Below are 129074 nucleotides of genomic sequence, written 5' to 3'. Positions count from 1 at the left end.
AAATACAGGAAAGTCTACTGATACAATTGATTTTTAACTTTGAAAAAGCCTCTGACCTTACTGCCTACAGGAGCCTACTTATGAGATCAGCGCTGTGATCCAGCTTCTGCTTCCATCAGTAGCATTCTTTACTCATGTGACACCCCATTAACATTAAGAGACCTGTCAGTCTGCCCACATGAAAGACATTGCAGTCAGCTCCCACAAAGACAGTGATAGGGCAGTATATGATAAAATGACGCTGAGACCTGAAAAAGTGTTTCTCACTCTAAATGTTTCCTTGTTTTCTGCTACTTGCTTGACTTCCTTTGGAGTTTTAAAAGCCCTTTGGAGCAGAGACTATTCTCCACAGTGCCTGGCTGTAGACCAAGCGACAAGCTGGCTGTGCTTTAGGGACATGGATGAAACATGGGAGTTTCATAACTGTCTGCAGGAACTGGGGCTTCTTTGTGCATCATGGCACAGCCCAGGCAGCCCCACAGTTCTGGGTCCATAACCATAGAAGCAATAAACCCAAAAGGATCTCTCATAATTTGAAAAAAGGCGATAATTAAAATAAGAAGAAACAAAGTGTGACCCTTTTTTCCATAGTTCTTTTTACAACAGCGTATAATTAGTCTGTGGAACTTGCTGTCTAAAGATAATCCCAAGCCCCAGTTTTGAGGGCAGCATCAGGAAGCATTTGATTAGGGAAGGTAGGAAAGGAATAACTTGTCCCCCAGCTAAGAACTGAGCAAGTGCAGACTGAAAAGGTGCCAGTTTCATTTTCCATAGCATTCAAGCTATGTTGAAGCATTGCCAATAAGAGTATCATCCCTTTCACCTCCAGGAAGCAGTAATGGACTCATCTGACTTAACAGCAATGTAAAATTTACTGTCACTGAAGATCACTCCTTCCTATAGTCTTATTTTTTTTATTTGAGTGTGTTCAGGGCTAAAAACCTAAGGGAAAAAAAAAAAAAAACTTGATGGTAGCCAGAATTTTTCATGCTCAAAGGAGAAGTTCCTCTGAAATCTGATAGGTTCCTGATTTACATTGCAGGGGCTCTGTCAGATATTTTAATTTTTTTTTACCTTTTCTCATGTAAAGCTTGTGTCAGCATCTTTAATTTCAGCTCAGGACAACACAGGCAGAAAAAGGGATGCAGGCATCTCCTGGCATGTGCTCAGATAACTGGCACCTGCACAATAAGTGTGACATGCTCCAGATACCTTGAATTTTTATTCACTTCAAGTACAGTTGATCTTTGTATGTGTGTTGGCCAGTTATCAGGACAGACATCACTTGTTCTGCACTACTGCACATCCACTCAGGTTGCTAGCTATCCAGAAATTCCAGACATAAGACCAAATTCCTGGTTTTCTGTGTCAACAAAATTTTGGGGGTGAGGGGAAGAAAGGACATGCATAGAAAGAAGGAAGATATGTAGGTGAATACCCAGCTTTTCATGAAAGAAGGGATTGCTCCTCCACTAACCACTACAGTGATGTTTGTCGCTCTGTGCCTCCCCAGCTCCCTGCTGGGGAGGGAGAAGCACAAGGGAATTACAAGGGCAGAGCAGTGCAGCACTGCCAGTTCCAAGCCTTCCTCACCATGCTCTGTGCATGGCATGGCCCAGCATCTTCTTTCAGTGGCACCTGCGGGACAAGGAATAGAATTAGGAGCGTGGTTATGGCAGAATTGGGAGAGAGAGAACAATGAGAACAAGGTGTGGCGGGCTCAGTGATGAAAACGCTTGGAATTAGCAAGGCAGCTCCTCCCTGCTGTCAACTCTGGTGTAGCCATTACCTCCTGGCAGTATCCCTTGCAGCAACCCCTGGGGATTTCTCTCTCCCCCTGTCCCATACACTCTGTGTGTCAGTGCCACACAGGTGAAAATAGCCACACAAGTAATTCATTAATTGGCAGAAAAATGTGAAATGCTGAGAATGTGTCTTTGTGAAGGGGTAGAGGAAAACCTTTAAAAACTGCCAGTCTAATGATTATAAAATATCTATCTTCCCTCATTCTTGTCTTTATATGCCTTATTATTATTTATAACAAAAATGATCAAATGCTTGCTAAGTTTTATCCAGTCTCTAGAAAAGAAACCATTGTTCTTCAGAATGATTTATCCTTTTTGAAGTTCCAGTCTTACAGGTTTGCAGATGTCACAGCACATGACTGGAGACTTACAGACTCTAACTAATAACTTTACTCATGAGCAGTCCCAGGAAACTTCATGCATCCATTTCAGTGCATAGGTATTTACAGAAACAAGATCTAGTTGTCCTGGAAATACATATATTTTGTATATTTATATTTTGTTATGTCTGAGCCATTGTCTCATGTCTGTTGTGATGACACTCATATTTTTTGAGTGGAAACAAGCTGGTTTAGATTTTGCTTCCAAATATTTTGTTTCCAAATGCTTTTCTATTCTTGTTTGTCTTTTTAGGAGTCATCCTGACATCTGTACTCTGAAAAATATAACCTTCTCAGTCTGAAATGCTGTTCTTGCAGCTAGGAGATTTTATAATAACATTTATCTCTGTCCACTAAACATCACACTCTTATTTAAAGAAAGATTTTACAAGTTCTTCAATATCATAAGAAGAGTCTTGAGTCTCAGTTTAAAGTTTCAAAAGCTCCTTGCTCATATATGTGGAGCTTAACACTGTGTCCTGAGAATCTTTAGTCACGTCTCATTTACAAGAGCAAGGTACAGTGAAACAACTGTGGCAGGGGGTGTATTTTGCCTGCAGTTATTGATGCCTTGGCTTTTGGTTTTATCTAAAAATTGCGAAGGGTGAATTCAGCCTATAGGTTGTGTAAGCAATAGGGGTTAAACCTAGTTATAATTTCATTCAAGCCATGCTGAAGTGAATGCAAGAGGAAGAAAGACACAATTTCCTCATAGTGACACTTCAAAGAGAAGTCTTAGCCGTGTAAATCTGGATGCTCCAGTTCTAGCAAGGAATCCTGTGTGTGTGTGTAATCAGCCTTCTTCCTAGCAGAGTACTTAGAGCTTCCTCAGGAGCACTGCAGGTCACAGGGCTCCTCCTAAACCCAAGGGGGATCGTGGGACTTCATTTGTGAAGACCAGGTTCTACAAGCTGTCATGAGGGTTCTTGGGCAGAGTCAGTTGCTCTGGCCAGTCTTGATCCCTACAGTCATTTCATAACAATGCCAGACTTCTTATATTGACAGTCTGCTGTTTGACTGCATTTGCCTGAGTGCCTTTTGGTCTGTTCAGCCAGCTACTTGTGCAGCAAGTATGCCAGGTATTTTCTCAGTTTGCTGGCACAGACATTGTTCCTGCTGAACCTTATATGATTATTAACCAACAGAAGGTTGGTAAGAGTGAACTTCTTGACATCTATCCAGGATCTAGATGGTACCGTAACAGAAATGGTCTTTAAAATCAGTATTTCATGCACTTTCACTGCATTTTCACATCTGTCATTTTAAGTTGCATGAACTTGAAAGGTTCTTTGTTTGTTTGCTTTAATGAGAGTCTTTGGCAAGACATGGACTTCCTGCAAGACTCCGTGGTCCTGGGACATGCAGGCCATCAGGTCACATAGCACACAGGGTGTTGCATGTCAGGCTCCATTTTCAAACACTTGCATCAGCACACAGCCTACAAACAAGGTCCTAAACACAGTTAAAGATCCTCAATAATTCCCAAGTCAAAGATTCCCATGTCAAAGATTCCCATCCCCTTATTTTGCCAGGTTGCTCCAATAACATTGTGTTGATGTCCAGAGTGTTTTTCTGCCTTCTACAGAGTAATCAGTGTTCAGCAAACACCAAGCTTGCTTCTCAACCACGAGATGTGTTGCCTCTCATGCTTGGGAAAATAAATGGCACATGCTTAGGAGTGCTTATTCACACAGGTACCTAACCAGATGTCAAAGCAGTGAGTAATAGGGAGACTCAGCAAGTTGCTAATCAGCTATTAACTATGTGCTTCAGTAATTGGCTTCTGCTGGGAACCAGTTCTCCACAGGCCACAATTTTAGGATGAAAATGGCAAGTTAAATGAGCACACAGAGATGCTGTGCTTAACCTTGTCAGTCAGTAGATGGCTCTGTTGCTTCTAGCCACCTTCAGGGAACAACACTGCATTGCCGTGGCCAGGGAGAGCGCTCTTCTCCAGGGATACAAGGAGCCACTGACAGTGCTCAGAGACCTTTCACTTTGTTGTTTCCAAATGGTTCAATTTGCAACAGTATTGTTCATCTACTTTTTTTTTTTTTTTTTTGAAGGTGTTTGTTAGTTGCACAAAATCTTTGTTAACTGTCTGGTTGAGCCGTCTATGCATTGCTGTTTCATACAGCTTAGCTTTAAGTAATTATCTGCTCTTGGCATCACCATAATTTCACAGCAACCAGTTACAAATGCCCCACTGGGAAGAAACGGGTTATTTCAACTGTTTAGAAGTGACTGTGAGTTTCTTCAGTTGTGTATTCATAGTCACTGTCCTGGCTCCTTCTCATTCTCACCTTGTGGCCTAGCAATTGTGCAAGTGATGGGCTTCCTGTCAGCTTAAAACATGACAACACTCACATCACCAAAAAATTACAATTGCTTCATTGATTAGCTCCAGCAGAGAGAATGAATAAATACGGAGTTCAAGCTACTCTTCCCTTCCAAAGAAACAGTCACACCAAATTGGAATTGCAGGAGACTGCCAGGGCATCAGGAGGAAGCTTGGAGTGTTAGGCTCCTTCTATTCTGCAGATAAAAACAACATTTCAGTTACCCAGAAAATCTATTAATGAGTTTTCTCATGCATTAAATGACTACACAAAACCCTCTTCCCCTCTGTCCTAAAAACACAAGCCAGCATGATGCCAGAAGAACTCAGTGGTGGCAGAATTTGCAATGGGCACAAGGAGATTATATTGGCTGCAATGGAAAGAAATGAAAAAAAGAGGCAAGTTTATTCTTTGGCAGTTGTGGGAAGGTACAGCAAAACTAGTAGCAGAGGTAAAAAGTTCAGGAAAAAATAGTAAACACTTTCAGATGCAGGTGGATTAATGTTCAGAGGGTGGTAATATTATCTGAGCTCCTGGAGCAAGGAAAGCAGGTCCTGTAGGCAGGATCTGCAGTCCTCTGGAAGCACTGGGAATGTTTTTATGGGTTTCAATAGCCCGTAGAGCTGCCAAATGTTGTGCATTTCACTCAGGCCAGTGAGTACCTCCTCACGCTGGCCTGGCTTTCATCTGGTTTCTCAGGCACTCAGGCTGGCAGTGGGAAAATGTGTCAGGCTTTTGGCTTGTAGTTCTGTCTTTAGACTGTTAGGGGCCCCCATGGCTCTACTCCTGTGCAATCATGACCTGTCTGTAACTGGAGTATGGCCCTAAGCAGTGGATGTGATCCAGGGCAAGGGCACCAGAATAAAGGTTCCCCAGCTGACATATCTATTGTCAGTGATGGCAGGATCCCCAACATTTTGCTCCACAGGTAAAGTAGCTTCTACCTCTGGAAAGCCCAAGTCAGAGCAACAGCTCCTTTTCTCACCCAGCGATGTCTGACTCATTCATTATCCTTCTGCACTGGAACCACATGGGTCTGATGTTCTCTGTGCTTCCCTCTGCTTGGTGACCATCTCTTCCCATTAATCCCCTTTCCACTTCTCAGCAGCATCCATCTAGTAGTCTTCTCCAGCACTGCACTACTCCACACCTCTGCTCTACACTGCTTAAAGTAATGTGTATTGCCTGCTAGTCTGAAAATTGTTTGCAAGCATGTGTAAAATTGCACACAGGGAGCATGGCACCTTTTGGAATCACTGTTTTGGTCTCAGTCTGGGGCAACATAATGAGGACAATAATAATCACAAAATCAAAGAAACAAATTTTCAACTTGTGGAAAATGCCTACAGTCAAGGAATGATTTCCCAGCATGTGGAAATTAATAACTAGGGTCTGGAACAAGATAGGATTTATATTGCCATAGATTTCATACTGGATGGCAAAAAACATCATACAGATTGAAATAGCAGAGGAATTTATCTGGAAAATGCTGCCTCACGGAGCTGTGAGAATATGGAATGTTAAAAATCTATATTCAATGAGGGGTCAAGGGAGATATTTAACATTTCTTGGATTGCACACATACGAAAACTTGAGTTACATGGTTACAAGCTTTAAAGAAGGCTGACCCATTTTGCTGTTTAAAATATTCTGAGACTTCCATGGAGACATATCTGATGCCACCTATATATAATGACCTAGATTTTAAAAACAGTTGGGAAGCAGACGTCTGGAAATCTGCTGTGAATTTTAACATTTTCCATGCAAAGATGGAGTGTAAACTGGCAGTTTCATTTCACTTATGAAGGACCAAAATGCTTTTAGGGCTTCCCAGTTATATAATGAGGAATGTCATGTTTGGAAGATGACTGTTCAGTGACAACAGAGCCATCCTTTCCCTGCCAGATTCCTGTCCTAAAGGATGCTCAGGTAAGCACAGGTCTAATGCTATCTAATAACTGTATGGTTGTCTGCGTGCCATATCTTAATGGCTTATTAATAAATGGGTGTCAGTGGCACAAAATTCACGGGCACCACTAGTGCCTGCTGGCTGAGCTCTCACAGTGACCAACTAATGGACCAGTGAAGAGAATTAATTGCTTTGCCAACGTGAAGCGCTCAGAATAAAACAGACATGTGATGATCGAGATGAAGCACTTTACAGGATACCTTCCCCTCTCCTCAGATTAACAGGCTTCAGTCCACAGGTTTTTCTTCCCAGCTATATTCTCTGGAGCTCACTCAACCATCCATAGCATGGACTATGTGAAGTGGCATTTCTAGAGTTCAGCAGGCAGGCTGCCAAAAGAATCTCTTCTACTCCTGTTTTAACGTGAATTTCTCTGAGTTGGGGAAACTAAATCAAGCAGTCATATGAAAAGGAATTGCTGGCAGAAAATATTTGGAAAAAAAAAAAAGGAAACTAAAATGTCCCTTTTTGTATTTTAAATAGGAAAAAATATCCCAGAGCCTCATAGGCTCAGGGATCCAAAGGTCAGGAGAAACAATAAGTAGTAAGCCTTAAAAAAACAAATAATCTAGTAGAGGGAAAAAAAGAAAATTTGTAATAATAATCAAAAGCAAGTTAAAGGGTAATTAGTGAGATAAATAAATACTGATTTCCAAAAACTATTTCAGCTGACAGCAAGGGGACACAAATACGTTTTTAGTGGAAGCTGATCAAAGATAACTAAAAATTGGTCCATGGGAGCATAATTGACTTGATTGTCACAGCTCTTTAAATAAGAGTTTTGAGATTATGAAAACAGTTGTGTGATACTACTGAAAGTGCTCATTAAAATAAAGCAGGCATTTCTGCAGGCTGCTAACAAAATATTCATATTAAAAGGTTTGATTAGAGTTTGCTCATCAGAAACTCTCTGCACAACTTTTGGAGGCCAGAATGCATATGGAGCCAGAGAAAAGTAGAATTAACTATGCACTTTCTCCCACAGTTTCATCAAAACCTTAGTGAATTACATTATAATCACATTATAACAGAAATGCTCATTTTAATCCCCTGCAAGTCTCACAAGTGCTATCCCTGTTACACAAACAAAGATGACTCCAGACACAACAGTTATGTCTTGAGAAATATCAGGCTAGATCATCTTTCACCAAAGCAAATAAAGGCCAGAAAAGATAAAATACTGTGAAATTATGTTGTCCTTTTTTGCAGATGTCAAGGAAAATTCTGTGTTATAGTAGCAATTAAGTCAGAGCTAAATACTAAAATGATTTTTGCTGTGCAGAATGATACAATGGCAGACATATGTGCTATGAATCGGAACATACCAGATGCTTGTTCAGATGAATCTTTGAAAAAAATCAGTCTAGTGCAATAAATTTCAGAGCTTCAGCTTCACAGAAGAACACACTTTGAATTACTTCTCATAAATATTTGGTGGTTACTGTTGCAGCTCTTCTTATTTCCTGAGCGCAGGCCCATTGGTATGAGACGATGTTCCTTGAGTCTCTTGAAGCCCAGACTCAGAGGGGATGGCCACCTGTTTTATGCTGGCCCCACAGCAGAACAAACTGGTTTTGGATGAGGCAAGCATCAAGGGCATTTGAATGTCAACTGGAAGTATCAGGTGGAAACCTGGGCAAAGAGAAGCTTGCAGAGCTGCAGCAGACACAAAGAACCTGAGTAGAAGGCAAGCAAAAAAGTTTTGGATGGACAGAAGAGAAATGCTATCAGATGCTTTAACATCAGCTGAGTAATAGCAAGTAATTTTCACTTAACTGCTCTTTCTTACAACTGCAACACAAAGAAGCTTTGCCAATGCCTCTCATTCTTAACTGCACTTTTGCAGCAGAGAATTTAAACCTCACAGAAGCCAATATGGTACTGCTGGCAGAAGAATAGATTTTGCATATGTTTTTTTTTTAATTAAAATTGAACTAAACTTGTTTTAGCCTATACTGTGATTTCCAGAAATGACTAGGTTTCCAGAAATTTCCTATCTTTTATACCAACTTTAATTTAGAATAGCTCAGGTAGTAAAAACTTATAGCCATTTTACCATCTCATAGCTTGCAAAGTTGTCTTACTAACAATTTATAGCTCACACTCTCCACAAACATGACAAGAGTCAACCCCCAGAAGTTAAATGAACCACATCCTCTGTGAATATACCAGCCCCCAACCATCTGCAGAAGGCCTGAGAAAATAGAGCTTGTAGTATAACCCAGAAGGTCAATAAACTGATTCTTTCAGATCTGCACTATTTTGGATTTGGAGATAAAAGCCAGGATGTGAGCTTTCTAAGGCTGTTGCTTCTATATGCAGAGTGTGTTCACAATCTTCCTAAAGACAATTCAGAGCTATGTTAGTCTTCACCTTTCACACTTATTTGATATTTCCCAATTACAATTCCACTCAGTGACAGGACGATTGAAATTCCTATGATTCCTGTTGTAGCTATTTTGCAGGCTTCCTTTATCTACATAAACATTTCCTGTTCTGCTTTCTCATCCTCCCCCAGTGTCCTATAATGGCTTCCTATTGTCATTTTTTACCCTTTCTTTCACTTAAGTTCAAATTGATTTTCACTGGTGACCACTCTGTCTGTGATATTTTTTGGGTTAGAAATACATCACAGCTTCTCCCCAACTATGAAGAGGTTTTCTGTGTGTTACCAAATGCTTTGGATAAAATAGGTAGTGAAATGTTTAAAATTCTTGAGCACATCTTAATTTGACCAGAGCTACAGCACAACTGGTTTGAGTTCTGCACCTTACCCTTTTGTGATTTTTATTCCTGAGTAGTTTATTATTTACAGAGCACCATGGGTGTAATTTAGCTGCTGTACAGGTGCTGTATTTCTCTGTGATTTATACTTTACCACTAAAATGATTTACTATGGAGCCTGCAGTCTGACTGAGATAGTTACAGACCACACAGCAAAAAACAAGGGAAAGACCAATGCTGAACAGCACCAGTATGGAAGCTAGTTCCTTAAAGTCAAGTCAAAGTCAAGCTGAAAAGGAGGAGTCTTAAGGAGGTTCTTAAGTCTTGGTTATGTGGAATAAGAGATGCACCTGAGGAAGGTCTGGGAAACGAGCCTGAGTGATATTTGTTTGTCCTCATCCCCACTGCTGTGCTCTGCCCAAAAATACTTGCCTCCAGTGACGGTTTAGTCTCTCTCCTACTGGCCTTAAATCATACTAGGCATTTTTGCAGCCTTGCTTCTCATCATCTTTCCTTTCCAGCCATAAAATGTATGAATATCCCCCAGATACCACCACTGGCTCTGTCCCCTTACTAGCTTTACCAGTCCCTTGTTTTTTCTGTGCCTCCCATTCTGGATATCACCATCACATGCCCTTAATGTTCAGCGCATTTTGCTGCCAGTCACTCAAACCTGACCCACACTACAGCCCAAGGGATTCTCCCACTAACACTTAAAGGTGCTTTGGGCACTCTTTGGTGCTTTTCATTTCAAAAAAGTAGAAGCCTGGTTCTTTTCCTTTCCCTGAAGGCCCTTCATGAAATCCCAGTTTCCTTCTCTGAGATAGTGAGTGACTCCATCCTGTACACCTGCAGATCCTGTTCCATTAGTGGGTCTCAGTTCTCAAGTAAGAATGCTCCTCATTAACTTGTATGAATTCCCTCATAACTGTCATGATTGTGGATGGCCACCATGTAAAATAGTCTGCTTTACTAAAACAAGTGGAAGTGAGCCATTTTTAGGGATCTGCCTGTTGTTTAAGAGGAAGATGTTATAAACATGGCTTCTTTTACATCCAAGAATTTCGTTGGTTCATCCTCAGCTGGAACAGCTCTCCAATAGCTTTTGTGTTTTGAGAAATGAGTAGATATAAGGTAGTTAAAAGAGGAGACAAGGGAGATAATTTAGAAGGAAATATATCCCTGCTTCTGTTGAAGGAAGGTTTAGAATAGAATACAGAATATTGGATATAGAATATATAGAAGATGATAGAATAGAATAGTTCAGCTGGATGGGAGCTAAAATGATCATCTTGTCCAACTGCCTGACCACTTCAGGGCTGACCAAGTTAAAGCATGATATTAAGGGCTTAGTCCAAATAAATGCCTCTTGAACACTGGCAACTGTGCTGCATCAACCATCTCTCTAGAAAGCCTATTCCACTGTTTGACCACCTTCTTTGTAAAGAGATGCTTCCCAATGTCCAAACTAAACCTTCCCCAGTGCAACTTTGAACCATTCCCAGGTGTCCTTTACTGGATCCCAAGGAGATAAGTAACTCCAAAGATATGCCTTCCTGCCCTCTCACCATCTTTCATGTACTCTGGACACATTCAAGGATCTTCACATCCTTTTTAAGTTTTGGGGCCTAGAACTACACAATATACTCAAAATTAGGTTGCAGCAGCTGAACACAGTGGCATAATTATTCCTCTTGGCTGGTCAGTTGTGCTGTGTTTGATGCACTCCAGGATGAGGTTTGCCCTCCTGGCTGCCAGGGCACACACTGCTGGCTCCTTTTAAGCCTCCAGTCAATTGGCCCCTTTCCGTGGTGCTGCTCTCCAGCCACTCCTCTCCTATTTTATACTTGTACCCAGCAGTATTCTCTCCCAGGTGCAGAATCTGGTATTTCAGGTGGCTAAATTTCATCCCATTAATCATAACCCAATGTTCCTGTTGATCCATATCTCTCTTCAAGGCCACTTGACCTTCAAAACAGTCAACAGCACTTCCCAGTTCAGTATCATCAGCAAACTTACTACTAATGATGCATTCGACTCCTGCACCCAAGTAATTGATAAATATATTGAACAGTACTGTTCCCAGGATTAAGCCCTGAGGAGCACTTCTGGTGACTGATCTCTATCCAGATGTAGCCTCATTCCCTACAACACTCTCAGTTCTACCCTCCAGTCAGTTAAAGCTTGAGTAAAAAATATGCACCTTGCCATCTTGATTAAAAAAGCAGTAATGATCTGCATTTTTTTCCTTTGCCAGATGAATTTCTGCAGCAAATGTGTGCTCTTCACACTCTGTCCCCTCAACTGATCTGAGTTTCATTTCAATTTTCAAGAAAATTACATAATCCCCTTTGAACAAAGTATCCCTGGAGTGGTAAGGAGGGAAATATAGTGATTAATGGGGTTAAACCCTATCCTGCAGAAAAACAAAAAGAAAAAGATCATTGTTCTGGTTTAAAGCAGTGACTGAATGGGGAATCACTGAGCTGCAGGGAGATACGTTCTGAGCTGTATGTATTTACTTTTGCAGCTCAAGAGATGCACAGCTGTACAGTGGACTGGTTAATGCTTCTGAACAGCTTTCTGAACATTTCAAAAGATAGACCATTCCCATCTTCCATTTTAGAAATGGATACAGGGATAAATGCCTCAGCTCCAAGAAGCAGGCTGGAGTAAGATGGAAGGTGTGTAAGATGGCTTCATGGGTGTTCAAACCCTTTTCAGAATTAATTATTACCTGGGTGCTGGTATTCTTGATACTCTCTTATATATAATCTCTCCTTAGCAACTGATGGAAGAAGGGGAAAGTCGTGATTTTCTTGAAGTGCTGTACCATCTGTCAGCTCTACTCATCTTTTCTTGAAACTTATTTTGAGATAGCTTCTTTTCTCCTTCTGACATTCTCTATTCCCAGGCTTGGCTATAGCTGGATGATTGTTATGTTCAGTTGCAGATTATGAGATACATACAACTGTTCGCTTGAGAAATCTGAGGTATCTCATCAAGTGACATCCCATTGACACAAATGTTGACAACCAGTTTTCCAGGAGAGGATGTGAAGCAAGAAGATACCCAGTATGATTCTCTCAGATACTTCTGCAGGGAGTACAGCTATAGCATGACCCCATTGATCCCAGGCAGCTCCTGTAGTAGAAAAGCAGCCGGATCTGAAGTTCATTTGTGTTGGGAGCTGATGATAAACCTTGCAGACTTTCACCAGAGATAAGAGGATCATATTCTGCAATGGCCATAAACCATGCTAAAGAAGGTTTGTATTCCTGTGAAAGCTCTGAATTATTGAACCTGTTTTTTTCATATTTTTCTTGAACCTAAAAAATACAGTGATGATGCAACACAATAAATAGATTCTTTTATATTTAAATGGGATTTTTTCATTGAGTAACATCTGGATCATGTGTGAGGGAAGAAATTATACATCTTTTAAAACTCTGTTCTGATAATTTTAACCTTGCAAAGACTGGTTTTTGGGTTTTAAATTTTCTTCTTGCTGTTAGCAGGACTTTATTTAGGGTTTTAATTATTTTTACCTGCCCTCTACAGTCTCTCCAATGGACCATTAAGGCAGAAGAGGTTAAAATGACAAAAAAAGGCACATCCTTATACAATCAGGATGCTAAATCCAGCTGAGCAAAGCAAGCAGAGGGAAGATGCAAGACAGAAATAAAACATGCAGCAGATTCAGAAGTGAAAGAATAAAGAAGTCAGTGTGGCAGACAGTGAGAAGCTAAGCAAACACTGAAAACACAGCCCACGAAAGAAGCAAACATGCAGCACGTATAATGAGGAAGGAAAAGTCAGGCTCGGGCCATCCCCACTCACTGGCAAGAGAAGAAGAAAGTCAGCAAATGCAGGCTGTATGGGTTTCTCTGAAAACAAAGGCTTGATTTTCAGAAATGGAATTTTCTTCTTCCCATGAAGCAGCATATCGCTTTGTAAAAGTCAGTCCCTCCAAAAAGTCAATGTGAATACCAGAATGTGGTTTAGGGTTTTGTCTTCTGGAAAAATGTTTATCCTCACTAATTGGGTGTAATTGGAAAGGAATCATAAATTATCTGTGGAGCTTTGAAATTTATCTCTTGCATTGTGTCACGTTCTGGCAGTAAAGCGAAAGTAAGTTAATGCTGGCAGTTCAGGAAAAAAGCTGGAACAGGAAATATCAGGAAAAGTGAAGGCAGTGAGTAGCTACTCAAAGCATAACTTACAATATGTGGATGTTACACACGTACCCTGGAGCACGATGTGCACATGTGCACCTTTGCCATGCAGACACTGAGGCAAGAGGCAGAAAGACTGAAGCAGAAAATGGCTTAAGTACTCTGAGCCCATGTCTACATGTGTTAGACCTCTGTCCCAAGCCCACCCACACTGAGCCCTTTTTGTTCACTCTGCTGGTCTTGAAAAATGTGACAAAGAACCCTGGCATGTGGGAAAAAGCTAGTGGTTTGCTAAAGCTCTTATGGGTTTGTCTGCTTTTTTAATCCTTTGTTAAATGTGATTGCAGCTCAGAATTCAACCTTTTTTATGTTTAGCAAATTGAATTAAAAATAAATAAATAGCTGAAAGGAGCTTTCTGGCAAATTTATTTTATGTCCGTGTTGTTATAATTCAGCTAGCAAAAACCAAGTTTTTCAGAGGAAAACATCCAGAGCTCATGGCTTAAAAGATCAAAAAGCAGAAACAAGCGAGCAAGGAGCTACATCCTTTGGTACCAGCCGAGCAACCATTACTAAGATTTTATTATTAAGTTATACAAAGGCAGCAGTGAAAAATTATGAGCTCAGGAAGATCTCATATATCACATTGATGGAACTAACAAAATTTTAAAATACGTGTCATTTTAAAGGGTAATGAATAAAGATAAATGTGTCTTGTTCCATACTCCAGAAATGAGCAGCTATTCAGAATGGGGAACTGAATAAACCTATCGTTTCACATCACTTTCAATTCTTCTACCATAATTTTCACAGCCAGAATAACTTAATGGGAAAGTGACACGGGTCACCGATGTAATAAAAAACTGAACGTCAGATGGTGAGAAAAAATCCTCAGTGGTTTTAACAGTATCAAGAGTATCAGAGGCTTGGCTTTCCTGAAGCCAGGGCTATCTGCAACCAGCTCTCACAGCATTTGCACTGGGGGAACTGCTGGTGCAAACCAGGCAAAGCAGAATGAAGTTCAAGGAAAGACCTGTTTCTGAAAGGTGGAAAGGTCTAGGCACAACAGACGCCTCAGCTTGACAATGTAAATTCCGTAAGGACTCAAACAGAAAGAGACAATTACTGCCTTATGCTCAAGGTCTAATCTTAAATTATAGGATAGTTTCCTAATGAGGGGGAACACTGCCGGAGACAGCTGTGGTGGATGGAAGGGAACATGCTGTAATTACAGATCCTTACACAGCAGTGACAGAAGTTCCCAAACTCCAGGGGAAACACCTTAATGATATTTGTTTTTACAGAATCAAATATCATTCTAAGTTTGCAGTGGAATGGAAACATTCAAGTATGGGAACCTTAAGACTGGATTTCAGCCCTACATGATGCATGTTAGGAGCTGGATTGCTTTGGCAGAGGTGAGTTAGTGTGCTGGGATCTTAACTTGGGCTTGGGTATGATGACAATGGTCAACTAGAGGAATGCAAGATTTGTCAGTGGCACCAGAGAGGGAGAAAAAAAAGAAAGCCAGCAAGCAGACAAGTGTTAGACAGAACATCTGATAGAGCATAATCAGAACAAACTTGTTCCCTTCTTTCAAGATGACTGCTGGCAGCAAGGGTATTGAATATTTCATACGCTTTCTTATGACACAGAGCATGTTACTGGACAGACTGAAAAAATGATTCTTGGTTTAACACTTTTTTTTGCCTTTGTGAGCTTTACAGTTATAGACAGCAGTCTAAAACATGTGGTCCACAGACTCCCATGGTTCCACAGATGACTTCCAAGGGCTGCAGCAGAAATAACTAAAGAACAAGCAGTTGTCTAGTCACTATTCAAGGATCTGCTGTCTCCAGTAAAGTTTACAGGGGTCTACAGGTGAAGAAAGCTTAAAATCTTTGCATTTACACTATTACTATTACATGTGAAGAAACGGATGATATTTTTCCAAATAGTACTTCCATGGATGACTCAGCTCCTACTAGTATGATACACAACTATATTTTCAAAGTATCTTTGCTTCAGCCAGTACACAGAACAAGACCTGATTATGTAACTAGCAGCTGTTCAATGATTTGTGTTCTACTGGTTGTTTAATGGGGCTTCAGACTTTACTTTGCTGTACTCTTTTGTAATGAAGGAAGTATTTTTTTGGTTTTTTTTTGTTTCCCAAGATGCTTGTTTATTGGCATTTAACAGTATAAAATCTGACTTTTTCACAAATATTTTTTAAGAAAACCAATGAGTGGATAAAAAATGGGGGGGGGGGGGAAATAATCTTGGCAACCAATGTGAGATATTAAAACCTGATACTTTTAAGCACTTATTGTTTGGGATTTTTTTTTTTCATATACAAAAAACATAGCCCCCATTGACTCTGAACACAGCACTTTCTCACATCAGGAGTCACACTGACCACCAGGGAAATTAGGAGCTTCCGGGTAAACATATACAAAGTTTGCCTGGAATGCAAGGAGTCCTGGAGCAGTGGGACAGAGTCCAAGGCAGCATTTAAAGCCCAGAGGCCATTTATCCATACCATATCTTCTCTTTGCCCTCAGCTCTGAGTCCTGTACTTCTGACTGATCCAGTCCTTACCTCCACTCTGTAAACTTCCCACCCAGTCCTAATCTTCTTGCATAGAAAAACCTAGGCTTTCGTATATCCAAGATTAACGGACCACAGACATCAGCCCCATGTACAGCTTGTTTCTTGGACCAGCACTATTCCCCCTCTCCTTGTCTCAGCATCAGTGTTCCCATTGCCTTTCTCCCTTTTTCCTGTGTCAACTCAGCCAGGTTCAACCACAAGTTCTCTTTGTGGGTATACCCACGCTCTGATGGTCCCTCCCAGCTCCTGCATTGCACTTTACGTCATCACCAGTCTTCTCCCCCATCTCTGATTCTGGTCTAAAACTTTCATCCTTCCTCCTGCCACCTCCAGGATCACTTTCCACTATTCTGAGGCTTCTGCTGTGCAGCAGCTTTCCCTTTCCTCCATAGTGCTAGCCAGAGGAAGCTGGCTGAAAACCAGGCTGTGCCCCTCTCTCAGTTCAGATCTCACCATTAGGTGTGACCTGACACAGAGCCAGCCTTGTAACAACTGTACTGGGGGAAAAGTTATCTTAAATTTGGACTGGAATGTGCTCAGGGAAGACAAGTCATCAGGGAGGTTAGCTGCTAAAACTGTTTCTGTTGAATATTTGTGAGTGTTAAACCTTCAAGGACCTCCCTCTGAGGGAACTGTAGCTGCATTTGCTGAAGGAGTGTAAAAGAGAGAGCTCTTTCAGCAAGACCACTTCTCCCTCCTCCCCCCAGCCCTCCTGATGGCAAAGGCCAAATCTCCACTCCAAACGTCTTTGACCTGACCAAGCCTTTTAGGCTGGATCTGAAAATTACAGCCACATGTATGTAGGTGTATCCCACAGAGCCAGACAGCTCTGAACAGCTCAATTCTAGGAGCTGAATTCAGAAGAAATTATAACTGAGTGCAAACAGGGCTTTGTGAGGTGTGCAGACAATTTTAATAATACCTGGAGCCACCAGACTCACCTACAATAACAGATTTCATTTGAAGAAATCTATACAAAAATTGTTTTGGTACAGCCTACAGTAAACAAGCTTTTGTTTTATCTTCCTCCTCCCCATGTTAATTGTGACAGATACAGCCTGACATCATTGTAATCTGGGAAACAGATAGTTAGGAAAGGAATTGCAGCCACACCAGCACCTAGCTTTCATCTGACTTCTTTCTGCTCTTTGATCTCTTAGCTGGCTAATTAAGAAGCTTGAATCAGCACCCTGCCAAAATAGGTTGTGCCTTTTTTCTGTACCTGTGACCCTCAGAAAGAACAACCAGTGTACTCACGTTCAGTGAAAGAGGCATTGCTTATGAGTCTTTCAGCTCTGTTCATTTAGATGACCATATAAATGTGTGCTGTGCTCTACTGTGGACCCTCCTCTTTCTGCATTTCCTATTCAAAGATGAATTGAGGGGGAAAAATACAAGCATTGACATCACATTTTGCAAAGGAAGCAAATGTGCTCCTCCCTAAATCTAAATGAATGGCCTTTTAAGGTGACTGCTGAATTAAATTCCTGTATGATGAAATCAACAGGCATGAGAAAGTTCTTATTTCCGAAAAAGAAAAATGTGGCAGGGGAGGAAAAAAATAAAAAAATCAGCCAGTATGTGACTGCAGGGCTGAGAGCTGAATAGGAGCTGTTTACACTAACTCAATAAAGATACTTTACTCAGCTTTGGTAGTAAGGCAGCTTCACAGGCTGAAGGGAAATGGGGATATACATACTCTGAGCCTGCTAAGCTTCTCTAATGTAAGACATGTGCATTTCGCTGAAGTCCTGAAATACCTCACTTAGAAGAAAGATGATTGAAACCCCAAGCCCATCTTTTTGTTTATCATACATTGCATATTTCTGACATACTTTGAGCAGTACTGTATGCAACCAACACCAGTCCTTATATATATATGCCTGTAAGATATGCAGCTAAAACTTAATTTCTGTGAAGACCTAAAATACCCTTAAGACAGAGTAAAAATAATCTCATTAGGGGAATGGGGCACGTCTGGACATTCTCAGGATAGAAGCTCTACCCAAGCACAGCCTGTCACTTTACTCTTGCAGGGGGAAATCACAGGGAACCAAACCACCATGAAATGCAAAAATTAAACAGTCTCCTTGCAGTCTTGAACAAAAGAGCCAGAGACCTCCACGAAGGACATAAATTTTGTAGAGCTCAGGAGGTCACTAATGGTTAATTAACACTACTGAAGCACTTTTCTCTAATTTTTCACAGTGATATTGCAGAAATATGAGAATACAATGGACATGAAAATCTAGCTCCAGTTTTTTACCTCTCCTTATAGCTACTGCCCCAATGTAACCCTAAAACTTGGGTCCTTCCTCCACGTCTTCAATTGTTGGGACTTCTCCTGTGGCTGCACTGTTGATAGAAATAATAGCTTTAGGGCAGGAGAGGTCCTTTAAGGTGTTAGTATTTTTATTATTATTCCATCATCCAGACTTGCATTAAGTAAGGTTGGACCAAACAGTGATAAAAATTGATGTCTTAACTATTCTCAGTGCTGCTACAGGCAATGGTGCTACACCAGAGATAACTGAATGTTAGGAGAGGGTGGCTATTTTAGACAAGACAAGCCTACATGTCCAGGAAGGAAGGGAATGTGACACCTTATTATGGATTTAGTTTTAAGATACATGAAGCAAAAAGCAATGATTTTCCTTTTTCTAATGCAATTCCTTCCCCTATCACAGATTAATTACTGGTAAATTAATAACTTGGGAATGTAATAAGGAAATTAGCACAAATAAGGAATGGAGAAGCAGCTGAATGATGAAAACCTTTCAGAGACAAGTGACTTTTATCACAACAGGCAGGGGAACACTGCAGTCAAAGCTACTTTCTGTGTCATAATCTGGAGCTAACCCTGAACTGGACGTCTCAGCAGGGGATGTGACAGCACTACACCCTTTTAACTTCTCCTGTCTTCTTTGCTCTCTGTCTACTAAAAGAATGAAATCTAAGTTTTGGACTCTACATATATCTTATCCATAGCAACCACAACACTTCCCTCAGATTTGCTAAAATGCAAATCTTCAATTTAGATGAAAGAAGATGGATCTTCCCCCGATACTCAAATTCTGAGCTTGACTGAAATTTGGAGCTAAACATCTTTGTCAGCATCAGGGCTTCCTGATGGCCCTTCCCATCTTACAGCCTCCAGACTCCAGCTTAGCAACCCATGACCTTTGCTAGCAATCAGTGGGAAAGCACTGAAGAAAAATTGCTGAGTGATGACTCACTCTACCAGAGCTTGGTTGCTCTATCATTTTCTAATGCTGCTGATGGGAAGATATTTTCTATTGTGAGAGGCTTGTTTTCCTGCTCCATAGGAACAATGATCCATAAGGATTTCCTGAGGAGTGACTTTGCCTTCGAGTAAGTCTTCTTGTCTCTTAGCCTCTGGAAGACTAAATGAATTACCCATTACCCAGTTATAATCTTCCTGTGTTTTCAACACCTACTTTAATGTAGAGGACTCCTCATTGGACATGGGCACTGGCAAACAGAGAACTTATGAAAAACTTTTATAAATTGGCAGAGGAGGTGGAAACATGTAGGACCCACAAGAGGAATCAGAGGACCCATGTGGAATACAGCATGGGGGATTGCAGCTGGAGTTGAGCAACACAGTCGTGGCAATGCTGGAGTGTGAACTCCAGCTTGGAACTGCTGACCCTGATGAGGGTCATGGCAGCAGACTTCTTTCTTCTCTGATCAGAAATAGCACTTGAGTCTTCTTAAGAAAGCAAAGGCACAACAGCAGTCAAAGTTTATCTGCTTGGGCAAAAGTCCCAAAGCCACTGCATTCTTCCCCTTTTATTTACAGCCTTCGGGGATGACTCCTCTCTGATGGCTGCAGACTGTAATGTTTCACTGCAAGCACAGCTGGCTGTTTGGGGTGGCTGACAGGCAGAGCTGCACCTGCTAGAAGAGATGCTAAGAAAAGAGATGTGTTCTGAGAGATACAAAGGCATTGTCTGACCCGCAATGGATTGCATGGGCAAAAGAGTTTGTGAAGACCATCCTGTGTGACCTCCTGCATTGAGCATCTGCTGACTCCTGGCTGGGTGACAGAAAGCCTTTCAAGATGCTACCAAACCTATGGAAATTACTCTGATTTGATGTGAGTATTGGTAAATATGTGTGTATGTGCCTTTAGATTGGAAGAGACGTCAGTCACGCTGCATAGCTCACTATTGTCCCTTTTTCTATTCCCAGGAGGCTGGGAGAAGCAGCTGTACTGCAGAGATGCCAACCATCAGCAAAATACAGCAATTGTTTTATGAGTTTAATGCTATTTATCTTCTAATTTATTTAACAGAGATACACGTAATGCTCAATGAAAGCCAGTTTGCTGAGGAGAAAACTCTTAAAAACACCCTTCCATTTGCTAATGTATTTTTCTTATTAAATAGATATTTTTGTTTGTTTTAGAATATTTAAGCATATTTAAAAAAAAAAAACCCAAAAAAAAAAAAAAAAAACCCAAGCAAGTGAGGGTGGAGAGCTCAAGCTGAGAGAAGATGGAAGCAGGCAATGGAAAGCAGGCCAGCCAGGTCTCATCTTCTTGCTTCTAATTACTTGCAAGGACAGGGTCCCTGTTGGCCTGGAAGTGTTTGGTGCCTGCTCCAAAGGCTCCCATGCTGAATGAATGCAAGGGGTGAATGTTCACTTTGTGTAACTGTGTCTGAAGGAGTTCATTTTGATCTCCAGACACATGTGAGAAAGTTGCTGGCTTGGTATTTGCCAGCACAGGTAGTGCAATCTCCTCTGTGTTTACTACAGGTATTTGCAGAGGCTGGGACCACACAGTGAGCACTGCCAGCCTCTGCACCATGTGGAATTAATGGCAGGATAGAGGCCCACTGCAGAACAGATAAGAGGGATCTAGAAAAATGACGGAAACCAGACAGCATGAGATAAATGGTGGTGAGAAAGCCTGCATTAATAGCAGTAATGTCGCTGTGTTTCCTGAAATAAGAGCAAGAAATTCCCTAGTGTGGACACACTTCTTGTTGGCCAAAACGTTCTGAATTCCTCAATAATCAGGCAGGAAGTGGTAAAGTCCATCAGACAAAATGAACAAGATGTTATTTTTTCCAACATTAAAAATACATTTTTGGTCATAACTATTACAAAAAACCCCACATTTTTATGGCAAGTCAGATTTATTTTTTCTGCCATACTTAATTTTTCAGTGATGTACAGCAAGTGGAATTTCTGTACACAAAGATGTGTTTTAGGAGCTTTGTTTCCATCCAGATCAGTACTTTACCTAATAGGTGCATTATTCAAAAGTACTCACTGCTCTTTCAAAAATTTCCTCAAATAGAAATTATGTTTTAGTAGCTTCCCCATCAAGTAACCAGAGAGAAAAGCAGAATCATTATAGCCATGAGTTTTGTGCTTCATGTAAAAGCTGGAGTTAGGTAATTTCTCATTTATTTTTGTCACTTTGTGTGATTTTGTCTAGTCTGCACCATGACTGAAGTCGGTGTTGACTCTGTACCACAACAGGTCTAACAGCCTTGTACCTACCTTGCCTTGGTTGGCTGTTCTGAGAGCCTCCTACCAAGATTTCCTGTTGTCTCCATTTTAGAGCAGTTCTGCCTTTTCTCCAATGAGTGGAAGTTAGTAAGACCCAGCAGATGCTGCTGCCTGAGTTCTGTCAGCGGAGTAACACTGTGATTCCTTCCAGCTTCTTTGCTTGTACATCAAGAGGAAGGAGGATGCTAACTTCATAACTTCTCCCCATTGTACCCCAGAGGTTAGGCACCTTGCCATATACAGATGTTATCAAAAATGGAATCATTTTATAAATAAACTGTGAAATAACAACGGACTACATAAATGTATGCTTTGGTTCAAGACCGACGTATTCCATTCTTTGAGAACATTCTCTAAATAAACTGAATGTTTTCATTTTATACTTTGTTATGATTTATCACATTGTGGTTTATTTAAGGCTTTCAATGTTCTCTCTTCCATTTGCTGAACTTTAGATATGGAATTAAAATACACTTGACTGCACAGACTTCCTTTATATTCAAAGAAGAAGCCATGTAGCTATCACAATGGATTAAGACATACTACATTAAAACCCTGTCACTTTTGCAACTACATTTATGCAAGAAGACAACAGTAGCTAATGGGTCCATCTAAGACATTGAGTTGAATGGACAACTTTTTCATAGCTGTGGTAATTATGAATACTCTGAAAAAGGCTGCTTTGCCAGCTGTAGCCCAAGAAAACTGAATACTGTTCTCTTGCAAAGACTGCTCTGCAAGTATTCAGCCATCTTATTCCATTACATGCCATTACAAAAAACAGTGATTTGTTTATTAATTGGAAGTTCATGCAAATACACTACATCTTTTGACAGTCCATAAACACTGCTTTAGCCTGCTTTCTGTCAGAGGCACAGGCTAAAGCTAAGAACCTTTCTAAAGGATTACGTCTCCATTTGTCCACGATGGACAGACCATAACACTAATAGATGCATGACCCCAAAATTAAGTGATCCACATTCTTTCATACAGGCTCCAACAGCCAGCTGTGCTGTCTGGACTCAGGCACAAAAGAGTTATGGGGGGATCCACACATCTGCAGGGAAAGCTTTTCTTTTGGGGTACATCCCCCAAAACATCAGGACCAAACATTCAAGTCCGTCCAAACCAGCTCTTTCAAGAAGTAGGGGTTTCCAGGAAAAAAATTAGTGGTGTTGAGGTATCTTCACAGTAAACTCTTTCTGCTGTTTCCAAACCTATTGACTTCCATTTGGTATTTAGTTATGCCTTAAATAATTTATTTACTGTCTTGTAATGATTCATATAACTATATAGTGCTGCCAAGTGAGTTCCATTACCATGGGGACATTTGCAGACATTTTAAATAGTTGAGATAAATACAATAAACTAGAAAAACCACCAAGAAATAAACTGATATAAAATGAGAGATCACTGGCTCACAAACTGTAATGAAATACACTACATTTTTGAACCAGCTAGCCAACTCAATAGTACCTGCACAAGTTGCTTAATAAAACACTACAGGTAGGACAATACTGCATTCTTTCTGCAATAAAGCAGGTAAAACAATTTTTAAAGAAAGGTAATGTGGACAAGTATCTGCTTCCTACACAACTGAACCCTCTTTCAATAACATTCAATTTTCCAGCTAGGTATTTTAAGGAAATAAAGAACACACAGGAACTGGCATGTAAGTGTCAGTCCAATAGACTATTTCTATCACAGTATCTTTGGTCAAAGTGAGTAAAATCTGAAGACAAGCATGGCCATTACAAATACAACTAAATTCATAAAACATGAAGTCATACATCTAAGCATTTCTGGTCAATCTATCATCTATCCATCCATCCATCTATCTATCATCTATCTATCTATCTATCTATCTATCTATCTATCTATCTATCTATCTATCCATCCATCTATCTATCCATCTATTATCTATCTATCTATCTATCTATCTATCTATCTATCTATCTATCTATCTATCTTTTATTTAGTTTATTATATAACAGAGGCATTCCCTTGCACTCCATGAGCACAAGATTAACTACCAAAAAGTGCTATCAATTTAAAACCAAACAGTATACGCTTCCCATATATTTGACCATTTTTTTTACCATGGTTTTATGGAACTTAGGGCATTACATTGAGCTGTTAAGGGGAAAAAAAAAAAAAAAAGCATAGGCAAGGAGTTTAGAAACATCCTGTATAGGAAGAGTCCATGCTGCCAGTTTTTCCAAGAAGGACACTTAATGAATGCATGACCCAGAAGTTGTTTCAAAAATATATATACATCCATGCAGATTATGTATTTTGCATTAAAATTTACACACTGTAAGGAGTGTGTCTGAAGTCTGGCTCTGTAACAAGCACGTAATTTCTTCAAAAACTCTCTAAGAGCTAAGTTTCTGTTATTACAAAAACACAAGAACTTTCCTGATCTGGAAGACTAAGGATAAGTTTTGGGGTATGCTAATGGATCTACTTTGAAACATACTCTTGAAATATTCTTGGCTTATATAGTGTATTCATCATCAAAAAGACCATTATCTCCCATTATGAATCCCAAATGTCTATGTAAACTGGTTCTTTCAGAACTGCGCTCTATTTCTAGTATTGCTCAGTCATCATAGAAAAATCACTAAGTATTTTCATCTTTACATAAAACAGAAGTTCAGAATGTTGCAATTCAGAATATAAACACAAAGAAGTAATATGAATTAAGTTGCAGCATTTTCCTTGTTCTATGTTTCTAGGGTTTTTTTACATTATTCATTAATAATTTAACTAAGTGGATTGAACCATAATGTATTTTGAGTATTTCTATAATGTTATATTCATATTTTATCAGTTTGTGGTTTTCTTACAAAATATAGTTTTGAGATTTTTTTTCTGTTAATAGTGAGCTTTGACTGAATAACCCTTAAATTGCAAAATTCCCACTATCACCAATGGCAGTAGCATTCAGTCAGACCTATGTGTAATCAGATGCCAACTGTCACACATGGTTTAAGTAAAAAATAAAAAAGAGTTTGCTTTTTACTTACTGCTAAGTATTTCACGTCACCTTTTGTTGCAAAAGACAAGCGAGTAGCTCTACTGGATTAACTGGAGCTATATGCATAGGTGTGTTCAGCTTAATGACTGCCACTAAATAAACTATCAGCAAAGCCCAAGAGACAGGGACAAATAAGTCATCTTCTGACAAAAGCAGGAGACAAAACCAAGCAGTGAACTATAAAAGCTTCTATTCATTGATTCTAGCCCAGGGCTTCAACAGCTGGGTTTAGGCTGGAACCTAGAGATCACATGCACAAGGAGTACCTGAAATTTGCAACTGAGTGTCTGAAAAGTGACATTCAGGAGGTTTTGTAGGGTTAATGCTCTGGTGCCGAGACATCAACAAATTTTTTTTCATACAGAGCAGCTACTCAGAAAAACTGGGAAGGATTGTCTGACTACCTTGGACAAATTACATGTGTTTGTGTGGTAGATTAGACAGGAGTGGTGGTACAAGTTCTACTCTGTGTGAAATCCTTCGCTCCTAAAGGTCGTGCCAAGCAATTAATTTTGCTTAATCAATTCATTTAAGTGCCAGGTGAAGCCTCCAAGGCCAGATCTGGGAGCCGAGTCACGTGCTAAGTAAGTACAGGGGCACAAGGGTAAGTGCACTGGTGGACCTGCCAGAGGGAGCAGAGTCCAGGCTGGTCCAGCTTGAGGCACAAAGGGAGAGAGATTCGTCACTTCGGGATAACCTTGGAGAGGACTCCAGATTGTAGGCATTCCAGTAACTATAAGAGAAGCTACAGTCACATTTTTACAGGTAAAGGAAACAGAATGAAATGGCAAAGTGATTAAAATGCCAGTAAGTGGCACAATCTGCAACACTCGGCTTCAGCTGTTCAGCATTTCTACCCAAGGCCTTGATGTGCATACTGCTACCTCAAGCCTAGTGTCAAGTACTAGATGTACTGCTGCTTTAGTATGTGCAAAGACAAAGCCCAATTCAATGCTCCTAGGCTGATATTGATGTCCTTTAATCAAAAGGGGACAACTGCAAAACACAAAGCCAGACACCAGTGCCACAGTGGCTGGGGCCACAGTGGCACAGGGTACACAGTACTTGTTTCCCATCAGAACGTGTTTACTTTTTATAGAAACAAGGTCATGATATGAGTAAAGAGAATAAAGAGCTGACTACTGTACATACAGAATTGATGTTTTAATTAATTTTGTAATATTTTATTTATTCTGTAATATTTTCCTTCTGTAATTTTAAAAAATCTAGTGTTTATGAAGGAAATTAATTTTTATCACATTAATTCATTTTAAGAAAAAACACTTTTCTTTGGGAAAACATAACTCCTTTCCTGAAATTAAAAAAAAAAGGCAACAAAATGTCACATTGCATTGCATGTCTAAGTATTTTTTTCCCCCTAATCTAATATGCAAAGTGTGACAGCAGTACCTTATTCCAGGCTAGGAAGCACTTGCTAATGTAAATAGGCAGTGAGCCCAGCTGCCCGAAGGCCTGGCTCCCACAGCAGTGGCAGCCTGAGCAGCCCCTTCCTTCGTGCCCTGCTCAGACACAGCGGCCCCTCAGCCCGCTCAGCTGCAGCACTGCTCATGAAGGAGTACACAGCTGGCTACAGGGAAAGCCTCGCAAGGATCTACCCAGACCTGCCCAACCCCAGTGGGGTTTACTTATTAACAAATAATCAAACGGAGAACAGGAATTACAGGACACGTGGCACACACGATCGCCTCGCTCCTGCTCATACCAGCAGTTGCTGCTACTGCCTGCAAGCAGAGGGGTGGAAGGGCGAGAGGGGCCTTTGCTCAAGGCTCTGATTCCCTAGAGTAGGAAACGTATTTTTCAATCTGTCAGCTCACCAGCTTGCATCTGTGACTCTTGTACAAACAATGCATTAGATGGTGCATTTTTCAAATAGCTTAACACTACTGGAAACCTCCTATGTCTCCCAAGACAGGAGTCTTTCACATGGATGAAGAAAACTGCCATGAAGTTTTCATGTATCTCACCTCGCTTAAGGAAGTAATAGTTGTTAGAGTGAGTGCGGGACTAAGGGTTAGGCTGCCTTCCTGCTTCTACTGAGCTATATTCCCTGCTACACCACTAGAACTGCACAAAGCAACCATTTTCTACCTTAAACAATAAGTGCATGTGTGTGCCTCTCACAAGGATCACATCATTGGGTCGTAATCTATCAAAGCCTCTTTCTTTAGATAATTGAAGTAATGGATGTATACCAGGACGATACAGTAAACACACTACAAAACAAGAGATGCTGTATTTTTCCTGTAGCAATTGTTCAATACAAGCCTGTGTTCTTAACTTTTAAAGCATTCACTTGCTGGCGAATGTGGCTCTTTCCTATTGCTGCAGAGAACTTTTTAAAAAAAGCAAATGGCAAAACTTAAAAGGGGGCAAGAAGTGAACATTTTATCTTGCTTTATTTGCGTATCTGCAGAATAATCTTGTAGGTGGCAGCCAAAGACACTAGTCACGTTGCAGCAGTAGTGATAGGATAGAATAATAGAATGGCCTGGGTGAGAAGAGGCTTTTAAAGATCATCTAGTTCTAAACTGCCTGCTATGAGCAGGAACATCTTCCACTAAACTGGGTTGCTCAGAACCCCATCTGATCTGGTTTGGAAGACTTCCAGGGATGGGGCAGCAACAATTCCCCTGGGCAGCCTGTTCCAGTACCTCACCACTCTCACAGAAAATATTTTTTTCCATATATCTAATCTAAACCTAGTTTCAGTTTGAAGCCATTCTGTCATGCTCCATCTGTTTCCTTGTAGGCTCCTTTCAGGTACTGAAGGCTACAATCAGGTCACCCTGAAGCCTTCTCTTCTCCAGGCTAAAAAAACCCAATTCTCTCAGCCTTTCCATGTAGGAGAGGTACTCCATCCCTCTAGCTGGTTACTGTGCTGCATGTGAGTTCACAAGGGTTGTTTCATGACAGCCCTCCTCCTCTGAGAACAGAAAAGTGCCGTAAATACAGGCCTGGCTCTGGAAACATTTATTAAGGCAAATGACCATACTGACTTGGTAGGTCACCAAAGGACAGGGTCGAGAGACAAGACAGATGTGACACCTGGTGCCTCACACTACTGTGTGAGGCATAATTTGTATTACTGCTGTTTCTTGTGCTGGAGAACAAAGTGAAATGGCAGCATTCACAAAGAGATCATCCAATGTAAAGGGCAACAGGTGTCCAAGAGGCAACACAGTACAAGGACAAGAGACACTTCTGGTCAACATGACAAGCAGGGGTCAAAGAGTGGTCAAGATGTTGGTAGGCATTATTACAAATCTGAAATTTAAGGATGGATTTGAAGGAGGATGGATTTGAAGGGCTGTGCTCATTATTCCCCACTGAGTATCCTCGGCCTCCTATCTTGCACGAGTTAGACTGTAGACAGGAGCAGGAATGTGGCACTTCACCTTGTTGCTGTAAAAAACCTGTTGTTTCGGCAAGACATTGCTTGGTACACAAAGATCTGTCACTTGCACAGCAGCTCCAAAGGATGCTGCATACTTTGGACTGACTGGGCAAGCATGATTCAGTCTGGAGATGCACCATGTGCCCTACAAACCCAGGAGGGGTTGGAGTTGCCATGCAGGAGCAAGTCAGCAGACTACAAGCGCAGTTATTCCACCACATCTCATGCTGGAGCTTATGCTGTGTGCAAATTCACCTAGTGAGTCACATCTGCTTGCATTAAAAGAAATACAAAAACAAAATAGTCTTCCTATGTCTCACTGGCAAGGAGAGACTGAAACTGGCTAAGCTGGTTGGGAACCAACCTGGAGGCAACCCTAGTTAGTAGATTTTCTAAATAAGGTGAGTGGTTTTTGTTTCTGTATCTGAGGACAAGAGGGATAGAGATGGGGGTTGAGTTATGGCAAGTAGCGTCCTGCATTTAATTTTGCAAAGCTTTTTATTAATTTCACAGAAAGCAGTCACAAAATTGTACCTTCCATATTTGAATCAAATAAATACAATCCACAGAATCCTGAAATTTACTTGTCGAGTTGAGTTTTTTAAAGTTCAATGACATATTTAACGAAGCCTTTGCTTTTGAAGAGAAGCAGCAGATCACTACAGGAATGGTAAAAGTTTGGCTTTATTATATTGTACACAGAACACAGTATTTTTCAAACTTCAGGGACCCATTTGCGTTTGCATTATTTCCCAAATTAAACACAATTTTGCAGAATCTCCCGAAGCCTATGAATTGCTGTATGAAAAGAGACACCCCCCACACTGCTATTCACAACCCAGAAAAATGGGACATTAACCTCACATAAAACCCATTGGCTTGCATCTTGCTTCCGCATTAACCCTGTGCCGTTTTGCAGTAGGTTTCAAAGGTGCAAGCTCACTTTTGTTTTCCCAACAATCAATACACAAAGTAATGTCTTACTTAAAAGGGAATTCCCCAAAATCATGATTTCCTACTTGAAGACATCCCCATCAGTTACATGCTATTTTCTCAACATTACATATCTGAAAACAAAGATAAATATTGTTAAGCAATATGAAGCCCTTACTACAAGGGAGAAAACAAGTCTTATTCGTACTGTTTGTTTTCCCACAATGTATTTTTATGGGAGAGCTGTGGGGACCATATTTTGAATTCAGTGAACAACTTCTGTGGTGTAAAATGTCTCTCTTTGGTATTTAAATAACCACAAAAGCAATGTAGCTCTAGCTCATTCCCATGGACATTACCACCTAAACCAACCAGAATGAAAAAAAGGTTATTTCTTACCTCATCCATTGTGAAAGACATGGATTTACGAGATAACATTTGGCAGTCCTGTGACCAATGATAATAAAAATCTCTTTCCCTTGGGCACCCAAGAACCACAGCATATTGTAACATTTCCAGTTCTTAAAGAGTGCTGAACCACACTGTGAAGGGCTGCATACCTTTCTGAAAAGATTATGCATTTTCCTTGTTGTCATAAAAAGTATTTGTTTATCAAATGTACAAAAAAAAAAAAAAAAAAGAAATACACTAGACAGGAAAGAATTTGATGGAACTCTGTGAGAAACAAAGGCAAAGTTTGTGTCTTCATTGTTGCTTCTGCCTGGCTGGCTATGAGTGCCTACAGAAATATTGAATTATTGAAAATTTTCCTTTTGCTGCTGAAATGAAAATTGCTATTTTCATCCTCCCAGTACCAGGGCATGATAATAAGATGTACTTTTAATAATGGCAGCAACAAATGATACAATAAACAGTAAATTAATGTATTTTCACCTTTTTGCTAACCACCTTTCCTGATTAGAGAAGTGCACCGTGCTGCATGTGAAAGAAAGGGCCAGGAACGGACCATACTTGAAAATCCCTGACACAAAAGAAAGTATGCTAAGTTTCAAATCGCACATCATAAATACAGGTCTCCAGTATAGGCATAAAAAATCCCTGATTTTAAAAGGCTCTCGGAGCCTTTGTATAGATACCTGTCCAAAACGTAAAACGGAAATACAACGTTGAGAGCTCTATTGGAATAGGAAAGGCAAAAGGCATGTTTCTGCCTCTCTTGGAATCCATGTTTTCCCATGTTTTCACTTCTGTACTGCAATGGACAGTACAGTCTCTCGGCTGGCAGCAGCTTTTCCGAGGAGCCAGTGCAGGGTCTCAGGGACGCACTGGACAGACCAGCCCAGGCGGCAGGGCTCGGCACTGGGTTCCCAGGGTACCCAAGCATCCCTTCGCCCGCCTAGAAAAATTTTACCTAGCGCCTGCCAACAGCTGCATTCAAATGGTTTGGTTGTGTTTTGGTCGGTGTTTTCTCACCGAGTCCTCACTCATTACGGGGGACTCGGGCACCCAATATGGGGGGAGCAGCGAGTCGAGCGCCGCAGTGCCGCAGCCCGAGGCTCCCCGGGGCCAAGCGTGGCTGAGGGCCTCGCTCGCTCTGCCCATCCCGGTGCCGCTCTCCCGCCGGCCTTTCCCTACGCCGCCTGTGTGGGCAGCCGCAGGCAGCTCAGGGGCCCCGGCCCGCCCCGGGCCCCGCCAGGCGCGCACGGAGCAGCGCTGCTCCGAGCACGGCCCCGGCGCAAGGCAGGGGCGGCACGGCCGCCTCGCCCCGCGCGTCAAGTCCGGCGGACATCTTTGATCCGGGCAGAGCCCGCCGCGCGGCCTTCGCGCTCCCGCAGCGTGCGCCCGGTTCCAAAATGGCCTCCGAGCGGTCTCTCTGCTCTCCGGCGCGGGGCGGGAGGAAATAACAGCGTGACCGACCCCGGGCTGGGAGGGGCGGGGGAGAGACGTGGGGACAGCGCCGGGCGGAGGGGCTGAGCCGGAAGCCGTTGTGTGCTTGGAGAGGCGGGCGGGGAGCGTGTGAGGAGCTGGGCGGAGGTGGCGAGGGAGAAGGAGGAGGAGCAGGCAGAGGCGGCGGCGGGAGCGGAGCCGCTAAGTCCGTCCGGCCGCGGGAGCGCGTAGGCGCTGTGTGCGGAAGGGCCGCGGCCCCTCGGCGGAATCGGCGTAGGGGGCGTTGGAGAATCGCCGCCGGGTTGGCTGGCGGGAGGCGCTCGGGGAGGAGGAGGCGGCCCGCTCGGTGCCGCCGCGGCTGAGGGAGGCAGGGCGGGAGGACGAGCAGTCAGCCGGAGCCCAGCGTCAGCAGCGGCAGCCGCACCGCCGCCGGCCAGCGCCATGGGTGAGTCTCCAGCCCGGGGCCGAGGCGTGGCGGGGGGGGCCGTGACAGTGCGAGCCTGCGGCCGTGGGGTCTCCGCGATGGGTGGGCTGAGAGGCGGCGCGGGGGGTGGGGGGGGGACACAGCGGGCACCGCCGAGGCTCCCATCCCGGCAGCCCCGCCGCGGGGCCCCCCGTCCCTATGGCCGTCCCCCGCCTTCCTCGTCCTCCTCCTCAGATGCGGCTCCAGCCCCCCTCGCCGCCGCCTCTCCCCTCCACCCCCCACCACCCCCCCCAGTCACTTCCTGCCTCGCCGAAATTGTATAATGCCTGCGCGGGGCTTGGGGAGCCGGGCGGCGAGAATGCCGGAGATATTTCTTCTCCCTAGCTTTTCTCCCCTTCCCCCTCCATCCCGGTCCCTCCTCCCCTTTTTTTCCTTTTGCGCCCAAATTTGGGAGGGAGGAATTTGCTGCTGCAGGAATTAAAGCAGCCTTTCAAATATGCGGGAGAGGAGCGGGTGGGACTGGAATCGCGGGAGGAGGGGGAAGGAAGGAAGGGGGCGCCCGTGCGCGGGTGGGAGCGTGTGTGGCAGCGGGAGCCCGCCAGCGGCCAGCAAGCCTCGCTTACTGCCTTCTCCTGCCCTTTTTTTGTCCCCTTTTCTATTTTCTTTTTTTTTCTTTTTTTTTTTATTCTCTAGATCATTTTTTTGAGGGCTGTATCTCGCTTGGGTCTGGCTTTTACTGTCCCCCGTACGGGCGCCCGCCCGCGCTGCTCCGCCGGCCCAGCCCGTGCCCCTGCAGCCCGAGGGGTCCTTGGCCGGTCGTTTGTAGAAAGGAGAAAGTAGAAATTGCAATTTTCGAACGGCTGCCCCGGGAGTCTCTCTGAAACGCCTTTTTGAGCAGTTTCTGTTTGATCCGCTCGCTTAGCGAACCAGTCTTGCAGAATAAATTGGAGGGGTGCTTAGTGTTTCAGGAGGGTGCCTGGGAAAAGGGGCGATTATGCACGAAGATCGTTTTAATGGGCGGCTTAAGGAAAAACAGCTAAACTTATTTTAGCGTGAAGTTGTTGGCTTCACGCTGAACCAGTTATGTGCAAATGTAATTCCAAGAAAAGACAGCGTTCAGGAATCTTCTGCGTGCAGTTTGTGTGCCGCCTCCTGCAGATGAAATATCGCTGAACAGAAGACTGTCAGAACTACCCATTCACTGAATGTTTTTTCCTGGCCATTGTAATCTCCCTCTGACTGACAGTGGCTTCAGGTTGGGCTCAGTGCAAGAGATGCTTCTATATGCAGAAGCACCTATGGTCTGCATTGATATCTTGACGGAAAAAATCTCAGTTTATGTAAAATATGCAGGTTTAGTTCCCATGAAAGTTAGATGGACTACTGCTGTGTATCTGGGCTTAAAAGGTAGACCATATCTTCTTATGGAAGTGAGATTTTTTTTTTTTTTTGTAGTAATAGCTGCTCAGTGCTAAATGATAATTTAACTTATGTCTAGAACTTTCACCGAGGTATCAAACTAATATTATTTCTTCTTTATGATTCTATATATAATAAAGTTTTTACCAGCTGAAATGCTAGGAAATAAGAGAAGATGTATTTTTGTGTAGCGTTTAGCATCTTTCAGTTGATACCTGCTTAGTTTGTGAGATTACTAGCATTTTTAGCTGTTGATTTGTGAACATAAGAGCAGTAATTCAATCTGACTTTGGATGACTGCATTTTTTTTAAGCTGACTCCTGAATAACAAAAATCAATAAATAGAAATTTTTTACCTTAGGAGAGTGTGTTTCAAGAAGCCATTGCTTTAAAGTTAATTACTACCTTGTCTGTGTTGAAACCTGAATTGGAATCCAAGAGTGTCACCTGTTCTGTGTTTGCTGCTATGGAAGAAAGGGTTGTTACTTAAGTCATTTTGAAATTGAAGCAAATGCAACAAGAACTGTGCATATCATCCATGCACTGGTAATAACTCACAGCATTTCCTTCTGCTTACCCATAAGGACAAGTAACTGGTCTCAGTTGAAACAGTGCTTCACATACATACTCAGTGCATGTATGTTTCTGTGTATATGGATAAAAACTCGATTATTTATCTTGTGTAGAAATTAAAGGTCAGTTTTTTCTGCTTTGTAAGCTAAAATGTAAGATGTTTTGCTTTTTTTCTTGCATAGAAATGTCCAAACGTGCACAGCAGATTTTTTTTTCTTTAAGTGGCTGTCAACTTAGTGGTATTTGGTCTCTTTCATGGGGCAGGCTCATACTTCGTGTGCTTTATTTTCTTCAGATCTAGTAACTCAGTGCTGCTGTGGTGGTTTTTTTATTACTATCCTAAAATACCCATTAAGACAACAAAGATTTACAAAATACAATGGCTGCAGTTTCAAAACCTCATTTTAAGCATAAAGTCAGTGAAGGAAAATTTGCCTCAGAGAGGGTGTAGGAGAGAGGACTGTAGTATGACACACATTTTTAGCTTCAGTTTATTGCCAGACTATTCACTTAACCTGTCTAGACCAGAGATGTGTATGTATGTATGAGTGACGTTCTGTTTTCTGTAAGTTGGTGCTCCAGCTCCTGAAATGAGCTAGTTAATTGCAAATGTGTGCTCTGTAATTAGAATGGCATTTAGTCACCATTTAAGTAGTTTAGTTAAGCCTCGTTTAAATTAGTAATTCAAATTTGGGGTAGTGTTAAGCTGTAGGCGGTCACAAACTATTCCCTGGGAGGGTTTGAACGTCTTGAGCTGATGTTTGTGGAGTAGATGTCTTGGAGAGGTGGGGATGGTGGCATAAGCCAGGTGAAGGCATTTCTCAACTGCAGGGGCCAGGAACTCGGCTCACAGAAACCAGTGATTTCCTGTTCACCTTGCCGGAGTTAGTTTCATGTATGTCAGGGATGAGTCAATTTTTTTTTCAGTCCTGGTTTAATGGCTGCATACTGATAACTCTAATGTCATCAGGTGGCTCCTTTCTATTATGTGGGGTTTTTAAATAGGAAACAATCAGGTCAGTATTTGCTTTCATAACTTTAGTTTAATGCAGCAGCCCTGTGAAACCAGGTATTTGCTTCATTGCGTGGATGTGGCTGTGAAACTCCTGTAAGCCATGACTTCCTTACCTTGCATTAAAAATCAAAAAGTAGCCAGTAGGTTCATAGGCACTTCAGAAGCCAATATGTATCCACTTTCCTTTTGACAGAGTTTGAGTTAGAGCAACGTAAAACACACGCCTGACTAAACCTTGTTCTGATGTATGTCCTAGACTTCCTTCCCCCAAAAGCCACTTAATCTCCTGCTTTTTGTGCATCAGTGCAATTCCATGCTTCAGATGTGCCTTACAGAAACCTGCTGGTCTCACGGGCTGGCAGGGCTGCTCTCACAGTCGCTGCCCAGCAGCCCTTCTTAAAGCCACTCATGGGGAACAGAATACTTCTGTATCTTATTTTCAAATGGCTCTTTGTGTGGCTGTTTTCACGCCACATTTCTGTCATTTAATGCAGTGATAGCTCAGTACGCATTTGAAAATAATTTTGGAAGCAGTATTGCTGAACAATATCACTCTGGGTGTTACATTCAGAAGCACTTAAACTAAAATAGAGCTGAATTATTTCTTAGTGGCACAGAAGCCTTAGAAATTTTTTTTTGGTCAACATTGAAAATAATATCTCCAGATATAGCTTTTCTTAGTTGCCTTTTTTCTTTTTTTGCTTATTACTATTATTGTTCTTATTACTTAAAACTATTAATAGTTGTGTGCTTCTGATTTTTTAATCTGAATACTTAAGGTGTTGACTTACAACCAGGGGGAGGATTGATTAAAATGTTGGGTAGGTTGCTTCCTCCCATGACCCATTGTAGCTCTAGGGGAATCAATTTTAAGATACAGAACATAGTTTTGGTCTGACACTTTTAGAATAGAGCTTTTTAAATTGAAAGATTGCATCATACTCACAGAAGATGTGAGACCTGAAGAAAAGAAAAATTACTTTAGACTGCTCTTTTGTTTGACAAAAAAGATCAAAAGATGTGGTCTTTAGAAGTGTGTTCTTAAAGTAGAGAATACCCCATATGAGGCTGCTTTCCAGTGCTGTGGGGTAAAGCATGACAGCAGAATGACCAGAAAAATAGAAATACAAACTAGGGATATGAGGTGTGCTCTTCGACATTGTTGGTGCATGTTGAACTACGAAGTAGTAGTTTATCAAATTCTAATCAAAGCAGTCTCAATATATGCAGAAATCAGCCTATCATACAGTGATGTTATTACAAAGAAACCTTTCAGAAAGGCAGCTGAAGTCCTTGATGGCAGAATTTCTGGAGTGACATTTGTCTGAAAAAGCATTGTAGGTCATTGGAGTTGATGCTGAGGAAAATGTAAGATGGCATGAAGGTTGGTACTGCTACCAACAATCATGATTGAATTATGGGCAGGTAGCTTCTTAGAAGAATAATTCATTAAATATTGCCTGGTTTTATATCTTGTACATTTGAAAGACCATTAATGTAATAATTCATACTGAACTTAAAATGAAACTTGACCTAGTGAAGTGATCAAAATTGCCAAGGATGCTTAAGTTAACCTTAACATAAATCTTAAATCAAACCTTTTCCAGTGTTGGCCAGTTGCAGTGTTTGAATTTCATTAATGTGTAATTCTGTTACAGTGTACAGGAAATTCTAGTGTGCCTAGCAGTGTCCTCTGCTTTCCTTTTCGTTCTTTTGTACGAGCCTTACCATATGATTTTATAGCCTAGACTGATAAGTGACTGCACTGCAGTTGAAAAATCCTGTCTTGATTGTATGTGTTTTCTGTGCACATTGTATGAAAACTTGCAGTGTTCATATGGTGGTGTGATTAGATGAGCTTGCTGATGTAATGGAAAGTTAACCTTACAGTAGAGTAGTTTTCAGCTGGGCGTGTGAGCTAATCTCACTTGTTCGATGTGCACTTATCAGAACTGATAGGAGGGCAGCCTGAGCTCGCCCTGATGGTGCAGTTCCTGGCTGAATCTTGGCCAGCTCCTTGAAAGGGGGCAATTCTGTTGTTCTGCCCACCCTGGTGCCTCTTCCACCCAATAGTGAGTCAGTTCATGGAGCAGTTCACAGGGTCTGCCTGCTTTTTCTTCCTCAAGATGTTTTTTCTTTCTATTAGTTGAGCTGCCTGAACCTTTCATACCATGTGGTCACAAAAGTGTTGACATGGAAAAAAAAATGCAAGTGGGTTTGAGGCAAGAGCTGGAACTTCAGCTGACCACTTGGGCAGTAGAGAGCTACGTGCAGCCTTGATTTAGTGTGTGCTTTAGACTGGTGTGACCCGGCACTGCTGCAAAGAGAAGAGAGCTTCATTTGCTGTTCCCCCCCAAACACTGAATCTTAACGTAGGCCGGCAGTTGCTGTGTTGCTGTGCCCAAGGCAGCTGAGATATGTGGTAGTTGATCTAGTTGTACAACTTGTTTATTTCCACTCTGCCAGTGGTTGAGATAGGGAAGGAGGAAGACTGTATCCTGTTGGAGGAATTAGTGCTAGTGGTTGGGAATGTAGTACTCTCCCCTTGGTGAGAGCTGGTGACTTACCTGAGGATAAACACAAGTGGGCAAAGTTTAATGGCTTTTGTTTCGGCTCCTGTTGCTCACTCCTTGATCACTGAATGGGTGAGGTGAGGCTTTTTATTACAGGCTGTTGAATCATTGGCTATGACATTTATGGTAATATTATATTAGCATTAGGACTTTTCTAGAGTGATTTGCAAAGCTGAGGCCCTCATTAAGGATGACTGCAGAAATCTCACAGTGCAGAGGGTCTTGTAGTCATGACCAGGTCCTGACTGTGGTGCTATCACAGTTTTAGCTGACTTCCTGTTATAAAAGGAAAAAAAGAAAAAAAAAAAAAAGGCCGTTTTGAGGCTTTAAAAGCTGTTGCTGGAGAAATGTAATTCTCTGGAAGCTTTCTGGCAGCAGAGGCTTTTCTGAATGTGTGATCTTACCAATATGCACTGTTGTAAAATTCCAGATGCTGGCTTAAATGTAATTCAATGCTTTCACATTTGGAACAGTGAAAATTTCTAAAGTAGACTGATGACAAGGAACCCATCTTCTTGTTTGTCCCCATACCCTGCTTCTGGGAGCAGACATGTCCTTATTGTAGTTAGTAAAGGTGTATTAACAAACCAAGAGAGTCAAGATTATCTTAGTTTCTTCTTGGGAGGCTTTGCCAGATGGTGTGAAATCAAGGTTTGAGTAATCCCTTGATGATGGGTAAAGGGAAGGAAGCCATCCTATTGCCTTCTGTGTTCTTTATTTTTGTAGCACTTAGTTGAGGGAGAACTTAGAGGAGAATAGGCTGCAAACTGCTGCAGTATGGTTCTGAAGTTTGCAGTCACCTCCTACTGTTCAGCTGTGCCAAATATTGACCTTCAGTGCTCTTATTTGCAATTCTGTGGGCATCTGCAAACCAGTAAGTTCTCAGAGCCGTGGAAAGAACCTGCAGTTTCTATCTGAGAGACTGAAACAATGAGGAACAAGACCTTAAAGGGACTGAGGCAAAAACCATAATATGTGGTTGTTGTAGAGTGGGGGATTGTGAATTTAAAAAATCTTCTTTTCAATCAGTTAAAGAAAAAATGGCTAAATGTTGCAAATTCAAAACAATGCTTGAAGACTAGATGCTTGAAGGGAGGAGGAGGTAGGGCTGATGAGCCCCCCTCCCATAAGAATTTGGCAAGGAAAGCTGGGAATTTCAGCAGGGAGTTTTTCCTTACCAGCAGTTTCAAATTTAGCAAGTTAATTTTTGAGCTGGGTGGTTGTGTTCCTTTTCATGTGTTTAATAACAGGGACTCTATAAAAGTGTTTTGAGGTTTATTCTGTTCAGAATTCTTGAACAGTTGAAATTTTCAGCTGGGGAGGTAAAAATCATATTAATACTCAGTATTTTGTGCAGACCAAGTTAAGTTATTTGAATGTCAGTGTATTAGTAATATACTGATATTGAGATGTAATATACATTATTATATACAATATACATTAGTAATGAAGGGTCACTGACTTGTCGTTTGTCGAAACACACGCAGGAGTTAATTTGAAGAAGACTTTGATAGTGATTAAAACACAGCTTCTGCAAAGAAGTATTAATGTATGGCCCCTAACCTGGTTTCTGATTGATTTTCACTTGCCCCTGGCCTTGTGACCTCCCTGCAAGGCATCCAGTCCCCCTAGGTAAACGTGACTGTTTTTTGGTATGTTCAATTCTGATGTTCAGTGATCCTGGGTTTCTTGTTGCTTTGAATTGTGTTTCTGGCTGTGCATCTTGCCTGCTGAGTACTCTGATGTGGCAGCAAGGTGTGGAGAGGATTTAACTCCCACTTGAAAATTTGGCAGGGCTAATCATGCAGGATAACTGCTCAGCTGGTGCACATGTTGGACCATGTAATGCATGCTCTTCACAGCCAGCTTCCTCCCTGAAGCCAAAACCAAAAGGATTTGGGAAGTTGAGAAACCAACAGCTTTGGTGCTGTTAATCACTGGGATGGTTTGCAATCCAGCTGAGGCTTCACTCCTTACTCCTCTTTAGTTTTGTCATCCAAAGCAGTTTGCTGGTGGTTTGGTTGCTCTCAGATGTGTTGCCTTCCTCTTTGAAAAGCATATGCAGTAAACACCAAGTTAAAAATTAAATCTTTGACGTAGAATAAATGAAATAAATCTTTAGGATTTCAAAATGCCAAACTGTTTTACAGGTGAATGGTAGTTTTATCAACTATATATTGTAATAGTCTTAATATTAAACGTGGATGGTAAAGTTTACTCTAGATATGGACCATTCTTTGTATCAGTTGCCATTGCAACTCACAGGGAAACAATCTTAACTTTTACTTACTATCTTCCTTACACAGTAATTACAATGGGAGCTATCTTTCTGTGGTATCTCTCTAGCTTAAAAATAAAGGTAATTAAAAACAATGCAGCCAGCCAGCTGTGTTTCATAACATCTAAATTTAACACATGAAGTGGTTTTTAATACTTGACTTGGCATAATTCTTTGAAATAACACCTGGGTCTTTTTAAAATCATCTTGGTCTCATTAGAATGTTTTATATTCTAAATAGAGAACTCAGTGTGGAAATAGTTAAGAGGTAAAATTCTCCAAGTATTAGTAATGTAATAATAATCCCTATGGACCCCTCTCAAGGTTTGATAAACCTTGTAGTAGAAGAATTGAAACACAAAAATACAATTTCAGCATATCATGAAAATTGTAATTCAAAAGCCTAAATTCTGTGTTTTGATATCATTAACATATGCTCTTATAGGAGGAACAGGGACATGTGCCTTAAAATTTTAGCTCAAAATATCTGTCATGGTGAAACTTTTGAAAGCTTCTCTTTGGCAGAGGGTAAGGAGTTCAGCATAGAAACTAGTATAGGAAAATATGAATATACAGTAAACCAGATGACTTCCATATTGGAACAATTTGCATCCACTGTACTGAAATGTATGATAAAAGCCCTTCACCCTAGTTACTTCTCAGAGGAGAATTGTCCACGTTAACAGAAGAATCAGAATGAAATACTGTAATTTCTTTCTTTAAGGGGAACACACTTCATTTAGACTGTGCTGAATGTTCTTGAGTATTTTGCATGAATGATTCACCTCTCATTAGCATTTCCGCACCTACATGTTCAAGAAATTGTACTAGATCTGATAGTAACCCTTTGGGCTAGAACTGTAATAATGCTATTTCTTGTCATGCCATCCTTACAGCTGCTTGATGAGGAGGCAAAATGGGATGTGCTGCTGGGGAGTTTGCTTCTGTGGGGATTCCAGGCATTGAACAGAAGGAAATGCAAAGTGCACACCTGCAAATGCCTTTTTCAGAGTCCCTTGGTTGAAATACTGCCAGCTGGATTGCAGCAATCTACTCTTCCTGAGAAGCTGACTTCTGTGCTGTTGCTGCTGCTTCACCCAGAGATTTGGTGTGGGAATCAGTTGGTTTGGGGTTTTTTTTTGTCCTTTTTTTTTTTTTTTGGTTTGGGTTTTTTTTAAAATTTTGGAGTTTTTTTTGTCATCTGCTGAATCTTTCAGTTAACTGATCAATCTGTATGCAAATTTTGAAGGAAAATACAACGTTAGGGTGAACATGAAGGAACTGAAAAAGGATATGACAAAGGAACTAAATGATACATTGCAGTGTGGCATGTTAGTTTGTTTCTATACTTACTGTGTTTTTTTCCTTCTGTGTTTCCAGTGCTAAGTGAGACTCGAAATGGACTCCGTGTAGAGGCACTGACCTACTTGGGGGAGAATATCCATTTCCTTAAAAATGGCTCTTTTCAAAACCATAGTTTAGATGATGTCATAGGAGATAAAAGTAGTGTGAGATAAAACTGTCTGAAAGATGCCACCATTTTGGTATTGGTTGGTAAGGATTTTTGGGGGATTTTAAAATTATTTGAAAATCTTTTATTTACATGTCTTTTGGGAAACATCCACAAACTAGACATGAGACATGTTAAATATGAAGTTGAATAGCAGATACTTTGTTTTCATTCTTGTTGGAGTTGTTTGTGTTCAGTGTTTTTTTTTCCCTTGGAGGCTTTGTATCCAAGGATCTTCCATACTTGGGTTTGGGTTTTTTTGGTGTTTTTTAATATTTTATTTTCTTTTGTATCTTTCCTCTTCAGCCCTCTGTTCAGTGTTTGTATTGGAATAAACATTCAAGGCAATGAGGAAGAGGAGTTAGGGAGGTTAATGGTGGTGATCAACATACCAAGTGATGTGTGCTCAATGCTGTTCTTGACACAACGTCCCCAGCTGCCATTTCATTTCGACCCCGAATTTATAGAGTGGAAGATAATCGGTCACTTCACTGTCAAATGTGATTTCTAGTTGGTCATTTTGGTTGGATGCGAGTTACTGTGTGGTGGTGGTGTGTGTGCTGTTCTCTGCAGGCAGACTATGGGGTTTTTAAAGCCAGAATAAAGGGAGAAATGCACACTCAAGCAGCTTTAAAGTAGTATTCTTGTACTTTAAAATGTCATCTAAAATGCAAAAAAAGGTTTACTTTATTTTCAAGGAATTAATTGCCTAGCTAATTCTAGTGGATTGTCAATGTGTGTGGCTGGCCTGAATTATGCTGTAGAGTCATCATGGGTAGAACTTTTTAATACTGTATGTTTTAGTTATACAGGCCTGCTTTTATAGTTAGACAACTTTCCTCCCTCTTTGCTGCTTTTATAACTATAATTAGTTACTACTTTACTGGCTTCATTTTTTTGTAGTTGTCTGCTTTCTTGCACTTTGGCTGTTCAAAGAAATGCAGCACTGGCTGTGTTGGCTATAGCTGCTGTGCATATTCATTGTACACTGGCTCTGAAGTCTCTCAGATTTCTTTTTACCAGAGAGCTTAAGCTTTAGTAGTGTGCCTACTACATCTTGTTTGGCTTTTTGGGGGGTTTTCTGCTTTCCTCCTGGACATGCTGCCTGCAGCTCAACAGACAGATTATGCGGTCTGTTCTTTCTAGTGCAGAGTCCTTTTGCTCTTGGACATTGCATGCATTTCAGCACTATTTTTAATAAGCCAGGTGATGGTGTCTGGTATGGGAAAAAAGAGGGAAGCCTAAAGCTCATTCTTCACCTGCTCACTCACTATGCCTAGTGTGATTTTGAGGAACAGTGGAATTAGTGCATCAGTGTTTGAAATTAGTACTTATCGACTTCTTCAGCTTGCTAGAGACCAAAAGAGATCCTAATTTCTTAATTGTGGTTATGCATTGAAAGGATTTTCTTTTTGCAATCCTTTATGGAAATATTTTTATTTTTTCTAACGTAGGCCATACCCTCAGTTCACATTTGGGAACCAAGTTGTTGTCTTGTGAAGAAAGGCTGCAGCTGATGTCTGTTTGAGGGAATAGAAGTGCTCATTTCCTTTCCATCAGTGCTAGACTTCTGCCATGCAGATTACAGCAGATGTTACTGACCCAGCAAATATTTTTACTTTACTTTGAATAGTGAAAGGACAAATCTGTTCATAGATGCTCAGCTTAAGTTTAACTTTGCAAATATATCTGATCAGTTTCCCTTTTATATTGTTATTTACATACTTTTTTCTTTTGCTATTTGGATTGTTTTTTTGTTAGTTGTTTTTTTAATATGGATTGTGTTTATCTTAAGGGTTTTTGCAGGGAATAAAGTCAATGCTGAGGTATTACATATTATCTTAACAAGTGCTCGTGGATTGTAGAAGCATTATTACACTAAATACTGCTACCTGAAGCCTCTGTTTTAAGAATTCAATAACAAAAACTGTAAGTTGCAAGATGTGCAGTTGTGTCTCTGAGATGTGGGAGGACAAGTTGGGGAGATATCTTACTTGTTTTATGTATGGCCTCTATATTGACAATTCGAAAAAATGCAACGTTAGATAAACTGTAGAAAATTTAAAGAGGTTTTGAAGATGTTGGTAAGGCCTTCTTGCAAGTTTTGGAGGCTTCTCTCTATTGATGTGGAGGCTTCAAATAACTAGCAGTGTTAGAAAGAAGAAAATAAAAAGTTACCATGTCAGGGATAGTGGAGGAAATAGAAGTAAACATTGCTTATAGACCAGTCCTTATGCATAGGACCAGAAACTGTCAAACTGGTCATACTCACAGCATGGTGGTAGGATATTGCATAGAAATACTGTGGCGAAAGGGTTTGCAGAAATTCAGCTCAAAGTTCTAAAATTACAATTTCAATTCTTCAGTCATTGTTAAAACAGGTGCACATTTTTGTGCTTTAGCAGCACTCAGTAAAGTAAATTGTATATTAAGAAAACTTTCCCAACATCTAGTTACCTTACCAAAATTAATTGACACTATAGCAAACGTAAATTTTAGAAAAAAATACTGTGTTCAGAGGGCGCTCCTGGTTCCAGCTGTGTGAAATGTTTGAAGAATGATCAGATTTTCTTTTCATTGTTGATGACAACAAGCATTGCTATCATATGCCAAATGCAGAGGGTATCTGGCCTTTCTAAAATCACTTTGTGTTGTGGTCAGATTTCAACAATTTTTGGGTTTTCTGTGATATTCCTGGGTAATTTTAAAAGCAGTATTTCCTAAGAGGTGACTAGAGGAAACATAAGTACTTCTTTGAGAAGCACTAAAGCCAACTTTGATTGGAAAGGACAGTGACTCCCTGATGTCACACTGCTTTTCTGTTTGGGCTTCTATTTTCTCTCCAGCTGTCTTCATTAATATTTGCTGCTAGTTTGGCAATGTCATAAATCGTCAAAGAGTTTTCACAACATCATACTACAGGCTGTTGGTTCCTACCAGTGCACAGAAGCTGCACTTAGCCATGTTGGGTGTGAGCTGAACTCTCAGGTTACACATCATAGAGGTAAAAAATAGCTTTAGTTCACATCAGCGAGGTAAAAAATGGCTTTAGCTCACCTTGGACTTCTATCTCCTTTTAGTCAGAGGGATAAGGTATGCTCTTTTGTCAGGCACTGGACAGAGGCTCTCATGTTTTGGCCCAGATGGTAATATATGAAGAATGACTTTAAATTTATCATTCCTGAACACAGTCATCCCAGAATAAAGGAGAAGTGTAAATTACAGTGTCTGGGCAAAAACAAAGATGACAGACTTATTTAAAAAGAAACTACTTTTTTTTTAAATATCAGTGATCTTTAGAACTGCTTGGGAAGCCACTGATGCCTTGTTTCTTGTTTCACTCATTTGCATAGTTAGAGCAGTTTGCTCCTGGCTATTAATTCATTGATTCAGATGATGGATCCAAAAACACCAGCTCTGCAGCTGGTTTATGTGGGCTGTGACATTTTGCTTAAGGGAGATGTATATTAAAGCAACATTGAGTACACAGAGTGGATGCACTGAAAGTCATCTAAGGCCAGGTTTATAATTGTATGGCTTGCCTTCATTTGTGCTGAGTTAGATTGGAGATAGCTGACAACTACAAGAAGATGAAAATATTAGAATACTTGATATACAATGATAGGTGGAATGCATCACGGATGAATGTAAAGTGATACACGTGGACTGCTGTGCTGTATGCTCAGTGACAAGCTGTGAACATTTTTTAGAACTCAGGAGTGAGGTCTTATGTACAGTTCACAGTGTCATTAGCTCAGTGCTTGGAAGGATTCAAACAAGTTACATGTTGGGGATTGATAAAAGAATGAGAGAGTAAGAAATAGCACATGATCAGACATTGGAACTGTGTTTTGCCTCTTGGATACTGTGTGTAGCTCTTGCCCTGACTTCCTCAGAAGAGTACAGAGCTAGAGTAGAGTTATGTAAGAGCAGCAGGAGCAATCAGAGACATGAAATGGCTTCTTTTGAATGCAATAGGTTAGATGATTAGGCCTGCTTTCCAATGAAGATACTACCATGTTAACAGGAGGCAATTTTGAAATTATAAAGTCATCCTTTTAACAATGTACAGAGGGAGTCCTTGCTACAGACACTTTTGTGGATGCTGTTTCTGTGGTTATAAGAAGAGTGTGCATGGAAGAGAAATTGGTCAAATGATGTTTAAGTGAAGAAATACCCCATCCTAAATGCTTGTGAGGAGGATCTTTGGTGGCTGTGGAGGTGTTAAGAGAAACACTGCTCTGTTTATTCTGCTGCATGTGCTACCTTAGATGTATGTTTCCGGCCCCTGGTGAAGGCAGGAGCTTTGGTGTGACCCATGTGGCTGTTCTTGCTGGATGACAGGATTTGAAATAGTACTGTTTTTGCCCAGGGAAGGAGGCCCCTCTGTGCACTTGGTGAACTAGTGCTTGATGATGTTATCTTCTTTCACAATTGAAAGTAGTGATGTGCAACATGATACCTGATAGGAATGTAGTACTTAACGTGGTTGATATTAAAATCTTGGAGTACTGGGACTGCTGCAGGAACTGCAGTATTAGTTATATTCCAGCCTGTACAGCTTGCTCCAGTTCTGCTGCATATGCATCTGTCTTCCTCCCAAAAGGGAGCTTCCTTCCAAAACGTCTTGTGCTACCTTTCTGGGAGGCACAGAGAAGGACTGGCATTGATCAGCAGTGCTTTGCTTTTTTGTCCTCTCAGAAGAGTACAGCAGCAGTGTACCCAGTGTGCTGAGCTGGTATGGCTCTGGATGCTGATAGAACATGAAGGGGGCTGTAGAGACAGAAAGCTTATATTGCATTAGGTAGAAAAGCAGAAGGAGACTTCAGTGCCACTTTGAACTGCAGTTTCCATCACAATGTAAAGTTCCTAAAAATAAATTCAGATTCTGGAACTATGGGATTGATTAAAAATTAGATATTAAGGTGAGGGAGCATCTTAACTGCTGGCCTAGAATTTGCTATTAAGATTTTTTTTAACTTACATTTTTTTTAGTATCAATGTATTGAAATACTCAAGCATGGGGGAAGATGTTTAGTGACAAACAGGATCTTTGTGATACAGCTTTTAGTTAAGGTATTGTAAGCGATGAGTTGGAGAACGGTTGTAGACCTCTTGTTGTGCACAGAGTTAGATGTTGAACAGACACTTAGCTTGTGCTCCCTGCTTTGTTCTTTATTTTCTGGCTGTTGAACCATGACAGTTGTGCCCAAGGTTGCAGCAGTGCTCTAATGCTCAGCGTTGCAAATGAAGTGAATTGACACTGTTCACTGAATGTGTAAAGTGACTTAGAAGTCCAGAATCCTTAGAGACATTTGCGGGGATGATGGCTTTGGTCTTTGTACCTTTTCTACACTAAAATAAAGATGCTATGCAGTAGTGTGCTGAAATGAGATCGCATATTCTAGTGAACACCTCAGAAGAAGAAACACACCTGGACCCATTACAGGTTCAGATAGCATATGGCAAACAAAACCATGTTGAATAACTGAAGTAAAAAGAGCTATTGTATAGCTACCTATATTGATCATTAAAGGGCTGAGGTTCATGTAGTATATTACCATGCAATTAGGTTGTCTTATATATAATCCAAACTAAATTAAGGTTACTAACAAAGTCAATTAAGGAAGCCTGCAAGAAAGGTGAAGAGGGATTTTTAACAAGGGTATGAAGTGAGAGGACAAGGGGAAATAGTCTTCAACTGACAGATGATGGGTTCAGATTAGCTATTAGGAAGAAATTCTGTATTGTAAGGGTGGTGAGGCACTGGAACCAATTTTCCAGAGAAGCTGTGGATGCCCCATCCATGGAAGTGTTCAAGGTCAGGTTCGATGGGGCTTAGAGCAAACTGACCTAGTGGAAGGTGTCCATGCCCATGACAGGGGGTTTAGAAGTAGATGTTCCTGAATACCCCTTCCATCCCAAACCATTCTGTAATTCTGCTTAAAATGCTGTGTCCTAAGTATACTAGATGGAAAAATACTGTGAGTTACTTTGATCAAATGTAAGTAACGTTTTCTTCTTTTCTTTTCTTTCTTACACTGCTCCTGTTCCTCTCTCTGGATTGCGGCTGCACCTGCATGGACTTGTTGCTGCAATGGTTTAAATTCATCATTTTACTGGACTACTTCTGGATGTATTCTCTTGATATCTTCAATCATGAAAATGATGAAAATGTGTTGTTTACAAAGTAGCTGTAAGTATTACCTTGATGTAGATGTTTTACAGCTAATGTAGGAATAGAAGCAGCATTAGGATTTTAGTAGATGAACTAAAATTGAGCTTAGGTAGCAGCTGGTTGAAAATCAGGAAGTGATAAAAATTAAGGGGAAGGTATTATAAATAAACATGAGATCTCATTTGGCACCATGTTCAAGATAGTGGAAGTCAACTCTTTTACAAAAAAAAGTACTAAGTTCTTTTAAAAGCTGTTGCGGGAATTAGAAGAAACTCAATTCCTAATTTGTTTTGGTCTCTTTAGAAGTGGCAAATTATGAACAAAGGCAACCATTTAAAAATCAGTATGTTGAATTCTTCAGTTTTAATTGGTGTACCAGAAATCTGAATCTGGCATCCAGCTGCAATTTTTTAAAAGGCTTTTTCCTATTGAGAGCAAGTGCTCACATTAAACACAGCATTAATGCCCACTGTAACATTTCATACATCTTCATCTTTCTGGTTACTACCATTTTTATTATCTAAAATTGTGGGTGTAATATATGTAGACCCACTTAATAAAGCAAACAACCCAAAATTTGCCATCTATTCTTTTTTAGCATTTCATACTCAGTGATCTAGAAGTTCATATGGGTAAAACTGTCTGAAGTGTGGAATTCTTTATGAAGGGGAAGAGAAATAACTTTAGAATTATATGGAAACCCATTCTTTTAAGCTAAAGAATTAGCTAATGAGGGAGTGAGCTGTTTCTGGTAAATATGACACACATTAAAAGGTATGTAGATACTAAAAAATGTGGGCAACTGACAAGTAGAGCTATTAGGAGTGCCTGTGATTAGATATTTCATATCTGGTAGGATGAATAGGTGTTCCACATCCTTAATGGTTATTAAGGACCTGCACTGTTAAGGAGCCCTTTAATATCTTTAACAGCACTGACCTGCATGTCATGTAATATCTGAAACATTGGCTCCAGCTCAGGCTTTCAGACTGTGATAAATTCCATTCCTTACATGCAGTAATAGATTGGAAAATTAAAACAAATATTTGGATTTTTAAATTCCTGTCTGATTTTTAAAATACTTTAAAACCTTTCAGATGAGACTATAGCTGCACCAAAGGCTATATTGAAACAAAGCTTTTTTAAAGAAGTTCCTTGATGACACAACACAAAGATTCCTACAACACAAAGAGCCCTACATTTAGGGAAGTAATAACATTTGTTGCATTTTGAGTATTTAAACTTGAGCCTCTAACTTAGTTTTTGCAATGGTGTAATTTTGTTTGAGATTATTATTTTATTTGCCAAATGGAGAAATCAGTTGGGTGACTTAAAACGGAGAGTCCATTTCTTGACTAGTGCTGTTGGGCTGCCAAGAGGTTAGTCCTTCTTGCATTCAATACTTTAAAGGTGATAGTGGTTTTATATCCTTTAATTAAAGAAATATTTTTAATTTTAAAATTGAGTTTATTACTGCATTGAACTTATTCTGTCAGTTTTAGAAGGAAAAAATTTCAAAATAATTGAGTCAACCACATACAAAACTTGAATGAACCATACTGTGTCCCATACAGAGAAGTTCTGAGCCAAGAGTGCCTGCAGTAAAAAATTTATTTACAAATCATTTTTTAGAATTCCTCTGTTCTCATAAAGGTAATTTTAGGCAGTGGAATTTGAATTTGTAGACAGCATTTCAACTGTGTAGGTATGTACAGCTCTCAAACTCTGAAACTGAGGCAGTACCACCATCAATCACATGGCATCCTCTCAGCTTTGCATGGACATAACTCCTAAAGGCTGAAATCATTACTCCATAACAAGCAGTGCCTTGTGTTGTTTTTAGTAGACAGTTGTCTCAAGGGAGTGTTTTCAGAATCTTTGTAAAATATCTAAATTGTCCAGTCTCATGAGACAATCCTCAGAGCTGCTGCATTAATAAACAAACAGTTGTAGGATTGTGCTGGAAGAGTGGTGTAAAGGTAGCACAGTTGAGCTTTGAAAGATTGCTGGGTCTAGTACAGTGAGGAGGAGGCATTTTAAGCACCTCCAGCAATTTCATTAATGTGGTGAGAAGAAGTAATGGCTAACATCCAGAATTCTTCTCTTGTTTCACAGTAGGCACTATTTTGGGTAAGTTTTTCAGAGTACAAGGCAACTGAAGTTTTGCCTGTATGGAGAATTTATGCAAGGCATGCTGCATTACTGTAAGTCTGGGTTTAACATGAAGGCCTCCAACTGAGTGACACAAAAGCAGCGGTGTCAAGTTGATTCCCATCATGTTGAGGCAGTACCACCATGACTTCAAAGTACAGGAAGGGTGCATCCGTACTGCTGGCCTGTGTTTCAAATGGGCATTGGTGCTAAGTTGATTATGTTTTGATTTGTTTGCACATGCTCACTGTTGTGTTTATATAAACAGGCATAATATGGCAATTGCATTTGCCCAAAATACTCCTAGTATACCTGAGTTTCTGTGCTAGTTTTTTGGCCATCCACTCAAAACCAAATTTTTTGGGTATTTTTTGCTGCAGTTCATTATACTTTCTTGAATGTAGACAGCTTGGGCTGTTGAGAGGTTTGGTAGATAGCACTTTTCTACAAATGTGAAAATTAAGTGAACATTTCAATAAATAAGAAGAATGCAAGCCAATGAAGAAATTACTTGCTTTCCTTTTAACTTTTTTCCTAAATATCTCTTGCTTTAGCAACAGAAGAACCTTGAAGGATATGTGGGGTTTGCAAATCTTCCAAATCAAGTTTACAGAAAGTCTGTGAAGAGAGGATTTGAGTTCACGCTCATGGTAGTAGGTAAGTTTCTTTCTTTGTTTTGAGTGTTGATAGTTAGAAGTATTTTGACATAGTTCTTAAAATCGATGATGGTGATGTAAGCATGTTTTGCATGATCTCAGGAGAAAATATGGATCTTCCCCTGCTGGACTGATAAATTTAGGTTGGTTAAAAAGAACTTGTCTGGTCCACAAGTTAATGAGGAGACAAATAAATGATGAGAACTATGTAGTTCATATGGTCCTAGGAAAACAGTTTGATGTGGATCTGGTCTAAAATGCTACTTGCAAGTATGACTGAAGTAATTTGAACTTGATTGTCATTTGAATAAAAAAGAAATTTTTATGGTTGAGTGCAACACGGCAAACCTTGTATATAACAAGGCAGTAGGATCCTGTCCATCCTGCACTTCTGTGGCCACAAAACTATGCTGCAAAATCAAAGCTTTAATTTAAACAAACCTTTCTAGTTTGTGTGGTTGCAAAGAAAACCAAATGTAAACAGTTTGTTCCCTATGGACTACATTAAATGGGAAATTATTGTTAGTTTGAATGAATAATACCATTCAGAACAGTTCATTTAGGCTTCAATGATGACCCAAATTTGTCATCTTTCCTGCTAGGGAGTCTCATTTCTTTCTTTTTTCTTGCTCTTTTGAGTATTTTATGATAATAGACTGTTAGTAAAGTTGGGTACATTTGTGTGAAATTGATGCTACTGGATATGTGACCTTGTTTTGGCATGCTAATCAGCAAAATAATAATAATTATAGTTTAGAAAGTGTTTCATAATAGCCATCTGTCACTTTGTTATCTAGTTCTATCTTTTGTCATTTGGCTAGCTTGATAGTGCTTTGTTTTGTCATCAACACAATAGATTTCTTGTGCAGGCTTTATATGCATGTAGCATGGAACAGTAATATTAACAGTTAGAAATTAAAGGCAAATTGGTGCAAACTCATTGTATAGGTCATATCTATTTTTCTTTTGATTACAAAAGTGAGCTAGAATTTTAAAACTTGAGGGTTGCTTTTTTCTTTTGGAACTTGATGACAAGTTCCTTTATAATCTAACATCCAAGTCCATAATTATTTAGTACAAAACTGTTAAGTCTAAAGTAAAATTTGGTTTTCTGCTATCTACAGGTAATAAAAAGGAGGAAGGGATGAAACTGTCCTCATAAGTGGTAGATGCAGGGATGTGATACAACTGGAGAAAGTCTGCAAAATTACCTCAATGTTCTCTTGTTTCCCTGTAGTATAGTTTAAAACAGTTGCATTTAGGAAAGTTGTAGAAGATGGAAGAAGAAAAATTGTTCCAAAATTAGATTAAAAATGAGATGTTGACTAGTTTTACTGTTTTTGTACTTATTACTAAGACTTCATTTGTTTGCATTGAAATTTGTGCCACTGTCTGGAAGCTTACTAGGAGAAGTGGCAGTATTTGCCACTAATTCTCTTCTTTTGACCCCCAAGTATAGAAATCAGATACTTGAAAATGAATGTTTAAACAAAATGATAGCTAATCTTTGAGTACTCTGGGGACATTTGGGGAGCTGTAGGGTAGAGAAATTTTGTTTCAAAGTCAAGTGCCTGGTAATTGTATGCCCTAAAAAAATATGTTTGTTTTTAAATATGAAGATGAAATAGTTTGTATATTACTGATCACTTGTGTTGGTAAACACTGTAATGTAATCTGCAAGTAGATTGTTAGGATTGTAATTATTTGTTGCTGTATTCATTCTGTGAGGTAGTGTACTCTAACTTGGTTTGAGATCTTTAGCTGACATAATGATACAAATCTGTAATAGTAAATGGAATTAGCTATAATCTACAAAGTTTAAAAGTTAGAATGTAGTTTTTATCTGTGTATGGTCAGTGCTGGGAAAATAAGAATACTGGTACATGGCTACCTTTTACTGCAGATTGCACAACTACTGGTCTGCTATCACTTCTCCATTTGGAAGTAGTCAGTGTGTTAGCCATTTGTTCTGAGAGGCAAAAAGAAAAATAATGCTTGTGGTTGGTAAACAGGTACAACAAAGCAAACCAATGATATTTGGGATCTGGGAATCTGTGTCCAGCTATTTTCAGGTGTCCATGAGGTTTGATATCACAGCTAATGCATTTGTATAGAAACTGTTTTCCTGTTGTACATCTAGTCTGGAATTATCAGTTAAACTTAATAGATGTGCATGGTGTTATATCTGGCTTTTTTGTTTTTAGAACGTGTAGTATGAAAATTGACCAGAGCACTGTTTGGGGGGAGTTTGCCAGTATGCTTGTACTATTGTGTGTGTTTCTACTGCTGTACAAACAGTTCTGTTTTCAGTTTAACTGTGTAAGATTTTTGTGACTGACCGAGTAGTAAGTACAGCATCAAACAGATCTGATGTTTCCAGTAAGAATTTTTGCAGGGAAGTAGATTAATTTTGTAGAACATTTCCTGTGCCTAAAGCATGAATGTGAGTACATAAAGTGCACATTTCCCCCGTTATTGTCATTGCCCTGGCATGATGGAGCTGCCCATAGCAGTGTGTGGTGGCTTCCTGCTCTTCCTTGTGCCAGTGAAGTTGGACAGTGGGCTTTTAAATGTGGGCATTCATAAGGCCAGGTAGTTGTTGAATAGCCTAAAGAATGGTTTCTGGAGCAGGTTTTCTCCTCCTGAGCTAAGTTGGTTGGTGGCATTGCTTTGGACCCTTGTGGACAGTTTTCTGTTTGTAACTTGCTCTTTTGAGTCAGGATTTGGTAGGATTGATGTATCTGAGGCTTGTAATGTTAGTGAGAAAAGTATAATTGCTGATTTCTAGATGTTATGGTGTTTACATTAAATATAACTAATGGGTGAAGTGATTATGAACTACACACATACAAGTATAAAGAGAGGATGTCAAAATACCTTTTCTATATCAAATGTTTTAAGAATCATTGAAAAGTAAACCTTAATAGAAGCTGGTATTACTCTGTAATATTTAGCCATAATAGACATTTCAACATTTCTATCTCTTTCTTTTCTCTAAATTGTATTGATTCTTTTGTTAGTGTTTATAAAGTTTTCTTGAGAAACTGAAGACTGAGATAACCCTTTGTTTTCCTTATTAATCAGTTTTCATTTATTTGTCTTTCATCTTCATGAGACAGTTTCATATTAGTTATATTCTCAAAGGCTAAGCAGTAGATTTCATCATGCTGCTTCTGCAACAAGTTGGTTTTTCAGAATAAAAACTCACAAGCACCTCCTCTGAGGATTTGACATAAAGTGAGCAGAAATACACATTTAACAGAGGTCCGTTCTTGATGCTTTCAAAGACATTTAAGCAACTGATTTTACATCTGAAGCTTTAAAGCTCAGCAGTGGAAAAAATGTCAAGTTTGCCTTGGTAGCCTGCTTCCTTCATAATCTTGTGTAATCTCTTCAAGTATAAGACATTTGTTGAAACGCTTGAGAACCCGACATAAATATTTAGTCTGTCTGAAATCCAAAGAGTATTCTCTGTATTTATCTGCTGTATGGGTTTTTTGGAGGAAAGTACATGTTTTAATCAGATGCTTAAGAAAAGAAAACTTCCAAAAGTAATACCACTGTGGTTAGTAACTCACAATTAAACAAAGTCTTAATTGTGGAATTGTAGTTCTGTCTGTTTGTTAATATAATTACACTTGCTTAAGTAGTGGGTGTGTGTTTTTGCTTTAGTGTGTATGAGGTGTGGAAAAAATAGTTATTTTTCAGTGTGTCTTACTTCTAAACTGACTCAGGAAATCCCTCTTTTGTTGTTGTATTGAAATGACGCTGGTAACAGGATTTGAACCAACACCCAAGTAGATGCAAAGTCATAATTCCTAAAGATTCCTTTCTCCTATAGACCTTATGTACTTAAGAACATGTATTTGTGGTGATTTTTCCTAGAGCTGTGTATTTCAAAGTGTTCAGTCTTCATGAGTTGCATTAGAAGTTGGACTTTTCAAGTTTGGGGCTTTTTTAAAGTCGTCTGATTTCCAAAGTACAGAACACTTATAGCTGAGTGGTTTCCACAGGACTCTCTATGCAGTTCCTAGTTCTTGAGCAACTGTTTGGTAGCTGTGACTTTGTAAGCTGTTTTGAAACCTCTCCCATAGTAAATTGCCTGTTTTGTTTCCAAATTGTTCCTTTAGCCTTGTAGATCACCTGTGGATTACAACTGGAAGGAAAATGCCATGCAATATTGTTGGAGTCCTTCATTTGTAATTATATGCACACTCAAGGGGTTTGGTTTAAACATGGTTTTTTGGCATGGATGCAAAGAAAAGGATTGTATTTTGCAAGACTTGAGGTTACATTAAAGAAGTAGCACACCCTGCTTTTAAAATGCTTTTATTGTTCACTGCAGAAAGCTTGGACCGGTTTAGTACTTTTATCTTCTGGTGATGGATCGTGTTCTGATTAGAATTACCCCCTTCACTTGCTCCCTTTCTGAAGCAATTTATTTATCAAACCAACCACTAGTAGTAAGATACTGAGCTACTCACAGATACTTATTCTTTACTTGATGTCAATTTTAATGCCAAGAACAAAATAATTTATCACAGGATAGAAAGAATAATTAAATGAAAAGTAACCTGTGTGTGGGCAGTACAATTAAGTAGGAAGAGTTTTGGGATATTGCCAGTTCTTGTTGATCTACCGTGATTTGAAATGCTCCTAGTTAAGGTTTCAGTCATGTCTCTACCACAGTATCTGAGTAGGTGTTTGGCCTTTGGTGTGACCTTCATTACCTGGCTGGTGAGGATCCTGCACTGCCATTGCTGAGTGTGCAGTGCCTTGTGCATAGAGTCAGGACCGTACAGGACTGGAATAGATTCCTCTTCTTTTTACAAAGAAGGAGCATGTGATGGAAAAGAACTAGCAAGATTTCTTGCAGGTATCCTGCCTCCATTCCCCTGTAAGTTCCTTTCTTCAGAATACCTGAATTCCTCTAGTTCTCTCATCCTCTGAAAACTGCCCTGTGTGCCATTGGACTGTGGCACCTTTTGGGGTACTTGTGTGGTGACTGTCTGTATGGCACAGCTTGTGCCAGTGGGCTAGGGCTGGGTTAGACAGCACTCTTCCAATTCTCAGGGGACTTTTTCTATAATGAGATGTTGAAGTCTGGGTTCAAGTGTTGTGGTATAACAAAAATAGATCTTTTAGAAAAATAGATAAAAAATAAAGTTGCAGGGATTCTATTCACAGGATTATGAGGTTTCCCTGAAGTATACATATAGAAGAGGTTGTTTTTAAGGTTACAGAATTCTTGAAAGAAGTAATTTATTGTATTCCACTGATGATGCCTACAAAGTATAAAAATTGATGGCTGAATATGTTAACATGTACCTGATAGGGATGCCAAAGCAAAATAGGTTGAATGTAGGAGAATTGCCAGAGGTAAAACCAAAGGAAATTGGAAATTGGTGGAACTCAGAATGGAGACAGTGTACGCCCACAGATGACATGTTCCTCTGGAGTAATCTCTGTTTTGGAGTAATGCCTCATCAGTTGCCTGTTACTCCTTTTTGTGGAAATAGGTGAATAAGCATTTTTTGAGAGGGTAGAATAGATGAATTTTGAAAATCTTTAATGAAGAAGTGTCTCTCCAAGATGTGAAAGATCAGCAGCTTAACAGTGAGTTGACTGTCCTGCATGATTTTCCAGTAAGTTACTTTCAAATGGGAGCTTGAAGTACATATTCATGTGAGTACTTGGCTTCAGTTAGAAAATCTTCTCTCACTCTTTTTGTTGGTTTATGGATGGATTTTTTCTTATTTTTTCCCCTCCTCTTTCTTTTGTAATGCATTGAACTACAGCTGGCAACATACTTGCTGCTTTTGCCTGTTTTGTAGTGTTTTGCTGTTTCTTTTTTCTATTGCTGGGAAAAGAAACCAGCACAAAATGTACAACCCAATGGAAAAGAGAAACTTTTTACAGTGGGTTGTTGAAACTTACTGTCAAGGAAATTCAGTTAATCTACCTACTTAAGCTTATCTAGAAACCATAGCTTTTCAAGTACTTTCACAGATTGCTTATAGCATAGTGGCTTTTAATTACTCAATAGGAAAAAAAAATCTTAATTTTTGTTAAGCTCATTTTAAACATTTTCCTCTCTGTGCAGTAGCTTAAAGGTTCTAATGAACAGAACAGTTGGCATTTAATAGGATTGGTCTTCATTTCTCATTTTTTAATTGTTTGCAATTACAACATTAATTGGAATTGTAGTGCTTACTGGATAACTTCTAAAGAGCCTTTGGATTTTTGTTTTCTTATTAAGTGTTTGGATGCAAAGCTTCTTGAGTAGATTATATGAAAGCCAACTCCAGTAAGGCACTTTTTATTGGATGCTTGCTGTTACATGACTCAAGTTCTGACAACTAACCTTAGTTACCAAGTATTAGTATATTAAAACATTACTTGGAAAAATAAAGGAAATGTTTTTGCAAAGCTTTGATGATTGCAAGTGTAAGTGACCTGTTTCTCATGTGGCAGCATTTTGGTCAGATCCTAATTTATCTATTAACATTCTTTGTTTACTGGCAAAGTTTTTTATGGGAAGAGACCTATATTTCCAAGTGTGTTGTTGTGACCCATAATTTGGCAGAAATATGCTTGTAATCTAAATGGCTTTTATTTTTTTAAAACGAGTGATGATTCTGTTGCAAACAATTTTTTTTTCTATTCCATAAATTTTTTTTTTTGTCAGTCTCATAACAAATACTGTGAAGTATTTTACAGGATCTCTAATAGATGAATTCAGGAAATTTCATAAAGAACATCTAATGAGAGACTGTGCTCTGCATCGTGTAGGTGTCATTTTCACTTTTGAAGCTTTGTGGATTTTTTTGGTGGTTCCCTGCATAATCAATCCTGTCACAGTACTAGCTGCCTTCAGGCTATCTTTGCTGTATTCCTAACTGCATAAAATTTTTTTCTTTTTTTTTTTCTTCTCCTACCTTACCATTTTTGTTTTTTGTTTTATTTCTAAATAAAAGTGTGCTTGCTGATTTTACATATCGACACATGCACACAAACGCACTGTTTTTTTGATTTTTGATAAGCTGATACTTAGTTTTTTGTAATAAGCTTGTTTGTTATGGTGAAATCAGCATTTGAATCTGGTCCTTGTTCCTGTTGGTGACAGGTTTGTAGGTCACAATTTAGCCGCAATGAATGTGTCTGGCATTTTGGTATTAGAATAAGGATAATTAGTAATGTGTGAACTTGAACACATCTTCAAGAAGGTACCAAACTAGTGGATGATTTATTTCTTAAATTGATTATCAGGTGGCCAACACTTATTTTGATGCTACTCAACAGAGCATCCTGAGCTGTCCCATGCATGGGCAGGGTGTGAACTAAATGTTGCACATCTTGTAAGCAGTGAGCTGTTAGAAGTCACGTTAATTCTGTTTCTAGTTCCTAGTCCAGGACAATCAGTTGACACCATACTGCAGCAGTGGTTTTTGAAGCCATCATTGCTACAAGCCCAGAGTGAGATTCAAAATAGGAGTCAGTTTTTTGTACAGGTAAATATGCAGTATGAATTTAAAACCGCTTCTCATTCTTTTTGGCTGAAAATGTTAGTCTTGCCTGCTGTATCAGGAAATGCTGACAACTTTTTCAAGGCATAGGTTCATTTAGTAACCAAAGTGATATTCTTGGATGAAGTATTTGTGGTCTAAATATCCAGTTGTAGTAAAGCCTATGTGACCTATTAAATGTGATTCAATGTGATTGTTTTCCCTCTGGCTGACTTTGCAGCAGTCACTTCAGATCTTTCTTGTAAATCCATTTGAAACAGTTTTTCTTCCTTTTCCAGTTTTTTTCTTTATGTAGTATGGCCGTTATATGCAACTGTTCCATTTTGGGTTTGGGATATTTTTCTGTTGAGGTTCTGAGCACATTTATTGATAAATGAGAGTTTATACCATACTCTTGTCTTGAATTTCTCTTTTTAAATAGAATGAGCATCTTCTAATATTTTTTCTCACTTCTTATGGTGTATCTGATGTTATTTTCCAGTAATTTTTACCATAATACAATACTTAAGGTGGACTATTTAGATTTATCAGTGGCTGGAGCGGAGAAAGGCTGCTGAAGCTCACTGTTTAATCAAATTACTTTTTCTGTTTGAGTTCTTGTCATCCTTGACTTTCATCCTGATTTTTCTCTATAGGTAGTTTACCAAGAGCACAAATTTGAGAACTCTTACCCTCTATCTTGGAATAGTGCTAGTTTTCTGTCAGTGTTGATTTAAGCTATGTTAAGTTTGTAATGCCATTTGATATAGTTCCTTCCCTCTGTTAAACTTGAAGTGAAAGTGGTTTTTTGAGGGTCCTGGTTTCCTAATTTCACAGTCACTTCTAGTTTTTTATCTTTGAAACTTTGGTTTTGGTCATAGATGGAACCTTAAGCCAGACTTGTGCTGATGTCCTCAGACTGGAACCACGTGTCTGTCAAAGTTAATGCAAAGTACATAATTCTGGTTCTTCTCATGAAGCTTCTCCTTTGAAGGCTAAACAGATGTGTTTCATGGGGCAGACGCTTTCTCAGAAGGGCAAAAATGGTCTGTGATTCGAGGGGATTAAGGTCACTTCTGTGGAGTGAGAAGCAATGCAGTGGAAGGACACAGATAAATGTGGGCTGGATAAAAACATCGTGTCAGTTCTAACAGCATCTGGCTACACTGTTTTACTGCTTGGGATGTGTGAAGTTGTGTTGCTTTCTGTATAAAGTGACAGCTTGTGTTTTTGAAAATAATCTGGAGCATTCCCAGGTGACATCTCAAACTGCAAGCAGCAGTGCCTTTTAAAATCGTAGTCTGAGGTCATTATATGTTGAATTTTGAATTCATGGGCAAATCCAGAATCATGGGTCCGTTTTCTGTTGCTCAGATAGTGAAAAAATAGTAATTCAGTGGTCTGAAGTGGAAAGAAGTTGTTGGATGATTGTGGAACATTTTTCAGTACAGGATCATGAGCATTGTGTTAAACTGAACAACTGTGAAGCAAACCACTGCTGAAGTATATAATTATCAGATAAGCAGTTGCTGATGCTTGATCAGCTCAAATGGCATGGAGTAACAAAGGGCATTCACTGCACACTTCCCCTGGTTGTTCTTGCCTTCATGCACATTGCCTGTGTCATCTGTCTTTCAAAATAGAAATATTATGTGTTGTATTCACAAGTATGATAGGGAGCAATCTCAGAAATATTCCAAGTTTGGCTTATGAACGATATGAGTGGTTCACCTGGGATGTAATAATCTGGTAAAGAGCTGGTTGATATTTCATCTGTAACTATCTCCTTGCACCCTGTGATGTAAATGTGTAAAACATTTACTTTCTCTCTGTGTTAAACTGTGATCCATTAATTTGCCTTCACATCTACATGACTCCTGTGATGACAAGATATTGTTGAAGTTTGTCCCACGCTGCAGAGTTTTAAAGGGAGCTGTAGGTTTTCTGAGAGGCAACTTCTTTGTCTCAAAAGTCAGCAATTCTCTTTTACCATCTGTTCTTCCTTGGTTTGATGGATGGAGACAGTTTATTGTCAGTTTCCGGTTATTTTTTGCTCTGCTGTTTTCCTTATTAGCTATTTTCATCTGACATTGATGAAGATTATTTGGTTTGTTTTCTTTTTCCTATCCAAGAAAATGCCTTGCGTGACGTTGGCACAGTCTGTCAAAGAAGCCTTTGAGCAATTAATGTTATATCCTGCAGTAAAAATACCCTCTCTTCATGTAGGACTGAATAACAAAAATAACACAAGGGGATTTTTAAGGACCTGAAGATGAGTTTTCTTGGCTCTGGGATGAAATGTGATGGTTAGCTTTGCTTGATAGGTTAGCAACATAAAGTAATGTTCAAGTTTATTGTAACTACTTTTAAGGGGATGTCCCTTCTGAACATTTTGGTCACTGGATTCTAACCTTGTATCTCCAGACTTCTGGGCAAAACCTTGGGGAATGTAAAAACCTTTTTGATGTTTGCACAGGTTTATGACTAACCATTCTTCAGTGCTCTCAGCAATGGTAGTTATGAAAAGAAATCATATAATCTCTTTATATAGGTCCAGTGTATGACACTCCCAGCTCTGAAAAAGCTGAGGTAACCTTATTAGTATGAATCTTCCAGTGCAGAAGAAAGTAGCTTTAAAATCACAGCCACCTTGTTTCCATGTATTCTGATGCCTGTGAGGGAACTGGTGCAGAGGTTGGTTTGAAAAGGATAAAAGAAGCCACTTGTCCCACATCCCACCTATGTTACATGGCAACATTTGTGATGCATTGGTTAACTTGAGTGAAACTCCAGCCAAGTCAAATCTTGAAGAGCCTGATCTTAGTTGCTCTGTCAAAACTGCTCCTATATGTAGGTTACTGTATCAATAAAAATAGCATTTTACTTTTGCTTCTTCTGTAAAGTTGTGCCGGAATTTTTCAATTTTTGTTCTATTACTCTCTTAGAGTAAGTAAAATTTTTATTTGAATTCTTATTTCAAGGATATATATGTCTCCTGTTTCTTTCTGAGTAACTGAAATTAAAAAACTAAACCAATTACCACTGCAGGGCAATGTCTTCTGTCAATGATTTTGCAATACCCACTTCTGCTTCACTGCAGGTAGAGCTTAATCCAATAATGCATGGTGCTTACTAATCCACTTAATAGACTAACACTGTCTAGTGGTAAAAAACTGAATCCATGTTCTTAAGAAGAAAAGCATGCTGTGTTTCTGAAATACTGTTCTTGGTCTGTACAATTTGATGCTTTTAGCTGCTGTTGTTTAATAGTGAAGTCATTCTATGATCAGATACTTTTTAGTGACTGAATGCAGAGAAATCAGTTGAGACCTGGATGATTGGGTCAGATTTTACCTTTAAATATTTGTCAAATTGAAACAGTTTGGCTTGAATTATCACAGCTATTTCAGTCTACAATAAGTAAAAGAATGTGATTTTTATATACTATTTGGCTGTGGTTTGAAATGAGGATAGTGTCCAGATTTTTGACCGTGAATTTATCTGCTGTGGTTGATTTATGTCAAATGGCAAGCATTCAGATAGCTGAATAAAATAGAAGTGACTCAGAGGAAGTATTTTATGAGCTTTGCAGATACTTGGACGGTTTGAGGTTCTACTCAAAAACAGCTTCTACTTTAAGTAACAGTAAATGCATTTATCCTACAACTAGTTGCATAACATTTTTATATATCTGTCTAATTAGAAAGGAGTTGAGATCTGCCATTCAAGGCAGCAGCTGTGCCATGTAATCGATAGACAAACTTCTAGGCATTGTGTGTGTATGTATATATATATTTATTCTTGTTCCCTATTTTGGCACTCATATGAAGTTTTCTATTTGGTCTTTTTTCTATAAATAAACTTCATTTATAAGAACTAATTTGCTTTTAGGGCGCAGTGTAGAGTGCTGTAATTGTATTTCTAGTGCCTATTAAATGGTGTTGAGTGACTGACTAAGACCAGGCAAAGATACAGACAGCAGGATAAGTAGGAAATCAGAAAGAGGATCATCATAATGACAGCAGCTGAAATCATATCATGGTACTAATTTGGAGAAAACAGCTCTCTGTAGAGATGGATAAAGAGGTCTCCAGTTTCATGCCTCCTGCAGCTTCTTGACTCTTCATCTATAGAGCTCTTTTAAAAGGCTTCAAAATAGCCCTCCTGCAAATAAATGTTAAGCAGCCATTTTGTGCTTGAAGTTTGTGCCTTGCTGAAGTCCATGCCTTTGGTTTTTGAGAAACAAATTTTGAATTTAATAGTGTGTGGGCCTGGCTGTTGATAGTTTCTTGTTTACTATTTAAAACTTTTCAAAAACACATGCTGTGAAGAGGTCAAAATAAAGATTACTGTCAACTAGTGCAATGAACTTTGGGAGGTAAGTGATATTTCAAGGAAGCACCACTGTTTGCTTGCATGCCTTTTTACAGAATCATGGAATAATTTGTTTGGATGGAATCTCTCAAAAGTCATCTGGTCCAACCACTGTTCAAGGCACTTTCATGTGGTTTCTCTTGAACATCTGCTTTTGTCCTCTCTCAGGAGGAGGATGCTAGATTGGATAAAATAAGCACAGTCTGATTTTGGAGTCACACTTGATGATAGTGGTCTGGTGTCAGTTGCCTTCTTGAACTTGTGGTGAAGTGTAGGCTCTCTAGTCTGATTATTAATTACTAATTACTTGACAAATATTTCTGTCAAATCAGTTTAAGGACTCAGTAGTCCAAGCCTTTCTAGAGACAGCATTGTCATGTAGAGATTCATCATATGGATGAGATGCTGCAAAGGTATCTTTGCCATTCAGCTTTGTCATTTTACCATTGAGGTGGTTTGTTTTGGCTCAAAAAAGGCTGAACTGCAAAAATGCTTTTATACCATTTCAACCAGAAGCAGAGCTCAGGAAGATGGAAGATGTTGATAGTTTGACAGGACTCTGAAGTCTTTGTGAGTCTAATACATTTTAGAGTTGGTCTGTGGTTAAATTTCTGTCCTGACATGCGTTGCAGTTGCTAATCAGGTGAAGTTAGGCCACTCAAAGTGTCGGGTTAATGAGAAAGTGAAAATATTCTCCCGAAAAGTAGATTTTTTTTAGCCAAAGATGAACTTGAGTTGCCTCAAAATAGATGAAAATTAATAGGAATTAGCATTTGATTAAGTGGCGTAAAATGTCAGTTCTTATTTGAATTACACTAATTTGAATATGCAGGTTATAAAGATCTTTCTAATAAACTGCTTTAACTGTAGCAGTCTTTAATAAATTGCTGCAGAAAAGATAATGCAGTTAGTGAGTAAATCCATAGTTGATTATCTTATTCTTCTAGCATCTTAAAACTGACATGTTGTTGCATCTTTTCTTGGATTTTTTTTTGCGTTGCTGAAAAGCAGGGAGACAAAGGCTTCCCTGTTACGAGCAAGAACTGCTGGCAGATACAGAGAACTTTTTCTGCTTACTCAAATAAGGCTGTTTGTCAATATGTGTACTTACCAGTTTCCTTAAAATTCCTGCTGTCAGCTTAAAAAAAATCCGTTTAATGCATGTTGAATGTGATTAATATTTAAATAAGTAAATTATTACAATGAAATACTAATAATATAAAAATAAGCCCAGTAGCCATGCTTCACTACTTCACTAAACGTGTTTTTTACTTGTTTGCATATTTCTTAGTGGTTTGATATAGATATATCACATTAAGGTCAGGATATCCTCAACTTGCCAAATGCAAAAATTAACACTCAGGTTCGAGCTCTTAGCCTAAGTAAAGATGATTCTTTTCTTACTGCATTCAGTGGTTTTGGGGAGACTTTTCTTAACTTCTATGTGCTCTTCATATTTGTGCTTACAGAACACTTTTTTGGATTGTGCTTCTTCTTGAGAAAATGCCCATATCCAAACATTAATAAAGCGATGGGTTTTTTTATTTTTTTTTTTTTGCTTTGCTTTTTTTCATGTTGTTATTTGTAGGTTTTTTATATGGAGCAGGATACTACTTCCTAATTCTCCAGCTCTGGGAACTGTACCTCTGCAAGTAAAGTAGAAGTGTCACATCCTAGGGAAGTGACTAAGTCCTAAGTCACAGCTTAAGGTGCTTGTTTTTGTTGATGCAAAAAACCCCAGATGTACTGTTCTAACAAACCTACTATCCATTCACTTCAGATGAAGCTTGAGGCTGGCTCTTCTTGGGTAAGAAGAGAGAGTTTCTTAGCACTTTTAACTCAACAGAAAGATAAAAGATAAACTTTGACACAGAAATACTGCAGATTGCGGTGTCTTTTAGAGAGGTAGGTGTATATGCCCAATTTAGATTGGCAGTAATTGCCACATATTTCCCCATAAAGTATCTATCCTGTTAAAACACCTGGGTTTTGTTGTGTCAGATATTGCTGTCATAATGCTATGCATTACTATATGAATAGTATTATCTGAGTGACATGGACATCTCCATTAATGTTACCTATTTATTACAAAGAAGCATAAACGTGCAGTTTCTCTTGCTTGTAATAATCTAGCCTCAATTTGCTGAATGGTCTTTTTTAGCTTTTGTATAACACCTCTTTGTAGATAAAGTTCTATGGTAAATTCTGCTATGTGGAGGTGCAAAAAGATGTTAACTCACATGGCTTTTCGTGATATAGTGATACAGTGAGAAGCTTTTAAATGAAGTGTCATTGAAATAATTATTAAAAATAAACCTATTTTTTTTTTATTTTTCAGCTGAGTAATTTTTATTTTTCAGCTAAGACTAAGATAACTAGAGAGACTGTTTTTGTTTCTGTAGATATTACAAGTGACTTCTTGGTTAAATTGTATCTTGAATATGTTCATGCTTCTGAGAATGGAAGATCAAGGCTGTCTCTTGTGCGCCTTTCTACCTGTTTAGTTCAAGCTGCTGTGTCATACCAGTACTGTTGAGTGTATTTAGCATTCTTTCATACCCAATAAATTGTAGTGCTCTTGTTTCTGATGTTTTTGGCTGCAGCTTTTTTGTTGATGCACTTTGAACCTTTTCTGGAAGTTTTTTTATTACTTACTGTTCAAAAACCATTTATAGCTTTTTCCACTTATTCTGACAGAGTGACTGCATATGTCAAAACATATGTATAGCTTCAGAGCTATCTGCTTCTAGCAGCAAGCAGAAGCTGTGGTTCTTTGAGCTATTCTTGGAGAAAGTGAGGACTTTATATGCTGGGTGTGAAGGTGGGAAAGTACTGAAGAGGAAGGTGAAAACAGGAGACATAGGAAACTTTTTGTATTGTTCTTGAGATGTAAATTTTGATTTGCAAAAATAATTAGTAATTGAATTTCCATGGATAAAAAGGTGGAAAAATGTGACTGGGACAGATATACCTGCTATGTGCTGCTCTCTTGTTTTGAATCCTGTGATTCAAATTTAGCACTGGGTGCTGCTGAAGAACTGGAAGCCATGTGACTGGCTGGTGATAAGGTGGGCAGGAGCAGCAGAGAGCTGTGGCTCATGGAGAACCTTCTTCCTTGGCTGAATCTGCTAACCAGCAAATTTCTGTTCAGCCTCTGGCAATTTGCCAAAAGAGGTTGTCAGATGGTACCCCATGCCCAACAAGGATTTCTCTTATCTTGAATCTGCTGAATACCACAGCATTTTTTCATCAAACTTTGAGGTGAGATCACTTTGGAATCACAAAATTGTGTGAAATAGAGGTGGTGTGTTCCATGTTTCCCTAAAAGATTGGGATAAATGAGTTGCCATTAAACAGGTAGTTATGAAGCAGATTTGCAAGGGCAAGCTTGTGACCTGTCTTCAGACAGGTGTGCCTGGGACATGGTGCATAGACACTGTTCAGAATTAATGCAATTCCCTATATTCTACTTGAGCTTTTTTGAAATGTTCTGAATATTGTATTACAGGGAATTTTTGAAAGCATGAATTCTCTCTACCTCTTTTAGCAGAAGCTTTTTTTGCTGCTTTTGTTACATGTGAGCTGGTGGGTGTTTGCTGTTGAAGCCTTAGATGAGTTTTGGTCCTGCCCTTTCTGTCATCAAGTACCACTAAATCCATGCAGTAATCCTTGGGGTAACTCTTCATCTGACTCATGATTCATGTCTCACAAAGACAGGCACTGTAAAAGGGTCAGTGCAGAATTGTTTCTTGCACAGATGTAGTGATCCATTGGCTCATGGCCATTCCATGGACGTGTTGGCCTCTCTGTTCTGAAGGGTTTTCTCACTTTTTGCCTTGTAACTCACTGAGAAGTTGGTTCAGTTTACTGCTTTCAAAGGGTGCTTGGATCTGAAGTCTGTCTAAAACTACAGATGGCTGAAAAGAATGCAAAAGAATATATAGAAGCTATTCTGAAGCTCTTTGCCCTCATTAGCTCTCTTGACATGTGTAATCCCAATCTCATTTAGTTATAGAGACCTTGAAATCATCTGGATTTTGTATTGTTTTTTAATAAACAAAACCTGGATATGGAAATTATGTTTCTGTGCTTTGGCTGTTTTTAAGAGTCTAACAAAGTAGCAAAGAAAATTTTGAATACTTTGTTGGTAACCTTTTAATCTAAAGTTTTGCTAAAATGCAGTAAAACCTTCCCTTTTTTACTTGCTTATATAAGTTGTTGTGTAATGCTGTTTTTGGGTGTTTTTTAGGATTTTTTTCAGCATGTCTCCATTTGCTCTTGGGCATATTTGAGTTTATGCATAATGACTATTACTTGTACTATGTTGATAATTTATCTACTCAAGCTTGTCGAAACTACTCTAGTTTGCCTTTCAGAACAGGCTTTTTAGTATCTGTTCTAATCCTGCTAATTAGTAGTCAGTGTTGACCATAAATCAAAACTAAGCACTATTGTGTATGCTCTGAACAGGATGAAGTAAAAAAGCTTTCTGCCTTGTCACAGGCATGTTTTTCTTGGCGCTTCTTGTTTGAGGATACAGGAAATGTAGTAGTTGTCTAATGTTGATCCTTCTCAGTTAAAGGTACTGAAGTTGTAAAACAGTGTTTTTCCTATGCTCTAAGTCCAACAGTGATTATGGAAAGAAGCAAATGAAAAAGATAGATGACTTAAAAGCTGCAATGTTTTGTGGGATTTTTTAATTTTATTTTTTCAGGAATACTGATAAATTTACTTTTATATAAAACTTGTATGCCAAAAAGGTGCTCAAATATGTTGATTTTTTATGAAGTTTCATGAGATCTGTTATAGAATGATGCATTTTGTGTAGGAGTATGTTTGCTATATACTCTGTCATCCTTCTTTTTCAGAATTTTAAGATCCAGAGGTACTAAATTCAGTTTAAGACATTCATGCGTACTTGCCAAAATACTACTGAAAATAGCTTAACCATATTCTGCAGCATATTGCTGCCTGGGTCAATGGACCAATGTTAGAATTGTAAATAAAATGTATTCAGTGGGCTCTGAAATATCTGAGGGTAGAAGTGTGGTTGCACAAATTGCATAATGTTACATAGACTGTTTCAGGCTTATTTTCTTGAGTGGGATTCATTAATAGAATGGAATAGAACTAATTTCTCATCCTTCCCTAATAGCAGAGTCAATGGGTTGCTCCCAGTAATTATATTCCAAAGCACTAATATTAGAGTTCTCATCTTTGGCTCTGGAAGAGAGAGTTTCTCTGCTATTTTGTGTGAATGCTGCTGCTTTGGTTGGCAAACCAGCACTGTGTTTTGATGGGGTCAATAAGGTATCTTCTGACTCACTGGCGGCTGCTTTAGGCTATCTGAGGGCTTGAGGACTAAAAAGTGCTGTTCTGCTGTAGATTAAACAATGCTTCTGCACCTGTAGGGAAAAGAAGTAAACAGCAACAGCAAGGCTCCATGTAAGGAAGCTGGAGTCAAAAGCATTAATACAGATATATATGAAATAGAATATAAGGAAAAAACTGTTTTGGGTGTGTTCCTGTTTGGTTGAATAAAGCTAACTTCCTCACTCCCAATTCTGGGTGTGGGAAGAGAGACCCTAAAGTTTTGAGGAAAAGGGGAGAAGGGAGGTTTGTTTCCTTTTCGGATTGTATATAAATTATGCCCCTATAATTGGAAACTTTATCTATGAAAAATCTTTGAGATAACTACGGCCAGCAAAGTGGTCATGCAAAACAGCTCCATAAGACTGGGGAAGTATTCTGCATTCAGGTTTTAAAATTACTGCTTTGATCACCTAATTCAGGATTATAAATGTTTGTATGAAGTACTGGAGCTGTTTTCTTCCTATACCTTTTGTCTGGTACCAGAATACTTGTTATTGCTTGTGGATGGAAGTCACGGTGGTCAAGCTGCCTGTTTGCAGATCCCTTCTATTCTGCCACCTCTTGATGACTCCCAGGGTATTTAAAAATGTACTGAAGACTAGAAATGTCAGGCAATTACATAGACACTGTTCCTGCACTTTTTTTTTTTTTTTTTGTAGAATTGTGTGAGTTTCTCTCCCTGGGAGGGAATATAAATAAGCTTTTTCTATTCTACATTTGGTGTTAGTTGGACAATTAGTCAGCACAAGTGTTATGGGCTTCCAGGTATCACTTGTGTGCTAGATGGTTGCATATGCAATTCATTTTCAGCTAAGATTTAAATTCATCTTTTAAGTAGATCTCCCAGTTGTTCCCATTTACTGGGATTTCATTCATATCATGGGGCAGCCTGGCAGCATGTGAACTCGATTTCTTTCAGAAAAAATATTAAATCAGAAGGTCCTGTCAAGGATTACAGGTAATAGGGTGAGTTTGCTGATTAGAGTTCAGTCCATCTGCCTTGAGGTTTTCATCCAGAATGAGAGAGTTAAGAGGGCTAAAAGAGGAACCTGTGCTAACTGCCTGGTAGGAGGTGATGGCCACTGGTGTCTAGAAAACCAAACTTGGTTTTGTCAGTTGTGGAATAACATGTGCAATAATAGAATTTATAAATCTTTTTATAAGACTACATTTGCAGTTAAGCCCATAATAACTGCTTATAAATGAGGGCAATTTTTCTGGGCATAGCTGTTTCCAGTAAAAGTGTAAGTGTGGCCTTAGGTGTAGTAGTAAAGTCTTAGTTCCTGTAGTACAACTTTTTATGCAAATTTTGCAGTGTTTGGCTTTTCTTGTATGTAGGAAGTAGTTTGTATTTTCTTTTAGGTGAGGGTGATTTCTTTGAAAGGATATAAGGAAATAAGATGTCTAGTACAAGCTTTAGAAGTCTGGGGGATTTTTATGTGTAAAAACTCTGAGAAACCATAAAAGCATGTGACATGTTTAACATGCAGGGTGTAAGCTATAACTTGAACATTTCAAGTTAGATTGAATTAGCCAATGCAGTTCTGACTGCATTTTATTAATAGATTACTTTGTCAAGTGTTGCCAAATTCTCAATGGTGAAAGCTACAAGCTTGTTCATCTTAATTCAATAAATGTCAAGGTGCTTAGCATAAAACAGGTTAACACTTCGAGGTTTGCTATGAGTTTGCTGCATTTTCTTTTCCTAGTGAGGAAGTCAGCAGATGGTCTCTTGGATGGATGGTGGGATTTTAATGATAGCCCCAGTCCCAGGTTGTTCCCATTTGTGACATTTCAAGACGGTTGAGTAAGCATGAAGACGGATGCAGGAGCATAGGTGTGGTGTGTCTGTAGTAGGCTTGAGGAGCTTACAAATATTTGTTAAGCAATAATTGTATAGTCATAATGATCTTTAAGATAAGGAAATTGATTCTGACAGCAAAAAAGCTGGTAAAAAGCTCTTAAAAATCTAGTTGGTCCTAAAAATAAGACAAATTTATTTTGTGTTACTGTACAAATGCTATGAAATCAATTGTAGCTTGGAGCGGATCTGACCTGATTAGAAATAACAAATTTAATGGTAAAAAAGTATCTTGTATCAGAGTTACTATAGCAGAAAATGGCTTTTCCATTTCTTCCTGTGCTGCAGACATTACTGTTGTTTATCACATTAGACATCTTAATGTAGCTTATTGTGGGCTATTTATACTTAAATAAGAAGTTTAAAAAAGACATACTGAAAGATGCCATCCAGGTCACTTTGTGGTTTCCCCCAGTCATGGTAATTATCTCTTTTAATTGTTGAAATGAAGCTTTTCAAGTTAAAAAACACTGTGGGTCCCTCTCACCAAGAAAAAATAAACCCAAAATACTCAACCTGGGAAAATGTATTTTGTTGGAGTACCTTTACTACAGTTGGTAGAAGGACTTCAGGAGTGGTAGTTGAAGTACTTTATTTTTCAAGAAACATTTCCATTTAATTTTTTATTGTTTATCTTTTAAAATGTCTCCTTTCAGAATCAGAGCTTGGTAAGTTTTAGGAAGAGTTTTGTTGCAGGAATATGCCAACATCGCATCCAGTCCTTCAGGATTGTTTCAAGCAGCAGAAAAGGCACAGCTTGTGGTCATGGTGGGGAGGACAGGAATACACATTTCATATTGTTTTTGCAGGGAGCTAGAGACCCCCTGGATACTCCTTTTCCAGTAATTGGGCAGTCAGCAGAGAAGGATAATTTTTACTACTGATGGAGTTAACTGGTAGGTTTAAAGAAACAGTGCAGCACCCTGATAGAGATTACAGCCCTGCATCTCTGATTGAGGGGATAGAAGGGATAGAACGTGTTGTTAAATGTAACTCTGGTGTACATGTAGCAAGTTGGGTCCCATTACCTATAACTTCTGTGGGTCACTTCAGTACCTGAATTACTTCTGGAGCAATTTCGGCCTGTAATTCAAATGAAGGATTATTACAGATGAGTGAGGAGGAAAAAATAAGTCCTAATGAAAATTTTGAAGTAAAGATTATGTTTTGCAGGGGTGATACTGCCTGCCTTGGTCTTTATTTTACAGAATAGAAGAATTACATTCAAACTGTAAAAAGTAGTTAACTTGAAACACATAACAGAAAGAGGAAGTTTGTTGTGGTTTTTTATGGGGAGTTTATTTTTGGAACGAATGCTATTGGGAGCAGAGAGCTTATTGATGTACACTGATGTACACAGCTCAGCACAACATATTTTTGCTGAAGTTTGAATCTTGCCTAAAACCATTTTCCACAGCTTTCCAATTGATTTTTCTGCAGGACTGTCTCACTGCAGCATATAACTGGATGCTGGGGTGACTGATGCTGATCTCCTGGTATTATATTTGATTTGGGACTCTACCCATGTTTTTTCTCTGACCACTGTGCATGACTTAGGTGCTTCACTGTTGAGAAGTCTTGTTCAGAAGCAGATAGATTTGGGCTGCCTATGTGTAACTGCTGTTTTCAGATCTAGTTAGCAGTTTATTCTTCAGTTTTATTCAAACTGTCTTGTACTTTCTGAGCACTTACCAACTTTCTCTTCTCACAGTTCTCCTCATTCCAACCCTAGGTTTTCTGTTGATTCTGGTATTTGCCTGTATGCCAGTTTACCTTTGGATGGTTATTGATGTTTGAGACACCTTACAGCGCAGCATAATGACTGAATCTGATGGTTTCATACTTTTAATTCCCTATCTTTTAGGGCACTTAGTTACATTTTAATTTTTCTGATGCTGACTTGGCTGTTGTTTTGCCTGTACTTTTGAGAATGGAGTTCCCAATAGCACTGTAGGTATTCAAGTACAAAAAACCATGCTGTTTTCTTCATCATAGTAAATTGAACGATAGCTGATGTTACTCAAATGGTAAAAGCCTCCCTATTCCCCACTCTTTTTGTAAGGCTGTTATGCTACTAGTTGATAGCATTTGGAAATGGCTAGGAAAACCCCAGAACTGGATCTTCCTTTTCAAAAGTATTAAATTCAGGAGAAAGTCCTTGTCAGTCAGTGCCTTAGAACTCCAAAACAGAGTTTTACCTACGTGCCATCTGGCTGCTTTTTTCTTTTTAGTATCAATACCTGTGGATTTCTTTGAATGGCTGTTTTTTCCACCAACTAATGGGATGGTGGCAAACTGTCTTTTCCTAGGTTTCCTTCAATCACTTCAGTGTTGGTAGGTCTGTAATATGACCAGCATAAAGTTACCACTGGAAAATAAAATAACCAGAGCTGCTGTCTTCAAGACTTCTGGGTCCTTTGAGAGGTTTCCAATCAGAACATGGCAAGGATGATGTGCATCACAGATGTTAATGGATAAAACACTGTGCAGAAAGAAAACTACTTTTTGATTATCGCACTGGGCTCACGGTTAGACTTGTTTATTTCAAGGTCTGTGTTCTTCTCATTTTCTTCTAGCTTTTCAGTAATTGCACATCTTTCAAAACTGTAAAACCTGGATGTGTATTTTCATTTAAGTATCATGTGCTTGTCAGCTGCTTTTCCTAGACCAGGTTATGGTGGCTTTTAGGAAAATGAGACTTGCGTACTTTCCTTGTCAAAAGAACTACAAAACCAAAACACAAACATAAAAAACCCAAATACACACAAAACAAAAACAAACAAACCCACATAAAACCACCCCAAAACATAAAAGGTTTGCTTGTTTAATGAAAAACAGAACAAAGGGAAGGGAGAAAAAATTATACTGTGCATTCCATATGTGGTCAGCCTCCTTTTGACTAGGTCTTCTGTAGAGCTTTTTTTTTTAAATTCCCTGATTTTTTTTTTGCACATGCTGGAATTCTCTTTTTATGCTGTTTATTAATGCAGTGGACAACTGTTTAAAGATGCTTGGATGGGAAGATTTAGTTGATGTAGAGGGTGTCAGTGGCATGAGTAAGAGTATGGAAATGATTCTTCATAATTTTTAAGTACTGGAAAAATCATAATATCCTCAGTGGCATTTATAAATTGTCCTTCTGGTTTAATTAGAAAAACTGTGGTCCAGCGATAGCAGCTCTTCCTCAAGGCTGAAGTTCAGATTTGAACCTGGCCTAGGTCTGTGCTGCTGCTGAAAGAACTAATAGCACTTGGCCTGAATTGGATTAGTGTGCAAATCCAGCTGGAGTGTTTTCTGGGAGCTGCAAGGAATGTTAGTTTTCAGTTTGCTTGCAGCACAGCAAAGGAAAATGTGTGTCAGCACAAAGGAGGAATGACTTGGAGGCTGGGATTTAATTTTTTTTTCAGTGGCAGTACTGGTTGATATGACAGTCATGTGAGGCATTTGTTTCAGAAAGTTGTCAAACTGAGCCTTGGTTGCATTGAACTAATGTTTTGACTAAAAATCTTAAGCACTATGTAATGTTGTGGTTGTAACGAAGGGTCTGTGTTTATGTCTGAGATTTTTTTACTTGAAGAATTTTGACTTCTCTAACTGGAAGAGCACTGTATCCTATGGATATCTTCCTACTAAAATACTAAATGAGTCTCTGCAGAAGTCAGTCTTGTAGGGTGGAATTGAAAAATATTACTAGATAAATGTTTAAAAACATTTTTTGTGACTTCAGTATACATCTAAAATTTTTGAGAGCTCAGGGGAAGAGCACAACATGTAGCACTGTTCAGCTTAAGTCACACCAGATCAGCTGATATAAGTGGATGCACGTAACTTTGGCAGCATCCTTTTGAGTTGACACTTTTTTTAAGGACTGGTTGTTGCAGCTGCTGCTTGGTGTGGTGTAGGATGAAGGCAAATATTTGTTCTTGGTTTTGAAAGTACAACTTAAATGTTTGTAAATGACACATTCTTTAGCGCAGTGCAGTCTTGGCTTTAAATTAGTTGTGTGTTTCCAAATCAGGATGTCTGTTTCCAAATGAAACGTTTATGGAATATGGAAACCTTACTAGTATGCATTTTCAGATGGCTCCCCAAATGGGGAGCTTTCACATATTAACTATAAATAAGTAACTACATGTTAATCAGGTCTATCTCACTTGGACCTCCATGCCTCATTGAAGTTTAATATAACTTCCTTTTTTTTTTAAGACTTATTACTAAAATGACTATTTCCTGGGAAATATGTATCTGATATTTTGGACAACAGACTTGAATATGAATATGATAATACTCAAATGAATTTTTAAAGATGGCACGTGAGGTGTTGGAAGATTTTTGCTATAGGAGAGAAACATTAGACTTCTTCAATTCAGATTTTGAAGTCCAGATAAAACAAAAATGCATAGTGGTGCAAAGGTGGTATCATTGTATTCTAATTTAAGGAATATAGAAATTATGAGACTGTTTCATGTCCTTCTAGCCCTATAGAGGCAAATAACTTTGAGATCCACAGTGCAACTCAGCCTTAGTGTAGCATAAATACTGAAATAAAAGATGAGGTAAAACTGTGATGTTTTATATAAAAAAGCTTAATTTAGAGGGATGCCATTACATTGTCATGGAGAAGAAATTGCAAGATTTCTTTATTTTTTGAGGTCTTAGATATACACTGCTGGCAAAAGTGTGGAATATATATGAAGTTGCTAACTTAAAGGAAATTCACTCTTGGCAACTATTTGTTCACCACTTTTCTACTACATCAGTACCAGGCAGAGCAGAAAACAATAGCTGCAATTCAGCAGGCATTGAGACAGAAAATTTCTGAGTATGTCAGATTTTCACTTAGATGTTAAGGGGTTTTTTTTGCATTGTATTTGACTGAATGATTTAAGAATTTATGTGAAAAATATTTTAAGAACTATGATTTGTATCTCTTTTGACTAAACTCAATGTGTATCATTCTCACCTTCTGTAAAGGACAAGCCTATCACTTACCAGATTCAGCATCCTTGGCTCTGGGCTGTGTCCTCTGTAGCTGGCAGGAATTCCAGAATTCCTGATCCACCTCCCGTGTCTGTCCTTCAGACTTATCCGCTGCAAAACATAGCAAGCATTCTAGACAGGTCTTAGGATATGACCTTATCAGACCTGTCCATTTTCCTTTCCACTGTGTAAACAGATGCTTCTGTTGGCTACAAAAGCAGCTCAGTTTTCTTCTAGACTTAGAAGAAAACTGAACAGTGCTGGCCGCAGTTTGGAAACAATGGTTTAGCACTTAAGCAGAACATTTGTTACCATATTAAAAAGGGTGTAGCCTTGACAACACAAGCCTATTCCACACCCTTTTTTGAGCTAAAACACCCATTTTTACAATTCCAGTGGAGGCTGTCTTAGGGAAACAAAAGCACATTTTGCCAAGGTTGCTTAGAAGTGGCAGCCGTGTATCCAGGAGAGCACATCTCTGTGATCCTCTTGCCCCTTGGTTGGCTAACACCAGGCCAAAGAAGCAGAATTATCCTAATTTGCAAACAACATTGCCCTAATTTTCCATTCCTTATTGCCATAGGAAACATATCTCTGGGGTGTATTTTCAGAATTCTGTCTAGCTGTCAGTATCTTCCTCTTGCACTTGTGCCAGTTAAGGGGTTTGTCATAACATAGTTTCCTGTTATAAAAAGTGTTTCCAAGGATATTAAGTAGAGAAGGCAGCAAGAGGAAAGGTATAAGATATTGAAAGAAAATGTTCCTACCGCAAGAAATATTCTAAGTCCTCTGACAAAGTTTGGTGGATTTGCTTTGTAGCAAAGTGTCCCATCTGGGATATTTTGAGAGCACTCTATATACTTCCAGTAGCTTTTATTCTGTTATAGTGTAAATTTTCAAGGGAAGATATGATGAAGATTTAAATAAGTCAGTATAAGTGCTCTTTGTACTCTTCTGTAGAGACTTATTAGGTTCCATGTAAATAAAATTAATTTTGGTTTTTGTCCTTCTGAAATTTTCTGTGATACTTATGCCTTAGATGTATCAGTTTGATGGTGTTTTGAGGCAGATGCTGCCTAAAGTGCTTCACCTTTCTCTCCTTTTGCTCAGGTTGATGTGTAGAGCTTGTTGTTCTTGAGTTGCATGCATGTCACACTCAGATGTTGACCCTGTATCTGTACCAAGTGTTTTAATCTTAAAGATTAAGTAAACCCCATCTTTCTTATTTCTTCATTATCATTTTGATAGCTGTGTCAGTTTTGTTTCTGTCCAAGTAATGAAAGAGCCTACTGTGACTAATCTGTGATCTCTATTCATTAATATACTTTTTATTCTTTAGTCAGCAAATGTTAGCAGTTACGTACTGGAAATGCTGTACAATTGGTTGTCAGCATTAATGTAGAGATGACAAATTTCATGTTCCTATAATCCACCCCCCCCCCCCCTTTTTAAAAATAATTTGTATAATCAGGGAATTCAATTCTATTTATCCCTGTATTTGCCTCCAGAGAATAAATCTAGCTCTGCAGCAGTGATAGTCTCAGATGTTTGCCTTAAACAGAGCATCGTGCTTTATCATTTTTCACGACAGGTTCTGATCCTCTTGATTTGATTTTTAAAGGAATAACGTTTTACGTTTTTTTTCTTCTCTTGTGAAGGCTCTTTATTTTTGCTTTGTCAAAGCTTGTGAAAATTGACGTTATATCCTGGTTATGAGATTTCACCATAGAAGATTTGTCATGGAACTCTTCAGCTTCTGTCATTTCCAATGGAATTCTTTAACCCAGTTACTTCACAGAGAGCTTGTGCATTGAGATTGCCCATGTAGGTCAGTTTTTACAACTTCTTGTTGCTTGTAATGTCTCTAAAGCTGCATTGCAGTATGACTACAGCTTAATCAGACGTAGGAGTTTTATTTCACCTAACACAGAAAATGAAGCAGAGTAAGCTTTGGCGAGCCTGGACTGCAGCTGCTAATGGTGGGTTTGTAACTCTGAAGCTCAGATTGTTACATTTCAGCTGTTCTTGGTACTAGATGCAGTGTTTTTGTCATCTGCAGTAATGTTGAAGAACTGGAAGTGAAGAGAAAGTTGTGGTTTTGGTTCCTTGGCTTTGCTGGGCTGCAGATTTTTGTCCAAAATGCTGAAAGATTTCTTTCCATGCCTCATGTTAAATTAGGTAACATGTCCTATTTTAAATGGCTACTTTGCGGACACACTTTATCAGGAGCAAAGCCTGTATATCCAAATAGAGGAAATAAGACTTTCTTCAGGAAGTGCCACAAATTCTTTGACTTGTGAATTGTTAATGATTCTTTTGTGACAGAGAAGAGTCTGGTTTTAAATGCAGATTTTTACACTTATTCTTGTTTCCAGAAAGAGAGGAGAGTATTTGACTTAGCTCATCTATCTGGTCTCATCTCCCCCTCATTTTCCCATCCTGAAGCCCTGTGTGCCCTAGTTCACTGGATTGCTTCTTGCTTCACATGCTTCATTGTGAATTCTAGTGCAAGGGTTGGATTGGTAGTAGGGACCATTTTGCTTGGCAGTAGCAAAAATTTCACCTGTGAAGTTAAACCTCTGTTTCATGGCAGCTTTAATGTGTCAGTTGTAGAAAGCTGGACCTGCTTCTGCTTTGAGAGGAAGCAATAGTACTTGGAAAATGCTGTGTAGAATCTGTTGTAATATTCTTCTGAGGTATTTCCCATCCCTGCTAATGGCTTTTCTGAGTTATTTAAATGTCATCTCTGACAAAAATGATATACTAAGAGTCTGCCCTCAGTTATTGCACTTTAAATTCTGCTCTAAAAAAATTGATTAAATTGTCTTGCTGTATCCTAAATGCTGAAATTATGCTGCTGTTGATGCAGTTGCTGACAGGCAGAAATGGATTTATTGCCGCTAGACTTCCTTGTTCTGTTATGCTAGGAACATCTTTGTGGCTCCAACATATGTTGCTTCCATAATTTATGCTTCACATTCAAGTTGTGAAATGGTGAAGCTTTGACTTTGTTCCCCTTATAAATGTCTGTAAAAGACAGAGTTGATAATTTGCAAGATTTCACATGACACCATCCTATATGGAAAAGTAGATATGTGGTAGCAGCATGGTCCTGCTCCCATCCTCTTCCTGACGGGTTTCATTTGGATGTTCTTACATGTTTATTGGACTGTTGGTTTGTATTTTGTAGAGCACTGAATGCAGGAACTAGCCTTTACGAAAGCTTCTAAAATCAGACTTGAAATTAAAAGCATCTTGTAGTCTCCGTTTTTGTGGTTGTCTATAATGACATGGCAGAGCATCATTTCCCCTTGGCAAGAGGACGGTTCTGTCATACCACTTGCCGTAGTTCAGGCTCTCTGATTATTCCTGTAGCTTCCCTTCTGTATGAAAGCAAAAGCCTGCATGTTACAGTGCCATCAAAGACATTGCTTATTTGCATAAAGCTGCAGGTGCTGTCATGCACACAAACTGTGAATTTTACAAGGATGAAAGAAGATGAAATGCGCTATTTTTTATGCTTTCTGACAAGCTTTTTGCCCTTCTTTGAGTCACCAGCATCAAACTAATGGGATTATATTTTAAGCAAAAACTGTCAGAATAATTAGAATTTATAAAATTGAAAAATTCCATGAAAAAACTTGCTCACCAGCTAAAAATAAAATATGCTTTGATGTAAACATTCTGTGTAAGTAGGTTGTGAAGAAGTACAACATTTTTCTGTTGAATTTGATCTCCTTGTGATAACTCTATGTGGCTATCAAGTGTGCTATCAAATGCACTTCATCACAGAAGAAACGTGTTGTTGGATATCTTCATTCTGCAAAAGCAGTGAAGCAACTGCAGCTTATGCTTGACTGTATCAAGGAACTCAAAATACAGATGTCTACTTAAAATGCTGTGGAAGCTTCCAAAAACCCTGTGCAATTTGTAGAAACCTTTTTACCACGGGATGTCCTGGCAGCTTTTCTCTAATGAGCTGCAAGTCCTGCTGAGATGAGTTACCTCTCTCAGCCATCAGAACTAGAAGTTAATGCTTCTTTTCAATCTGCAGTTCTTGCTGTGTCTGGTTAATAAAGACAGTGGCAGAGACTGGGCCATCTTCTTGGTGACGATATATGAAGCAAATCACTTTGAGCAGTTTAACTGAAGTCTCAGCTTCAAGTGCTGCAAAACATTTTTTGTGCTGGTGGGTGGTTCCTTAGCAGTCTTATAGTCCACCTGGAGCTTGGGAAAGCAACTTGAAATTCCTAAATACACACAGCGCTTGTGGTCCCGTTCCCAGTGGTGCAGTTGACTGTCACAGGTCATAAGCTTGAAATACCGTTTCAGTGGTAGATAGCCAAGTAATTGTTAGTGAAGAGTACAAAACTTCTGGTTATTTCTGCAAGAGTAAGTTAAAATGAAGAGGTAGGAAGTCATGCAGAGAGCACGCTGAGAATGTTCAAGATTGGTTACTCACCTTGATCACTTGATATGTTTAATGAGCTCTCATGTGAGGTCATAAATCTAAGAATGCAAGTCATGCTGTTTTTAGGCCTTGAGTTTTAAAAAACAAGATGCTAAAAATATAGAAAACAAATCCTGGATTTTTAGAATTATGTGGTATCTAGAAGATGTAGTGTGATGCACTATTGAGAGGGGCAATATATGAATGAGAAAACTGCAGTCACCACCAGAAGTTACAAATAAAGCTGGAAGAAAGAAACCTAGGTTGGGCTTCTTGTCCATTTTTCTCACAGATATTTGAGTGTGAATGGCAGAGGCTAGAAAGTTGGAGCAGGTTAGAAATATTCTACATGCTCAATGTGCCACAGCAATGAACAGTGAAAAAAGCATCCTTAAGGGTAACAATTCACTTCTGGTATCTCAGCGAGCAGATGCTGGCAATTTGAGGCTTTTTGTAGTAATAAAGTCATAGCAAGAACTGATGGAAACAAGTTAGCTGTGAGTAGATTTTCTGTCTAATTGTCACAGATTAGGATTTCTGGTTCATTTTTGAGGAGGGATTTGGAGATGAAGGTGAAAGATTTATGTGGTTCAGTTGAGCTACTTATTTTTTTACCTGAGCACTGCTTTCCTCTTTTCACACGGATTGTACACCATTGTTACAGTATTATAGTTGCTCATTTTGTTTGTTTACTTGTTTTGGTACTATTCTGGAGGCTATTTAAATGGTTTGCAAACCATCCCAGTGGTTTCCTAATGGTCTCCTCTGATCCCCAGAGGTATGTTTGAGACCGATGTGCTTGACATATAAAAGAGGAGACTGAATGTGGTGTTTTTTGGGTTTTTTCTTGGTCTTTCTTCTCATGTTAACAGCTAGTCTTATATGTATAGGAAAAAAGGAAGGTACTTGGTCAGTGCTTTGTTCACAGAAGAAAATATTTTGCTATCCAACGTTAGTTTAGTGATGTGCTCTGAGCCATCCTTACAACTAATGGTCAAGAGGTTAACTGTTAACCTAAGTGTGTAAGAGGAGTTCCACTCTATTTGTACAGCCACTTAGAAATTCATGGACTTGAGGAGAGTTGGAACTTCTGCTAGTCCTGTGAGTTCTCACAAAAGGTATTCCTTCACAAAAGTATGTTAGTAAATGTATGTGCTTATTTCTACCAATAAGAGTGACCAGCTTCATGTGTTTGAATGTGACTATAAAAACAGCTTGATAAAATGTTTAACATTTGCAAACACTAAGCTGTTCATAAATATGGGACACAAAATAATGAAGAAAAAGAACAATATTCAGAAGAATTTGAAGCCTATGTGAAATATTCAGTGGGAGAGCAAGGGCAAGGTAAAAGCAGTACCTGGATACCAGAAATAATTAATATTGTGGATTCAGGATAACCCTGCTAAATAAATGTTTTCTTTTTTTTTTCTTCTTTTTAAAACAAATTTCTCAAAATTGCTCACTCTTAATTAGGCACTTAGGTCTAATCGCATCAGAATTCATTAAGTGACTGGAAGTTATTGCTGTTGAAAAGTTTCTATTAGATTGCATTGTTTTGCCATTGTTTTCATGCAATGGTCAAAGGGCAAAATCTCATCAGATATGCATCTTCCCACTTTCAGTAGGCATTTTATTTGGGATGTATCATTTTGTTTCTGTAAAGGCAAATTAAATTTCACTTGTTTCCCCTTCTCCCTTGCGGTTTTGTTAGTCATATTCAAAGCCTGTTGCATCCATGGAAGCTGATTTCCCAGCCTTTCTAGTAAGCAATCCTTTTCGGTAATTTTGGGAAGAACAGAGGCTTTTGTTTGGCTGTGGAGTTAAGGGTGTTTTGTGTGTGTATGTTTGGGGGATTTAGGGGTGTTGTTTTGGTTGGGGTTTCAAATTTTTTTTTTCTCTACTTCTTATCATATTTCTAATGAAAATTAGAATATTTTAGTGTGTCCAGAAAGGCTGATAGAATGTTCACTTACAGTTGATCTCTCTAATTCTGCTTTCACTGTAGTCATCAGAGAAACTCTTGTTTTATTACAGTGGAAGCAGCACGACTTCCTATCATACAATATTAAATGTTGCAGTTAAGAGTTTTTACCTACGGTTTCAGTGCAATTGTTTTATTTGATGTTATAGTGTCTTACTGCTGTTGCAGATGTTGACCCTTACATGGTCTAAGGCACAACTGCATCTAGGAATGGTGCACTGATGCAGACTCTTACATGTGATACCTCAATTACTGCTAGCAGTTAAGCAGTTTAAACTGTTATAATCTGCACTGGCTGATTAAAGTTAGCATGATGGGTAAGGATATCCAGGATGCTGGGCACCTTTGGGAACAAGATTGAGCATAAATATCCTTAGCATACTTTCTTTTCACTAATTTCAGCTCAGGATTGTCTTCACATCCTTGCAGCTGTGAGAGAAGTGAAGGGTGAGGAGGGGAATAAACCTCAGCCCTCTTAGGGTGTAATGCTTCAGCAGTTCAGAGACTGCTTGGGATGGAGTGCCACAGCTGCCTAAGCTGTCTAGGGCAAGCTGCTGGTTTTCCATTACACTCTTTTGAAGCTGAAAATCTTATTTCCATATGTTGAATTTCAATTACAACTTGACAGGCACTCATTTTCAGGAGAAGTGGTAGTTGTCAGTGTTTTTCACCTAAAATTCTTCAGCGTATTAAGACTGGCAGTAACCCTAATAGAAGGGAGAAAGAAGGAGCAGCCCTTTTTCTATACTCAAGTAGAATCTGATGCTAAAATCTTTCTTCAATACTGTAGTAGGGTGCCTTTTACAAGATTATGGTCAAGTTAAAAACCAAAGGTCACTGAAAAGATATGAATTGTACATTTCAAAACCAGAGCCACCCTCTTGAGGGTTCAGTAAGGTGGATAAAAACCTTCAGTTTAACTGTAATGATGTCTGTCTCTTGAGTGGGGTTGAGAGATGGAGGTTAAGCCTTAACCAGGATGCATCTGTGAGAATGGAAAGTTGGGCATTTCAGAAGCTTCTTTCTGTTGCAGATTTGGTGGGGAGGCCCCTCAACTGCAGCTGACCCTTGCAAATGCAGAGTAGAAAACCTGTGTCTTTTATAACCAGACTCAGAGGCATAGTTCGTAGGTGTCTCATTGTCTCATGCATCTGACCATGGAAAAAGGCAAAATGAGCGGGGCAGTGATGAAATCTTGTCAGCAAGCATGTCCCTGCTGGCTTGCCTAAACCTGTCCTGGTGGTGTTAGTGTTCATTGCTATTTTGACACCCATACCTTGAGTACCTATCTCCCTTTCCATCAGCCTGGCTGTGGGCAGCCGCTGCTCGCAGCATGGGTTAGCTCATCTGTCCGAGAGGGTGGGGTTTGAAGAGCAAGCACTTCTGAGAGCGCAGACAGCCGGCAGGAGCTCTGGTTGCAGTGTTCCATCAGCTGCTAATCCGTTTACAGTGTAGCTAATGAGATTGCTCTGCTCGGTGCTGCAGACACTGTGCTACACCACTGTAATCGAGATGGCTGCTGTGTGTGAGCCAGCTCCTGTAGGAAACCCAGATACCTCTTACAGGGGAGACAGCCCCTGACTGCTTTGTTACATAACTCTCTTGCATTAACCCAAGATACTTATCTCATTGGAAGATTGGAGGTTTTCTCAGTTCAGACTCTAAATCAACACAATATTTGTTGGGGCTGGAGTGATTAGTGCTTTAGTTAAGTTTTACATTTTAATTATGGTCCCAGTTCAGCTCATTTTCCTCCCTCAGTGAAAGTACATGGTTTGCCTTTAAATTTGCTAGGTTGAAAGCAAATTTCTCTGTGTCTGTTTCTGTTTAGGTCAATGTACTGACAAACTGCATATGAAACCTAAACAGAAAGAAAGCAGCATTTTTTTTTTATACCTTTTTCCTTAGTTCTTATGCTGGTGTGAATTGTTGTGTTGAAGTAGTTTCTTAACAAAAAAAAAAAACCAAAAAAACAAAAAACCAACAACAAAAAAGCTAAGCAAAAAATTTTTCTTTTAAAATAATGAATAGCTGATCTGAAATTCTTGCCCTTGTCTCCGTAGAGCTGTAAATGGAGGGTAATCTTTGTTATGGTGTGTTTAGCTGGTTTTGCTTTGATTGTCATGGCAGTAGTATCTCCAGATTGTTCAGCAAAGCTGCTTTACTCTTGCTCATGAAGAAATTATCAAAAAAAGCCTAATAAAATCCAGCCTCCTTCTGTACCCCAACAGCAACAAAATTCCCAGGCATACCATGTAGTTTGAAACTTCATTTTATCTCTTGTGGCTTTAATAGTTATAGCAAGCTAATCTCAGTCTTTCTCCCTTCCCCCCCACTCCCACCATTACCCTGATAATGAAGACTCTCAAATAAATAATATTTGAAATAAAGGAGACAATCTGCTTTGGCATTTTAATGAGTTATACCAGGAAAATAGCTTGTGTATAAAATTCAATATAATATCATCTTCGTATCTTGTAATGGGAGAAATGGACAAAAGGGCTGAACACGCTCAATATGATCAGAAAAATTAATGTCAATAGAGCCCAACAGTGACAGTTGGATTTGAAAAGTTTTCCTTGAAATTGGAAAAGATTATACATTCTCAAAGTCTTAAGAGTGTGCTGCATGTTTTCAGGTACTATGTTTAAAGAGTGTTTGAAATGTGAATCTAAATGTTTATATTTGACATGATACTCCTGGTTTTACTGAAACTGTTGTGTTTTCTTCTAGGTGAATCTGGACTGGGAAAATCAACATTAATCAACTCATTATTCTTAACAGAATTGTATTCTCCAGAGTATCCAGGTCCTTCACACAGAATTAAAAAGACCGTACAGGTATGTCTGGGGGGAAAAAGGTACAGCCTGACTGACTATTGTAACTTGCAGTTTAGTAATGTAAGGTGATGCAAGTTGTCGCGTAAGCACCTGAGTTTCAAGATACATTTAGTCATGATATAAACCACTAAGAAATATTCAGTGCGTCTTTCAGTGTATCTGAACAACAAAAACTTTCAGGTTCTCAAACCTGTATCCTGTAGAAATGTGGGAGCCCTGAAGTGTTTTGTGTTCTGTCTGTAGATAAAAAAGCACATATATGTGCAGAACTTTTTGAAAATGTGTTTTTTATTATCAATTAAAATAGTGAATAAATCTGTAGAAATACATAGATCTGCAGTAAAACCTGTCTGTTAAAGGCAGGCTTTTAGAGACCGAATAGTAAATGATTTGACAGAAGTGCAGGGACCTGGGTATAAAAGTATCTGTGAGTCTTTTGCAGACTGTCTCTTTAGTGGCACGTTGTTTGTTTACCTTTTACAAGTTGTTACTCTAAAACATCAGGGACTGGGGTGAACCTGCCTGACTTGAAGCGCTAGACTTAGGCAAAAATGATGTTGCTGCAAGTGCATAATGCAACTGAAATATTAAGCCAAAGACTGGAAAACTGAAGCTGATCCATTTTTTTTGTGTAATAACTTGCTATTTTGTCTTAAGAAAAGGAGCATGTTTTCTGTCTTATAAAAAGATTACTAAAAAGAACAGCTAGCTACTGCTAAGAAATAATGATGCTATGGGTAGTTTAAGAAATCATTGTGTTTGTGAGGTATTTTCTGCCTCCACAGCTGAGCAGCTGAATAAGGATGTGTGAGCTCTGTTTACCTCTTTGGTGTGCACTTGCTTAAGACTTTGGTGAAGATAGCTTGTGATAATCTAACTTTGTTCAGGTGAGAACCGAGGGTGCTCACCATTGCTTCTGTTGTCCAACAGAGTTCCTCCAGCTGCAAAATTCAGCTGTGGCTGGACTGGGCAGTTGCAGAGTTGTCATGAAGTGGTTAAACCCTGTGTTGAGTTAGGAGGGTGTGCAAGGTGCTAAACAGAAGCTGTAAAATGGAGTGCTTTTTTACTCACCAGAATCAAGTAACTAAGCTCCAGTGTCATGAACCGCTGTCCTTATTGCTTTGTGGGACCTTGGGGGTTTTTTTGTTTGGAGTTTTGGGTAAGACAATTTTTAATCCAGTGTCAGAACACAGAATAATTACCACAGTAGAAGGAGAAAGTTAGTTATTATGTCCATATCGAGAAGTTTAAATTGCATTGCTTATCAGTTAGCTCAACATTAAAGCTTGAATATTATTACAAAATGAATTCATTACAGAATATTATTTTTTCTTATTTGAGAAAAAGTTTTGAACATGCAGAGTTTGATTAACGATATATTAATAGTTTCTAAGCTTTGTTCATCTCTGTTATGCTGCTTTATCAGTTTAATGTAAAACCATAGTGACTGACAAAATGAACTTGAAAGCTTGGTATCAGGGGCATCAGACCATTATTTGAATAAGGTCTTGAAACAGCTTACTTGTTTCAAAGAGATGTTATGTGGGATGGAAGAGGTGTGCAGAGAGTTAAGCTCTCATATAATATACTTATTATTGAGCCATCAGTGACTGTTGGAAAACCAAATAGATGGGTGACTTTTTTATTGGATGAGGGTTGTAGCATGATTTCATTACTGATGATTACATTTTAGTTTGGCAGAAGCTAAACCAATTCAGGTTGTGTTCATTGAATTTTAGTTTAAATAACTATGGGATGGATTCCCTGTCATTGGAAGATTTTTTCAGTTTTGGAAGGTTTTTTCAGTTGCGAAAAATCTTTGGAAGAATTTGCACACAATCTAACAAAAAACCCAAACCAAGACATCTTCCAGAGAACTCACTTTCCCCCCCGCACCCCAGTTAAAGGTGCATCAATGTAAAAAAAAAATGAACATCTGTGTGGAATTTCTGGAATTTGAGTTAAGTACTTTCATCTGTTAGGGGGTAAGATTAGATGATCTGTTGTTCATTCTGACCATCAGGGTGGTTTGATTTGTATTGATTTACTGCTTTAAGAAAAAGACACATACTTTTCAGAAAGCCTCACTTAATGATTTTTTTTTTCATATGTAAAGCTGGAGAGGGGAAGAAAATGGTTTGAACAGAGCTCAGGCTGAAGAGTCATTGCATTTTTTTCTTGCTTCCACTGTGTGGGCTAAAGCTTGAGTCCAAGAGCTTGCCAAAGCTATTTTCAATAGTGAATTGGGGTCTGACATGATTTAGAAAATAATATGGTGGGAATTAAATAGATTTAAAGACTGTCTTCCTCTCTAGAAACTAATTTTGACTTTGTCTAATAAGTACTTTTTTTTAATATACTTAGAATGCAGCTTTGCTTTCAGTTTCTTGGGATGAATGAAAAGTCAGTGTAGCACTTTAAAACAAAAACTGAAACTGTCTTATTTCATTGTCAGTGTAAGTGAGCATAAAATTGTTTCCCCCTACAAGCTTAAAAATCATGTGTAGTAGCAATGTGTATAATGTGGAGGTGTTTCCTGTCAAATATTAAAGAATAAGCAGTGTGAGTTACTGTTTGGATCCACTGGATTTGTACTCTGCCAGTGAAAACCTTTTTAAGTTGAGGATTGATAAAAGGGCTTTGTAGGGTAGGGATGAGAGAAACCACCTCACTTGAGCATCCTCAAATCTTGCTTGTCATAATCGCCTGTTCTTATATGGTGGGACCAACTTACTGATCAGGAATTGTGTATGAGGCTCTCACATACCTAAACACAAACTGTGGTTTGGGCTTGAAAACCATTGCAGTTTGGAGTTGTTGGCATTAATCTCATAGAAAATGCAGAAAAATGGTTAAGAGTAAGTGATTTGGTGTCAGATGAATTCAAAGGAAACATACTCAGAAATGAGAGGGTATTAAATGTGTTTTCTCTGATCATTATCTGACTGCCTTAAGTGCAGGATGGCAAATACATTTTTCATCCAATAAAAAGCAGTCAAGCTGTAACAAGCACCAAGTGATGAACACTGTGTAGTAACTGCCAAGGAGACTCGTGTGACCCAGCTGACTGGAGTGCATGGGAAAATGGTTCTTTGGAGGAGACTTTTCTTAAAAAGTCTTAAATTCCAAGACTTGAACTAATGTTTTCCATGAATCCCTTGGGAATACTGGTAAATCAGATGATGGGATGCAGTTGGATGCTTAACTGTGAATGACACTAGTTGACAGTGATTTTCTGGATCTTTTCCAGATGTTGCTGCTTTCTGTGCCTTTGACCATGTATGGACACATCCATTTAGGTTAGAAAAATGCAACTTTGCGGAGGCTTTGTGGCAGGGTCTTTGTCTACTGTTTCCTACCAGTAGAGTCTACTGCTTACAATATGTCCTGGATGTGGTCTGATTGTCCACAGCAGAAGCATAGGACTTTCAATTCAACAGCTGATGTCTCTTGTTCTGTAGGTTTGTGAAAACCCTGCTCTGATAGCAAGATACCTACATGAATTTATGAAAAGTAAGAAAAAAATTTAAATCCTCACAACCCAGTAATTTATTAGCACTGTCTGCAGAGATTCAGTTGCTGCAGACCATTTGCCAGAATGTGATTTCAGCCACAAATTCAGCTGCACTTAGATTTTATAAGCATGCAGAATCAGGGAAAATGCTTGGCGTGAAATTTCTGAGATCTCCTGACCTTTCTTTTCCTTTGTTATAAACATATGTTCAAGATAATGTTTTATTAATTGCTTCTTTTGTAAAGGCATTCCACTGTAAGCCCATAATAATTTAATGGTTCTTGCTGGGAATTTTTGTGCTGGAGAATAAAGCTGATACCTTGTAGCTCTTGGCAAGAGTACATCTCTTAACATTATCATCTCTAGTATTTTGCAAGTGTTATGGGTTTTGTATATTTGCAGAGAGCTTGGTAATAGGAGGGCTGTGTGGTTACTATATGCAAGATAGCCAAAAGAATGCAAGGAATCAGAAGTTAATCTCTTGTGTGCTAAAGCTTGTGATTAGTAAACTCTTGGCTGAGTTGACTATGGCAGGGGATTACTGTCTTGAGTTCTGTTATCAATTGTGTACAATAACATTTCTTGATAGATCTCTAGAGGATGGGGGAAATACACTCACCATAATTAAAATGTATATTTCTAAAGCAGTGCATGTATTCCTAGGTTCTCATGGCTTTCAGCTGCACGCTTTTGGAAGGATGAGAGTTGTATAATTTGTGAAAGACTCTTGGTGGTAGCTTAGGCTGGTGTGTACACAGTTTTGTTTGGTTGGTTTTAATTCCTGGACTTTTACACCTTCCTAACCTTGCAGTAAGGCCTGTTCATGTTGGACTTTGAATTGGGTGGTCTTGAAGTCCAGCCCAACTGGATACTTTTGTGACCAGTATTCTGGTAGCCATTAACTGTTTGAGAACTGGCAGTGAAAGGGACTGATCCAACTTGGGTAGGATCCCTACTGATGAGTAGATAAAAACAGCATCCTGCATACTCAGAGATTGAATATGAAGTTTTCTTTGTAGGTAGTTACTGTTTTCTGTGATTCTGGGTATGCTCTTCTGAATTGGAATCAGTGTTACACTTGTGCAAGAGGGATTCAGTTCGACTTACTGCAGTGTTAGTTTATCTTGTGGGTTTACGCTGCATCACATAAGCAGTGATTGCAGAGCGTTTGCAACAATGTTCAGGTGTGGCTGGGAGAGTCTACTTCACTTGCATAACAATTAGAGATGTGCAAGAGCTTAAGAAGCATTAATAAGATATTTCTCAAATCTTGAACTGGTAAAGAGACCATCCGTATAGGGTTCATTATAAATAGAACTTTCTTTTCTTTCCCCAGTTACGGTCTATGATGCTTAAAGGAATGTTAAGCAATGAGCAACAAGGTGGCATCACCTTGAGTCTTCCAGATCTCATGTGGTTCTGGATAAATGTCTTACATGGCTGATTTCTTGAATCCATATCTAGAAAATGGTGTCACTCATTATTTAATAGGAATTGTTTAAATGTCTGAGCAATTGGAAAGAAGTCAACGTGGGTTTGTCATTTCATACTGCTGTGCATCTCACTGATAGTACAGTGGTGTACAGCACCTTCTCAGGTAGATGGGCCTGACACTGGCAATATCAATGATTACTGAAATAATAGTAGGAAGAAGGGGGTAGCAGTCTCCGTGCTGCTTAGCCTACTTCCTCTCTGTCGTGACATGCTTAATCTGTTGAGTGACACACGTGCAGTGCAAGCTACTTGGGCTGTGCTGTGGATGGGTGGTCACAACTGGCAGCATGAAGTCCCACGCCCCAATCTTGCTTCATTCCTTGTGCTGATGCAGTTGCCTTCTGAGGCGGGTTTCCATCAGTGACTTGAACTAACAGGAAGCCAATCCATTACAGTCACATGAGGTCTAGCTCAGCAGATTGCAGCCATATTGTATTACTTTCTAGTATAATTCAGTTTGTAATAGGAAAAATAATCTTACTTTGATATTTCCATTGCAAACCATTATGCTATCTGAAAAATAAAGGTATTCTTAAAAATACATTAACAGGACTAGAAGTGTCTAAGGTGCTTGTGGGGAGGATTAGTTTTGAAAAGTGTAATTTTCTTTGAAGTGACCAAGTTTGCAACTTTATCATTATTAGTTTAATGCCTGGTTAAGGTTTTTCCTATTTATCAGGAATTTAAATATTAAGCTATCCCATATACTTAAAGAATTCTTTTATCACTGACTTTATTTAAATAATGATCTTTTTCTTGAAAAAATATTCATTATTGTAAAATTATTGGGATTTTATACGCAGAGCACAGACACAGTATACCTCTGAAGTAGGAAAGTTAGGAATTCTTTGTCAGGCTTCTTATTCATTGAATGCTTTTCCGAGTGTTTAAGATAGTTGACTAAACTGCTAAAAATTTAATCTTACTGTATTTGTTTTACAGGTTGAGCAGTCAAAAGTTTTAATCAAAGAGGGTGGTGTTCAGTTACTACTTACAATAGTTGACACACCAGGATTTGGAGATGCTGTGGATAATAGTAATTGGTAAGACATTCTTTCTATGTTCTCCCATGATAATTCTACATTGCTTTTTGTGTGTGTGTGAGATGTAATACCTTGTGACATATTTTAAAATGTAGGCTTCAATATTCAGTTAAAATATTAACACTAATAAATTTTTATTTAGCTGAAAAAATACTAATTACTGTAATTCCAAGTACCTTTATAACTTGACTGAAGTGCTGTCAGCCTTTCCCCTTAAACTGACTGGTGCATTTGGCTTTTTATCCACACATGCAGCGTGCAGAACCGTCTTCTATGCTGCCAGAAGATGTGATCAATGAAGCATATTACTTTAGCTACAGTTCTTAAGTATTCTCTTCAATGCTTTTACAATGAAGGTGATTGTGTTTTAAAGGTTTTTTCATTGGACTCACACATTGTATCTTCAGAACTATGTAACTCAATTTTAGGTTGAAGAGTTGATCAGTTGCAGTGTTGAAGTACCTTAATTTAAAAAAAGCAAATGAAATGCAAAAAAACCCACCCCAAGCTGTGGGGAAATTGTGAGCATGTATTTCTTAGCAAAACCAGGTTTCTTTATGTAAATAATGTGACTTACAGGTTTTTTTTCATGTAATCTCTGCAGCTGGCAGCCAGTTATTGACTACATTGACAGTAAATTTGAGGACTACCTGAATGCAGAATCTCGAGTGAACAGACGCCAGATGCCAGATAATAGAGTGCAGTGTTGTTTATACTTCATTGCTCCTTCAGGACATGGGTTTGTATTAGTGTATTTTATGTTTTCATTCTCTTATCTCAGTTAAATATGCAGATTTGTCAGTCTGAGTTCCACATCGGATTTTCTCAATGGCCTGCAGCTCATGCTTAATTTCAAAGATGAGTTTACTTTGGCCTGTCAAACATTAGCAAGCCAAACAGCAGTAAATACAACTGCACATTAATTGCGTAACAAGAGGAATAGAATTCTAGTAACGATAAATACAAAGCTGTTCACAGGTGCCAGGTCTGTTTGTGATCTGTATGTCTTTAGATCACATTAGGAGAAAGTGGTTGACATGCCAAGCAAAAGGATTTTTCCTGTCCATTCTTCTCCCTCCCATTAGTGTAAATTGAAGATGGAAAGTTTCATGCATCCTTAAAGCATACCACTAATTCATGTGGTGTGTAGTATTTTGTCTAGTGACAATTCCGGTATAGGCATTGCAGATTTTTTTTCAGTTATTATGTTATCTTCCACCCCTGCATAGTTTTTACTAGATCAGACTTCTATCTAGTGGTAGGCAGGGAGAACTGCATTTCCAGGGTGTATTGGGTACAGATTAATTATCTGAAACTGGTTGTGTATCTTTTTATCATGGTATCATGATTAAATTTGTCAGACTCTTGAGTCATACCTTCAAAACCAGAAGGAGGCAAAGATAAGTTTAAGCCTATTCTGTTGTGTTGGTCAAAAGTAGTAAAACTTGTTGAAGGGAGTGATGAAGGAATTTAAAGAGTATTCCTCAGGCAGTAAAAAATGCCAGCTATTATACTTAGCTTCTGTAGTTAGCATTGGAATGGGTCTAATAATTTTGAACTGTACAGATACTTCCAAATATGGAAAGAAATGCAAGAGGGAGGAGGTTTTTTTTTATGTAGACTTGCCTTTATTAAGTATTTTGTTGTTGTTCAACAGGCATGTTTGTAATGCCAGTTTTGCTCAACATGCATGTCAGTTTTAAATGCAAACACTTGAATTCTTGACATGCTGTATTGCTAGTGTGCAAAATCCAAAATGTAATTTAAATAAAGGGAAGATGATTCCTTGTGTTAGTCAATTATTTCTGAGCCAATTTTCACATTCTTTAAAAAACACATCTTCCCTGCACACTCCCCATGTCTGTTAGAACTTCCTAAAATCAGTGGGAGGTACAAGTTGTTCTTAAGGAAAAAGAAAGGTAATGTTTCCAATGGATTGAAATTTGGTCACTAAATTTGTGAGGCTAAAAGCCGTAAAAGTATATTCCTTGTACAGGTATTTCGTGTTATTTTTAGGGGAGAAAAAGGTGTACAATTATGCTAGGTTTTCATAATGTTTTTCAATTCCTGGAATAAATGGTTAAAATTGTCATCTAAGTAAGGAAGTTAATGAAGAAAATCGGTGCTACTTTTAGCATTCATTTCCTCTTTTAAGATGCTGCCCTCTCTGAAAGGACAGAGCTCACTTCCTACCTGGTTTTTGTGGTGATGCAGTCTTTACTCCTGTTTCCTCTGCAGACAGCAGCACATCTAACCCACCAAGTAGTGTCTTCTTTACTCTTAATGCATGATGATATTTATGTTGAATTAAATCATTTGTGGGTGAGCTTGCTTCTACTTGTCATTTTAATACATCTGTAAAAGCCTGCTTTAAAAATTTAGAAATTATAAAAAAACAACGGTTTTAAGTCCTTCCATTTAATACATCCCGCTGTTTTTAGCTAGTATTCCTATAAACACCTGAAATGATTGAATTGGTTTCTGTGGAAGCAGGGGGAGAGAGTGGAGGGGCAGGAGGAGTCCTCCAGGTAAGTGAATGGGGTGATGATGGAATTCACAATCTTTCTACAATTTTGGAATCATTATATAAAGCTTTCCTGCTTCAGTCTCCTCTGTAAACACTCAAGTCCTTAGGTGAGCAGACCTTTTGAACAGCTCTGCTTTGGCAGCTGCACTTCAACCCAGTGTTGCTGCCCTAGGTAGCTTTTTGAAGCAAGTATGGGGAAAGCATATTAAGGTGAATGGATAACCAAGAGTGCTTATAATATAGATGTGCTTTAATGTTAGCTATTCAGGGGACACATGTTGACAACTGGTGAAATCAGTGACAGGTAGAAAATGTTAAAATGAAATTAAATATGTGTTCCTGAACATTTTCTTCATTCTTCTTTGTATGGTTTTCAGAAATTTTAGTACCAAATTAATCTGGTTTTAATGTTCCTAATACTAATTTTTTTAGGATGAAAAATAATCTTGTTATATCCTCTAAGTGAATCCTTTAAGGCTGACTAAACTTGCTGTCATTAATGCATCAAAACCTCTCTAGTTTTACTTCAGGAAAAAGGAAATACTGACCACTTTGATCCACATAGATGGTGAATATACTGCCACACAACCACCCTATACCCATATGAAGGTTTAGTTTTTGTTACTGTCATCCACTTTCATAACTGTCTTTTCATTTTACATACCAATTTAGACGTGAGATATTTCTAACTCATTTGTACATAGGCTACAGAGGGTACTATCTTCAACAATCTTAAGGTCTAAATCTTAGCCCACTCTCAAGAGGAAGCATGAGACATGACTTGGAGAACCTGCAACTGTATGTGTGAACAGAGCATAGTTCACAACTGTGAGCTCTTATCAGTCGGGCTCTAAGTGGGATTATCTTCCAGCTAATAGCACAAACTTTACTGCCTTCATAGAGTTCTTTCCTCTTGCTTAAATAAGTGTACTTTCAGCTAGCAGAAGACTCATGACTGCTAGTAATATTAACTTACCACTTATTCCTCTTGTATTATACAATTTAGGGGATTTGCTCCAATAATTGCAGGTAACCCTTTTATTTTCAGTCACCTGTCACACATAAATCAGTGTCTTAAGAGTAGTTGTCAGGACAAATCTCATCACTTGTACAGTCCTGTTTAATTAATATAAATTGCAAAGCTCTAATGCTGTATTTCAGACTTAAGCCTTTGGACATAGAGTTTATGAAGCGCCTGCATGAAAAAGTGAATATTATTCCACTTATTGCCAAAGCAGACACACTTACACCCGAGGAATGCCAACAATTTAAAAAACAGGTGAGTTGAAAAATTAGTATTTACAACAGGATAATTTAGTAAGTTGGTCCCTATGGAAATGGTGAGATTTAACTTACATGCAGAGTTTAAACCCTGAAGCAATAACTTCAGACAGCAAAGCTAAGTAATTTATATCTCTAGATTTAATTATAATTCTTGGTGAAATAATCTTGTTTCAGTCCTCAGGGGAAGAGGTTTCAAGTATAGTATGTTTCTTGGCAAGTAAAATAATTCACTGCTGAGATAAAAATCAGTAAGGGAGGAAAGAAGCTTTCAGGATTTAGGTGCCTAACAGAAGTGTATTAAAACAAATAAGGTATTCAACAGTATCACAATTTTACTGATTGCATTGAGGTATCCACTTCTATGTTGATGCACTGTAATTATTAAAGATACCTCAGGTATTATATGAGAATCAGTAAACTTGTTCACTATTGGGTGTGGTAATGCATTTTAAAGATGGTGAGATAATTCTAGCATTGATACAACTGATACAATATCTTTGTGTTTGTAGAATGTATTTGCTGTGAATGTCTACAAGTGGTTTATGTTTTATTTTCAGCTATATTATCAGAGTAGAACAGTTAAGCTTTGTAGTATTGTATGAAGAGGACAAGGAGGACCCAGGACAAGACATCAAGTTTTTTTTTTATTGAACTCTGTCCAGTCCTAGTTTAGAAGAACACAGAGTTCTGAAAAGAAGGTGGCATTAAGAAGTGTTGTGTGTAAAAACCCTTGATTTAAATAGATAAGATTAAAAATTAGATGACAAAAATAAAGGAAAAAATGGTAGAACACAGACTATTTCTAAATATATAAGCAGCTTTATCAATGAGTGGATGTTAAATAGGGGGGACTTTCCCAACCAAACTTTGAAAATAAGTCCTTGCATGATTTGGAAACTTAACTTCTCCTAAGACTGCAAACCCGTGAGCCAGAAATACTCCCCAGGGCTCTGCAGTGCAGCTGTCAGCTAAATGGTCTAATATTTTTCCATCCTAAAATTCTGCAAAACTAATCAGCTTGTTTTTAAAAATACCCTTCAGACAAATACAGCATCAAAACCGGACAGTCACTTTATTTTCATTATTGCTTGCAAATGTTTTTCAACAGTACTAACTGCTAGAGTTAGTCCGTCAGTCACAAGCTCTATTAAAATAGGCAGGTGGTCCTGCTTCAAGCAAGTGCTGCTCAGGTATGATGGAAACATAAAAGAATAGGAGTAACAGCAGTAGCAGTTTTGGGAACTCAAAGGGATAAAGTGTGCCTGCAATTATCTATTCAAGTATCTGGTTTTTAAGGAACCCAATTGCAAAACTGGTCTGACAGTTTGTTGTATTAGGTTTTGCACCTAATTCTATGCAGGCAGAACTTCCATTAGAGTAAACCTCTTGTTTGTCCTGTTGTAGGAAACTGGTATTAATTTTTCCTGCCTTGTGTTGGTGGATAATATTCTGGTAGCTGGGAGCTCTAGCTCTGGTTGTCTCTTGTCTTGGCTAAGGAGAGATGATCACACTAGTAACCCTTTGGGGTCACCTGAGGGTGTTAAATGTGCAAGGTATGTTGTAATTTAAGTCAGGGTAATCTAAAGGATTTTATGTATCTAACAAAACGAGGAGAATAAGACTGCAGCAAAAAAGTCAGGCTGTTATAAAGTATGAAATCCTCAAACATATAATAATTTTGTTTCTAGATAATGAAAGAAATCCAAGAACACAAAATTAAAATATATGAATTTCCAGAAACAGATGATGAAGAAGAAAATAAGATTGTTAAAAAGATAAAGGTAAACTAATTTTCTTTTAAATAAGTGCTTATGGAGGGGCAAGGGGGAGTTGGGTTTGAAAAGCATTCTGTCATTAATGAAGAGCCCAACAAAGTGTTTAGAATATAGAAATCAGATGTAAAGCTGTCGTAAGGGGTCAGTGTTCCTTATCAGAAGCAATGAATGACATTAAGTCATCTAAGTCCTCCAATGGCTAAAATTCTGAATGAGAGCACTAGATCACATGTTCATTAATGAACTCTTAAAGATCACTTTTAAAAATTCATCCTTATTTGACTTCTATCCCCCTCCACAGCCTAACACTCTTTTTTCTTTTTTTTTTCTTTTTTTTTTTTTTTTTTTTTTTTGTTTTGAGCTTTGAAGGAGGCAAGGGTTTTCTTTCAGACAGAGGTGTGCAGTGGCATAAAGTGTGTGCATTACAGCTAGTAGTTCTCTGGCTGATTGATACACTGAAACCTTAATGGAGATAAATGACTAAAGAAAATCAAAAGGACTGTCAGGCTGTTGAAAGGCTTTTTCTTAGTTTACTCATGTTTTCAGTTTGTTCTTTCATGTTGGAGTCCATCTTGTGTATGTTTCTTGAGCCTTGCTTCTGTTTGTTCAGTAGCTGTAACAGCTTGTAAGAGCTTTTAATTTTTTTGTTACTGGGGAGAAATCTCCTAGGATAGATAAACACAAATAGGACAAAAAATGGAAGATATTCTGGGATTAAGCCTAGAGAAGAGCAGAATAAAAGCAAAGACAAAAGTGCAAAATACTGAGCTTAGTACTCTGTCCCTTTCTGCCCCTTGAAGCTGCTCTTGGCTCCTTTGTTGCTTTTTACACTGGAGGCATTCTCAGTTCAGCTGAAAACAAGAACTTGATGTAGTTCTTTGCCAAACCTTTGAAAACTGGGTACAAGATCCAGTCAAAGTAACAGCCCTTGTAGTCAGTGGGTATATAACTTGGTAAATAATTGTGCAGTTGAATAAATAGGAAATGGTTTGCCTCTTGCATAGCTTACTAAGTAACAGTAGTGTCTGTTCCTTAACTAGATTTACAGAATGCAGCAGCATAAGGAATTCAGAAGGAGTGTGTGTATATAAGTCATTAAACTAGGCAGAGGTCAATAAACATCAGGATTTTTGTACTTTTGGGTTAGCTACATTGCAGGGTTACAGCACTGACCTAGCTTATGTTAAGTTGATACATGGGCATGCTTTCAGTATGTTTTGGCAGCAGATTTTGATTTTTAAAGTCATACTTTATCTTGTAGGACCGTTTACCTCTTGCTGTGGTAGGTAGTAATACGATCATTGAAGTCAATGGCAAGAGAGTTAGAGGAAGGCAGTACCCATGGGGTGTTGCAGAAGGTAAGGCTTTCTTGTGATTTTTTTAATCCATTTAAAACTTACTAGACATGAGTCTGTATTTGAAATGTTTGAAATGCTTAATTTCAATGATCTTTGGTCTGGAAATTATCTGAATATACCATTTTGTTATTCTGACAATATTGGAACAAGGTAAAGGTTTCGGCAACATGTAACTTTGCTAGCAGATTTCTCTTGAAGCGTCAGTGAGAAATTGTAAAACCTGTAGTAATTTCTTGCATGTAATGATGTGACTTAAATTACAGTTGTTTTCTAGCTTTTTTACCTTAATTATCTTCGTGTAAAACCTGTGTATTAAATTCTTCTTTCTAGAGCATTCACATTATAAATATTAATTTGATCAGTTCAATTGCCATAAATAAAATTTTTCTCAAAATATCTGGGTCTTAAGTGCTGGGGTGTAGCAACAGAAAGGTACCTGCTAATGAATAGAGTACTTTTTTTTTTTTAATTTGTTTAAGACTTGCTTTCTACTACTATAGAGACTTTGAAGATAATTGCATGTTCTTCTGGCAGCCATTTCTTGTGCTCTAATGCCGTTCATATATTTCAAATGCCACATGGCATGACTTGCACCACAGTCTGTAGTACAGCAATCACTATTAGGCTGTTTTTCCATGATCATTGAGTTTTTTCCTTTGGTGTGCATGTATTGAATAAAGAGGAATTTTTTTTCCCTCACTATTTCTGCCTTCCAAGGGCAATGGACTATAAATTGGATGCAGTGTAAAACAGACAAAAAAAACCCAGCCAACAAGCAGTGTATGGACCAATACTTTAAAAAGGAATGCTGTAACACTTTGAAGTGCATGTCTGGCAGGAAATGAGGTTTGGCAGAAAGTAAAAACCAGCTGCATCAGAGAAGATCAAGCTTTATTTCAGGCTCTTCTGTTGGCATTTGGAGATGTGCAAAATCGTGCTGCTTTTCTTTATTTTAAAACAAATTTCTGAAAGGTTTCATGTTCACGATTGTATGACTTTTGAAAAGGAAGAGCTAGCCTAACTAAAAGGAGCCTCTTGGAGTGGTTTTCAGTCTGTCAGGACAGAGATGATGCTTTTTTGAGAGTATGACTTCATGTACCATCTGAGCAGAATTTACCAGTCTGTGTAAAACCATAGAATAATGCAGGAGTGCAGATACAAGAATGAACACACAAAGTGGCAATGTTCTGCATTTTTCTGTAGGATTCGCTGAATTTACTTGGGCTATTTTAATTCCTTCATCTTGGTTTTTTCCCTCCTTGCCATGACAATGTCTGTCTTTACTTAAGAGGCACATTGGAACCTGTGCCTTTCTTTTGTGTGTGCTAAGAGCTTTGTGTGTTGCCTTCTATGTCTGCACATCAGAGTTCTGGAGTGTGCATTTTTCTCCAGTGTCATTTCATGATCTCTCAGGGAAATGCCACTCACAGCATCAGCCTCTTCTGCTTTAGTGGGGTGATGGCACAGTGGAATAGGTGGCATCTATAATGACATCATAATGACAGCTGCCAGCTCTCTCTTGATCTGTATGTTGATGCATCAAATTCAGTACACAACCTTCCTTTGCTTCAGTAATGAAGAACTAAATCCATATTAAAATTAAAATGGAGACTTCTGCAACTTATTGGGCAGGGACAAAAGGGTTGAGTCTGTCTTTTAAAGGTTTTTAGATATAGCTGGATCTAGACTGAAGTCTTCCCCAAGTGTCTGATCCGTACACAACTGTGCTGTGAGGCAGCCAAAAGATGAAACAGTTAAACTGGCAAAACTCTGCTTCTGTTGTGGTAGCGTATTCTGCTGCCCTGACTCAGTACAGTTTGCCACTATGGCTTAGGGGAGCACAGGAACTCTGCTAGTAAGACACATTATTATAGTTATGTTAATGCTTTCCTTCTGCTAACACACATGTTGTTTGAGTAAGGAAAGGCTGTGGGAGTAATTTGGTTTTGGAATGAATGTAGACGGGCGACATCTTACCTCTGTGTAAAGCACAGATTTTGGTTGACATCTCAACAAAAGCTTGCTTCTTCTTGCAGTTGAAAATGGTGAACACTGTGACTTCACAATTCTGAGGAACATGTTGATAAGGTAAGTAACTGATAGGTAACACTAAGTTTTCTGGTATATCTGAGAGATTGGGAAGTCATATATTGGAGAAAAAGGAATTTGGGATAATGAGTTCATATGAATTCCCATATTTTTAATTGTAAACAGTTCTCTTACATTTTATGGTAACTTGTTTAACCACATACTTAGCAAGCAGTGGTGTTGGTAGTGAATTTTTTGTGTTTACTTTTTCTGTTACTTGTTACTAGTCCATAGGAGCCTGAGTTATCTTTTAGTGCTGATGTGTACATAGTTGTAGGCATTTTCTAAAAACTTTAGCACTGAAAATTTACCTAAAACAAGACTGCCTGTGCTTTGTTGTACTAGGTGCTGAGTCCTGTGCTCCCAGCAGTTCACTAGGTGACATCTGCTGTAAAAACTGTTAGTTTGGTTCCTAAGCTTTGCTTTTCTCCCGGCTGACAATGGAAAGTTATGAAAAGAAGTGAATGCTTTCGGCTTAGTCTTGAACTTAATGTTTAGCTTTTGTAGAATTAACAGATAGAAACTAGGAAGCTTTGGCTTGTTGTTTCTTGCCTGACATGCTTTTTCTCACCTACTACAGTAGTAATACACAGTTTTCTTATCTGCCTATCAAATACCTGCAAGTTTATCCACAGAACTCAAACTTTCCAAAGACTGGTCCTGTAAGTTAGTGTTTGGAATATTGCAAGATTTAGATGGTTTGGTGCAAAATAACCTGGTATTTCTGTGCCTTTGCTGTCTTGAGAGCTCCAATTTAAATAGTAGAATAAAAACATTGTGGCAAATGGGACATTAATGGAGGGATATAATTTAATTCAAGTCAATCTGTAAAATGAACAGGGACTGATTTTTCAGATAGTATTTTGTATTTGCGCACTAAGCTGACAAATTACACTTATTGACAGAACTCATATGCAGGACCTGAAGGATGTTACTAACAATGTACATTATGAGAACTACAGAAGCAGAAAACTGGCAGCTGTTACATACAACGGTGTTGACAACAACAAAAATAAAGGGCAGCTAACAAAGTAAGTTCTTGTTAAGGCTGAATTGCACTTTAATCTGTTTACTTTCTTTTCTTTTTTTTTTTTTTTGGTTGGCTGGTTTTGTGAATGTGTGGTGGTGTTTTGGGTTTCTTGGGGAGGGGTGCTGGTGGGTTTGTGTGTATATAGCCGCCAGTCAGTTGTCTTTTTGCTGTGTTTGAAAAGCGACAGCCTCTTGTTTACTTGTATTTGGGGGTTTTTTCCTCTTTCACTAAGATTGACACTAGTTTCACTGAACATGCTAAATAGTAGATTCAGTTTTGAAGAGAATAGTTACATTTACTCAGCATTGCACTTCACTGATACAAGTTCTTGTGCATTAGTTTCTGTTTTGGTTTATATGTTACTTGTGGAATTTTTGGTTCTTCTGTGTAAATGATCAATACTATAGTGTCAGGGATGTTTTTGAGAAGAATGGGTTAGTATTTATTTAGAAACTCTGAAAAAGCGGACCTGCTACTGTCATCTTTGAAATGCTGCTCTAGCAACTCATATGGCTGCTTATCATGGCAGGGGAATTATTGCAACATCATGATCTTTTGTGAGAAGGGAGTTGCAATGCAGTATTTGGGGGCTTTTGTAGCAGTTTTTTCAAACTCTGATATGTCATTTTTATTACCTCTGACAAGAAGTTATTTGCCAACCACATGAAGTTGCTGAAAGATTTAAAAGAAGGCTCTACTGTATTCTGAATTGTATAATGCTATTTGAGAATAGCTACATTCAGATACTCTGCTCTGCATGTAGTAACTGCATCAACAGTAATTAGTGATTAAATAATTAGTAATTAATGGTGCTCTTATTTTGTACTATATTTAAGTACAAATTTCTCAATTAAATATAGGGTACTGTTCTTTTCAGCTAATGGTATGCAAAGTTACAGCTGTTCTTCCTGAAAAAGATCCCTGAAATTAGCTGGAAATATCTGCTATTTGCATCCATATGACAGCTACAAAGCCATTTTTCACTAAAGAAATGTCTATGCTACACTTTCTTAATGCTTTAAAAGTCGTGAGGGAATGATTTACATGGACGTGATTTAGTTTCATCTAGTGTGAGTCTACATGAGACTTCCCTGCATGGCATTGACAAAAAATGTAATAGTTTATGTCAGTTATAGCAACTCTTCAGAAGTGTACTTGCACTTAAGTAGCGTTTCTAATGAGGTCAAGTCTTAAAAATACTAGTTTTCAAATATATGTGTCCATAACACTGTGGTTACTTCTTCTCACTGCCATGTTTCTTGCCATCACATTATCCCTGACTCGTCACTCAAGACTTCTGAGTGCACATAGCAAGTATGTCAGATGAAAATATAGTAATAGGAGTGCAGAAGAGAAAATTCTGCTTTTTCTCCAGCACTTCTAACTTGCTATTGCTGCTCTTTTTACTGTATTATTTGCTATTACTGTACTGAAAAGTGAAACTTCCCCCGCCCAATTGTTATTTGGAATATCAAAGGAAGTTGTTTACATTTTTTCTGTGTGTTGTTAAATACTGGGGTTTCTTATATACCTTTCAAAATCTTTGTATGTTTTCCTTAGATTTTGGAAAATCTGAATTTTAGTGACAGGACTTTTACCGTTTTTGTTTTGTGCCTGCTTAGATTTGTCTCAGTCTGCACCTAAAAACTCAGTCTGTTACCTCATCCATGTAAGAGGACTGGTTATTCTGCATTCTTAAAAATAACAGAGTCACTATTTAAAATTATTTTTTGTTCCCATAATGCAGACACAATACGATGCTACTTTATACAAAAATACTTCTATGAGTAGGTTTCAGAACTCTCTGTGACCTTCATTCACCCCTCCACCCCACTCAATTTCTGATAGCATTCCTGATACTTATGAGCCAGACACTATGAGGGTCTGGAATTACTTTGCTTTCTGAAGCATGCTCACTTTGCATCTCCTGTCACTTCAGATCACTGTGCTGTCCCACCTGAATATTTCCAGGTGAATGTGCCTTCTGGAACTATTTTCTCCTTTAGAAATCTGTTGCTTGGAGCACTGCAGTACTGCAGCTCAGAGATTAAGAAATACAATTGGTGCTCTTTGCTATGGGTTTTTTTTTGTTCAAGAGAATGAGTAAATAATTGCAGTTTAATTCAGCCATCTGAAAGGCGGCAAAGTCTACTGCAAACTTAGACTATTTTGAACATTTAGTAAGAGTTTGTTCCCCAGAACACAGGGTGACTTAATAAGTAAATACATGAAATTATTGAATGCATGTGCTGGTTATGAAGCAGCTGATGCTGTTTTTCTGTTTTTACCTTAACCATATGTTGAGTTGCAGTTTGGGTGTTTTTTTTTTTTTTAAGCTTTAATATGCATTTTTGACTTCAGTGTGTTTTTGTAGCCTTTGGTTTTTTAATCTAGTATAGTTGAAGCGGCATAGAAGGAATCTTCCTAATAACCATGTGCCTCCTGGAAACTGAGGGGGAGGAACAGATATTAACAGTTTATCTGTGCCTCCCCTTAGGAATTTTATGCTTGCCTGCTGGCCTTTTGAAAGAAGTATCTGTGTCTCAAATAGGGGCAGTATCGATTCTTGCATGGGAAACATATCCTGTATCTCTGTGTGAGAATGGAGACGTGCTCTGATGCTGTCTGGGGGTATTACAAGCATATGGTTAAAGACAGATACACCCCCTGGCTCTGGAAACTCCTAAGCTGCTGTTTTTTGAGAGACTGGGAGGGCAGACATACCAGGAGACATGCAGTGGTGCTTGTACTTTTCCAAAAGTATCTCCTGCTGGCAGCTGTTGGAGCTGTTGGACTGACCTTTTGTAGCTTCAAAACAGCTGTATTTTTATGATCCTAGCAGATCTCAGTTTTTCATGCAGCTGTTAACATATTTGTTTAGACAAAAATGCTCATGTGAAAAGAAATAGAAGTACGTGCTGCAAGTTTGAATAATACTGTACAGATTCATTGAAGCATTTTTCTGTCCAGTTAATAATCTTAACTCTGATTTGGTGAAACTTGACTGTTCTGTAAGTAACTTGTTAATTTAGAAGCAATCCAAAGCATATATTTTCCATGGTTATGGAGGGGCTTTTTGTGTTTTAAGTTTAGTCTGCTTTGTCAAATTTTCAATATCATCCTAACCATTAAAAAATAAAATGTCAAGGTAGTCTTCACATATGTAGATACCTTGTCTCTTTCAGTTATGTGGTGATTGTCGTTTCACATGTGTACTATGTGACATGCGAGAAAATTGGCATTTGCTCTGAAATTTAGATGTTGTAATTAGAGAAATCTTTTTGGTTTGCTGTGAAGCTGCGATCTTCAGTGAATTTAAAGTAAAATCTTATTTTTATTGAAAGTCATATTGTATGTCGTAAAGACGGGTCTTACCCATCATCGATCCAGGGTAACAAAATACACAATGCTCGAGTCCCTCTGACTGCTAAGCATGGCCGCTTCCAGCTCCTCTTGCCCGTATCCTTGGCGGTTCTGTGAAACAGCCCCACTGCCCTGCAGCCCATGCGAGAGGATGGTGAGCTCAGAGCCCGTTTTCCGCTGAGCCCAGGCGCGCTGGGTGCAGCATCCCGGTGCCCGGGAGAGGTGACGCTGCAGCCGCGGAGACCTCTGGTGGCCGTGGGAGCCAAGTGCTCTTCCTGCAGTGTCAGAACATTCCCGGGTGTTCCATACACGGGTCTCTGCTAGCTGACAAATTATAAACCAGGAGACAAGCCTCCAGGTGGCATTGGTTTCTGAAACCTTATATAGAGCAAGTGGTGGTTCGTGTCACTAAAATGTTTTAAATCTTTTTTAAAGCATAGATGATGTAGGAAAACTGTTCCTGAAAGCATCTGCACATCAAATCTGCATTAATATTGACATGATGTAGTGATCAACTAACTGAATTTGAAATAAATATAACAAGCTTTAACTAACAATTTCTTCCTTTTAGTATGAAAAATTTGCTTTTGGGGGAGCACATAATTAGCTTTAGGACTCTAATAATATTGAATTTACTTTTTAAAATTATTGCTTTTTGGTTTTGTGGTTTTATTTAAGCATGCTAAGCTAAGCCTCTGTATTTTTTGTTTTTTAGATTTGACACAGTTGAAGGCATGTAAGTGGTGATTTAAATTTTTCCAAAAAGCTTAAAACAAAAATTCTATAAACACAAAAAGGATTTCACTGTTTGTTTCAAATTTAAAACAGTTTCCTGGTATCCCGCTCTTGGCATTGGTTTTTCCACTAGCAGTTGGTTTGGGTTTTTTTCCTAAAGCTGTGCTACTGTAAACTTTAGGCATTTATAAATGCTTACAGTGACAAATACCTCTGTAAAAACCCATCCTCTTTAGAAACCTTTTGGCTAAGATTCAAGTCAAATTTGGTCAAATTTCAAAAATTAGTAGAAGTGCATAAATTATAGAAATCCCTCAGTTTCTATCCATGGCTGAGTCATCTTTATATAGATGCTTATAAAGAATTTGTGGAATTTTTATCCTTACCTGTAAATTTACAATTCTTCATTGAATTGGGGATTTAGTAACTTCAGTAATTACTGACCATGATTTTCTCATTACCTGCTTGCAGAGATTCTGCTTTGCACATATCTAGAATAATTTTTAATTTTTGCAGAATAACTTAGAGGACTGTTATTAGAGCGCATGTCCTCTGAAATCAGTTAAATGTTTTACATCTTTGTTTAATGGTTTATGGGATTTTTTCCCTTCAGCTCATTTTTTTTTTTTTTTGGTGTTTGTGTCTGATTTTTTTTGTTTGTTTTTGTTTAAATCCCTTGTATCATTTTGTCCTGAAATACAGAGTGATGTGCTTTTGCCAGTGTCACATACTTAGGACCTAATAAAGCCAGTTGTGACCTATGTTGTAAAGCTCTCAGCTGTAAATGCTCACTTGCCAGTTAATCAGATTTTCTGTGCAGACTGATTTTTACCACTTTCTCAAATACAGCTTGCACAGCATCCCCATTGGATTTACTAAGTTTTCAAAGGACAGTTCTGCATCCATTTCAAGTTAAAACTGCAGCAATAATTCCTCAATATTTATTCTGCTTTGTAGGATAATTTTTGAAGAGCAGATGCATTTGAGAACTTTACATTTCTAGAAGAAAATAGTATTGTTTTGACAGCTGCTTAGCTTCCACAAGTACTGCTACTCAGCTCTTCTTTCACTTCTTTAGTATTTTCTGCATTATTGTACCTCACCTGTGTTTAACCATTAATTTTTTCCTTGTGAAAGATTGCTAGCAGTTGGCCTTTTGAAGGACTAAAGTAAAAATTAAACTGAAGATCAATTTCAGTTCTGTATATTATACAGCATTTTACTCACAAGTCCAAGCACTGCAGCTATTAATTCAGATTCACTTTAATATATAGATTAGATGTCCTCTGCTGATTGATTGTAACAATTCCAGATATAATCAGTTCTTCATTTTCATCAACACAGTAGTTAAATCTTTGTCCTTTTAAGCCATAGATACTCAAAACTGAAATAAGAGGCCAGTGATTTGGTTTGATTGCTCTTTGTGGAACAGCAGAGTCTTAACAAAACTCTGTTGCAATCATCTCTAGATCTCAATCATCCTGTTTTATTAGATGTTTACAGTGAAATTTGCTATTTAAAACCCATATCACTAAAACATGGATAGAAGGCTTATACAGCTTTAAAAATTCAGTACAACCCAGGAAAGTATACCATAAAGTATATGGAAAAAATAAAAATGATGCACATTATTTTTATACATTACATTTATTAATAGCTTTCTAAGGAAAACCTTCCAACTAACACTTTGAAATATTGATGTTCAGTTGCCCAGACCTTTTTTTCAAAGCTGATCTCTCTTTAAAACTAGCTTTCAACACAGTTGCAATGTTAGGTTTCTCTTGGGCTCACTTGGGAACAATGAAGATTTAGAGAGAAAATAGAACTTTAGTCTGCAGTGCTCCTAATTTTCTTAATATGTCCATTAATTTTTTATATATTTGAATTATGGGGAAGAAAAAGATGCGTGAAGATCACTTGGAAGATGCTAATTGTCTTTTTCTTGTTTTAACATTGATTTCCTCTTCCATGACCAGGTGGCTCTACATATAGAAAGTCAAGAGTTTCTGTTAACTTAAATGCAATATAAATCAATTGCGGGGGAGGAAAAGACATTGTGTGAAATATCTTTTTGAGTATAGCTTATCTAAACAGTTAATATAATAATGTAAATTGAATTTAAGCCAGCAGTGCCTACAGCAATGTGTTTATGTTACTGCTTCAGCATTTTTATCTTGCCTTTTTCAGATGTCCTAATGTAACAGACAGGGAAAAAAGTTCTCACTAGCTAACTGCTTCTTGTGGATTTATGGCAGGAGCCCATTGGCACAGATGGAGGAGGAAAGGAGGGAGCATGTAGCCAAAATGAAGAAAATGGAAATGGAAATGGAACAGGTGTTTGAGATGAAAGTCAAAGAAAAAGTTCAGAAACTGAAGGACTCTGAAGCTGAGGTAATCAAAATGTTTTAAACACCACTATAACTTGAGGGTGACCAAGTGTAGAGGTGGGACTTTTTGCCAAGACTTTGCAACATAATTGATTCCGTAGTTGGTTTATATGTGTAAAGACAACACCGTTCTTCTTCCTCAGCTTGTTGCCTTTGCTGGAATAGTATAAGTCTAAACTTAAAATGGAATTTAATGTTTACGTGTGTTCTATTTTTATTTTCAGTCATAGCATGTTAAAATACTCCTTAACTTCCTTACCTTCTTCTTCTCCCTTTTCTTTGGAATATTTAGTGCTTATTCTTCCATGTGATTGTAAAAGTTCTTGAGACTTTTATGGCTTACATAAGCAAAGCAATAATGATAATTTATTGTGTGTATTGAAAAAGCATTTCAGGAATTGGAGACAATGCCTATAGGCATCTCACCTAAATGAGAATTACTAGGCTAAGGAAGAGTCAGGGATTTGTTTTTGTCAGTGTTCTGGTACCATTTGAATAAATTCTGTGGATAGTTAACTCTAATTTCTGTCATCTCCAGGTGAAGTCCTCACAGTGAAACTGGTTTTTTTGCAGGCTTCAATGGGCTCTGAACATGATCTTTTTAAGGGACTATTATAGTTTGGAATTTAGGTAAAACTTCTTAAGTAAAAGTTAAAAATTAAATAATTTTTTAAGTTTTGGGAAAGCAGTTTCTTAAAAGAAGCCTAATAAAGAAGTTCAGAACTGTCAAAGTTCCCTAAGAAAGTTTGTCTCCAAATTTGAGGAAAAATGAGGGAACTTGGAAGGGTAGTTGAAGTGCTTGGCAGCCTAGGCTCTGTAAGGTGCCAAGGCATACTGGATCAAAGGAAAAAAATTAGTCTAGGTTTTAATTTTCTTTTTTTTTTTTGAGAACTGAATAGATAGGGATATGAATAGTAAGATATGCCAGTCACCAGTTTGAGGATTTTAAAGCTGTAATGTTCTATCTGGATCATGGTTTTTGTAGCCACTTGATTTATCCTTTCTTTGAGTTCTGTCTTGAATCTTTTTGAACCCTTTAATACTTCTGGCATCCACATTCTCCTTGTTATGTGAAATGCAAAAATACTTCTGGTTTTCATGTACTATCTCATGACTTTTTGACTGAGTCTGTCCTGTGATACCAGCTTTTTTATGTTCATTGCAATTCATTCTTCTTTTTTCTTCACCATTCATGGCTTTGTAAATTTCTGTTGTATTTATGTAAATATAGAAAAGTAGGCAACAGACAGTGCCATGTAAAAATGTATAAAAGGAAATAGGTTTTCAAGGGCTGTGTAAAACAGGGTTATGCAAGAGAGTAAAGAAAGAGGGAGTTTTATAGCACTTTCTCTGAAGTGTGGACATCAGGTCGAGGGAGGGGATTCTGCCCCTCTACATCGCTGTGGTGAGACTCCCGCTGCAGGGCTGCATCCAGCTCTGGGATCCCAGCACAGGAAGGACGTAGGACTGTTGAAGTGAGTCCAGAGGAGGCCACCAAGGCAAAGAAGGATGGAGAAGCTCTTGCATGAGTGAAGGCTAAGAGAATTGGGATTGTTCAGCCTGGAAAAGAGGAGGCTTCGTGGTGGTCTAATTGTGGCCTTGCAGTATTGAAGGGACCCAACAAGAAAGATGGAGAGGGACAATTTGCAGGGGTATGGAGTGACCAGACAATTGGAATGGCTCTAAACTGAAAGAAAGTAGGTTTAAATCAGATATTAGGAGAAAGTTCTTATTATGAGAGTGGTGATGCACTGGAACAGGTTGTCTAGAGAAGTTGTGGGAACCCCAACCCTGGACAAGTTCAAGGCCAGGCTGAAGGGAATTTTGAGCATCCAGGTCCCTGCCACTTGGCAGGAGGGATGGAATGAAATGATCTTTGAGGTCCCTTCCAACCCAAACCATTCTATGATTTAGCTCAATTAAAAAAAGCACTATTCCACATGAGAGGAATCGCTTCTCCTGACAAGTATTGCCATCCTTACATACAACACATTGGATTATCAGTCTGTCCCATCAACTTGCAGGAGAGAATTCTTATTCTCTTTCGGCATGTAGACGATTCACTTTCTCAATAACACTAATTCATTTAATTAGGGAATAAATTAATCCACTTAATATTTTCTTTCCAAATAGATCCACAATATAGTTAATGCTATAGGATGAAATCCATATTTTGGGGTTTTTTTTTGGCCCCCACAGCAAGTCAAAGATGTTGCTCTTTTATGCATTAGTGATACGCAAATGCTCTGCAATTTGCTGCTTAGTGTTTGCGTCAAATACCAAAGTATTTTTTAATTTCCTTTTATTTTCCAAACTTAGCTGCTTACAAATTCTGTTTGTAAGCTGGGTAGCATTTGGGGCATTTTCTGTTAACCGTAAACTGAAGCTGTGGGATTAATAACCTTTTGGTTTCTGTTGCTGGCAGTATCTATCACCTTAGAGTTTTTAGTCTGAGCTACTTTCTCTGAAGAAAAATGGAACACATAATTTTGTTGCATTAGTAAGTTTAGTTGCTGATGTTTGTTAGTTCCAAAAGTTGCTGTGTTTTCTGCACCTACTGACTCTGTTCGTAATCTTCTACAGCTGCAGCGACGCCATGAGCAAATGAAAAAGAATTTGGAGGCACAACACAAAGAATTGGAGGAAAAGCGTCGTCAGTTTGAGGATGAGAAAGCGAACTGGGAGGCTCAACAACGTATTTTGGAACAACAGAATTCTTCCAGGTAAATTGGAGTCTTGTCCTGCAGTAAAAGTTCCGTAGCTTTCTGAGACAGTAATGGTCCATCCGTGGTTGTTGACCGCTACGGAGGTGTCACTTAAAAGCCAAGAAAAATCTTGAACTGCTTTTAGTTACAAATGACAATATTTCAGCAATAGTGGGAAAATTATTAGCTTCTAAAACAGGTTTTAGCCTGCAAAAACATGGTACCCACACAAAAATATATTTGTGTTTTAAAAAAAAAAGTTTATATTGATAGATTGCATCAAGACTTCTGGGGGGGATGAGGAATTAAAGTTCTGAGAATATAAATGTTTAAGCCCTTGGGAGGGGAAATCTGGTGATAACTGCACTGCTTGAGTCACACAGTACAAGTACTGTGTACTCAGTAAGTTTCATCCCTTGTGTTGTAACCAGTAAAAGCCTTATTAAAATGCCTGTTTTAAAAGGTGTATATAATTTTGTTTAAAAAACAGAACTTGTATACATTATTTAACAAACTTTTTTTTTTATGTCATTTTAGAACCTTGGAAAAGAATAAGAAGAAAGGGAAGATATTTTAAATGCATCATTTTGACCACCAGTTATGTATTAGTTGCCAATATGCCAGCCTGGACATCAGTGTTTGTTGGATCCGTTTGACCAATTTTGCACCAGTCGTATCCATAGTAATGGATTTAACAGCATGACAAATTTTTGTTAATTTTGATGGAGAATGAGATGCCTTGAATTGTCTAGGGTGTTGTGTACTTGGAAAAATAACAGCTCTAAGTACCTTTTTTCATTCTTTTTTTTTAAACAGGTGTCATTTTAATGCAAAAGAAAACATTTTACTGTTGTACAATCATGTTCTGGTGGTTTGACGGTTTACAGGATATCAAAAAATGCAGGACTCTAGACGGTTTTTAGTGAGGATAAATTGCCATAATATGATGCAAACAATGCTTCTCTATTATTATAATAAAAATTCCATTCAGTGCAGCATATACAATAATGTAATTTAGTCTAACACAGTTGACCCTATTTTTGACACTTCCATTGTTTAAAAGGACACATGGAAAAACAAAAGTTGTAAGCTTACAGTGCACCTAAGCTTTTTATAACAACCCTTTTATGTTTCGGATTCTTTAAATATATGCTATTCTCATTTAGTAACTTCTTTAGCCAGAAGGATCTCATTACTGCTTCATTTTTTGTAATAACATTTAATTTAGATATTTTTCCATATATTGGCCCTCCTAAATAGAATATAGCTTCTTTCATATGGTAGGAACCAGTGAGTAAAACTTTCCTTTAACTCCCTTTTTACATTTTATGGTAAGTAGCAGGAAAACGCATTTATAGGTCATTTCTAGGCAAAATTGTGGAGTTAACTACCAACCTGTTTCTACCTGTGTGCAGTCTTTATTTTACTAGAAATGGGAATATGGCCTCGAGAAAAACATCACCATTTTGCATTTAGCTGTATTCATATACTGCATTTCTGTATTTTTGTTTGTATTGTAAAAAGTTACATAATAAACAATGTTGTGATGTAACACGCTGCTTTGTCAGGAGTTGTAATGGAGTTGATCAGCTGAGTACTTCTCTGGAAATGTGTGAACTTTCTCTCTGATTGACCTGTGCCTTTTATTTCATCTGAGGAATGAGTTTGAGATGTAGAAGACCCCATTTCCATGGCTGTACTCTGAATTGGCTGAACAAGGATCTTTCTGTTGTGCCCAGGAGAGGGCACCAAGTGCCTGCACACCCTGGGCTGTATCCCACCAGCTCCCCTTCTGGCAGTCCTGCTTTTCCTGCTGTTCTTACTGGCTTCTGCAAGCTTTTAGGAGGATCTGGGTGGGAAACAACACATTTGTAAGTTGTTAAAAATTGATGGGGATTTCTTATGTCTTATTTGTCTATGGAATAATGAAGAGTATCTCATTTTTTTTCAGATGTTCTCTGTATTATCCCTGTTATCACTCTATTTCTGTTCATTTTTCTTTTACATGAGTTATGATTACAGAAATATGTTTTATTCAGCTAGCTTCTCAAAGAAATTGCATTTTCAGTAGCCTGCATAAAGGCCTCCTTGTAACTCATTTCAGATATTCTGCTTATCTCTTTTTCAGAGAAGGCACTTGAATATCAGTAAGTGGACATTTCTTTCTCTTGCAAGTAAATAGAATTGTAAAATCTGGTCTGTGATGCGTCTCAGAGGATGCACACTGCCTGCATCTGCCCCTCAAGTTTCAGTTAATTTCAATAAATTGAATAATTTAATAACCAGGCAGAAGTTACCATCTAGGACAGAATTCTGGACTGCCTTTTGGACTCATCAAAACTGAGGATGCACTCTGTGTGGGTATATGCTGGTACTTTAGCATCCCCATTTGCTCTGAAGTAGAGATGCCATTGATCAGGAAACTTGGTTTCACTGTGCTTGTCTTCATTCTCCTCACTGTTACCCTGTAGCCTCTCACATACATGCGGGGTGATCAGAAACTTACATAAGCTCATTGCATCTTCTGTATTAATCATAGAATCATTGAATGGTTTGGGTTGGGTTCTGTAAGTTTAGTTCCAGATCCCACATCATGGATAGAGACATTTTCCACTGTACCAGCTTGCTCAAATCCCCATCCTGCCCTGCCTTGAACACTGCCAGGGACGGAGCATCCACAGCTTCTCTCGGCAATGTAATCTATTACATGGCATTTGTATTTGAATGAAAATGCAGAGCATATGTTTGGAGTTCTCTTCTGAAATAGAGCATTGCCCTTTTGGGGAAGACTTCTGTCACCTCAACTTTTTTTTCTAAGTGCTTTGGCTTTTCATGGTGAGTTTGGGCTGCAGTAGGGCTTTTGTATTAAAAAAGTAAAATTGAGAATGATGTGTGAACCTCTGCAGTAGTAGCTGTGTAGCCAGTACAAAATCTGTAAGCTAAAGAAGCACTATGAGACAGCCAAGGTTTGTACTTTCTTTCTTCCACTGAATGAAACATCATTTAAATGTGTTATTTCTGCAAAGCCAAAACTCATTTTACTTGCTAATACTTGGGTACTAAAATTTCCCTGAATTAGTGTCAGAACTGAGCGCATACAGCAGCGGTTTTGTGGTGTGTATGCTGATCAGCCAGAAACCTGTTGTATCCAGGTGCCACTGGGTAGTACTGGACTTGTCTCCTGTTTCTTTTTAAAGTGTGCAGGAAACACCACCTGCTCTGCAGAGGCACAGAGCAAGAGCTGTTAAGGAGCAGTTCTGTGCATCTGTTGGGTGTTTCTATATCAGGAGTTGCTACAATAACACAGTCCCAGGTAGTTGTGGGGCTGGAAATTTTGCTGCTTTCATATGAGAATGAAGATGTCCATTCAGCTTAGTGTTATGTTCTGTGATAGAGAGGTAGTGAGGGAGAGAAAATAATCCTGCACCTGCCAAATGTGGCACTGCAAACAGCCCTGTTGAATGTACAATTGCCCTTAAATGTGGGGGATAGGTATGTTTCATTTTAGATAGATATAGGTAAGAAAATGCATTTATATTTTTATATATGAAGAAGTGAGTAAAGACTGCAAATTTGGGACTTTCTTCTGATGCAAAATACATTCCCACTGTGGGTAGCTTATCTGGTTGTCTGCAATGGAGGTTCAGCATCCTGATACACAGGATGCTGAAATTGCTGCTTCCAGCATGAAATACAAAGTTCTGAGGGAGTGATGTAGTTCTTTGGCTTTCACTACAGTTTTCCCATTTGATAGGCTGCTGATGCCCTGACTCCTTGAAAAGCCACATGTTGGACCTCTTTGGTTCAGGTGACACCAGAGTACTCTTACGGTCAGGCTGCCAAAACCATTCCTCAGTTGGGCACCTCAGGGAATGAAGCACATCTACATTTCCCCTTCATAATTTCCACAGTAAGCATAAGAGATTCCTAATTGTTAGATTGCTTTTGTCTTCATTGATTCAAGAAACCCCTCAATCTGATTTAAATATGGCTTTAAATAAATGGCTTAAAATAATGCTTTCAAAGGTTTCAATGCAGATAAATCAATATAGGTGTCAAGAATTGGGCTGGATCACTGGTTCATGCTTTGACAATAAGCAAAAAGGGTACCTGAAGTTGTGGAGCAAGCCAGTACATGAAGGGTTCATTTTCCTGTCTGTGCAGCATTGTCAAGCTGATTTGTCTGTGGGTGGTGAGGGCAGGCTGTGTTAGTGCCCAAGGAAAGGATGTACTTTTCCCTGTGGACTACCTGATGAGGTTGTTTTTGCACACAGTTCTTGGGTTTCCAAGCCTCTCTCAATGCAGTTGATGTTTCTCCACTGCCAACATCTGTGTTTCCTGACATTAAGCTGCTTAAGGCTCAGCAGAGGCAATTGCTCCCTTCTCCACAACCCACACCTGCCTCATCCTATGTTCTGGTGAGTATCCTGTTCTGCTGGGTGGCTGGTGGGTTTGGTGGCCAGCCATCAGGATAGCCTGCTCCTCACACCAGGTTCTGCTATGCTCCTCTTCCTGAAAATGGGCTGCCCCTGCCAACACCTTCAGGAATGGAGCACTTCTGGAGCTTTGCTCCATGCTGTGGGTTTGCCCACCCTGCCTTCCTGTTCCCACATGGTTACTTCTCCCAGGAACTACTCAGCTTGTTCTTCTTGGCAGCTTCTCTTGCTTCTAACTAGTCACAGGTGTTCATTGTTAGAAGTGTGTGTTATATCCTGGTAAAAATGGCACAGGTTACCTTCAGGGGGTGCCAGTGGGATTCTTCCCCCACATCCAGATCTAAACACCTGCTGGTGCTGGAAAAAAGCGCTGTTCCCATGCTATTGGATTGATGGAGGCTATTGGCTGTCTTTGGCTCTGGGCAGCAGAGAGGAAGCCCAGTGAACAGAAGGCTTTCCCTTGCTGTGGTCCTAGGAGGTCCCAGGAATATATAGCTGTGAGCCTGGAGAGATTGCTCTGTTCATCAGGTATCCACACTGCCTGGGGTGTCTCTGCATGAGCAGGAGGGTATGCAGGAGGGCATCTGAGACTACAGGTGGGGACCTAGCGGCAGCACTGGGGGACCTGCAAGTGGCCTGGGCGGCCAGGCAGTGCTGCTGTGGTGGCTGCAGCTGCAAATAATTCCTGCATGCTGTTCTCTTCTCTTGCACTATTAAAAGCAGATGACCAGTGGAACAGATTTTTGAGCAATAGCATAAGGAACTGCTGACTGACAGGAAACCAAGTCAAAATTTTTATCCATTCCCCTCCTGGTTGAAAAAACAGCTCTGGTTCTGTAACATATCACTTCTGCACTGTCATCTGGAGGTTTCTGAGGCAGCCAAGATGTTTGCTTTGTGCAGACTGGGCAGTTTTTTAATGAAGACAATCATATTTCAGCTTGCCCTGGGACAGCTCGACCACATAGGTTGAGATAAAACTCGCGCTTTTGCTTTACTAAGGGAATATAATTCCTCTGGCTTCTCGGATACCCCCTGCCCCAGTCTGCCTTTCACAATGAAAGGAAATGGAAAAAGCAGTCATGTCACAGTGACCAGATTTTTGTAGTGTAGCAAGATTACATAGAGGCAAGAGGAATCCTTTTTCTGCTCTCATGACTTTCTCATTTGGAAACCTTAGGAATTTCCTTCTCTCCTTGGGGAGCTGCTGAATTACGTCTCCTCAGACTTGACTCCTCTGAGGTCCTGCATGTTTTGCAGCAGTCCCAAGCAAAATACAGGGTGGGCAGAGAAGCAGCCCTAAGGAGAAGGATTTGGGGGTGCTGATGGCTGAGAGGCTGGACACAACCCAGCAATGTTCCTTGGCAGCCCAGAAAACAAACATGTCCTGAGCTGCGTCCAAAGCAGTGTGGCCAACAGGGAGACGATTTTGACCCTTTGCTCTGGTGAGACCCCACCTGCAGTGCTGCATCCAGCTCTGGGAGGCCAGCACAGGAAGAAAATGGACCTGCTGGATGAAGTCCAGAGGATGCCACAAAGATAGAGCACCTCTCCTGTCAAGACAGGCTGAGGGAGTTGGAGAAGAAAAGGTTCCAGGGAGACCTTAGAACACCTTCCAGTACCGTTAGGGGCCCTGCAAGAGAGCTGGAGAGGGACTTTTAACAAGGGCGTGGAGTGATAGGACAAGGGGGAATAATGGTTTTTAACTGACAGAAAGTTTAGACTAGGTATTAGGAAGAAATTCTTTGCTGTCAGGGTGGTGAGGCCCTGGAACAGGTTGCCCAGAGAAGTAGTGGGTACCCCATCTCTGGAAGTGTTCAAGGCCCGGCTGGATGGGACTCTGAGAAACCTGGCCTAGTGGAAGGTGGCCCTTCCTGTGGAAGGGGGGGTGAAGCTAAATGGGCTTCCAACCCAAACCATTCGCAAACCATTCCTGGTGAAGAGGATGGTTTGCTTTGTATGTGCCATGCCTGAGAACTGTGTTAGCAGCGTTCAGGTCTTCACATGACTAGTAAAGTCCTCTGAGAACTTTGGAAAGTCACCTAAAATTGTCATTTTCCTCGGTTTTCTCTCTGGAAACAGAGATTTGTGCCTCCCTGCATAGGCAAAATTTTCTTTACTTGCAGGAGATGTAGGCAGGGCGATGGGGTCTTGGCAAAGTAGATGAAGCTAATTTAGCCAACTCCAGTGAATGAATGTTGGGTGACCTGGCATGGCATGAGCTCCCTTCCCTTTCTTCTGCTGTGTTGGTGATTTTAGACCCTGCATGGAACTGGTTGAGCCCCCAGAAAATGAACCAGTTGCAGAGTAATTTCATCATATCTGGAAACCTTACAGAAATTATATTCATATTAAATCAGCATGATTCCAAGGCTTTGCATTTCCATTCCTGTGCACTGGACCCTGGTGGGGTTTCACCCCTGTCCCCACATATGGTGTAGCATAGTTCCTGCTGTTCCTTCCTGGCCACAGCCACTGTCTCCAGTTTCCCAACTGCATCTGCAGCTCAGGCTCCCTTCCAGATGGTTGTGATTAATAGATTTTCCCCCAGAGGCATTTTACCAGGGGGAATAGAAATTCAGTGCTGCTGTTACATCAGCTCTGACTGCAGAGCAACCCAGGCTCATTTTATTTCACTTCTCATTGTCTGCCAAGCTACTGTCTCACAGAAACATCAGCATTTTTATTTAATCCTGGACAAAGAATGTATGCTCTAATAATTCTAATTCTCAATGTTACCTAATTCTTTGAATTGCAAATAGCAGCAGTTTCACTCCTATTCCTAGTGTGTGTAGGCCATACACTTTTAAACAGTTATTTGAGAATAATTTTAAAAGTCCCTTCTGTCTTTAATTTGCTTTTGGGCACTCAAAATTTGGCTCTCTCCAAAGGTTTGCACCTCATGCTGGGTTGATACCAGGGAAAAAGTGGCGGCTAAGTAAACAGCTGGGCTCATCTGAAGACTTTTCAGGTGATGTTTGCTTGCTGTGGGAGCCCACCTGATGTGCAAACCTGATTACAGTGAAGGGTGCAGAGAAAGGAGTGTTTTGTGGTCTGTTGTGTTTGCCAGCAGTACAGTGGAAGAGGAGTTGCTGGTACCTGAGTTATGAGCAAAAAAAAAAAAAAAAAAACCAAACTATTAGTCCCTGGAACATGCACAAAAATTCAAATCCCAGGAATGACCCAAACCATAGGGAACTTAAATAGTCTGCCCTTATTTAAGCAGCAGGTGGCAACATCCTCTGCCTGATGAAATTCATCTTAGGTTTTTATGAAGGGTTTCTTTTTCCTACTTTTGGAAAAAGAGAAATTTCAGGCTCTATTTTCAGCCTCTGCCTTTCTTGGGAGCACCTTGCCAGTACTCCCAAAGGAAAGTCTGCCAGAAGCACAGTAGGAAAGTGTCTTGACTTTTGTGCTATAGTTCCTGTTTAGAGAAGGTGTTTCTTCCCCTGTGGGTTGAATGGTCTTCACTGAGCATAACCTGAAGTCAATCAGTGATGTATGCAAAGCAGAGAAATGCCTCCATGTGTACTGACAAATGCTTTCCGTACATGCTGGCTTTAGTAGTTTTGGGAAAAACGCAGAAAAAAAGATTTCCCTAAATACAAGGATGTAAGCAGATATATGTTTTAGTGGCTTCTCAAATCAAGAGTTGAGAAAAACATCTCTGTTTTCCGATTCCCAGCATTTCTCTGCAGAGCAGCTTTGTGAGCCCCAGGACTTTCCTCATCCTGCTCTTGTTTCCCCAGCCTCCTGCTGCCTTCCCTGTGGTCATGCCCCCATTCTCCTGCCCCAGCCTCTTCTCCTGCTCCTACAGTGATTGATATGTCTGTGGAAAAAGACCCCACTGAGCTGCCTCCTACCCACACATCCTGCTCTTCTCCTGCAGCTCCCCACTGTCCTCCCCAGCCATTACCTCATCTTTCCTCCCCTCACTGTGCCTGCAACAGCTCCTTGTACTGAGGGTTTTGTTGCTCCAGTGAGCGAGGGGATAATGAGGGAAAGCCACTTGGGAATGGACTGCTGTGCTGGGCAAGCAGCACTCAGCCCTCATGTGCTCCTATTCATGGTTCCTCATGCACTCCAGCTCTCCACCTCCTTTTTCCAGCTGTTGGGCACAGGGACTGCTCAGCTGCCCCAAGGCTGGCTCTGGCCTGCAGGGAGAGGTGTCCTGAAGCTGAGATGGGAGGTAGAAGAGCTGTAGTCCCATGTGTTTGGGATGCATCTGACTGCAAGCGGGGCACCCATCCTGGATGACGTTTTAAAGCATGACTCCATGAATCTTGTTCAAACTGCCTTTAATGAAGCATCAAGTCTCTTGTTTAAAGGGTGTTGCTGCTGCTGTTCTTTCTGCCCCCACTGCTAAATCTCAGTATGTTCCTGAAGCCTTGTGTGGGCCTTAATGGGCCACAAACAAAACACTTGTAAATATGAATTCAAGCCCTAACTTGAAATATCCTGGCACCACTCTGATATCACAGTGGTTAGGCCTGAGATATGGTGGCTTTATTGCAATCCTTGGAACCACAAACTCATAAATAGTCCACAGCCTAACTCAAGCATCTTTGAACCTCAGCATCTCAAGAAAGCTCCTGTAAACCCACCGACCCAATTCACTCTTTGTTTCTGTGTGCTTCATCCACCACCTTACTCAGTCTCAGTCTGGTGATATGAGGAAAAGTATTTGGGGTTTATCTTGAAGTGGGGAAGGCTAAAGCTAATTTTCAAATGAAAGTTGCTTGATGAAGAAGCCTAAAATTATTATATTCCTGGCATAGGAGGGCCCAGAGTCCCGACCAAGTGGTTTAATTGTATGATTTCTGGTGAATCAAAGAGAACCCCAGTAACTTCTTTTATGTGCTGTCTTCATCTTACATCTGTGTTCTTATGAAGCATACTCAGTCTCTGCTCTCAAACTCTTATTGACAGAGAATCTTGAGGGCCAGAGGTAAGGTTATATATTGTTTTAAACACAGAGGAGCTAACAAATGAAGTGAGTCTAATATGGACAAAGAAGCAGCCAGAAAATTATGTCAGATCACAAGATTGTGGTACAACAAAGATTATGTCTATAACTGTGCAGACAGTAAAGGCAGCCCAGAAATTCCTGGAAATTGCTGAAGAGACACACATGACACTGATTTAAGAGATACTAAAATATTTCTGTCTGTAAAGACAGATGATCAACAATAAATGCCTGGAAGCTCAGGGGATTTCATTTGATCTGGGTGAGGAGGCCAGCTTATGAAGTCACAAAGTGACTGTAAGCAGTGAGGATTGCTATGGGCATTGGCAATAGACCTGCTTCCACTTTCTATTTCACCTTCTGCTCTTGTTGTGGTTGTATTTCTGGTGTGTGATTCACACTGCTCTTTTCCATTTCCCTTGAACTTTTCCTTTTTGAAACTTCCTTTAACCATTGTTCTTCCTAAATTCCAGGTTTATATGTCTTCCCGTCTTTCTATTTACAGGGACAATCCCTAGCCACATGAAGCTAGAGAAGTACAGTTGCATGGAGAAAGTATGCAAAAAAGTGGTCTTGTGTACTTAGAAATTTAATTTTCACATTCAGAAAAGGCAGGGACAGGTGTTAAACCTCCTCCTTCCTACTTGCTGCAAGGGGGAAGGACTAACTCCTGGAACACACCTTGGCGGGTCTGGCCAGGGAGCAGTGCTGTGGAAAGTCCTGGGGGTGGGACAGGAGCTGAGTCCCAGCTCCCAGCATGGAGAGCGGCACCTCCCACGCCTGTGGGCAGAAGCATGGGCCATAGGTCTAGGGAAGGGGTTCTCTGCCTCCACTTGGCACTTTGTTAGACCACATGTGGATGCCACATTTCACATTTGACTGATGCCTGATGGATGTCAATGAACTGCAGCGAGTTCAGGGAGGCCCCACAGTGGCTGTGCAGGTGCCTGGGAGGTTGGGAGGGCTGGGAGGGCTCCATCCCTGGAGGTTTTACAGCCCAGCTGGATACAGCATCCCGAGATCCCTGCTCTGAGCTTTGAGCAGGGTGTTGAAATACAATCATGATCCTTCTGCCTGTCTTACTCTGTGCCCCTCAGGTTGTTCCAATGGAAGTGGCAAACACAAAACCCTGAACTAAACTGGCTTGAAATCCACAGCCACACAGAGCAGCCCAAGCTGGCAAGAGCATTGCAGAATGCCAGGAAGGGACCACCTGAAAGTGTTGCTTGCTGCTGCTCTGCAGTCAAGAAAAAAAACCAAAACAACTAAAAACAAACAAACAAAAAAACCCAACAACAACAACAAAAAAACAAACACAGAAAACCTAATTGCCTTCTCATGACTGAGAAATGAGGAAATTTGAGCTGCTTAAATTGCTAATCAAGGGCAATGTCCTGTGTGTCTTTATTTATGTGAGTTTACATAGAGACACTGTGTTTATATACGGGTTGTAAAAAGTTGGCCCTGGTTTTGCACCGTGAATGGGAATGTCCCTCAGCAGCTGGTGTCCCCCCTGCCCATGGTCTTGTCCCATGACTAAACTGGGTTTCCTGAGGTCCTGGGTAGCTCTTTTGGCCAATGCCTCCTTTCTGGCAGTTTCTCCCCGTTTCCCGGGAATGTTTGCTCACGTTTGCGCCTCCTCCCATGGCACTGCAATGGCTCACAGGTGACTGACCCCGCAGCCGCCCGGGGGAAGGGCAGGGCCCCCGAGCAGCCCGGCTGGGACAGCACCATGGGACAGGCGAACGCAGTCTCCCTGCTGGGAGGGAGCCCCCGAGCCCCTCGGCCACAGGGGGAGCACAGATGTCCGACCCCCACAGGCTGCAGCTCGGGGTATTTATGTCGCAGTGCCTGCGTGGCGCCCGTGCCTAATCCCCGCAGAGAGGCAGCCTCGGGGCCAGATGTTTCAACTCCGCTGACCTAATTCGGGATCTGGGCGCTGGCGCCTGCCCTTCCTGCCGCATCTCCCAGCTTCCCGGAGCAGCAGCTGCCAGAGCAGGGGCAGTCACCGCAGGTTCAGGCCCGGCAGGGCGCCTTGTCCCGGGGCACGGCTGTAGAGCCCTCGAGTGCGCCGCCGGCAGCATCCCGGCCGCGGGGCAGCCGTGCCCGGCCCCGGAGGAGCGGCGGAGGACGCGCACACGCCCGGGTGGTTTGCAGCGCCCTGAGCCGATTTGCTGCGCGCCGTGAAAGGATGGATGGATGGATGGATGGCGTGCTGGGCTTTCATTGAAGGCTGATTTCCCAGAGGAGGGATTTCTGTCAGGGATATTAACTCCCTGCTGCTTCAAGCTGAGTGCTTCGAGTGGTTCTCGCTGATGTCTTAAAAATAGAGATGTCCTTATTAATTTATCCTAAAGATGGAGAAGATTTTTGTTCTCCAGCAAAATATGTAGTCACCCTTGTATCAAGCATCATCCTTCCTGCCACAGCCTTGCTGGCCTTTGGCTTTGTCCAAATGAGAGTCTGGAGGCTGCATCCTTTTCCTCGGGATCATTGCTTTGTCAAAGAAGGGTTTGGGCAGATTGAAACCCCAGGGGTTTTCACAGACCTTGGCTTTATTTTGATGCCTCTCAAGAAAGCCAGTGATATACACCTCTCTGTTCCCCCACCCATCAGTCTGAACGAGCTAGCACCCAGTGCAGGCTGGGCAGTACCTACCAAGGAAGAGATGTGCAGAGAGACTCTCCCAGAATCACAGAATCATCGTCAAGGTTGGAAGACAGCTTTAAGATGATCCAGTCCAGGTGTCCACCCAGCACTGCCACCGTGACCACATCACCCAGAGCGAGATCCAGGTGCCCTGTAAACACCCCAGGGACGGGATGGTGACTACACCACCTCCCTGGGCAGCCTATTTCAGTGCCTGACCACCTCGACAGTGATTTTTTTTTTCCTAATCTCAATCTCCCCTGTTTTATCCTAAGGCCATTTCCTCTCGCCCTCTCACTGCAGGCCCGGTAGAAGAGACCGGCCCCCAGCTGGCCACAGCCTCCTTTCATGTGCTCGTAGGGAGCAATGAGGCGCCCCCTGAGCCTCCTCTTCTTGAGACTAAAGAAGCCCAGCTCCCTCAGGTACTTCTCACAGACATGTTTTCTAAACCTTTCAGAGCCTTGTTGCCCTCACTGGACCCTCTCCAGCCCCTCGGTGTCCTTTGTAAAGTGTGAGGCCCAGACATGGACGCAGGGTCAAGGTGCGGCCCCACTGGTGCCGAGTGCGGGCCGCGGTCACGGCCGTGGTCCTGCCAGCCTCACCACTCTGATATTCCTGTGAGGAATTAGCCTTGCAGGGACCCTTGCAATGCATGGCTTTCTCTGTCACACCAAGGGCAGCAGCATGGGGACAGGGAGGCTGGATTTGGAGGATTTGGGGTGCCGAGTGCTGGCTGAGGTCTGAGCCCCTGCCTCTCGTTTGCTGTTTTATTGGCCAGCTCGGCATCTGGAGGGGTCCATAAGAGCCCAGCTCTGGGTACAGGAGCTCAGGCATGTATGGGAAAGGGCTCTGCACAGCAGGAGAGCTGTGGCCTGCCTTCACCTACTCTTTATCTGTAAAAAAACCACTCAATTTTGCACTGTTTTGGTCCTTAATTCACATTTGCTGCTCCTAATCATCTCTGGTGTTGTTTACAGAAGCACTGGGGGAGGATTTCAAGCACACTGCTGTGCCTCTGACCCCAGAGACTAAACCCCGTGGGGAAATGGGGTGGCTGGTTCAGCTGTGGGGTCCCGGGCTGCTGGGAGCTGGGAGCTGGCAATCCTGGCAGTGGGTCCAGCTGCTGGTCCTGGCTCACAGCAGCCACCAGTGACTGGCTCACACTGCAGAGGCACCAGCTGTCCTGCCTGGAATGCTGAGGGAGGAAGGTAAAAATACCTCCTCAGTCACACACTTGTGAGATTCTTGGATGGAAGACGCTAAAAACAGCACAATGGTTGTGGACATGTTGGGTTCCTTGGCAATGCTGTCAGCAATTAGTCTTCCTCCTGGCTTTGCACCGAAATGGAGGTGTGGGGAATTAGGGCTGGGAGAAAGCAGTGCTGCCCTAGGGTTGTGTGCTGGAGGATGCATGGGTGGAGCAGCCTTTTCCCAGCTTTCTTTCTGCCTTAATACATCCTGGCAGAAGACCTTCATGGCCAAAAAAAGGATGCCCTGAAATCATAAGGAGCAGAACAGAGGCAGGGCTGGACCATCCCATACTGTTTAGAACATCACAGGAGAAAAGGCATTGTAATGGTCAGACATGGGCTGAACAGATTTGCCCCGTGCATGTAGCAAAGGGAAATTCTCAAGGACACAACATAGTGGGGGAAAAGCTGGGGTTTTTCTCCACAGCCCTGCAAACCCTGCCTGTGGCTGCTCAGAGCCCTGCAGCTGGGCTTCCCCAGAGTATGAATGCAAGCAGATTTGGTAGGCGTGCAGCCAAATAAGCCCTGAAGAAGCTGGGCTGTGCTGAGACCCAGCGGCTGGGACATGGGCGAGATGTGCCTCTTGACAGTGCTGCCCCACACCAGTAATGGCTGCTGAAGCCCTGCTGTGGTCACTTCCCAGGCTTGACAGGGAGCACAGAGCAGTGAGAAGTATTGGAAGGTTGAGCTATTAGTAGGCAGCTTCTCATCGGCTCCTGGAAGAGGAGTGTGTCCCTCTTCCCAGCCAGCAGGGCTGCAGCCAAAGGAATAATGTGGTGAATGCCATTTTCTTGGCAACTCTGAATGCCGAGTTGCTATCTCAGGGAGGAAACAGCCTGTGAGAAACGTCTTTGAAAACCAGTTGCTAGATAGTCATCGGGTGAAGCAAGATGCAGCTTTGGGCTGAGTACCAGAGCTGCTCTCCACTGCTCATCCTCACTCAGCAAGTGCACAGCTCCCCTTCCAATGAGCTGGGGACATAGCTGGCACTGCTGCAGTGTCCAGCTCGCAGCAGTGCTGCTTCTGCTCTTCATCAGCTCCTTGGCAGCCCAGCTTCCTGTTCCTCATGCAGGGAAAAATGTCTCTTTACCCAGTGGAGACAGCTGAGATACCATCATGGATGAGAGCACCACAACCTTGCTCTGCACTTAGGTATGAAGTTTCCCAGCAGTGCTCACCCTGATTATCTTAACTAGCATGCATGGACAGGGGAAGCCAAATAGCTTTAAAGGCATCCATCTACAGGCAATGTCAGCTGGCTGCTGTCCTGGAACAGCTGCTACAGAAAGTTGTCCATCCCAGCTCTCACATTCCTGAATGAGCCTGGTGGATGGGAAGTCACGGGAAGGAATAGTAAATCAGGACCCTTCCCATCTATTTTTAGCAGCAGTATCAGTGGTGTTTATGGGAATTTCCTCCTCTTCCTCTGTGTTCCTGTTGACTTCCTTCTCAGGAATATTACAGCTTCAGTCAGCATGACCTACAAGCAGATGTAAAGCGATCAACAAGCCCTTCCTGGCAGTGGGGAGGTGTGGAATGAGGGGTTCTGCCATGGTTACTGGTGTGGGATGCTTCCATCTTTTATGTGCCCATGCTTAGCCTGAATAGCTTAATCCTTGGTGATGCTTTCCTTAAATCAGACATTGCTGAGAGTTCAAATCATCCCTCTGGAATTGTAAATGTTCCCAAATCTCCATCCCCACCTGCTGGTAAGAGGGAGTGGGCCAAAGCAGTGCTGGTGGCAGGAGCTGCTCATGTGCTGGCCCTTGGTCACTGGTGGCAGGTGGCCACAGGGGGTGCTCCATGAAGATGCTATTTCCAGGCAGAAGTGGAAAAGCAATCACAGCTTTATGATGTGTTGGGCCCTGCTGGGTGTCTGTCACGCTGATCCAGATTGTGCAAGTTCAGTACCATTTAGCAGCACAGCCTGTTTAATTACCCACCTGCTCAGCGGTGGGAAAGGGATGGCATTCACAAGCCTTGCACATCACCTTTTCTGGGCTCCACAAAGCAGTTACACCCAAGAGCTGGCAGGGAGCACACCAGACAGCAGGATAATGTTCCTGATTTCCCTACACTGGCAGGCAGTAGCCAGCCTTGCCTTCCTCCCCTACCAGCCCTTTCTGCTTCCCCTCTCCCCTTCTGGCAAACCCAGGCACACCCATCCCTGGCACGACAGAACATTCCAATCCCTCCTCATCTCATGAGGGCAGCAGTAGGGCAGCCAGGCTCCCAGCCTAGCACACAGATCTTTCAGAATATGATGTCACTCATCATTTGCCCTTTTACCATCTACCTGGTTTTACTGATCAGGTAGCACAGGCCGACCTTGCCTCCTGGTGGGCTTTGCTCTAGGGGCTACAGAGGGAATAGACAGATTTAGGGCACAGAGAAACCCAACCCCACTCCATCCTGGTGGGGCCAGAGGGTTCTCCTGCTGTTTTCTAGCTCAGTGCATCCATCCTCTCCTGGCACAGAGATCCCAGCACCTTCCTGGAGTGGTAACAGTGAATAACTGCTGATTTCCTTCAGCTGGGGCTTAATCCCCAGCAGCTGCCAGTTGTGGGGCCAAGTTATATAAGGATCTGAAGGCCCTTTCTCAAGTAAGCAGTTTGAGGGTTTTTTTTTTTGTTGTTGCTGTGGATGGGTTTTCTGCTCTGTTCCACATGCTATTGTATCAGGGAGCTCAGAAGCCATTTCAGCATCTGAGAGCAGTGATAGCAGGTAAGTCAGGCTTCAGGGAGGAAAGAAAAGTAAGGTTTTAAACAAAGCATACTGTTTCCCATTTTTATTTCCTATAGATTAAACCCTAAAATTCTAGGTGCTTGTGCTCTTACTGTGAATGCTTATTTGTGAAAGATTTGGGCTGTAAGTTGTTGTGTTGGATCTCCTCTCACAGCATGCTTTACCTTCTAAATATGCCTGTGGGTTGTTATTGCTGCAGTGGAAACCAAAAAGAAGAAGATTGTGAAATCTGGTGGAAAAACAAAGCAGTGAGGGTTAAGGTTTTAAATCTCCTCTGCTGTGGGTTAGCTGGTACATGGCTTAGAACAGTTTTTCTGGGCAGATATCAGGAGGGAGGGCAGGATGGTGTGATGAGATGCTTTTGGCTCACCTGGAAACCATTTCAGAAAGATGTAAAGGGTGACAATTTTCTGTTGGCAAAAGGGGCTGAAAATAATTTTTCAAAAAAACAGCCTTGGGAGATGAATGGAACCCTAGGAATGCAGTTTGCAGGAGCTCTTGAAGAGTGCAGCCCTGCTGAAGGAGGGGTGTGCAAGAGCTGTGTACCTGGATGCCTAATTCTGTGCAGCTGAACTCAGGAAGCCACCACTTCACCTGAATCTGGCCCAGCTGATTCATGCAGCTGTGCAAACTCTTGGCTAGAAGGCCTCTGGAGGCTTCATTATTGCCTTCTTTATTTCTTTCCTCACATTAAACCAGTAAAAGAACATCTTCCAGCATAGCAGTTTGAATGGCGAAGGGTGGGTGAGATTTTGGGGTGCAATTCTCTTACTGCTTTGAGCCTTTGAACACAAGCAGTTGTGCTGGAGTTGATGGCTGTGACTCTTTGGCTACTAAAGTTTTTGCTTACTAGGCTTGTGCACCGCTCCTAGGCTCTGGCTTGAGGTGATAGTTTTAAGCTGTTGGAACACCAACAGCTACAAGCTGCTTGGGGTGTTATGTAGAGGGGGGGAAAGTCCAGCCTTCATGGCAAGAAAAGGGAACAGCAGTTTCTCCATTCAAACATTGCCACGGCAGAACTTGGTGCTGCAGTAGGCGATGCCTGTGTGCCTGCCCACGAGGAACAAGGGTACATACAGGTTGTTGCATACAGTGTGGAGATGCTGGCCACGTTACTGGTCCTTTCCTTCAAGAGGTTTGGGATCGCTGTATGAGAAGTTGTTACTGATTTGAGGACAAGGGACTTTGGAAGACCCTGTGCTGAGGTGAATCGCTTCCTGACTTTGGAGGGTGATGAAATGAGCTGCCCTCAAATCTGCTCAGGGAGACTCTGATCAAACATTGCCTCACCTGCTGTGCCCACAGGACTTCTGCTGCCCTGCTCCCTACAAACACGTGCAGGGCTCCAGGGGACCTGGCACCTGTTCTCAGGAGCAATAACAGCAAAATCAGCCCCTACTCCAAGAGGTCTTGTCTGGGCAAGAACCAGAGTCCTTCCACATCTGCCCTGCCCACTGGCTCCTGGCATCTTGTTGCCTCTCTCAAGAGTGAGCTGCACAGCCTTGCTTTTCAGAAAACACTGGTGTTTTGTAATTTTTTTGGCAGCTGGGACAAGTTCTTTGCAACTATCTGAACTTTGCATTTGTTTAAGCAATTTACTGCCTTGTCGCTCAGAGGGGTCATTTGTTCAAAGCTGAATAGCTGCGGGGCTGGAGAATAAACATCAGTCTCCCCACTCTTGCCTCCACAGGGTATTGGCCAGCTGTGGGTGATGCAAAATGGGCTTAGCTTCACCCTGTTTAATGAGTCACTGAACCCTGTATCTCTCCTGACATACGGGGTGACTTCTAAAATGAAAGCTGGTCTCTCTGTCCTGCCCATTCCCCAGGCATCAGGAGCCATGCCTCCATGCCTGTCCTGCTGCAATGGGGCAGAGAGTTTGACCCTGGGGTGTCAGGGAAGGACATAGTTTTGTGGTGGTGACCTGCCTCCAGAGGCTCTGAAACAGCTGGGTGTTTTTATCCTAAATAAAGCTGCTTTAGAGATGGTGACAAACAGCACCATTGGGAACTTGCAGGCGGGAGAGGCTTGTGCCAGAACCACAACTGGAGAATCTCTCTCCTTGTTCCCTAGCTGATACTGAGTCCTCCTGGGCCTTGTGGCTCCCCTTGTCTCACTCAGCAGCCTTTAAAATCTGGAGGAAGTCTCTCTTATCCCATCCTCCAGGACAGAAATACAACCTCTGCCAGGTATGTAGGGATGCTCAGGTAGGGGCTGAGACACAGAGTGAGAGACCAAACGAAACTTCTCTATCCATGCAATGGAAATGTCCAACAGGTGGATGTTCACTCTTTATAGATGTACAGTGTTGCTGGGAACTCTTACTACTTCCTAGGGGTCAGGCAGCTTTAGGACTGGTGAGGTGTCCTGCTGCTGCACCCCAAAAAGAGCACAAAGGTATCTCAGAGCACACAGTCAAGACTTCTGTTTGCTTCCAGTTTATAACTAGCAGAGCCCTGATGATGATGACTTTGGGGCTTAAAATAAAAGGGATCCACCTAAAACTGGCAGGCTCTGCTGGGCAGCCATCCCCACAGTTTTGCTGGTGTAGTACAGCTTGTTGGCTGACAAGAGGTGTTTGCCAGGTTGCAAGCCCCAGTGTACCCCAGCCACATGGCAGAGCCCAAACTGGGAGTCGTGCTCCATGGCTGAAAAGTGAGAGAATACCTGCCCTAACCACTGCCAGGCTGCTCAACTGATTTGTGTGGCAAGAGGATGTTGGGCTTCCCAAAATTATCTTCAGTGCATCTCTAAGGTTTCATTTCCTTGTGGTGGCTGCTTTCTCATACGCCTACACTTCTACATGCACACGAACACATCTCCTGCTGCAGCAAAGAGCACCCCAGCAGCCTAGGTTCTTGAGACCTGGAGCCAGACCTCTGGCTTTTGTTGGAGCAAGCCAAAATTTCTGCTTTGCCCCGTGCCAGGGCACTGCTCCACTGTCCTGCTCAGGGACCCAAAACCTGCGGTGCACAGCAGGGGAGAAACAAACTCGAAGCCTGTACAGCCCTCCTGGCTGGCCAACACTCTTTGCTCACAGCTTCTTTTTGGGTTCATGAAGTAGTGGAATGGCAGCATCTTTGCAGGCACCTCTTTGTGCCATCTGCAGTGTTATGGCCTATGTATTTTCAGGTTTTCCACATCATGCAACACAAAAGCAGGGGCAAAACTTCCCTAAGGATATGTCAAAACTCCAGAAACTGGGGCAGAAAAGGGCACCCCCCTTTTTTCCCTGAAAGTGCCTGTAAGATGCCTGCGATGGGCAAAGAAGAATTTGGGAAGTGTTGTTTGCATCCTGTGGGATGGCCTTGACAGAGCTGGGGTGTGCACAGATCTCCCCATGCCGCCAGTGGCATGATCAGAGCCTCCACCATGACTTGGGGCCGTGGAAAGAGTCCAAACCACTGGCTGGGTGGGAGCTCAGGCTGCTCTGAGTCTTGCTGGGGCAAGAAGGAAGCGACGTGAACACTCACCTCATTGAAAACCCCAGAAAAAGTCCCGGATTTTTTTCTAGCAATACTGAAACCCTAACATGCATAGCAAAGCCCCAGCCTGGTACATTGCCCAGCACTGAACTGGCAGGGGAACCCCTAACCCCTGAGCATCCCTCCATGCAAGTTAGTCCAGCCAGCCTTCCTGCTGTCTCCATAGCATAGGCATGTACCTGCAGCACTTGACTCCAGACCTTCAGCCTCCCACGTACAAAGAACAGGACCACCCTTGGCTTTGCCAAAGAAAGGATGCTCTGCTCTTGCATGTGGTAAGCTGGGGTTTCTGTTCCAGCCTCGATGGGGCTGGTGACTCATGATCCTGCTTTGAAAACTATGGCTGGATTAGCAGCAATAGGCTAGTTGTTGTTCTCCCCGTCCTTTGTGCCTCATTTACCAATTTATTGCCTGATCTGAGGCTTTCTCTTTGTTCCCACCAAGACCTTTGTTCCTGTTGTCCCAGCTTGCCTTTTCCTTGACAAATCTCTTTTACTTGTTTCACTCATGTTGACTCACATCATACCCTCAATCATTCCAGACAAAACTGAATTCGGGGGCTTCTAAAAACCTTTCTAGGAAAGGAGAGAGGGAGCTGGAGTGCACCTGTCTGCCTCCAGCCCCACACAGAGACACACATACACCCCAGGCAGTCCTGGCAGGGAGTGTGGGGAGATGTATGAGGCAATGCACTGGCAGGGTTGTCAGCAAGACTGCTTTGATTGTGTGGGGTTTAGTAGCAACCCTCACCAGGCTTGCTGAGCTGAGGAAAACTTGCTTTTTTTGCTTCCAACTGCTGCCCTAGCCACCTCCTCTGTGGCAGTGAAGTGATCTGTTATTTCATCCTTCAAATTTTCCTGTGTGTAAGGGTATGGCAAACCCAAGATATGATGTGATTTGGGAAGAGGGATGAGGCATTTCTCAAGGGAATATTCCAAGCCCTCTTCATCAGCAGAGCTGCTCGTGTCCAGCCAGCATCATGGTGGGGTTCACTACTTCTGCAGAGTAGGAAAGGGAACAGCATCCCAAAGTGCTGCTTCAGAGAGGAAAAACTTGCATGATTTTAAGAGAGTAATAAAAGAAGTTAAGTGCAACGATTCATCTGGGTCCCTGGTTCCTGCAGAGACAGCAGCAAAAGCCAGCCTGTGCTGTCCCCTCTCTCCAGGACCAAAGACTCCAGGTGCTGGGCCTTATTCCCCATCAATGGCTGAGGCAGGGAGCATGGAGGTGGTTGCTCAGGCCATCATTAGCACCCCAGGGCTTGCCAGGGATGTGCTTCCTACCTCCTACATATCCACACCTGAAGTACCC

The 129074-nt window shown here is 40.1% G+C and overlaps 1 protein-coding gene across 2 annotated transcripts; it reads left to right on the top strand.

Annotated features, from left to right (window-relative positions):
- The first annotated feature begins 46718 nt into the window (after positions 1-46718).
- SEPTIN7 (septin 7) lies at positions 46719-109773 on the top strand. Of its 2 annotated transcripts, XM_084201769.1 has the most exons (14): positions 46719-46773; positions 49461-49563; positions 82823-82929; positions 88880-88980; positions 89585-89719; positions 92669-92786; positions 94480-94572; positions 95828-95924; positions 97961-98012; positions 98918-99043; positions 103121-103141; positions 105396-105531; positions 108111-108250; positions 108770-109773. In XM_084201769.1, the coding sequence occupies exons 2-14, from the start codon at positions 49554-49556 to the stop codon at positions 108807-108809; spliced, it is 1176 nt and encodes a 391-aa protein (XP_084057895.1). In that variant the 5' UTR covers positions 46719-46773; positions 49461-49553; the 3' UTR covers positions 108810-109773. The 2 variants fall into 2 exon arrangements, with proteins under 2 accessions (XP_084057895.1, XP_084057896.1); XM_084201770.1 differs by lacking the exon at positions 103121-103141 and having other exon boundaries at positions 46722-46773.
- The last annotated feature ends 19301 nt before the right edge of the window (positions 109774-129074 follow it).

This window comes from Fringilla coelebs (assembly GCF_963513975.1).
Source record: "Fringilla coelebs genome assembly, chromosome: 1".
Lineage (NCBI taxonomy): Eukaryota > Metazoa > Chordata > Aves > Passeriformes > Fringillidae > Fringilla > Fringilla coelebs.
Note: the sequence above shows the minus strand (reverse complement) of the source record. Positions and strands in the feature narration are given on the sequence as shown.

Coding starts and splice junctions, on each gene's coding strand:
- SEPTIN7 (XM_084201769.1), top strand. Junction 98,013..98,917: donor CTGAGGAACATGTTGATAAG/GTAAGTAACTGA, acceptor ACTTATTGACAG/AACTCATATGCAGGACCTGA. Junction 105,532..108,110: donor TGAAGGACTCTGAAGCTGAG/GTAATCAAAATG, acceptor AATCTTCTACAG/CTGCAGCGACGCCATGAGCA.